Here is a 124,915-nt window from a genome sequence, read left to right on the forward strand (position 1 = left end):
CCCTTATTTTAAAAAAATTACTTAAATTAACTCGGAGGTAATCGGTGGGGTTTCCCCCTTCTTTTGATATCAATTTAATTCTTTGACATTCAAAAAAACAAGTTGAGGTACCATTCCTTTAGCTCTCATAAAAATATCACGAGAAATGATAAAATAGTTCGTACTATATTTATGAGATCCCATGAGTGAGTTCTTAACCTAACTTTTAACTTTCATATGAAAATCATCACCCACTTGATTGCTTTGGTGGTGACAATCCTAACCATCCAATTTCCATTAATTAGTTGGCTGAGATCATCCGCTGTTGGCTGTCGCTTGCCTTAGTGGGGCCCAATTGATGAACAGCTCAGACCGCCCGATGTAGATAGTGGAGATTGCTCATAGAAGAATCTAAGGAGAATATGGCTATATATTTTGGTAAGGTTGTTTGCTATCATTATGTAGATAAGAAAAAAAGAGATCACTTACATTGCTTGACATTAATGGTATCATTATTAGTAGTTTGCTTCACCTTAAAGAGACAGTCTCTTAAAAAAGTTAAGTGATATATTCACCCCAATTTTTTACTTGAAACATTCCCCACTAGTGTATTTATTAGGGCTGCAACTCGGGTCGGGCGGGTCGGGTTTTGGAGAACCCAACCCTACCCGAGAAATATCTCGGGTTGGGTCGGGTCGGGTTTTTTTTCGGAAAACCCACGATTCCCAAACCCGGCCCTACCCATGATAAATCTCGGGTCGGTTCGGGTCGGGTCGGGTTTTTTCACGTTGACGCAAATTTTTAAGGAAAATTCTTGTTTGGCAAGGCAACTCAACTCATAGAAGCAAAAATTACACTCACATTACACTTGAATCAAACAATGATGTAATTACACTCACATCACACTTGAATCAAACAATGCTGTAATCAAACAATGTTGTAATTACAATCAAACAATGCTGAATCAAACACTTGAATCAACTCAACTCATAGAAGCAGAAATTACACTCACATACAGTAACAGTGGGTGCGTGGGTTTTCACTTTTAACTTTGGGATAATTACATTTACACCCCCTCTAGTTTCTGACACATCCACTTCCACCCCTATAGTTTAAAACGTGACAAATACACCCCTGTAGTTTCAATTTGTTTAAGGTTTGCCCCCTCAGCTGAAGGTTCATCCATAGATTGAAGGGTTAGGATGATCCGATGGAGCTGATTTTTTGGGCACACCATATCTATGTAAGGACCCATCAAATGAACGCTTTGGATCATCCAAATAATGTGGGTCCTTACGCGAATCCAAACACTACCAAAAAATCATCCAAATAATGTGGGACCACATTGTTTGGATGATCCAAAGCGTTCATTTGATGAGTCCTGACATAGTTAGGGTGTGCCCAAAAAATCAGCTCCATCGGATCATCCTAACCCTTCAATCTATGGACGAACCTTCAGCTGAGGGGGCCTACTTAAACAAATTGAAACTACAAGGGTGTATTTGTCACGTTTTGAACTATAGGGGTGGAAGTGGATGTGTCAAAAACTAGAGGGGGTGTAAATGTAATTATCCCTTTAACTTTTAACTAACAATAGAAAAAAATGTACATACTATAACTTATGTAACTCGGGTCGGGTCGGGTCGGGCCCCTTCAAACCCGGCTCGACCCGAGATTCATGCGGGCTGTTGAATGCTGAACCCGGCTCGACCCGAAACCCATGAAACCTGAACCCGACCCAGGCTATTTTCGGGTCGGGTCGATGCGGGTCGGGTTTTACCCGGCTCGAGTTGCAGCCCTAGTATTTATGGCTATTCTTTTACAGTAGAGGGAGCTGTGCTAAGTAAAAACTAGGGCTGCAACTCCGGTCGGGCGGGTCGGGTTTTGGAGAACCCAACCCTACCCGAGAAATATCTTGGGTCGGGTCGGGTCGGGTTTTTTTTCGGAAAACCCATGATTCCCAAACCCGGCCCTAGACATGATAAATCTAGGGTCGGTTCGGGTCGGGTCGGATTTTTTCACATTGACGCAATTTTTTAAGGAAAATTCTTATTTGGCAAGGCAACTCGACTCATAGAAGCAAAAATTACACTCACATCACACTTGAATCAAACAATGATGTAATTACACTCGCATCACACTTTAATCAAACAATGCTGTAATCAAACAATGTTGTAATTACAATCAAACAATGCTGAATCAAACACTTGAATCAACTCAACTCATAGAAGCAGAAATTACACTCACATATAGTAACGGTGGGTGCGTGGGTTTTCACTTTTAACTTTTAACTAACAATAGAAAAAAATGTACATACTATAACTTATATAACTCAGGGGTCGGGTCGGGCCCCTTCAAACCCGGCTCGACCCGAGATTCATGCGGGCTTTTGAATGCTCAACCCGGCTCGACCCGAAACCCATGAAACCTGAACCCAACCCAGGCTATTTTCTGGTTGGGTCGATGCGGGTTGAGTAAAACCCGGCTCGAGTTGCAGCCCTAGTAAAAACAGGAGGCACATATATTATTTCTACTAAAAAACATCATTATTGTTTATTGACACGCTACACTAACTTTGCTCTTAGACACTCTAAATTGAACTTTTTTTGATAGATTATTCTAAGTAACTTGAAAAATGGGATTGCATTGTGTAGATACTTCTATGAGCATTTTGGCCATCATGAATAGAAAGATGGTATGCATGGCAAAGAGACAAAATGAAGAAGGTTTTATCATAAGAAAAATGAGGAGGGAATATCGAGTCTCTTAGATCACTATTTTGTTTGATTTGTTTAATGGATTGCTTTGAAATGTTTCACTTAAAAACGAAGAGAGAGATTGTAGAGACAATAGAGACAGCACAATGATGCGCGCACTCCACGACAGGAGTAAATTTCTCGATGAAAATCCCGAGGCCCGAGCTCAATGAATGACCGGGATCAATGACACGTGTTAATGCATGTATGCATCATGAATATATCTTTGTTTATACGTTTTAGGCCAAAGTTAGGTCAACCTACTTAATGGAAAATGGAAAATGGTAAAAATACTAGCTTTCCCAACATCCACTCCACTCTTTAGGCCTGAGTGTGCCCCGTAGCTGTGACTGGATTACTAACTGGCCAAATGTCCGTTGAGAACACCCTGATTGGGTGATCTTAAGCCCTTTGTCACGCTCTGACCCCACCGTGTAAATATTATCCGGTTCTAGGTCTTTTACCCTCCTCAGTTTTGTTTTCCAGCAGCACTATCCTGACCCACCCCGTAGGGACCCGTCCCTTGGAGATGCTGAAAACACGTGGAGAGGGAGAATCCACGACTTTTGTTCCTTTTCTGATGTGGGATCTCACACCCATGATCTGTCAAGCTCATTTATGGCCCTTTCGATCCAAAGAAAAGTTTCTGCTGGAGATGAGCTTTCCTAACGTTTGGCTAACTAAATTTTTATGGAAAATTTTCATTGTTTTCTAGGAAAATACCTACCCTATTGGATCTAGATCTTCTTTCCATAAAACTTCTTTCAATAAGTGTACGTTGTAAATCTAGGATCGGGGCAGTCAAATTTCATGCAAAATAAGGATCTGTAATGTCATGATCACAAACAATGGATCTATAAAATGGAGGCTTAAGAGTCATCAACTGGGATTGGATTTGGATGCATGGCATATCCATAGTGGGGCCTAACAGATATGGTTTGAATCGGTTGAAGCTTATATATATATTCTTCCAAGGAAAAATATGCACATTCCCCCATTTTTTATGGGTTCGATGGATGTGCAATTTTTTTCAAATAAAAATATGAGCAGCTAGAATGATATAAGAATGGTTTGGATCATGAATCGGGTACCCAATCTAAGATTGTTGCAGGTGAAGCTGGTAAGCAAGATGGGCTTAAAAGGTCACACATCCTACTTCTACTCACCCCAATTTTACTTGCATGTTGTCATTTTATTTCCCTAACTTTCCATTTAAAGGCCATAAACACAAGAGGGCTGCGATTGCATAGCTCGTCCTTGACAAGGCCTGACAAATAAATGGTTGGATCATTGAGTAGTTCGGTTCCAATTGTAACTAACACGACGTGAGAAACATCAAGCCAAAAAGACATGTTTAAAATGTCATTAGCCTAACAAAAAAAGATAGAAAAAGAATGTAAAAAAATAATATAATCGAGAACTAGTTTCTGATTTATTTCAGCTTATGAACTATGGCAAGAATGGTCAATGGTGTGTGGTAGTAGGAAGGCGAGGTCGGTTATTGCTCTTGTGTGGGAGCCTCCTAACATCATATTCCTAAAATTGAACTTTGACAGCTCAAGCACCGGAAACATAGGACTGGCGGGGATAGCACGCATCCTAAGAGATGAAGATGACAATTCTATATGGGGTTTTTTCACCCCTATTGGAGTCACTGATTTTAACAAGGTGGAGATAAGGGCGTTCACCAAGAAAAAAGGATGTTGGAGAAAAATTGTTTGGACAAAGTAATAGTGGAGGGCGATTCTTTAAATGTGATCGAGTGATTAGAGGGTAGAGCATCCCCTCCGTGGTGGTTTAGTCAACGGATTGATGAACTATACAACAGGATGGCATGCTCCAATATTTCTTTTCATCATGCAAGGAGATCGGCAAACTCTGATGCCGATAGGCTAGAAAGAGATGGTTGCTCGAGGTCGGATTTGGAAGTCTTCGATTTCCTCCCCCCTTGAAGGTTTTTCTTGTATTACGTCGATCTTCTCGATCGCAACGATCGCTAGGGGTTTCCCGTGTTTCTTTTCCCTTTAATATAATTCTTTGCCATTCAAAAATAATAATAATTAAACAAGAACAGGTAAAAAGAGGAGATTTAAAATGATCATTAAAAAATTATTTTACATCTAAAATTCTAAAATACTTGTCAACACATTTTGTCAAGTTCTATGAAAAAAATAATAACCCATGATTCAATAACTCCACATCATATTTATGAAATGTTTGTTTACTACATGCAATGCAATGTAATGCAAGATTTCAATTCAACTCATCTTAGATTTGGAGTGCAATGCAATGCAATGCAACTCATCTTGAACCCATGATTCAACTCATCTTACTACATGCAAGTATTTTGAACCCATGTGTTATTATTTACTAAATGCAATGCAAGATCTCAATTCAACTCATCTTAGATTTAGTACACCCATGCAATGCAATGCAAGATCTCAATTCAACTCATCTTAGATTTTACCCAAGACATTAATATGTTTGGATACATAGCATAGGGTCGGTTAGTCGTGTAATAAGAAGTCAAAAGGGATGAGACAATCATTGGATTTGTCTAGAATCACCTATGATAGAATAATGGAATAGACTTACAGTAGTGTTTGGTTGCATGACATAGAGTCGGAGAATAGAGGAATAAGTAGGGGTGTCATTACCAATATAAAGAGTGGAGAGAGAGAGAGAGAGAGAGAGAGAGAGAGAGAGAGAGAGAGAGAGAGAGAGAGAGAGAGAGAGAGAGAGAGAGAGAGAGAGAGAGAGCACCATATATCCATAAGATTTTCAATCAAAATTCAACCATTTTGTATAATTTGGTTTGAAAGTTAGACGGAGGGGGACATTATTGCTACATAATTATGTAGGAAACATTTCTAACAGAATTCAAATTGCAGGAATCTTCATGAAAAGTTAAGAGGAAAAATGTATCTATTTTTCCTACTTTTTTTCGCGCACACACAACAACAACAAAAAAAGGAAACTTGAATCAAATTTATTCAATTTTACTTAAAGATTTTTCCAATGATTATTTTAAAGAGATAAATAAAATCAAGTTTTCTTAATTTTTCGAAGGTTTAAAATTTTGTATGAAATTAGACTACTAATATTGACAATGTTTTGATAACTGCAATAACTCATATAGTATTTTGTTATTTAAGCATCTACTAAATGTTATTACAGTTCTCAAATAGCTCTCATAAGCAAATTAAAAAAGAAAAGACAAGCTGAGTTTGTGCTGTTATCAAAACAAGGTAGTGCTAATATCAATAGCCTAATTTTATTTGAAAAATGTAAGTAATTGTAAAAGAAAGGAAAGTGATATATTGGCAAACTTTTCTTCCCTGGGCCAACCCCTCCCTCGAGTGCATTTATGACTGCTCTCTTTACACTGCAAGGTTGAGCCCAACCGTAACCCAACTTGAGATAGCATTCCATCAACTCTAAGCCAACCTAACACGAACCTAGGGTTGAGGATAGTCAACCCTAACCCAATCTGCGACTAAATCTTTAAACCCAAACCCTACCATTCAACCCGAAAACGGGTTGGGTTGAGTCGGCTCAGTTTCACCTTGGACCAAACTGAAAAATACAATAGAAAATCAAGATAAAATCAGAGGAGCTCGGGTCGGGTAAGGTCGGGTTGCGAAGGCCTCAACCCTAACCCAACCCGAACCCGAAATTAATTCGTTTCGGGTTGGCTTTTCACCCTAACCCAACCCGACACGTCGGTTGAGCCCGATCCAAGTTGCACCCTTGCTTCCCCTCACAATATTACCCCTAACTATCTTCGTAATGCATCTTCTTCATCTACTTTTCGTGTCCCTCACTCAAGTCCCTCTCTAATTTCACCGTTGCGACAGAAGGCAGAGGCGTGTACAGATCGTGAGAGAGGAAAAGAATAGAAGAGAAGAAATGGAGTGCGTGTTCGGAATGGTAGGAAATGGTTTCGCTTTAGTGGTTGCGGACTCATCGGCCGTAAACAGCATACTTGTTCACAAATCCAACGAAGACAAAATCATGCTTCTCGATTCTCACAAGCTCTTGGGTGCTAGCGGAGAATCTGGAGACAGGTACACCTCTCTCTCTCTCTCTCTCTCTCTCTCTCTCTCTGTGTGTGTTTATTAAATAAACAAAACCCTACAAAGGGATTTGTGTTTTTACTCTCTCTCTCTCTCTCTCTCTATCTCTCTCTCTCTTTAAATTTGCAGAGTTCAATTTACGGAATATATACAGAAGAACGTTCACTTGTATCAGTTCCGTAATGGAATTCCTTTGACCACGGCTGCCGCTGCCAATTTCACCCGGGGCGAGCTCGCCACCGCTCTGAGAAAGGTCCACTTTCCTCTTCTCTCTCTCTCTCTCTCTCTCTCATCTGTTTTCTACTTACCGCTTTAATTGTTTTAGGGTTTTGTTGATTTCTGGATAGTTGATTTTTGTAGGGTTGGGGTTTGTTTCTTTTCTGATTCTTGTTAGGGTTGTCTCTATGATCTTTTCTTCTCTGAACTGGGGAAATAGGGTTTTGGTTTTGTTTTATTTGGCATGAATTCTATAGTTCTGATTATGGTTTTGGATTTATCTGTTGACATGTTTTTTTCTTACCAACTCCACAAAGTAGAATAGTGCTTAGGGTTAAATGTATTTTCATATGTGTGTCGTGAAAATATGTTGAGATACAGTATAGAGAAAAGTGTTCATGCACTGCAGTGTAGGGAGCTTAACTGCGCTTAAGTGGCTTATCAAATGAATTTGGAAATGCATAGTTCTAGTTGATGACTTTTCTTCAACTAGTTAAGGCTCTTGGGTTGAGTTCCTGGATATTTTTCATTAATGGCAGTGGTTATCATCTGAAGGGTTTAATTTCCATTAGTAATATATTTTCAGTTGCCTTGGCTTAGTAAAATCCAAGCTTCACTAATAGTTCTTGTAAGATTATTTCTAAATTCATATGCGGGAATGAGTTTAATGGCGCGCTAATATTAAGATCTCAACATACTTGCTAGAATAATCAACTTAACCGGGTGATTTGTGCATTAGATAGATCTATTGTTTCTAAGGAATGGGAGATTCACATAGGAATGTTCACACAATGGCTCTTCCATAGCCAATACCTACCCATTGTCCAATCCTCTTTAGTACAATGGTGCAGGGTCCGGTTCCATTAATTGATTTGATTTGATCTAGCTTTGTTAGAGGTATTATGTTTCAACAAAAAGTGGAAAAATGGTGGAGTGATTTTCATTTTGAGGGCTGAAAGGTGTTCCCATTAATGAGCACACTAAACACACTCACGGTTTAGATAAATCACTGGAGGTACAGGTTTTGCTGAAATGAGAGAGCTCTTCTAAATGAGAAGGCAGAGCTCGATCAAAGGTAAGAAAGATGATCCCTTTCCAAATTGAAGAGCTTGGATCGTGTTGAAGAGGGATGATCAAATATTGTTTGAAGATCAGAGCTCTTCTAGAATAAAGTTGAAGGTGGGGTTCAAAATATCCTTAAGTGTGAAGAAATCAGGGAGAGAAAAGTCTAGGGCTTTTTGGTTTAGAGAAGGTGATAGGAACATGATGTTTTTCCATCAGTTTGCGAATACGACTAGGAAAAATGGTATTCTATTTGTCACATTTGGAGCGTTTGGCTGGAAGATAGTGGGGAAATAAAAGAAGTGACAATGGGCCAATTTGTTAACCTCTTTCCTAAGGAAGTTTGGTTGCCTGATATTGACGGGCTTAACTTTAATGCCACCACGCCTAAGAACAGTGGTTGGTTAGAAAGATTTTGAGAGAAGGTTCGAAAAGCTGTTTTGTTATCAATTGTAAAGCTATCATAACCAAGAAAGAATAATGATCTTGGAATCAACAACCTATGGTTAAGGAATAAGGTGTTTTCGGAAAATTGTTAGTGCCAAGTTCGTGAGGAAAGTGAAGCCTTTGGGTGCAAAATGAAGTTATAATTGATATATGTTCGGTGGTCTAACAGAAATTTTGAGAGATGAAATTCCTTTTTTCATGGGTGGTGACTGGGTTTATGTAGATGTTAGGTGTTCCTTGGAATTGGAAAGACCCAAATCCCCCTTGCCCTTCTGGGCACCCTTTGCGAAGGTTGTGAGGATGGATACTCTTGTTTGATTTGGGACTCACGAAAGGGAGGTGCCCCTTGCTGATTCTTGACAGATAAGGGAAGACCATCATGTAGGTAGCTTTGATTCCACGTGATGTAAGACAACCAAGTATAGGAATCCTTTAGGTTTAAAAGGGTATATTTGATCTGGACGATCTTGGTAATGATGGTCAAAGGCTGGACAGTTCACATGGGTAACTGATCATGCACAAGTTTTACAGGTTGTTGCTTAAGTTCTAGAATTACTTACGATTCAGAAGAGAATAGGCTGGGCATCAAAGTCAGGTCTATAACAGGGTGTTAAAGGATAATCTAAATGTAGGATTAGGACTGGATAGGGCAGTATTAAAGAATAGTTGTGAAAAAACTGTAACAGATTGTAAGTCTGTAGCAGATCTATTCAGATTTAGGTTTCTGGTTTGAAGTAAAAATTCGATGACAGTTGAGTAGGGATTTAGATTCGGTAAATGTTTATAGGGTTATATCAGGTTCTTGATGTAAACTTAGGTTTAGAAACTTAAGGTAATGGGACTGTAATGACTGTAATGTAAGATTTGAATTTCTGGGTCAAATTGGGAATTTGTTGTGTGTAGTCTTTGGGAGGTGTCATGGTAGGAAATAACAAATGGCTGGCAATGATATGTTTATCAAAGGTTAAGAATAGGTTTGAGGGCAGTTAGGTGGTTGAAAGTGGGAAGAGGGTATGTTAAGGTTAGTGCAGTTATGGTAGGGTTTAATGGCAATAATGGTTTAATATTTAGATGAGGGTTGAAGATTTAATGGTTTGAGGTTAAGGTTTAAGGTTGGGGTGAAGGTAAAAGAGGCAAAAGGTGATCAATGGTGGAAGATGATTAATGGTCGCAGGTTTGGGAAACTAAGAAGATAAAGACAAAGGTTTCAGGTTTAGGAAACAAAGAAAACGAAGACAAAGGATGAAGCAGAAGAGAGCAAGAAAGCAAATAACAAAGCACCAATGTGGATCACATTCGCAAGAGGTAGCACGTAACTGCTTGGGAGCTAAACTCACTCTTATTCAATCAATTAACATAGTAGCTAGGGCCATAGGCCATTACCTTTATAGAGAACTCCAGCCCCACAAAAAATCAAGGGGAGGATGATTCGGACGCCTAATATCTATCTACCTCTAGTTGCAAAAGAACAAAATCGTATTCCAACTAGAACTCCTATAAACAAAAGGATCCTTACTGTGAAACAACCAGTTACTCCAAAAGCTTAAGCTGTTGGAGGAGGTGTTATTTAATCTTTTATACTTTAACACTCCCCCTCACGTGTGGCCCCTCTTTCTTTGGGTTGGCCTACACGTGGTACATGTGGCCCCTCTTTTGGGTTTGGCCATTGCATGTGGATTTTTGCTATCAAGGAGGTTTGAAACCAGGCATTTGCTCTGATACCATGAAACAACCAGTTACTCCAAAAGCTTAAGCTGTTGGAGGAGGTGTTATTTAATCTTTTATACTTTAACACTTACTAACTTTGAAACAAACAAAAAAGATCCTTATTATAGGGACACTTTCCTACTACAAACAAACTAGTCATCTTTCTTGAAACAAAAACACAACTAGGACTCTTAGCAGTAGACTTCTGCCAACACTAAGACTAACAAATCTAGTTGTACTAGGGTTCCCTTCGGAGCTAGGAAACCCTCAATTCAATCCCCATGAAAATTTGAATGGGCCTTCTTTGTGGCTTAATTGATATGATGTCACCCCATGTCACAAGAAAGGTTTTAAATTTCGGTTTCAATTGCTGCGAAAACTGAAACTGTTAACGGTTTCATGAGAGAGGAAGATGAGAGGAGTTGGAGAGAAGGAGAGTGTGCGGGTTCTCCTTCTCACAAAATGTATTATATATTTATATATATGTGTCATTAGGGTTACTTATCAAAAGACAAGAATACCCAGTCGGGTATGCAAATTTTACTGCTCTTCTAACACTCCCACTCAAGCTGGAGTGTATATGTCATACAACCATTGCTTATTACACATATCATTCAACTTTGGTCTGCCTAGTGGTTTGGTAAATATATTGGCTATCTGGTCTCCTGATCTAGTACTGAATCTTCTCACGAATGAAATGGCAATCCACCTCGATGTGCTTCGTCCTCTCATGGAAAACTGGATTTGAAGTAATACGAACAACAACTTTATTATCGAAATACAGCGATGTTGGAGATGAGGAAGGCAAGCCAATCTTAGATAGAAAAGACCCCAACTAGGTCAACTGCCCACACGTATGAGCCATAGCTCGATACTCCACTTCGGCACTAGATCTAGCCCCCACATCCTGCTTCTTGCTTTTTCACGACATTAAGGAGCCGTTTGGATACGCAGATCCAGGTTTTTAGTTTGAAAACAGTGTAAAAGAGGGTTCATGATCAAGCTGTTGTATGCTGTTCTGACAACGTTTCTTGGATTTTAAGTGAGAAATTCAGGTTTAAAAAATCTCTCCTGCATCCTAAGATTTCTAAAACCTGGAAATATGGGAGGATCTGCTACTCTCTTGCTGACGGAAAGAAGGGCGAGAAGTTAAAAACGAGTCAAAAACGACGGCTGGTCCGCTTCTTCTCTTGTCTCTCAGCTACAATTTTGAAGAAATCCCGGATTCCAAAATCCGCGTATCCAAATGGCCCCTAAGTTTTCTCCAACAAAAGTGCAATATCATGTAATCGACCTTCTATTTGCAGGAGATCTGGCCTAGTCTGCACAGTGAACCCTTCCAAGTTCATGTGATTGTGCCTTTTGAAGAATAAGCCTTTAAACTTGCCCTCTTCAAGTACCTAACTATTCGAAGAACTGTTGCCCAATGATAGGTACGTTGGGAGCTCATGAACTAACTCACTACACCCACTGCAAACGAAATATTTGGACGAGTCATGTCAAGTAAATCAACTTGCCAACAAATCGTATGTACCTGCCTGTTCCTCTTATAAATCCCCTTGATCAGGATAAAGCTTGACATTAGGATCCATGGGAACCTAAGCCGGGTTCACACCCAAGGATCCTGCCTCTTCTAATATGTCCAAGACATATTTCCTTTGGGACAATGACAGTCTACCATGTGAACAGGCTAGCTCAACTCCAAGGAAGTATATGAGGCGACCAAGGTCTTTGGTATAGAATTCTTTTTGAAGGAAGTCCTTTAGCTTCTGTATGCCTTCCCTGTTACTTCCAGTGATAACAAAGTCGTCCACATAAACTACTAGGAAATCGTACTCACCATCAGACTACGAGCTAAAAACCGAGTGGTCTATTGCACATTGCTTCATGCCAAAGCGCATAACCACCTCACCGAATCTCCCAAACCAAGCTCTAGGAGATCTCCAAATGCGGTTCCAGCAGAATAAAGATCTTTCACCCTCAACAAGCTTACAAAGGAAAGGTTGCATGGAGAATACACCATTCAAATCTGCTACCCAAAAATTGCAATCCCCAATGTCCCTCTAGCAGTTTGCAGATGATAGCCTTTTATTTAACTCTCCGGATATCCTCAAAGTGGCGAATTTAAAAGTATTTTTAAGATGTTATGAATTGATCACGAGACAAAGTACAAATTTTCACAAATCTCGAGTGTTTGGTATGAATCTTTCATCTGAAACAACATGTGGCTTAGCCAGAGTTATGGGATGCATGGTGCATACCCTACCTTCTTCATATTTGGGTTTACCTCTTGGGTTGGCAAACCAAAGAAAGAAAGTTGGGAACCAATAGTTGATAGAGTTGAAAAGAGGCTTGAGACTTGGAAAATGAACTTGGTGTCCAGAGGGGGTAGACTGACTCTCATTAAGGCAGTCTTGGCCAATATCCCTATATATCAGCTCTCGGTTTTCAAATGCCCCGTGAGCGTATTATGAGAGTAGAAAAGATTCAGAGGCGCTTCCTTTGGGAAGGGGCCAATGATAAGAAAGGCATTCCTTTTGTTGGCTGGGAAGAAGTATGTAAGCCGATGAAGGTGGGTGGTTTAGGAATAAGAATAATAAAGGAAACGAATCAAGCGCTCCTAGGCAAATGGTTATGGAGATATGGAGACGAGGGGTCTCAATTGTGGGCTAAAGTTATTGATATAAAGTATGGGTCCTGTGAAGGACATTGGGAAACAGAGGACAAGTTTAGGAAGCTGGTAAAACTATTTGGAGGGACGTGATGTGTTTAAAAGCGAAGTTTCAGGAAAAGGTTAGATTCAAAGTGTATGCCGGAGACAGAGTGAGATTTTGGTGGGATAAATTTTGTACCGATACTTCGTTGAAAGAGGTTTTCCCGCAGTTGTTCGCTATAACATCGAGCAAGGAAGTATTGGTAAAAGATTGATTTTCACGATCTAAAAATGGGATGGTGTGGGCTCCACCCTTTCGCGTAAACTTTTTTGACAGGGAAGTGGAATTGGTGGGAACATTGCTGCAATCATTGGAAACGTGCTATATCAAGTTAGATGGGGAAGATAAAAGAATTTGGGTTTGGAACTCACATGGGGATTTCTCGGTTAAATCATTCTATCATCATCTTCTACCTTGCCCCGTTCCCTCCAAAGTAGCCAAAGTGTGGGACATTCAAGTGCCACATAGTATTTGGATGGGCTACACTCCTCCAGAGAATCCAAACCATTGACTTCTTGAGAGATAGGAACATGTGGTTTATTGACTACTGTGCTCTCTGCATTGAATCAGGAGAGTCTGTGGATCATCTGCTCGTTCAGTGTAACGTCGCCTCTGAGGTATGGGGTCTATTGTTCAATAGATTCGGGATTGCTTGGGTACTTCTTGAAAAATTCTTGGAACTATGTGAAAGCTGGGCGATGGCTCCTTGGAAGAGTAAAGGGAAGATTTTGTGGCAAATATCCTTTTTAACTACTATTTGGGTACTATGGAAAGAAAGAAATGCGAGGATTTTCAAGGGACATTCGAAAGGAGTAAGGTACATTTTCAATAAAGTAATTGCTTTAATGATATCTTGGGTGAAAACGTTACCATGCTTTAGATTCGTCTCGCCCTATGACCTATGGCATGGTTGGAGGGAGATTTGTGGGGCGAAGAGATATGTCTCCAAAGTGATAGAGGCTTCTGTCCCACCGGTTTAGGGAACGCTAAAATTGAACTTCGATTGTTCTAGTTTGGAAAATCCTGGACCAGCTGGCAGTGATGGATTGTTGAGGAACGAAGAGGGGGTGGTTATTTGGGCCTTTAGAGGCCCCATCGGAGTCGCAGACGCAAATGAGGCGGAAGTTCACGACATTCATCAGGGCATTGGGATGCTCCATAATGTGGATAAGAATAAGGCGGTAGTGGAAGGGGATTCCCTCGACATTATCAAATGGCTTCGGGGTGCCAAGGCAGTTCCTTGGAGATTTGGTGCCTATTTTGATGAAATTAATGATAATATTGCAATGGCAGCAATCTCATTCAAGCATGTTAGGCGGTCTGCCAATGGCGAAGCGGATAGTCTGGCGAGAACCGGGGTTCACAAAGAAAGTCTCCACTGTTTGATTTTATTCCTTCTTAGTTCTTTCTGTATGTTTTTGTCATTTTTATGATTGTACTCCTTTCCAAGGTCCTTCTCGGTCCTTGTTTTTTAATGAATCTATTTGCCATTCAAAAAAAAAAAAGTCTAGTTATTTTTCAACAAAAAGTTTCAAGATATCTGGTCACTGGTCAGTTTATATCTTTATTAGTAAATGCCCTGTGATTTCACGAAAGAAAATAAAATACTATGTGGCCATTAAAAAAAATACTATGTGAAGGTTCATCCATCCCTGAGGTCTCCTCTTTAATGGGCAGGGATAGAAGAAAATACTATGTTGCCATTAAAAACAAATACTATGTGACCAATGTATCAAATGTTAACCATTGACAATTAGAGTAAATGTTAGCTACACTATAGATTTATGCAACAAAGCGACGTATTCATTCTTTGCTCATAACTAACATTCCACCAGATGTACAATTTAATGATGGGCATAATTAGGTCTCTGCGTGTCCTTTTTTTTTAATTGGCAAGCATCATGACTTGTAATTCACTGAACTACATTAGGCACTCATTCCTCTTGAGGCTAGTTTCATTCTCTTCTCAGCTGTTAGATTTTCATAATGCATAGACCATTGGTTACTTTCAAAACTCTTTTTTTTATGAGTAAGCTGGGGTTTGGCAGGACCCCTACCAGTGCATTGAATTTAGATAAAATTAATTTTTTAATGGTAATTTAGATAAAATTAATACATTGAGAAAATGAAAAATTTACAATCGGACATAAGACTCTCCCTCCCGGTCAGATTGTAATATTTCTAGGAGTTTTGGAGGGGTGAAAGGCAATGGAATGTCAATCCTGCAGGGACAATCTCTCTCCATATATGTGAAATGCGCCATTGGGTGAAGTTTTTGAGATATTCGGCTAACTGCTTTAGCATCATGGGCTTCCTCCATGGTGGTTTTGATTTTCCAGTAATTATGCTCACTGTGTATAATGAGTCAACTTCGATCCAAATTTTTCTCCTTCCCATTTTTCTATCTAGACGAACACCGGTGTAGATAGCGGATAATTCTAGTTCGAAGATTTCTTCTTTTGCTACTTCTTTGGAGAAAAGACCAAGTAGCATGCCATTATGCTCCCAGCTGATGCCCCCAAGCCCAGCTCCTTCGGGATCAAGAGACGCATCTGTGTTGATCTTGACTTCACCCGGCTCTGGTGTATCCCATTTGTATTTTTTCGTGATGCTCTGTTTTGGACAAAATTTGTAGCCAAAATTAACAGCTGCATTTTGACCCGATTCATTGAATTCATCTTCGAGCTTCAGAGCATTCTTAACATCCGAGAGAATGTCCTGAAGAACTTGCTTCTTATGTCTGTGTTTCTTCTCGAATAACCTTAGATTTCTTTTAATCCAAATTCTGTAGATTGCAGAGGAGAAAGCCAATCTCAGATCTGTGGCAGCTTGACCTTTACCTGGGAAGGAGGATCTGATCCAATGCCCTTCTTCCTGGAGGGTGTTTTGGGGTTTTCTTCTTGAATAACCTTAGATTTCTTTTCATCCAAATTCTGTAGATTGCAGAGGAGAAAGCCAATCTCAGAGCTGTGGCAGCTTGACCTTTACCTGGGAAGGAGGATCTGATCCAATACTCTTCTTCCTGGAGGGTGTTTCTGGTTTTTCCTCTTACTCCAATTCTCCATAGGATTGACCTCAATATCCATGCCGAGAAGCAACATTTGAAAAACAGATGTTTTCTTCTTCCTGGTCTGAATAAAGGTTTTAAATTTCGGTTTCGGGATATGCATTTCGGTCCTCACCGAAACCGAACAGCCGAAATTTCAAAATTTTGTGACGAAATCTATCGACATCAGATGACATAATATTTTATAACGTACCAAATTTCGACGAAATCCCCGATTTTTCGGGATAATATTAAATATTAAACAAAATCCAGATTTTTTTGTGATATTCCTTAAATTTCGACCGAAATTTCAGGGAAAACGAAATTTCGATCGAAATTAACATTTTGACTTTACGCCATTTCGGTTTCGCTCTCGACCGAAACCTGAAATTTCGAACCGAAATTTAAAACCTTGGTCTGAATTGCAGAGGCCGCATCTGCTGTCTTGTAAGATCCCCATATGCATCAACTTAACCTTTGTGCTTAACTTGTTTCGGACAGATTTCCAGGCTACATTATCTTGTCTCAGGACATGATCTTTGATCCATATGGTTTCAGTGCATGCGAGCTTCTAGGAGGAGTTTCTTTTTTGTTCCCAAGCACTTTTCATCGAGAAATCACCATCCACGGCAGGTTTCCGGATAGCTCTCATGCAGAAAAGATTTATTTAGAATGGGATCCTTATGGATTTGAGATAGTTTCTGAATATGGGCCAGGGACATGGTTTTAAACCGAAACCGAAACCGAAATTATAAGATTTCACCAAAATTTCCACCGAAATCACCACTGAAATTTCGCTGACCAAAATTTCCCTGAAATTTCGATGTGTGAGGCCGAAACCGAAACCGAAATTTCAAACCTTGCCAGGGGTGTATCTCTGTTTCTGGGGGAAATTAAGGAATTGAGAGGACCTTGTGGGTGCCAAGGTTGTGTCCAAAGGCCAATGGCATTTTCATCACCAGTTAAGTAGCAGGTATGCTCTTTAGGCAGCTCCCTTGCCTTTAGGATGCTCCAGAGGCCCCACGATGGCTTTGAGGGAATCGGGATAGTCCACAAGTTTCCTCTTCTCAAGTATTTTTGATGAATCCAGTTTTTCCATGGGGAATTGCTGTTACTAAGAAGATGCCATAGTTGCTTTAATTGGAAGGCCCCAACCTACTCCTAATTTCGGCTTGCAAATGTCAGTCCAAGCAACCGAGTGCAACTTCTTTTTCCCGTCAGAACCTCCCCAAACATAATCTCTGAAGAGTCTTTCTAGAGTTTCCAATACCCCTTTCGGGATATTAAAGGCAAATGACCAATATATTTGGAAGGAATTGAAGATGGTTTTAATTAGCTCAATTCTACTTGCTTGTGAAAGGTGCTTGTTGCTCCAGCTCTGAAGCATCTTTCTCACTTTAGCAATTAGGAGGAGGCATTCCGCATTCCTTCATGGTGAGCCGTGATGTGAACAAGGGTAGCCCTAAGTATCGTATTGGGAGAGATCCTTCCTTGATTCCTAAACGCTCTGAGATCACCTTTCTTCACAAGGTTTGGGAGAGATCCTTCCTTGATTCCTGAATGCTCTGAGATCACCTTTCTGTCAGAAGGTTTGGTACCTGAAAGGAATATTTGACCCTTGTCTCAGTTTTCCTCCAAACCTGTACATTCCGATAATTTCTTCAAGCAAGCAAGTAGTCCATTAGTAGACTATAGATTTGCAGTTGAAAAAATCATTAAGTCATCAGCGAAGAGGAGATGGGTAATTGAGACCATACCTTGGGAGAAAGGAGTGGAGATGAGACCCTTTTGCATAGCATCCTCTAGCAATATGGATAGCACTTCCATAGTTAAACAGAATACCAGGGGAGAGAAAGGGTCTCCTTGCCCGATCCTGTTGGTGGAGGTGAAGTGGCCTTGGGGGGTGTCGCTTATTAGGATAGAGAAGGATGGCTTTGAGATACATTTCGAGATCCACTCGCACCAGGTATGATCGAAGCCTTGCTTGACCATGAAGGAGATGAGAGCATGTCTGTTTACATTATCAACGGCTTTTGCTAGGTCCACCTTAAGGCACATCGAAGGTTTGGTAGATGGGAGTTGGAAGTTGGAAATTGTGAAGAAGGTTGTGGGTGAGGAGGATGTTCTCTTGAATCTGCCAGCCCTTGATAAAAGCTGATTGAGTTGGATTCACTAGTTTGCCAATAATAGTCTTCAATCTTGTAGCCAGGATTTTTGTGATCGTTTTATATAGGAAATTGCACAGAGAGATAGGGAGGAATGTTGCTGGCCACTCACCTTTGGGGATTAGGGCAGTAAAAGTTGAGTTTACCTCAGCCAGAAGTTTGCCCTTTCGGAAGAAATTTTGGATTGCTGTGATGAAGTCATCTCCAATTAGGTACCAGAAGGCTTGGAAAAAGGTGTTGTTAAATCTATCTAGGTCTGGGGCCTTTTCTCCTTGAATTTTCAGAACTGCCTCCTCAATCTCTTCCTTGCTGACTCGCCGGGAGAGGGACTCCGCTTCTTCTCTGGATAGTTTCCAGATGAGCTCAGGAGTCTCCAAGGGAGAAGGGAGAGGTCTTCTAATTATTGAGTAAGCTCTTAAAATGAGAAACCATGATCTTGGAGATTTCCTGTGGGTTTGTAGTGAAATTTCCATCTCCCTTCTTCATTGCCATGATATTTTTCCTATTTGGTGTGGTTTTGATTGCTGAGTACAACATTTTGGAGTTTGAGTCTCCAAGATGGAGCCAGTCAAATCTAGCCTTCTGCTTCAACATTGATTCTTCTAGCCTGGAGGTAGATATGAGCTCCTCTCTAAGCTTGCCTTCCTCTTCCATTAAGGCCTTGCTGGTTGGATTTTTAGCAAGCTAATGCAGCTCTGATTATTGGAACAATGGAACTTTTACATCGATCCACCCAAAAACTTTCGTGTTCTGGGATCTTATCTGCCTCTTAACTTCCTTTAATTTCTGAGTGAATCGAAACATGGGGTTTCCATGAACTTTTGTAGCCCAAGCTCTCTCAACAACTGAGTATAATGATCAGAATTCTCGGAGGAAGATAAGGTGCCATCAGAAGAGGTTGAGGAAATGGCGAAAATGGGAAGTATTCTAGGGATTGGATATGAAGAAAATGTCGAAGAAACTAAGAGAATGTTTTTCAATATTGAGAAGTGTGATGCTAGTGAAGAAAAGAAAGGAAAGATACCGAGTAAAGCTAGCAGGGAGCTTAAGGCCCTGACTAGATGAAGAGGTTTGTCCTGATTGTAAATAGAGTTTTTAGGTAATACTGATAGGGAAGAGGTTGTGAGTTTGCTTGGTGGTTTTTGTACTTGTGTTTAGGATTGGGTACTGATGGGACAAGGATGGCATATTAGCACTAACTGAGTGTGCTTGAGGGACCTGGGTCCTTCGCTGCTTGGGGGGTGTTGTTTTATACCTTGGATTGGAATTTTCTTCTCGTCTTGTTTGGGATGACGTTTCAGATATGATCGTAGGTAGAGGGTTCGATCTCTCATATGCTTGAGAGATCTTGGTTTTTCGCATATCGGGACATCTTCTTCCCTTGTTTCCAATTTTGGATTGTAAGGTTGGGGCAGCATACCATGGGGTTTTTTCTAGGATTTTTTTTTTTTGGGTTTTTGGTTTGGGTTTTTTTTATTATGTAATGGGGTGGGACTATTGGTCCCCAATCTCTGTATATATGCTATTATGAATAGATATGTCAATTTTCAAAAAAAAAAAAAAAACCGAGTATAATGATGCACCTTCTAGCCACATGTTCATAAATTTGAAAGGTTTAGGACCCCAGCTTTGGTGGTCCTTTAGGGTGATTATAATCAGGCTCCGGTCTGATATTCCTGGTGGTTTGTAATCTGCATAAGATAGGAGCGTAGTCTTGAAGCCAGGTCTCACTTACCAAGGCTCTATCCGAACGAGCAAGTTTCCGTTCACCAGTGATGGCTCCGTTGCTCCAAATGAATAAGTTGACTTGTTTCTGTTTGGGTTGTTAAGTTTACGATCTTAGGATCCCAAAGGATCCACACTCTCCCTTTGATTACGCAGGAGTAATTTCCATGGGACAGCCAATCAGGGAAGATTTCTCTTGTATAGTCTTGCAACTTGTGAGCTTTGGCTTTTGTTTCCATAAGACAGCATATGGGGATATTGGTTGGCATGATTAAGTTTCTTGTTTCCTTTCTTATGGACTGGGTGCAGAGCCCCCTGATATTCCAGGAACAGATGAAAGTCATTTGGGATGGGTGGGTTGGTGATGGGGGGCTCTTATCGAGCCACACTCTTCAATGGTGGATGGGGTCTCTGCTTCTCCTCCCAACAGAGTGTTTACCTGAAGGATCTTGTTATATTTAGGCGCCTTTTCTTTCATAGGACTAGTCCTTGGACTATCTTCTGAATGATAGGCTATTCCACAGGAAGAATAGCTCTCTGTTGAAAATTCATCTGGATTGGGAACTATTTGCTTCTTAACATGTGGATAACAATTGTGTCTTAACATTGTTTTTCTTTATAAATTGTTCTTGAATTTTAGAATGTACTAACTGCCCCCTCATGCGATAATATCAACTTCCAGTGGGCAAACCTACATTAACTTCTACTGAAAATATCTAATTATTGCTGCCATTTTGATATGGGAATTATATCATCAGTCTCTTCATTTGATAATGACATGGGTCACACTTTCCTAATTAGCTTTTAAAGGTTGTTACAACTTACAATTTCCAAAATCTCTCGAACAGCTTATAAAAGTGTTTAATAAAGTGATTGGGTTTGCTGAATTTTCTCTCTTGGTTTTCCAGAGCCCGTACCAGGTTAACCTTCTCTTGGCTGGCTATGATAAGGAAACTGGTCCATCTCTGTACTTCATTGATTATATTGCCACCCTTCACAAGATTGAGAAAGGTGCCTTTGGCTACGGATCTTACTTCTCCCTATCCATGATGGACAGACACTATCACAGTGGGATGTCTGTGGAAGAAGCTGTTGATCTGGTTGACAAATGCATCATGGAGATTCGATCCAGACTGGTTGTTGCTCCGCCGAATTTCGTGATCAAAATTGTTGACAAGGATGGAGCGAGGGAGTACGCATGGAGGGAATCAATCAAAGATGCAGGTGCTGTTGTCGCCTGAGATAATTTACTCAAAACTATTTTCAATGGGCTGTTCGGTTTTGCTGACTTTTTTTTTCAGTACTTTAGATTGGCTGAGAAGTCGTATATATACATTTGAGTTGCAATCTCCTTTTGAGTTCAAGTTAATCCTCCCTAAATCCCTTAAATTGATGATCGTTGTTGTTGTGATAGATTGACTTAACTTATGTCTACTCCATGATTATTAGGCAAAGAATTTGCTGTTTTGTGATAGATTGACATAACTGCACTCTTATGTGATTGATAGATTGGCATTGCAGGTGAACAGAGCATTCATCCATTTTTGAGAACCGATTGTGAGCCGAAAACTAATTATTAGACTCCAAATTAAAAAGCTATTACAATTCACGAATTAAAAAGGAAAAGACAAGTTGAGTTTGTCTCATTATCAAAACATGGTAGTGCAAATATCAATAGCCTAAATATAAACACTTAGTAGCATATATTGCAGAGAAGCCGGATTCATACCTGGAGTTGGGGATTCGCGAATCCCCGAATCGCGAATCCGAACCGTGATTCGATTCGAATCCCCAGAATCGGGGAATCACGAATCGATTTCATCAGAATCGCGAATCGTAATTTGGGAATCGCGATTCTGTTTCCACCGGAATCGCGATTCTTAAATTTGGGATACACGTTTTATTATAATAAAATTCGCGATTTTATCAATTTGAATTCCGGGATCACAAAAATGACGCGATTCCCATCACTTAAAATCTGTTCTTTAAGTAATCCCAACTTTTTGACATTAAAATATTGTTTTGACCTTTTTTTTTTTAAAGAGGGGGGTATTTTTAGTGGGGGCTTTTTTGTAATTTTCATTTTTAACGTAAAATCCTTATAAAACGAGGGTTTCGACTGAAATCCTAAAAAAACCGAAAGTCTCCCTCTTTCTTTCCGCCGCCCCTCTCAGTCCCCGCCGTCCGACCATCCGCCGGAAAGGAGAAGAAGAAAAAGAAGAAGAAGAGAAGTGAAGAACTTTGCAGGTATTTTTTTTTTTTCATTTTTTTTGAAAAAACTAAAAAAGGTATTTTTTTTTTCATTTTTTTTGAAAAAACTAAAAAAGCTTTATCTCCCCGCCCCCTCACACGGTTTATGTGGATGGTTTCTGATGGTTTCTCTCATAAACCATCTCACACACCATTCTCTCACACAATTTCTATGAAAATGAACTCCCCTTTTCCCTTGAACGATTTGTGTGGGGTTTGGCAGTGGCTTTTGGGTTTGGGTTGTGGGTTGTGTGAAAGGGTTTGGCAGTGAAAGGGTTAGCACTACCATGTTTTAATTATTGCACAATTTTTCTCCATTTAAATTGTCTTTTGAGTTTTGACTCTTTTCTAATGTCGTTAAAAGCCAAGATGAGTTAGTGCAATTATCAAAACATGTTAGCTCCAATCCAACATCAGTAGCTTTTGTTTTTTGGGAATTACTAATTTTCTGGAATTTAATCCAGCATTTTTCAAAAGTACAGTGGAGCCCCAATTGATAGGATGATCCAAACCATTCATTTGTCGGGCCATAATGTGTTGTACGGTTGTACTCCGATCTCTCAATAGGATGACCTATCCCTCGGATCTATAAACTTTTTTGAAAAACAAATGGTAGGATCATCCTATGAAACTGATTTGATCAATGGGTACACATTCAGTTGCCCAACAAATGGTTTGGAACTTTGGAATTTGGATCATCCTAAGAAGTTAGCCCCATTGTCCTTTTTGAAAAAAACTATACTTGACAGTTGTGACACACACCACATGAGATGTGAATTTTGATTCCCAAAGTGTTTACTTATTCAAAATTGCATTTAGGCCCAAATAATTTTAGAATTTGAGAATTGAGTTTGAGACTTTAAGTTCATTGAATAATATTAGATTGAATGTGCTCATTGTTGTGCAAATATATTTTTATGAAATATTGTTTATGGATGTGCTGATTTTTTATCAAAAATAATATTTTTATAATTGTGATTGTGCAAATAAAGTATAAACAGTAATAATCTGGGAATGATAAGTATTTGTTTACTTTTTAGTATTTAATGGGCTGCGACTGAAAAGGTTCCAACTTCCAACAACCTCTCACAAGCCCATTATGAGAAGACAAGCTAGGAGAGCATCAGAGTACAAAGTACAAACTCAAATTGTCTCTGACTTAATGAGATAAAAAAGATTGCAGTGATAATATCATTTCCCTAGGAGAAATGATTTTAGCCCAGCCATATTTTGATATTGTCTTTTGAGCTAATAAGATATTGTTTATCATTTGCCATTCGATAATAGTACGAGTAACGAGACTACATAGTACATACGAGCCTACGTGAGGCCTTTACAAGTGATGGCGAGCGGAATTGCTGAAGTCTCCAACAATGGTTTACTGGCATGGATCAATGGGTTGCATCAAGTGGAAGGAGTTAATCTTGGCACGGTGGACCTATGCAGCTTACGCAATATTGCCACTGTCTGTGTTGATTGGGGTTTGATTCGTGCCGCAATCAGTTGTTGGAATCCAGATTTGCATGTGTTTCATTTTGGAATGCGAGAGCTTTGTCCGACTCATGAAGATATTTGCATGATGCTCCGCATTTCTCCTGATGGTCCCATGTTCAAGCCTTCCTTTAAGGAAGGCTATGATAAGGCATTGAGCAGTCTGATTGGCGTGCCACAGAAGTCCCTATGTCACTACCGTCAGGCAAGTAGTATATTCGTGCATAAGCTAGTACAAGTCTTTTCACCAAGTAGATAACTGGATATGGAGTATCGTCGTTGCCGTGAAAAGGCATTAGCATTATGTGCTTATCCAATGTTTCTCTTTCCGGGCCGATCAGAGTCATCAGACTTGATTCCATTATATTTTGTAGACTTGGTTGATCAAGTTCGCCAAGGTGCAAATCTAGCTCCTACTGTCTTAGCGGAACTTTTTGATAGCCTACATAGTGCTCGCCGATCTACTGGATCTGACTTATCGGGAAGTTCCGTCATTCTTTATGTAAGTATTGGATGGTTTATTAAAAATGCTTGAATGATGTACTTGGTTATGGTTAATTATTATTTTTAACTTTTTTTTATTTAGGTTTGGCTAGTGGAGAGATTACGAATTTTGGGTCCACCACCTTTGCCAAGACGAGCCTGGACAAGGAGTTTTAATACTCGAGAGGAGTTAGTTTCATTCGATGATCGCGACAGTTCGGCTATATGACTTGAGGGTCGCGAAAGTAAGGACATTGAGTGGACTCTCCCATGGGCTCCCATTTCCTCTGCAGTCCTCGAGACTTATGGTCAGAAGTGCGTTCGGATAATGGGTTTCCAGAGCACTTCCTTTTACTTGCCTCTGTGGATCCTCCAATAGTACTTTGGAGCCCAACATCACATAGCGATGATGGATGTTTCGGTACCGGACTCCATTCGCCCTCAATTGTTGAAGATGAGGACGGTGAATGCGATTGATAGAGACTGGAATAGGCGAACCATCGTTGTCGTTCAGAACAACCCCACCCCTGAAGAGGTGAACAACTATTTTTGGGAATGGTATGGGACTGGTGAGGCAAGTGGTGAGGCAAGTGCTACTTCTAGGAGCGGTGCAAGGGGGTGCTTTATTTGTATTTTGATGATGTATTTTGTTGAACGAGTATCAGATCTATGTAATAGTTAATTAGTTGATTACTATTTTGTATTCTCAAATGGATTCGACACTGCGCCACGAGAAATCCAACCCTGACCTACCCCTGCAAAATAGTGAATACCCTCGGGAATTCCCACGTAAGACGGTCTGTTGGATATAAATCCAATGGATTCGACACAGGAAACCCAACCCTGACCTACCCCTGCAAAATAGTGAATACCCTCGGGAATTCCCACGTAAGACGGTCTGTTGGATATAAATCCAATGGATTCGACACTGCGCCACGGGAAACCCAACCCTGACCCTACCCCTACAAAATAGTGAATACCCTCGGAAATTCCCACGTAAGACGGTCTGTTGGATATAAATCCAATGGATTCGACACTGCGCCACGAGAAACCCAACCCTGACCTACCCCTGTAAAATAGTGAATACCCTCGGGAATTCCCACGTAAGACAGTCTGTTAGATATAAATCCAATGGATTCGATACTGCGCCACGGGAAACCCAACCCTGACCTACCCCTGCAAAATAGTGAATACCCTCGAGAATTCCCACGTAAGACGGTCTGTTGGATATAAATCCAATGGATTCAACACTGCGCCACGGGAAACCCAACCATGACCCTACCCCTACAAAATAGTGAATACCCTCGGGAATTCCCACGTAAGACGGTCTGTTGGATATAAATCCAATGGATTCGACTCTGTGCCACGGGAAACCCAACCCTGACCCTACCCCTGCAAAATAGTGAATACCCTCGGGAATTCCCACGTAAGACGGTCTGTTGGATATAAATCCAATAGATTCGACACTGCGCCACGGGAAACCCAACCCTCACCCTACCCCTGCAAAATAGTGAATACCCTCGGGAATTCCCACGTAAGACGGTCTGTTGGATATAAATCCAATGGATTCGACACTGCGCCACGGGAAACCCAACCCTCACCCTACCCCTGCAAAATAGTGAATACCCTCGGGAATTCCCACGTAAGACGGTCTGTTGGATATAAATCCAATGGATTCAACACTGCGCCACGGGAAACCCAACCCTCACCCTACCCTTGCAAAATAGTGAATACCCTCAGAAATTCCCATGGAAACCCAAGCCTGAGCCTACCGCTGCATACCCTTGCATGCATGCATGTAAGACACTCACAGTAGAAAATATCTATCATACTATTCAAATATTTTACAATTTGATTTTATCAGAGGCAATTGAGGAAAGATGGAGGAGACTGTCGACCAAGAATTTCAAAGCCAAGGTGTAGGTGATGATGACATAGTTTTTGAAGGGGACCTAGAATACAACTATGATGAAGAATATGTGGAAGAAGATTATGACGAGGACATGGTGTTGGGTCCGAACGCAAGGTCAGCGATAGTTTTATGGTCACACGTAGTCAAAGGAAAGAAAGCTGGCGAATGACATGGGGGAACCAAAAAGTAGAAATGTAAGCACTGTAAGAAGGTTTACACTGGGACTTATACAAGGGTGCACGCACACCTTGTGAAAGCACCAAGAGGTCAAGGTCAAGGAATAGCATATTGCAGTGCAGTTGCAAAAGACAAACAATTACAAGAGCACATCAGAAGCCAAGTCCAAAGAGCAGAGAATTTACCTGGGAGACTGCCACTGAAGAAATCACGGTTAGACATGCTTGGCAAGTCTTCAAGCTCCGGTGCGACTTCTTCAAGTAAGGTTGGTGAATCACCACTTGGCAAGTCTTTTAGAGCAAAGGATAGAGACAATGTTGATCATAAAGTGGTGCGATTTTTTGCCGCCAATGGGATTCCCTTTAACGTCCTCCGATCTCCATATTTTCAAGAGATGATAATTGCCGCCAATTTTGTGCCTCGATACAAGTTGCCTTCTTATGAGAAAGCAAGAACAACTTTATTGGACCATGAGAAAGAGAATGTAACAAAAGATCTAGGTGTTGTGAGAGAAAAATGGCCTTAACATGGGCTTTCTATTGTCACTGATGGATGGACAAACGTGAAGAACAAAGCCCTGATTAATATACTGGCATCGAATATGTTCGGTTCAATGTTTCTCTATGCGCACGACTTCTCTGCCGTGGAGAAATCAGAGAAAAACATTGCAAAGTTTTTGTTGGATGCCGTTGAAGAAGTAGGGCCTTTTAATGTTGTGCAAGTGCTGACAGATAATGCAGCCAATTGCAAGCTTGCTGGGACAGAGGTTAATAAAGTTTATCCCCAAATATTTTGGTTTCCTTGTGTGGTTCACACATTAAATCTGATATTCAAAGACTTGACCAAGCATAAACACCTAGGTTGGATTGGAGAAACTTACCGTTCCTGCAAGGATGCGGTCAAATATATTACCAATCATTCGCAGGCTCTTGCTATATTTAGAAGCAATTCGAAATTTGAGTTGCTGAAAGTTGCGAAAACTAGATTTGCAACTCATTATACTACACTTAAGAGACTTCTTGATGTAAGGGAGGTGTTGCAGATGACAGTATTAACAGATGCTTGGAAAGATTGGTTGAATGCTTGCACCGACAAGTGATGATAGAGAGGGGCGAGATGACAACTACTTGTGTAGTCTCTGATGAATTTTGGACGAACATAAAATTGGCATTATTAATTACGAAGCCCGTCTATAAAATGATTAAGTTCACTGACCAGGAAGGTTGTCTGATATCAGAAGTGTACGAAGGCATGGACAATATGTTAGGACAAATAAAAGATAACTTGAAAGATGTACCTCACATGTACAATCATATTCATGGTATTGTGGTGGGACGATGGGGGAAGATGAATGTTTGAATGCATGCCTTGGCTCATGTACTCACTCCAAAATATTATGACCCTGCATATCTCAATATTCCAGCACCAGGTGGTGGTAAATGAGTCACCCCAGGTATGTAATTGTTTATCATATTGTGAATTTTCATAATGTAATTGTATTTATCTTCATTTATGTTATCGACTGATCGATTATTCAATTTTATTTTCAGATAAAGACCTTGAAATCATGGATGTTGTATATGAAGCCATTATGGATCTCTCCCCTGATGATGAGATGAGTAGTACGATTAGACGTCAGTTATATGATTTCATAGGAAGGGTTGGAAGGTTTTTCAGTAAATTTGCCAGGGAGGATGCGAAAGATCCCAATGTGTGTGTGACCAAATGGTGGAACTTTCATGGAAGTCATGTACCAGAGTTACAATCAGTGGCCATCAAAATTCTCTCACACCCTATCAGCACATCTTCTGCAGAGAGAGTATGGAGCACGTATAGCTTCATTCACAATGTAAAGCGTAATCGCTTAAATTCACATCGTGCTGATACTCTTGTGTACATCCACTCAAATCTTTGACTCCTATCCAGGTTTAAGTGTGTTTCGTTTTTGCATGCAATAATTGTTTTTTATTATTTATGTCAGATTATTTATTTAATTTCGAATCTATTATTTAGATTTATTTAGATTTAATGCGGCTGCATACAAAGAATGACTAAATAGAAAATGGGACATCAACCCAGAGCTCCCACTTATGGATGACTCCTCTATCAGAATGGAGGATATGTGATGGCAGGATCTCGATGATGATTTTCTTAGACCTTCTACATTTCGTGCGTCATCTCAGTCATTACTTTCAAGTCCTTCACTCACTATTCGTGACTTAGATGACAATGACGAAGATGTAGGATCTGGGACTCCAAGAGTGGTCAGTAGCTCTGAACTTGAAATTGGACGACCATCCAACACTCAAGGTCGTATTACTACTTATTAGTTTCCTGGGGCGTGGAGAACGTACAAGGGGAGATACAAAATCTTTAACACTTGCAATTTTCCAGTGAAGATATTAGTCTTATAAATATTAATTCATTTATTTAAACTTTTTCTTTACAGAAAATGTAGAAGGAAGAGGAGAAGGAAGAGGACGAGATGATCATATTTATTCGAAGGGAAAGAGAAAAGCCTAACTTTATTTCTTTCTATTTGAAAATACTGGAGAAATTCTATAATAATTTTGATATTTCGCTTTTTGGAAACTGAATTTTTTGTTTAATGGTGGAGTCCTGGGCCTCCTGGCTCTTGAATGAAAAACTGTTATAATTTCAGTATTTGGATAATCATGTTTATGTTTAATGGTGTACAATTGAATGCTTAGATTTTGATTTTCAGGTATTTTTTCTTAAATTTTATCTTTTATTAATTTTTTATCGCTCTCCGACGACTCCCCCGGCGAATTTCTGGCGAAAAATCGAATCCCGCTCCCAACCATCCCTGGAACCTTCGAATCCCACTTTCGATTCCCGAATCGAATCCCGATTTCAAATCCCGCCCTGGCAACCTTGATGTATTGTACTTTTGTAATCTTCACATACAGTGACAGCTCTTTGATCATCTTAAGCCCTGATGAATAACATAAATCTCATGGTTTCGTGATTGATACTTTAATTTTCTCTATTTATTAGAATACCGTCCAAGTAGGAGAAATATTAAATGACTGTGTAACCTCCTCCTCGAGGAATATGTTTTAAACGGTTAGGTAAGAAGGGGGGGTCCCAAAGGAATGGGCTGGAATATCTAGCTGCCCATTTCCTTTTGGTTTTTTGCTGCATAAGTAGGAGAGTTCACGAGGGAAGTATTAAGGGCAGTTACGGAAAGTCGTCACATGTGAAGGCAACAAGGGAAGAGAAAGACAAGTCACTCTCTATACATGAGAAGCCTTCTTTCTTTCTTTTTTTATGTTGAGCCCAAAACTGATTTAGTCACATTGAAGCCCTGTTTGTTTTGGAATTTAAGAATTGATTTTCAGTCCAAAATTGACTCTCTCTCTCTCTCTCTCTCTCTCTCTCTCTCTCGGAGTTACGAAAAGTCATCACATGTGAAGGCAACAAGGGAAGAGAAAGACAAGTCACTCTCTATACATGAGAAGCCTTCTTTCTTTCTTTTTTTATGTTGAGCCCAAAATTGATTTAGTCACATTGAAGCCCTGTTTGTTTTGGATTTTAAGAATTGATTTTCAGTCCAAAATTCTCTCTCTCTCTCTCTCTCTCTCTCTCTCTCTCTCTCTCTCTCTCTCTCTCTCTCTCTCTCTCTCTCTCTCTGAGTTACGAAAAGTCATCACATGTGAAGGCGACAAGGGAAGAGAAAGGCAAGTCACTCTCTATACATGAGAAGCCTTCTTTTTTTTTATGTTGAGCCCGAAATTGATTAACTTACATTGAATCCCTGTTTGTTTTGGATTTTAAGAATTGATTTTCGGCTAGAGACACACACACCTTGTAGGTAATGATATTCATAGGATTTTGGTGTATTACATGTACATATACGTAGAAACAGAGACAAACATATATAGATATTTAAATAGAAGCTACTTGAGAGAGACTGTCCAATAATTAATCTTGGACAAAATCAATTCTCAAAATCCAAAATGAACAGGGCTTAAGCCCATGTTTTCTTCGAATTTAGAGTCCAAAACAGATTATTGTAATAAAAATTAGGCAAAATTACATTTACACCCCCCTCTAGTTTCTGACACATCCACTTCTACCCCTATAGTTTAAAACGTGACAACTACACCCTGTAGTTTCAATTTGTGTAAGGTAGGCCCCCCTCAGTTGACGGTTCGTCCACAGATTGAAGGGTTAGGATGATCCGATGGAGCTGATTGAACAAGAAAAGCCAAAATTAGGAAACAAAAAACTCTAATTGAAATAGGATCAAATTTTTTCCTGATTTTTAGCGAGTCGTGCCCTCTCAAACCTCTCTCCTCCCATCCGCGCTGACATTAATTTATGCTCAACTCAACTAAACCTTTGTCCCAAACTAGTTGGAGTCGGCCCTGGCACTAATTTATCATGAAAAAAATATTCTTGGTTCCCACACATGGTTAGAGTAATAATGTGGAGCTGATTTCACCTCCGTGGGACTAAGTGGGTCGCCCAAACTCAGCCCATTCACTTCCTTGAATTCAGGATGTAGGTGAAACAGCCTTATTTTTGTCAGCCAAAGTTTGGTGTATCAATTAAGGACAAGTTGGAAACATTTTTCTTAAAAGTTAATTTGGCCATTACATTATTTTTCAATGCCTAATCATAAGATACTTTTCAATCTATATAGGGATTTATAGGCAAAAATTCCCAAAAGAAAAAGATGTTTTGTTTGATGACCCAAATAGATCATCTGGTGGGCCATGCCTAAATCATCTCCATTGTCAAGTAATCCTAACCCTCCAATGAATGAATATTTCTCTCATTAGGGAGCAATAGCTTTTGGGATTTATAGGCAAAAAATCCCAAAAGAGAAAGTTGTTTTGTTTGATGACCCAAATAGATCATCTGGTGGGCCATGCCTAAATCATCTCCATTGTCAAGTAATCCTAACCCTCCAATGAATGAATATTTCTCTCATTAGGGAGCAATAGCTTTCGGGATTTATAGGCAAAAAATCCCAAAAGAGAAAGTTGTTTTGTTTGATGACCCAAATAGATCATCTGGTGGGCCATGCCTAAATCATCTCCATTGTCAAGTAATCCTAACCCTCCAATGAATGAATATTTCTCTCATTACGGACAAATAGCTTTTCTTTATTCGAAGTTTCGAACCTCGCCCATCCGATTGTGATAATTGTGGCCCCATATGCCTCAAAATGGACGGTTTGGATCATTCAAAACGTTGCCACCTAAACCAATGAACGGGTGTCACTCTTTCCTTTCTTAATGGCTGCTATAAGAGCAGAAATACAAGTCACAAGGAGCCTCTCTACTCTAATCTCACCGCTATAGCTTCTCTTCTATCTCTGGACTTGGGGGACTTTTGAATTGGAATTCCTGGAATTTCTGCTTTCTGCAGATGGCTTGCAGTCTTGCAGATTTGAGATTCCATTTCACTGTAACCAAATTTCCCTATTCCTAAGCTCCAAAATTGTCACAGGGGCTTTTGTAATTATTGTTTTTTTTTCTTTTGCCTTCTTATATACCATGTTTGATTTCAGGCCCCCCATCAAAGAGCAGTTCGTAGTAGTGCATCTGCACTGAAAAATTCTCCTGGTATGTTCTGGTCACTTTTTTAAAGAGCCCTTTTTCGTTTTTTGTCGGTCTCAGACAGTTCAATCATTTAATAAGGAACTTTTTTTTTTGTGATTTTTCGTACTTTGGGTTTGAATTTAACTTCTCAAATAGGAATTGGGTTTTCTTTGATTGAAGGGATAGTTTGATGAATGAGTGCATTTTCATGGGAATATTGATATTAGATAAGTCATTTTTTAAGTGCTGTGACATGGTTCATTTACTTACATTGTTCTTTTTTCATCTGTAGTATTATTGGTAGAAGAAAGTGAAAAGAACTATGTATTGCTGTATATTGATATAACTGACTCTCATGAACGCAAACTAAACGTATGACCATGATGGAAAATCACCACTTATGTCTCGCATTGTGACGAGTGATGATATATTGTTCCTTTCTACATTTAACGAATGCATGCTCTTATGGCCTCTTTTGATACCTCTACAAATTCTTTGCACATAATCTTATGTGCACATGGTTTTGAAGATGGATATGATTTATTGGTTGCAATTTTTTTTATTTTTTGTTTTCTTATCTTGGTTTTTGCTAGGTAAGCTGGCTTGAACCCACAATCTTGTGGTTGCCCCCACAAGGGACCTTCCAAATGAGATATGGATCATTCCATTTGTTTGCAAATATTGGTTATAATGGTTTTATAAATGATGTACTCAATGACTTCGAAAGAGACCTTGGTGTCCAATTTGTAAATAAGATTAACTTAGAAGTTAGAACTAAATTTATTTGTAAATAAGAACCATTTTTGGTGGCATCTAAAGTGGTCCTTAGTCTCTAATTGTATCATCATGGTAGGCAAACAAATATGTTTAGTGTGAACCTAATCCCAGTTTGAGACCATTGGTAGTTAGTCTAAGTCAGTTTATACATATCAAAATGGGAAACTTCTAGAGGTTGCGAATTTCATCACTTCCAAGGAGTAGCTTTCGTACTTATGATCTGCTGTTGCACTTTTGCTGTTGTCATAGATCCAATAACCAAGAACTTTTTTATTGTTTGGTTACCTTTCAAAAAAAAAAAAAAAAACCAAGAACTTTCTTATGCCACCATTATTCTTGGCTCAGACTCTACCTTCTTTGATGAGAAGACCTCTATAATTGTACTCGATGCATCAAAATAAACTCAACTCAACTCAACTCAACTAAACCTTTGTCCCAAACTAGTCGGGGTCGGCTAATGAATCCTTTAGAAAATTTTCATGAAGAAGGTGAAAGGATCTACCAGGCTCAAATTGACTAAGTCTAATCCTGACACTAGTTGGGTTCGTCTACATGGATCATTTTCTTCCATTCTCTCCTATCCAAGGTCATCTTCTCTGTTATGTTCCTAGCCATCAAGTCTTTCCTCACTATTTCTACCCAAGTTGTTTTCGGTCTGCCCCTACCTCTTTTTATTCCATCAACTTGGCACGAATCACTTCTTCTCACTGGAGCATCCAAAGGCCTACGTTGGATATGCCCAAACCATCTTAAGCGGTTCTCTCTCATCTTCTCCTCAATTGGTGCCACCCCCACCTTTTTACGGATGTCTTTATTTTTAATTCCATCTAACCTTATGTGACCGCACATCCATCTAAGCATTCGCATCTCCGCTACACTCATCTTATGCACATGCTACTTCTTGGTGGCCCAACATTATGAGCCGTACAACATAGCTGGCCTCACAGCTGTCTTATAAAACCTTCCCTTCAACTTGGTACGTATTTTACGGTCGCAAAGAACTCTTGAAGCATGCTTCCACTTCAACTAACCTGCTTTTGTTCTGTAGTTAACATCCTCTTCAATCTCCCCTTCCTTATGTAGGATTGAACCAAGATAGCGAAAGATATCCCTCTTAGGTACCTCCTGTCCAGTCATATTTACTACATCCTCGCCCCGCCTCCTTACATTACGAAAAGTTGCACTCCATATACTTTGTCTTAGTCCCACTCAGTCTAAAACATTTAGATTCCAAAGTAGTTCTCCATAACTCTAACTTAGCATTAGCTCCTGCTTTGATTTCGTCAATCAATACTATGTCATCTGCAAATAACATACACCACGGCATCTCATCCTGGATACCCTCTGTAAGTTCATCCATAACTAGCATAAAAAGATAAGGGCTTAATATTCAAGATGAGGCTAGACCGTTTGATTGTGGAAGGGGACTCCCTTAAAATGATCAAGTGGTCGGATCACAAAATTCCTTCTCGTTAAATATGCTTTCCATATAGGCAGCTAGGAAGTGGGGGTGACAAAATTTCAAGCTGATCAACTTGGCTTAGATATAAGTTGAGGATAGTACTTAGCTGTTATTAACAAATTTATAGCAAGGGAATCGTTTGACGTATCGGTCACTTATTTAGGCCCTGTTCGTTTAAGATTTTGCCAGCCGATCGTGAGTCCAAAACCAATTATTGGACTCAAAATAAAACGTAAAATTGGGTCCAATAATTATTTTTGGACTCACAAACGGACGGCATAATCTTAAACGAACAGGGCCTTAGACTGGCAACAAGCATTGGGGTTGGTTCAGGAATTTTTTGATAACTTTAGCGCTAGTGTCTCCGGAATCAAGGTATCAAGTGTTGTAGGCAAGAATGTCACCTTAGAATCTTTATAGACTTGATCTTCTTTGTTGCCGTTCACATTCCTCATTGGGTTAAAGGAGTCAAACGGATTAGTCTTAGTTGAATCTTTCTATCTTCCCAGATTGCAAAGACCAAGATAAGTAAAATCAATTTGTTATGGTACATCACAAGGTCATGTGGGAGATGCCCTGGGCATGCTTAGTGGCTGGATATCAGATTATTAGCAGTGGGACTGGAGATTTATGTTATTTCTGATGGTTCCCTGGACACATTATCATTCCATGCCCCTTCTCTAGACAGATTTTGGATCTTTTCTTCTATATGGAGCATCCTTCAATCATTTAGATCTGGAATAACTGGTGCTTGCCCAGGATAAACATGTAATTGGCTTGCAGGATAAAATTGTAAATTGAAACTTTTCATAGAATTAAATATATATTTTATTTTAGAAATGATGAAGCTTTTAGTTAGAAGTTTTTTATATTAAGATTTACATGTTAAAACATAACTTGTCCTTTACTGTTTGGTCTGTTTCCTGCCCACCTTCAGACATGAACTCATAGCCCATATGCATTGCAGTTATTTGGCCTATTCAATGAGAAGGATATATCTGTTATTCTTCTTAAATGTCTTGCTCACTGGCATTCCACTTTGGATGGTGGTTTCACTCATATTGATAGGTACAGTGGTGTTTTTTCTGTGCAGGGACAGGCATATACTATCTCAAATGGGGAAGCCTTATCCATCAAAGGAACAAGTTTCAGAAATGTTTGTATACCAAGAAAATGACTAAAATTGTACAGGCTGTGGCACTACCAGAATCCCCACTCTTGCTGGACAGCGTGGAACAAAGAAAGCAGATATGTGAAAGCTATGGCTTTTCCCAAATTGGAGAACCACTTCCAGAAAACGTTACAATGAAAGATGTCATTGATACTCTCCCTAAAAAGGTTCGATATAATTATTTATTTATAAAAAGACTGTGACTTAACCACCATTTACTGTAATATTTATCGGTATCTAAAACATAGAAAATTTTCTGTTAGGTATTCGAAATTGATGACATGAAAGCTTGGAGGTCAGTTTTGATATCAGTCACTTCCTATGCATTGGGGATATTATTGATTTCAAAAGCTCCATGGTATTTACTCCCACTGGCTTGGGCATGGACTGGCCCTGCAGTGGCAGGGGTTAGTTTTGTACTATTTTCTCGTTTTTGTGCTCTTGCATTTTCAGACCTGTTTTGGTTTCCTTTCCTGATTTTTCTTTGGGTAAAAATTTCTGCTATCGCTTATATCCCTTGTTCTGCTGGTTTTGTTTATATAATTTTTTTTTCCTGTCAGTTTTTTGTGATAGGCCATGATTGCGCTCACAAATCATTTTCGAGGAACAAATTAGTGGAAGACATTATTGGAACTCTGGCCTTTCTGCCCCTGATATACCCTTACGAACCGTGGCGCTTTAAACATGATAGGCATCATGCCAAGACAAACATGTCTGTACTTTCTTCTCTCACCAAACTTCTTACTATTGATGATCATGGAAGCATCGCACTATAGTCTATATTCTCATAAAGCTCTCCATTAATTAGTAGATAGTTCCATGAACTAATTTGATATTGTAATCTTCTGAGGTTGGCCTTCTATAGGAACTTTGATTATTATTAATGAAAATTTATGAAATTCAAGATACCCATACCATAAGGTTACCTTGAATTCACAAATACATGAGTAAATGCAGCTTGTGAAACAAATGTCTTTATTAACTGTGCTTGTAAAAATCGATTTTGACAGTTTTTTTATGATCCAATAATTTCCACCTTGGAGGGCCCAACCTGTTACAAGTCCGGAGCATAAATGTCTATGGTAGTTTTGAACCCGGTGGATATAAATTAACTAGAGGGGAACCTGTATTTGGGGAGAGGAGACTATCATAGTGGAAATAAGCTGTTAGTGTAGCAATGCTTGCCTTTGGCTAGGGGTTCTTGGGTTGAGATTAATCAACTCTTAGGTTCGGGCCTAGGACCCAAGGTTGACTTTGATCCTAATGGAGTGATCTTTGACACCAGAGGAGGTTCGAAATCAGGTTATGGGGTTGAAAGGTGTTAGGCACCAACCCAGCCCCAAAAAAGTCAAATCTCTAATAATGCCAATAAGCTTCTTCAGTGATCTTTATACACATCTGAGTGATTGAAAGAAGATGCTAAAGCTATTCTAAGCTAACATGTTGTTAATGAGATTTAAACTTGCAAATGAAGATGCGATATACAACACAATTAAGCTCACATCATCCATGAACAAAAGTTTAATGAAGATGGTTTGAAATAAGGTGAATGAATGATTAAAGCACTAGATTAACACGGAACACTGAAGTGCTAATATGATGGACATGTATACTAAGATGCAATCAGACTATTTATAGAAACGCATAGGAAAAGTATGAAAATAAAGGATGGAATGCAAAACTGGCCAGAACTGCAAACTCTCAAGTCACTTGGCAGCCTTCCATGTCGCTCAATGGGTCAATCTGTCGTTCGACAGGTCAACCCATCAATCGACTGGCAATTGGCTCCTGGGACACAATCAGTCCCTTAGATGTGATATGTCATATGATCAGGATTTTGAGAGTAGTAGGGACCTTTGATTGAAAATTATGGGAAGAGTTTCATATCAATTTAAAATACTACTTGAAACTAAAATAGTATGAGAAAACTTAAATAGGAATTGAATAAAAATTTGAAACTTTATATCTAAACTAGTTACATGAAACAACTAGATTTCGTAAAATAACTACTTTAGACTAACTAATCTTCCTCAGTCTGTGTCCTATCCAGTGTTTAAAAACGCGAATGGGACGTGGAACACGGCCAAGAAAAATCCTTGTCTACTTGGCGCGGATACGGCCAAGAACGTGGTTGACGCGGTCGTAACTCGGGAGAGTCAAAGGAGTTTTTATTGATTCTGTAGGGCAAAATGGGGAACGCAGCCAAGGAAAAGGGAGTCTGACTCGGGTGAGTCAACGCGGACACGAGGGAGTTTTAAAACTATGGTCCTATCATGCATGATCTACAACATGGAATGGCTAATCTATAATGGGAGAGTATAAATAATGAAGAAATTAACCATAATCTAGAGCATGCAATGAAACTTGGAACTAAAAGACTTCAAAAGAAGGAAATAGAAAACTAAAACTTGAAAATACTAAACTTGAAAATTACGGGAAGGTTTCAATTTCCCTGAGTGTGAGGTTATAGGTTAGGGGGTGCTAGATCAGGAAAATCCAAACGATGCTCTAATACCAGCTACTAGAGCTAGAAATCATAATAGAATGACAAACACTATCTGTTTGAAGAATTACCATAACTTCAAAAGATTGAGTTGCCGAGCCAGAGGGTGGACCCGCTTTGAGTGCTGAAGTGGGTAGGCTATCTTCGATGGTTGCTGATGATCCATCAAATAGTAATATTTTTTTCTAAGACAATCTATTCATTGTTTCCCAACCTTCCATTCTCTACTGGCCCGACTAAGAATGAAGGATCTAGGTTTGTCATTTGCAAAGTTGCAATTGATATATTTTTGGAATACAATAAAATGAATAAAGCTATCATGCAAGTAGGGCAATTTGTTCCCCTACTATTTATCCCTATTTTTTCCTGTATCAAGTCATATTTTAAAGCAATAAGGAATCTGGCAATCCAATTTTGGGTTTTGTAGGGATTCTGATTCTATACATAATGAGTATTTGGATTCAGTTATTTTCCAAAAAGAAAGAGGAAAGTTGCTATCCTGACATGCTAACCATGTTGACATGCTCTGAGCCTTACTGGACCAGCCGTTTTAGTGTGTCAACATGGTCGGCGCATTGGGCTAGCATCCTCAACAAAATGTTTGCACTCGAAACACAAAATATGAAGTAAATCTGTTTATCTATTTGAGGTTCTCTTTTGCTAGGCTGGGTTTCTTCTGGGTTATTGTATTTATATAATTTCCACCCATCTTTGCCAGTTTGCCTAGACAACTTTCTTTGTTTTTCTTTCAGGTTGTCCCAAGATACTGGTTGGCACCCTGTTCGGAGAGAAGAGATTGAATCATCCGTTGCTTTACGCAAGGGAATTATATTAGGATATGGCATGTTTCGACCTTGGATGTCTATAGCTCACTGGTATGATATGTATGAACTTCAGAAGGCAAAGAAGAACAATGTTTATGATGTTTGTTGGCAACCTAATGTGCATATTCTTCATAGTAATTTTAGCATTTTTGAATTTCAAGTATTTTCATTTGATATTAGTATCTCTCAACATCATTAACCATCCTGGTAGGTTGGTGTGGCATTTCGATTTGAAAAAGTTCAGACCAAATGAAATTAAAAGGGTGAAGATAAGCTTGGCATGTGTCTTTGCATTCATTACAATTGGATGGCCATTGATTATCTGCCAGACGGGGGTCATGGGATGGATAAAGTTCTGGCTGATGCCATGGATTGGGTATCACTTTTGGGTATTACTTATTTTATTCTTATTTATCGTTTAAATGTATTATTTGTAACTCATGTGAATACTATGTTCATTGTTCAATATGGAACTTTTCTTGGCTTTCTCTGGGTGGTTTTGATGTGAGCTAGAAATTTTACTCCTGATTGGTAGCATGTTATCATTCAAATTTTAAGTTTCAGTTTATCCCTAATCTCAGTTAACCCATATTTTTCCAGATGAGTACTATCACAATGGTCCATCATACAGCTCCTCATATACCTTTCAAATCATCAAAAGAGTGGAATGCAGCTCAGTCCCAGCTTGGTGGGACAGTTCATTGCAACTATCCTCGGTGGTAATCAATTTATCCTACTTTGATGCTATTGTCTCTTTGGCTGTTAAAATGGGTGAGAATGTATTCTTAGTTCTTACCAGTTGCACTCATACACTTACCCCATCTGACTATTGGGCAGGATCGAGATTCTCGGTCATGATATCAATGTGCACATCCCACACCATATTTCTCCGAGGATACCGAGCTACAACCTCCGGGCAGCACACCAATCACTCCAAGAGAATTGGGGCAAGGTAAATTTGATTTTCCTTAGAAACTGATTTTGTGTACAACGAATCTGATTCACTTACATTTTCCTATTTTTGGGGCCATCAACAGTATCTCAATGAAGCAACATGGAGTTGGCGTTTAATGAAGACAATAATGACAACATGCCATGTTTACAACAAGGAACGTAATTACGTGGCCTTCGATGACATTTACCCAGAAGATTCCCAGTCAATTACATTCCTTAGGAAAGTGATGCCTGATTATGCATGACTTTGTAGCTTACTTTCCTGGTCCCATTTGATTCTTTCGGTTTTTCACCGAAATTCTGGTATTCTCTTATTTTATTGTATATCTTGTTTGCTTTTTTGTCTACTAGTATGAGGGAAGCTACAGGAGAGTTTCATGTACGTCCATTACTTGCCTTTGCTTACTTGCCTCTGCTATATAATATATGGAATCCAGTATGATTTTGTGTGGCTATATTTTTCCCCCCTTTTCCATTTTCCAAGTAAAGAAACATTATTTAGTTAAAATACTCTGGCACCTATAATATGTATCTGTATGTGTTTCTGCTTATAAGATAAGAATTTCACGGCTTAAGTCCTAAATTAATTGACCTACCATTAAAAATTCAGCGTACCTAGGGACTTACTGTTACATAAGTAACTATTAAAATATTTTTTATGATAGAGTTAGAAGGACAGTGGAAAAATTCAATGTACCCAGGCAAGTATCCAAAGCGTTCATTTGATGGGCCCTTACATAGATAGGGTGTGCCTAAAAAATCAGCTCTATTGGATCATCCTAACCCTTCAATCTGTGGATGAACTACCTTACACAAATTGAAACCATATGGGGGTGTAGTTGTCATGTTTTAAACTATAGGGGTAGAAGTGGATGTATCAGAAACTAGAGGGGGTGTAAATGTAATTTTCCCTAAAAATTAAGCACAATTTTGAGTCCAATAATCAGCTTAGCACTTAAAATTTATTCTCAAAATCCAAAACAAAACATGGCCTAAATGTAAGTTTAGTCCAATAATCAGTATTGGAATCCAACGCAATTCTCAGAATCCAAAACGAACAGGCCCTAGGGCTTATGAGAAGCTAGAGAGAGAGAGAGAGAGAGAGAGAGAGAGGGGGGGTGGGGTATTGGTCCTTCATCAATCCCACTTGTTGATTGGTGGGGCCCTAGACACATTGCAGAAAAGTCACCCCTTATTGGGCCACATGGCACAAAATTACCCCTCCCTCATTGGGCCACATGGCACAAAATCCCGTTGGTTCCACTCTTGGTCACAGAACACAGGGAGAAAGTTGAAAGAGTGCTGCTATGGAGACTGTCTGCCTAACCGTGAGTGGAACCGAACAAATCCCTACAAGCCACATTTCATACGGAGGGATAGTTTTGACATTTTGAGGAAAAAGCAAAAAAAAAAGGGAGGAAAGCTGTGAGAACAGCCACATAGGTTGACTGTCTGACAGATTTTGTCTTATTTATTTAATGCATCAAGGGGGCAGTTCTATCATCATGCAAAAGTCAGCCCGCGAAATTGCCTGGCAAATCCCTAAAAACATTTAATATGTCTAAAATATATTTTGAAATTTCCCTTAAAAATGTGTTTTTTGCTACAAAAAATTCTAAATGGAGTATTAAACACCTGCCCTTTAAAAAATAAAAATAAAAATGGCATGGTTCATTCCCAACCTTGTGATGCAACATTATCCAAACCCTTCATTTAGAGTGGCCCACAATAGAAATAAGATAAAGCATTCTTAACCATTCGATTGGAAAACTTTGAATGTGTCCTGCCCTAAGTGGGGTGGGGATACCCTAGATTGAATTTGGATCATTGCATATTTTTTTCACCAGGTAAATTACTTGGGCAGTTGGAATCATTTCATGGATTCTAATTTCCAACTTTCGTGATCGTCGGGCCCACCCGACCAAATGAAGGGTCCATATCTGTTGATAGAATCTTTGTGGGCCCATGTAAGGCTCCTCGTTTGCTTCACACAGTACATAATTACTCCTGACAAAATTTAAAAACACTTGGCCATAGTTATGAATGTATTGGAAGTAGTTTTCGACATTATTATTTTATTTAGTTTCAAACTTATTTCACTGACAAAGTAGACCCTGGTTTGTCATGTTACAGAGTAATTAATATAGTTTAAAAGCAACTGGCCATGAAAAACATAAATAAATAATAATTCAAGGGAAATGATATCTTGGCCGTTTCTCTTCCCCAAGCCACCCCTTTCTTGTGTTAAAAGAGTAGTCATAAATAGGGCTGCAACATGGTCGGGTTTTTCAAAACCCTAGCCCAACCCTGGATGCCATTATCTCGGCCCTGGCCCCCCCTGACCCTAAGTCAGGACCGAAAAACTTCAATCCATTGCCCGCCCTACAGGGCTCAGCACGGCCCTGATTGGACTGATTGACCCTAGTGCAAATACATGTTAAGAGTCCCAAAAATAAAGCAACCACATATCATATAGAACAAAATGATTAATAAAAAGAGAAGGGGAACAAAATAAGACAATATGAATTCAAGGTTGGAAAATCCAACCCAAACCCTGTTCGGGCTCAGGGCGGGCATGGCCAAACTTGCACCCCTAGTAACAAATACACTAGAGAGGGAAAAAAAGGGGGCGAATTCCATCACTTCCCATAATTCAGAAGATGTTTAAGGGTATCTCTTTCAAAGGCTCTCTCTTAACAAGACGTGAGAATCAGTTCTATGCTGGGCTGGCATGGAATAACTGTAGCTAATATGGCCTAAGAAAACAACAACTTGTACGTGAATACATACAAAATAAGCAGAATACTAGTGTGGCATGTTTGGCTGACCTGAAATTTTTTTCTTGAATTATTTTTTTCATAAAAATCAAATTTCCACGACATTTGGTGAGCCACTTTTTTTTAACCCAGCCAACTGTGGCATAAGACGAGAATAAAATCTGGCTACTAATATCCGAAGGATCATATTCTGATAATGGAATGAACTCATCCAGTTTTACATTATTTAACAAACTGTGAAACGGCTATTACAAGTTCCATTATCAAAAAAAGGGTGGTCGTCCCATAATAAAAATTATGTTGGAGCGGATGTTATTACTTATTAGTATACCGGCATGTGTAAAGGCTATCATAAAATCAACTTCATGCACACGAGTATCAAGGGATAGCTGGATTCTTCACCGTAGCAGAATTTGTCTTATTCATTTAATTAATCTGAGGGTTCTCTCCTGAAAAAGTGAGCCCTGAAATAGCTTCTTTGCAAAATTGCCTAGGCATTCCGATGCACACACATACACGAGTGTTAGTTTGTCCCCCCCCCCGTTGTCAGTTTTTCCCCGTTATTGCAGGTGGTTGTCTGGTTATCAAAAAATGGTTGTAATTTCCTCTTGACGAGTAATATTCATGGTATAAACAGTGTACCCATAATTCATTAGGGGTGTCAACAGATCCACATCGGATCGAATCCACCTATGTCTTGGTCACGATCTGTTTGGATTCCTTATCAGACAGATCCTTTTCAGATCCTTTTCCGAGTGTGTTTTGGATCCTAATTTACAAGTGTGGGTCGCAATTCATTTTAAACCCGACCCGACCATTCATCGGAGTGTCTTAAATCCCACTTATATTTTATACAGTTAGAGCTTAGACTTAGGGGAGAACAGAGGAAAAATCTTGAAGAATTATCATTTAAAGGAAAAGTGAGAAAATGAATTATATTTTTTGTCATTTTGAGTAGATTTATAAATATCACAAAGATACTCCTGATGAATAGACATAGATGAACTAGAATATGTCAGGTATTTTCGTATATTGGCACCCTCCATTCATATCGTGATGTGCCATCGGACTTTGTGGCTACGTCTAGGTCATGATCCAAAGTAATTTGGGACCTTAGGATACATGTCCAAAGGATACCATGCAGATCTAATCGTCATGCCCAAATCCTATCCATCTGTTGGGACCTGGGTAGAACTCACCCTTAGAAGCTAGTCGTTGAGGGGAGGATGCCGGTCTTTATAAGGCCTTTCACATCCATGCACTTTTTCAATGTAGGATCTTTGCTTTTGTGTGGAACACCCAACAATCTCCCCCTCCACGAAGGAAACACGAGATCTTCCTCAAGGCATTTTCTCCATCCTCAAGAGTACACGTGTGTTACAACGCCCTAGTTCTGATACTGCTTGCTGGGACCTAGGTAGAACTCACCCTTAAAAGCTAGCTGCTAAGAGGAGGGAGCCCAAGTCCTTATTATATGCCCTTCCACATCCATTCACTTTTCCGTCGCGTGAAACCCCCATCCATCTCCCCCTCCACACGGAAGCAGTGCGAGAACCACAAGATCTTCAATTCCACGAAGATTTTCACCATCCTCGATCGTACACTGGGGTCACCATGCGCTGGCTCTGATAGTACTTGTTGGGACCCAAGTTCTAGGTAGAATTCACACTTAAAAGCTAGCTATTAAGTAGAGCTTGCCCAAGTCCTTATATGCCCTTCCACATCCGTGGGTTCTTTGTTTACGCGTGGAACCATGTTGGGGTTCCACTTGAAAACAAAGATCCCATATCATAAAAGTAAATGGATGTGGATGCTTTATAAGGGCTTGGGCACCCTCCCCTTAACGGCTAGCTTTTAAAAGTGAGTTCTATCCGGGTCCCTCCAAATGGTATCCGAGCTTGGGTGTGGAAACCCCGGTGTGTCTCTGAAGATAGAAAAAATCTCTCGGGGAAGATCTCGGCAACCACAGTGTACCTCTGAGGATAGTGGACTTTCCTAGAGAAGATCTCGTAGTTCCTGTGTTGCCGCTGCGGGAGGGGCAAGATTGTCCACGTTGTTTCCGCATGCAGAGGGGGGGGGGGAGGAGATTGTTGGGGGTTCCACGTGAAAGCAAAGATCCCACATCAGAAAAGTAATAGATGTGGATGGGCTTTATAAGGACCTGGGCTCCCTCCCATTAATAGCTAGCTTTCAACTGTGAGTTCTACCGGGGTCCCTACGAAACCCAACACTATTAACGTTGATCCTTTGGATCGGGTCCATTGACATCCCTATAAGCCATTGGGTATGCCATCTATACTGTCCATTATTTGTCCAATGTATATGGGTTTAACGTTAGAGGTAGTTAATATACTGAAACTAGGTGTATAGTTTATACACCTCCTTTAATTTGCTATTTGGGTTGAGTCGTATTCACCCCTCCACCACAATGAATGCAAATCATTAAAGGCTTCTATCCTTTGCGTGTTGATCATTGGGTGCACAAACTTTCTCTCATTAATTTCAAACACATTCTGCATAAAATAGCGCAGTTGTTGATTGATTGTCGATAAAACAAAATCATACAATGAAATTATGATTCCTCTTTCCTAAGTTCATTCATAAGTACCATTACTGACTAAATTAACTTGCTTGGTTAAGAAAGAAACATGCCTTTCTTGTTTTGATAGTGGCACTCCCCTTTGTATTTTTCTCATTGGCTGGTACGATTCCCAGAAAAAGCCAACCAGAGAAGGTTAAAATGAAGACTAGAAGCGACAGTTTAAAAAAACAAAAAAAATTGTTTATGTGACGAGTGACACTGACAGTATCAAAAACGTAAAAAATGTTAGACATCTCCCTTTCAGAAATGGCAAGAGACAAAAATATACCCACACCAAAAAAAAAAAAAAAAAAAAGGAGACAAAAATATCTTGGCTTAATCATTAATGTGATCTGAACTGGTTTTTCTTGTACTTTAGTGGCCAAAGAAAATTCTTGCAGGTAAAAGAAAATTATGGAAAATAAAAATCAAAGGTCTACTAGGTTTGCAGTTTCCTTGAAAAACAGGAAAAATTTTCGATTTTGGGAAAACAATCCATGGAAAATAAGTTTACCAAGCATTCGAAAACCCATTTTCCATGTGTTATGAACCCGAATCGGTTCGTAACGTGATTGATCTTCTTAGAGGGAAGATCAGCCTCTTGATCTACTTCGAGGGAAGGATCAATCCTCCTTTTGTGCAAAAAGACACAATTATAAGATAATTTCTTCATTCATTGATTTCCAATACAGTAGCATGTGCTTATATAAAGTACTTCAAGAAAACATAGAAAGATCTAGAAAGATCTTATGATAAATATAAAAATAACTAAATAAACATTATACTAATCGAAATTAATATTCTAATCTATCAAGCTATTAAATATATCAGATCTAGTAAGAACTGATCTTATTCTCTAAAATAAGAAAGTAATTTATTTCATTATAAATGGGACCCATCTAAGCACGTATCACCATGGAGAAATTTTGATAAAATTCCTACATCCAAACTCCCATTGAATCTTTTTCCTTTTTAAAGTTCAGTATTTTTACTAGAGTTCAAGAACGGTAATTTAAGGCTTAAAGATAGAGACGAATGTCTGCTGTGTTTAACAATTTAAGAAGGAAATGATATTTCCAACCTTTTTCCACCACTCCTCTCCCTTTTAGTTATCCTTTCCTTAAAAATGACTTTATTTTCGGGGAAAGTCAAATAAAAGGATGAAAATACACTTTAAAAAAAAAACATAAAATGTGGGTGGAAATATGAGAAATTATATCGTGCAGGGCCTTACAACAAGAAGGCCATCCTTGATATTTGATCAACAACAGCTTCTCAAAAAGTGAGCTGCTGTTGGATCAAATATCAAGGGTGGTACCCTACCGTATAGTAGTAAGGCCTTACACCATATAAAACTCTGGAAATATTATCTCCCATTTATAAATTATAACAGTGAAATAGAAGGAAAGAAATGTGGTGTCTCTTTGACTTCAGTAAAAGAGGTAGCTGTCATGTGTTGGAAAAGTCTTTGACGTTGTTACTTCAAATTAGGAGAAAATCAAGCATCCATTTGCTGTAAAAAAGATCAAAAGTTATTATAAAAGGTAAGTATCATTAATAGTATTTCACAAAGGTCTGTTATGAAAACCAGCGGTGCTAATCATATTTTAGGAAAAGTCCTTAGCTTTTTTTTTTCTTCAACTTTGGAGGAAATCAAAATCCACCCATTTGCAGGAAAATGAACAACAGAATCATTAATGTCCACCTACACCTTTGATAAATTCCCCCAACCGCAGATTTCTTTGAATCCACCATTTATGAAAACCATCTTCTGGCCGGTGGACACCACCTCTAGTGTTTTTTTTCTTCTCACATTCTAACAGACAAAAAAGTTTCAGTAGCCTTTGTCTCTGTTTGTCTTTCATGGCCCTGCAAAACCAGGTATGGTGAATTCACTTACCATTTCAGAGTCCCAAAAACCAGCTTTGTAGAAGGTCCAAACCACTTATCACTGAATGGTGGTCTCAGGAAATTTTTGGTTTTTGATGTAAAAGAGAGCCCAAAACTTCTGTTTTGAAAGACCCAAACTCACTTACCATAGAGTGGTAGTATTAGAACCACCACAACTTGCATAAAGTGGTGGTTTGAGATAAGAATAGCCCAAAACTGGTTATCTCAATCACACCTAACCCTTGTTGAAAAAATGATGGTTTTTGGAATCCCAGAGAATGTAGAAGAGAGGTAGTTTTGATATATGAGAAACCCATATTGCAGCTGAAAAAGTTGGGGCTTTGAGATATGAAGAGCCCAAAAGCCATTGTTCTCAGAGACCCAAAACCACTTATTGCATAATAGTGGTTTGGAACTTCCAGGAATTGCAGATAATGAAGGTTTTGGGACAATAGGTGTGAGAGATTACACAGTTTTCTTTCATTTCTCCCTCGTGTCTGATACCAGGCCTTTTTCCCAAATGGGTCTTGGTTTCTTTGGTTCCTTTCTTGTTCTCAATTTGTTCTTTAGGCTTTTGGCTTCTCAACAACCCAATACAGATGAGTTCTTTGTCTCAGATTTTTTGCAGAAAATGGGAGTACTCTCTTCAAAAACCCACAACTATTCAAACACTGTATGTTCATGGGAAGGGGTTGTTTGTGATGAGAATAAGGACAACGTTATTAGTCTGGTGGCTTCTGGTCTGGGTCTCTCTGGCTTCATTCCAGAGAGCACTGTTGGAAAGCTAGGCAAGCTTATATCTTTGGACTTGAGCAATAACAACATCACTGGTTTTTCATCAGATTTTTGGGCTTTGGGGAGCAGTCTCAAGACCCTCAATCTCTCTAGTAACCAGATTTATGGGTTTCTTTCAAGCAACATTGGGAACTTTGGAAAATTGGAAGACCTAGATCTTTCATCCAACAATTTCTCTGGTGAAATTCCTGCGTCCCTCAGCTCTCTTTCAAAATTGCAAGTTCTCAATCTCAGTGGAAACAAGTTTGAAGGGAGCATCCCACCTGCCATGCTTAATTGTGCAGCTTTGGTATCAATTGATCTTTCATCTAATAGATTGGATGGGAGTGTTCCAAATGGTTTTGGACCAGCCTTTGCAAATCTCACAGCTTTGAATCTTGCAAGGAATGGGATTCATGGCACCATATCTGATTTATCAGGCCTAAAATCCATCACTTACCTGAATTTGTCTGGGAATCTGTTTCAGGGTTCTGTGATGGGTGTGTTTCAAAAGCCATTGCAGGTTATAGACCTAAGTCAAAACCAATTCGATGGACATATCTCTCAGGTACATTTCAATTCCAGCTTTAACTGGTCTACTTTGGTTTTTCTTGACTTGTCTGAAAATCAAGTCAGTGGAGAATTCTTCAGTGATTTGAACCAAGCACTATCACTCAAACATCTGAATCTTGCTCACAATAGATTTACCAAACAGAATTTCCCACAGATAGAAAACCTTTTGGGTCTTGAATATCTCAACTTGTCCAAAACCAGTCTCACAGGGCCAATTCCCGCCAAATTTCCAAAACTGAGTAACTTAATTACACTGGACCTTTCACAAAACCATCTCACTGGTCGAATTTCTAATATAAGTTTCTCCAATCTCCAAGTTCTTGACCTTTCCCAAAACAATCTTAGTGGTGAAATCCCCTTGCCTCTGATACAAAAACTACCAGAAATGGGGAAATTCAACTTCTCCTACAACAACTTCACTCTTTGTGCTGCAAAGTTCTCGCCCGAAACATTCAAGTCTTCATTCTATGGATCACAAGATGACTGCCCAATTGCTACAGACCCAGCTCTCTTTAGAAGAAAGGCACCAAAACATAAAGGACTCAAACTCTCATTGGCTATAGCGCTTTCGATATTCTGTTTTCTGGTAGGGTTGCTCTGCCTTGCCTTTGGGTGCAGAAGGAAAACCAGAATGTGGGCAGTTAAGCAACTGTCATACAAAGAAGAACCAAACATTTCAGGCCCATTTTCATTTCAGACAGATTCAACCACTTGGGTTGCTGACGTTAAGGTCGCAACCTCAGTCCCCGTAATTATATTTGATAAACCATTGCTGAATTTTACATTCGCGGACCTCTTGTCTGCGACTTCCCATTTCGATCGCGGGACCTTGTTAGCAGAAGGGAGATTTGGACCTGTCTATAGAGGATTTCTACCAGGTGGAATCCATGCCGCTGTAAAAGTTTTGGTTCATGGATCCACCATGACAGACCAAGACGCGGCACGAGAGCTCGAACATCTTGGTCGAATCAAACACCCAAATCTTGTCCCTTTGATAGGTTATTGCTTGGCAGGTGATCAGAGGATTGCCATCTATGAATATATGGAGAATGGAAACCTTCAGAATTTGCTGCATGACTTACCCTTAGGGATCCAAAGAGCAGAGGATTGGAGTACTGAAACATGGGAAGAAGATAATGATGGGATTCAGAACGTGACCTCAGAAGGCCTGACTACTTGGACATTTAGACATAAAATGGCGCTCGGCACAGCCAGGGCATTGGCCTTTCTACACCATGGTTGCTCCCCGCCGATAATTCATAGAGATGTCAAGGCTAGTAGTGTTTATCTTGGTCCAGCATTGGAACCAAGATTATCTGATTTTGGATTGGCAAAGATTTTTGGAAGTGATATGGAAGACGAACTCTCTAGGGGATCTCCAGGTTATACACCTCCAGAGTTATCTCAGTCAGAAACCAATTCCTTGACTTCAAAATCTGATGTATATGGATTCGGAGTGGTTCTGTTTGAGCTGATTACAGGGAAGAAACCATTGGGAGATGATTACCCAGATATGAAAGATTCAGATTTGGTGAATTGGGTGAGGGGACTAGTCAGGATGAATCAGGGCTCGAGGGCGATCGATCCAAAGATCAGAGGAACGGGGTCAGAGACACAAATGGTGGAAGCATTGAGAATTGGGTATCTGTGTACTGCTGATTTGCCTTTGAAGAGGCCAAGTATGCAACAGATAGTTGGGCTACTGAAAGACATTGAACCCACAGTTGGTCAGTGAAGAAAGAAAGTCGTACAGGTTTCTTTATTCTCTGTTCATTTTCTAATTGGGTATTTTTTCTATGGAAGGAAATGTACAGAAGTTCCAAGCTTCTGTTTGCATTTGATGTTTTTCTTATATTCATGTTGTTATAAGAGTTGCAGAAAGGCTGATATCACAAAATCATGCAGAGATGTTTGGGCCTTGAGAATGATCAATACTAAATTCTCAATTTTGCTGGTCTTCTTATTTATCTTTTCTCTCCTACTATATTGGGGGAAATGAATAGTGCTACTCTGTGCAACACTTTTTGGGGCTGCTGAATGCTTAATTATCAATGTTATGTAGTTTGGTGAAGAGGGAAGAAGGAAGAGGGTTTTTGGATTTGGTTTTCTTTCGTGTTTATGCCATGGAAGCAAAATTTCTGGCTGCTAGTAATGTCTTTGATGTTGGGTTTTTGTTTCTGTCTGAAATTCTAGCAGAGAAACTGATTAAAGATGAGCTCTCCTGTTTTTTGCTTTTGGTTTCTGTTTCTCTTGTTTTACATTATATTTGGAAGATATGAAACTATAGTCTATACCTAGTCTGATGATGATGAGGGGTCACCTTGTGGCCATTGATGTGGGTCTAATATATCAAGATCCCTGGTTTTTTAAAATGACCATGTCACCCTACTGGCCTTTTTGTCTATTAGTGCAAGCATCTTACATGCTATAACCATGTTCAATTTTTCTGATAATCATTGTTATTATTATTAATTACTGTTATTATATTAAATTAATCAATTGATTTGACACAAACTCCCAAGCTTCCACATTACACTTTAATGCTTGAATACAGACAATACCAAGAAGCTTCAAGGATTAGACTAGTCAAACCACATGGCTGCCAACAGATCCCTCCATGTTCTTTAATTTTCTAAAACTTATGTTAGAGGAATGATCCAGTACAACTCTATGTATTGAACAGTCTGACTTTTGAGCATCAGATTTGGGTACCCACTTGCTTGTCTTCTCTTCGTGCTAATTAATGGTCAACCAAAAATATGAATTATGCCTTAGAAATCTATTGGAAAACTGTTTGGTTGCCAGGTTTTTTTTGGTTCCTGGGAGTTATGTGGGAGAGTAAGTTAAATTTTGGTCCCATCCCATGTTTGGTTGCCTTTTAGCACTAGGTTTTTTTTTAATCCCACTCTTGTAAAGATTGCTTGTGGGGTGAATTTTTTAATCCCACTTTTGTAATGATTGCCTTTTCATCCCATCCCAAGATAACTCTAGGAACAAAAATAAACTCAGGAACCAAAAATAAGTTGGAGAAGAATTTTTTTCTACCCAACAGTTCAAGCAACCAAACAAAAGTTTTTTTTTTTCCCACCATAATCCGGTCAACCAAACGTGGGATTTTTATTTTACCAGGATACTTCTAGGACTCTTTTTTTCCCACCTATCTCCCAGGGTATTTTTTTTCTCCCACATAACTCCCAGGAACAAAAAAAACCCGGCAACCAACAGAGCTTAGGAACAAAAGAGCCTAGATTTTATGATCTGTTTGTTTTCTATTATAAGACTGGTGCTCCCACCCATAAAATTTAGGCCCTTCCACCCTTTTCAATTTGTCTTGTCAAACCTACTTTTTTTAAGGGTGGCAATGCCAACCCAATTCTTTTTCTATGTCTGAATAATAATAAAATCCACATCAAATTCAAAACCGCCCTAATGCCAAAAAAATGGACAAAAGAGCTCTACATGAAAATTTTTGCACCCAACATCTCCACCATAGAGATGGCAATAAAGTAGATTAGACTCTTTAATTAGGTACGTTTATTGGAGAATGACATCGACACTCTCTTGTTTTTATTTTATTTACTGTTGATAGCTTTTGATGGCTAATTAGAAAAGCATAAATTGAGGGGAGTGCATATATCACTTTCCTTTCTCCATAATGGTTTAGTTATCTTCCATTTATTGTTGTTAATGGTTTTGGTATCTTTGACGTTGAAGTCTTTGACTTCTAGGATTTATGCTGGTGGGGGAAATTGGGCCCACGCAAGAGCAAAAGGTTAGTACCTCCCCAGTCCCCCCTCTAAAACAACAACTACTTTTTGAAGTTTTGTTAGAAAATTTATAGGTATAATAATTTATGGAAATAGTTTCTAAGACTCTCATTCTTTTCATTAAGGGTCCGCGTTAGAATATGTGGGATCCAACGGTTGGATTGTGTTAAGATCTCACCGTTGGATCATCTTGGAGGTAGATTGGGTATGTTGGCTAAATGAGGAGACTAGATAAATTAGGCAAGTGGATATGAAGAGGCAAGCGGGAAATATTAGGAAAGTAGATTTAATTAGGATTTTTTCTTCCATAGGTATCTTGATTTCCCTTCTATCCTTATCATTAAAGTGCTCTATATAAGCACTAACCTACTCTTTGTAATTTATTCAAGAATAATAGAAATTCTCCCATTTTACATCCGAAGAAGCAGCCCAAAGTATGAAGGACGATGTGCAGCATGAACCCACTGCCACTATGTACAAAGATCACATGTGCATTGGATCATGGCCATACTTAGTCAATCTCTTAATTTTTATCCAAAAAGGCATTAATTTAGAGATGTTGAAAAAATTGTTTTCAAAGGGAAAATAGTTTTCATGTTTGCCAAACATGCAATGCATTTGTCCCCATGACTACTAAATTGGGCATTTGAATATATTATCTTTCTAAATGGCTTCAACTATCCACCACCCCACTAACATTGAACATCAACTAATCATAATCAACAAAATTTAGAAAATAAGAGCCCTATGGAAAATCTTTTAGTGAGTGGGCTTTAATAATAGTTTGAAAACGAAGAACTGGACTTAGATTGGCCTGCTGAAAAATCTGACTCATGAGTTAACCCATTTATTTAAAATCTTGACCAACGACCGTTTTATTAACTAAATATAAAAAAAGAGAAGGGGAGGATATAAAAACAATTAGGAAATTATAATATTTTCATGAGAAATGAAATTCACACCCCCTTTTCTAGCCTTTCCACTGTATTTTCTTCAAAAATGGCTGCATTCCCAGCTTTTTGTAGAGAAAAAGGAAAGGAAAATCTCAAGGTTCTAACAGATGTGTATAGTTATGAAAATTTAGTAGTTTTTTTGTATTCGTAGGCCCACCACGCATGGCATATTGGTGCGACCTCATTTTTATATTATAAGGCGTGCCCCTTCTACTGAGTAGTTAGTCTCACCTTTGTATGACTTGAACTGTCCATTTGACAAATCTGTCTTCGAATCTACTATATGGGTAGAAAAAAGCTCGCCAATAATGTGTACTTTACGTTGTTGACATCCAAAGCAAGACCAACCAAATGGACGGTATAGATCATTCACAGGTGGCACCCTTTAAGAGTTTAAGAGCAGCTTCTTTAAGAGTTCTCTTGGTCATTTAATGGAAGAGTAATGGTAGAGAAGCCTACAGTAGGACCTAAAAGGGCACTCTTCACTTTATTTAATAAGAAGTAGAAAATACGTAGAGCAAGAGCTTATCAGGTTTCACATTTGTAATGTTTTAAATTTCTGATTTATATTGGTATTAAAGATTGGGAAATGTTATCAGCACTAATGTATTTTGATGAGGGCACTCTTCACTTTATTAAAAGTACGGTATGGCCCCACACCATAGGATGATCCAAACCGTCCATTAGATGGGCCAATGCCTAAATAGGTTGGGCCCTAAAAATTATTTCCATAGGTTGATCCTAACCCTCCGATATATAGAGGGTTATATATAGAGGGTTAGGATCAACCCTCTAACAGGGTTAGGATCAACCCTCTAACATTCAGATCGGAAGGTTAGGATCAACCTATGGAAACGATTTTTTTTGGGCACAGCCTATTTGGCCCATCTAATGGGCGGTTTGGATCATCCTATGGTGCTGGCGATACCGTACTTTTAATAAAGTGAGAAGTGCTCTCATTAAAATACAGTAGTGCTGATAACATTTCCCTAAAGATTTTGTGTTGCTTGCTTTCCAGTCGTGTATAGTATAGATATTTTAAAGTATAGAAGACTGGATAGATGGGACTTTTAATTCTGATTGTTCCTGAGGAGACTGAGGTTACTGATGGCAACCCTAGTTTTCTGGCTATAATGGATCCTAACCGTCCAATTTGTGGTTTGCACATGGTTCAATCAATGTGACTTTACAAGGTGATCCATCCACAATGAGGCTCTCCGATGGATGGTCCAGATAAAGCTTCCTCTTATCCGCAGTATAGTATGAACATTCTCGAGTCATTCATCTTGATATTTTGCCTTTTTTTTTCTTTTATCTTATTGTCAACTAAAATAGAAATTAGTAAGAATGCCTTTCAGTGAAAGCCACTAGCAAATCCCTGTTTTAAGATGTAATTAGTAAAAATTAACAAGTTTTTCTTGTATGGTTTTGCCCTCTCTTCCAATTGATCTTCCTTTCTTATGTCAAGTGCTTGTTTTATATGTAAAAAAAGGGCAGCCCTGTGCACGAGGCCCCCCGCAGGGCTAGATGTACGGAGCCTTACCCCTGCTTTGTAGAGAGGTTGAAAAAAATAAAATAAAAATCGCTTTTTTATATGTATCTTCTTAAAATAAAGAAGGTTTCCTTGAAAATGAATTGATTTTCAGTTAGTAGACATACTAAGGAGGGTAGAATTGCATAAAAAATAAACAAACAAAAGGGGATGAAAACTTTGGAAATGGGGGTGGGATATGTACATGTTGAGAGCAAGCACGAGGGAGGACCATTCCATTTCTTAAAGAAAAGATATTTGTTATACATTAATAAAGGGAAGTGATATATTTGCCCCCTTTTCTTCCTTCGGCCAACCCTCTCTAGTGTATTTATGACCATGGTTTTAAATTTCGGTTTCGGTAACCGTTTCGGACCCCACCAAAAACCGAAATTTGGTAATTTGGTTCCAAATTCCGGACCCAAATTTAAAAAAAATTCGGACCGAAATTTTGTAACACCTTTTTTTTTTACATAAATAATGTCATTAAATTACTGAAATTTCGGACCGAAATTTGGTAAATGGCGAAAAATTGAATGTCGGAAAATTTCGGTTTCGGTTTTGGTCAAAATTTTAAACCATGTTTATGACTACCCTTTTACACAACAAGCGGGCGGCCCAAGTAAGAAAAGGGGCAGATAATTATTAGAGCCCCAATTGAGTTATTACTTTAGTTTTTATCACTCACGCTATAATGCTCTGTTTGGTTGCTGGTAGATGTGGCGAGGATTCGGAGAAGAAGAAGTCAAAGGGAGATCAAAAGGAAATCAGATCAGTGCAGTCAACCGGTGGATTAGCGGGGGATTTAGAATTCGTTGTTTGGTTGCGTTGGAGATGGGTGGGAGATCTCTGAAATTAAGCCAAAGATTTGATCTCTCGAGAATTTCTCCCCAAATTTTTACGATTTGGCGAAATTTCTCGAGTAGATCTGGAGAGCGCTACGTCGGCCGACAAGAGCCCGACAAAGGCAGTGGTCAAAGTTTCCTAATTTGCTAAAAAGGCAACCAAACAAGCTTCGGCATTTCAAAAGAAGATCATCCCCCGCTATTCTCTTCAAAAATAGGTAACCAAACAGAGCATAAGGGTTGGTTCGGCTGATTTCGGAGAGATGAAAAGGAAAAGAATTGCGCCTGACTTTTCCATCAATATTGGGTTGGGATTTTGGTGGCAATTGGGAGAAGATAAGCATTGGATGTAACCTCCTTTTTTTTTTTTTTCGACATATGGCATCCCCACCCCAAATTTCTTACTGCGGGACTATTCCGAATGCACATCAGGTAGGCCCGGGGAGATTCAAACTCTCGTCAATGAGGCATTAGATGTACTGTTAATGATACAATAATTATTAGACCTCTTTTTTTTTTTTTTTTTGTGTGTGTTTGGTGACACAAAAGCCGAGATGGCTTGGGAGTTTTGCTTAGCATTTGGGTATCATGTCAGCAAAAACCCCCTTGTTTGCTTGTCAATATAGGATTGACATCCTTAAGACTCGTACGGGATTTATTCTAGCTAATAATTGCATGCCCGGTGATTTGTCACCCTTATCCCCTCCCTATGATATCCAAGTCAAAAATCCACAAAAAAAGTTGTATTTTGATTGGATTTCTTGGGAATGATGCTAATACCTCTCTCTCTCTCTCTCCACTAATCTACAAGGTTGACAACCAAACACTCTAATATCCAAGCTAAGTTCTAGGCAAATCCAATGCTTGTCTCCTCCCCGTCGACTACTTATTCCACTATTCTCCGCTAATAAAAAAATACTGATCACCAAACGCTAGGCATTCTTTTGGTTCTGCCTTTTCTTTCCAACATAAGCTATGTTGGGGTTCCAGGCAAAAGCAAATAGTCCCACGTCGGATGAAATGGATAGGGATGGGTTATAAGGGAATGAGCACCCTCCTTCTAATGGCTAGCTTTCAAGGTGAGTTCTACCTGGTTAAATTCCCTAACAAGCTATTTGATAAACCAATATTTTTTGTTAACTCTGTGTATGCCACCTTGGTTAGTATGGGTGGCACTAGAGCATTCACCTATTATTAGCTTGCAAGTGAAGCAGTGATAAGGAGCTCCACATCCCAAGCATCTTTAGTAATAACGTGGGCCCACCATGAGTCACACTTACAATCATACACATTATCTATTCTAGCACAGTTTTCCAAGAATCCTGACCGTCCAGAAAGGGGCAAAAGCATCAACAATCCAAGGGTCCTCCACATGGGATCATCTTAACCAGGGTCCACGACAAATGGATTGTGTGGAGAAAAGCCCTCGAGTGGAAAGGCACCCTATTTACAGAAGCCCTTGTCAGAGTGGAGGTCGTTCTCTTTGATTTTATCTTCTTCTTCCAATTGTTTGATCAGAGAGAGTGAGAGAATGTCTGATGAGGAGCATCACTTCGAGTCGAAGGCCGACGCGGGTGCATCAAAGACATATCCCCAACAGGCAGGAGCAATTCGCAAAAATGGTTACATTGTCATCAAGGGTAGACCCTGCAAGGTAATCATCTCGGTCTCTTTTTTTTTTGTTTATTATCAATCTTTTTAGGGTTTAGTTGTTGTCTAAAATCTAAGGATGAGTTGGGTTCTATTGTGTGTGGTTGGTTTTTATGGATTTGATTTGAACTCTGAATTTTGTTGTTTCTATCCAAGATCATGGTGGATCTTTTTAGTTTGTTAATGTGGGAATATGTTTTTGGTCATGATATACTGTCTTGGGTTCAGATTCTTCTTTACTTGCAAATCTACTGTTTTTTCTTTCCTGGGTTCGTTAGATATTTTATTTGATGATTGGGTATTATTTTTTTCAATTCGCCTCCCACATATATCCGCTTTCTTCTGTTCTTTTTCCTGATGGAAATTATCTCTCCGGATTATTATTGTTTTCTGGGTTCATTACAATTTTCCTCCTGGGTTTTTCTCTGTGGTAGTTCTTGTGAAGTTCTAGTATATTTTGTTTGATCTCGGTCTCATATTTTGACAATCTCGACTATAAAAAAAACGTAACGAAAACACACACACACAACTTGTTCGTATATGATTTATTTATATTTTGCTTTTATTTCGGATGGAGGGTGTTGTGTTGGTGGTGAAGTTTGCTTCAACTGCATGGAAGGATGAAATTCTTGTTGGATTTTGTTCCAATTAATTAGTTTCAAATTATCAAAATAAATTAATGAGGCTTTAATAGTTACTTTTCATAGTCATGGATAAGTGAATGAGTTGTAGCAATGAATCTATGTAATGGCTCATATTAATAGGTTCATGAAAGCTTTGACTCTTTGTGAGCAACTCTTCACATTCCATAAACCTTTGGATTAGCCAATAATGGTGACTCTTGGTTTTGAGTGCACGAAGTTAAGGCCGTAGCCTCCGCCTATCATCAGTGCTTCAAATTTCCATATTCTGCAACACCAGCGAATGTAGACTTTGAATCTACGAAGAGTCATCTAGAATTCTATGAATCCATTAATTGTCACATTAAATGGGTGTATCTCTTCAAGGAGTCCCTTAGTTTTCCAATGAGACCTTTGGGTTGCTATTTGAACTCTATAAATAGAGCCCTTATTCTAGCATCCAAGAAATGAAAAGGAGACTACTCAAGAGCCTCAAGAAAAATAGAAAGTATTCAATAGAGAACTTGTATTATAGGATTGTTGAGTGGTGCATTACAACAATCCATTCTCCTGCTGTTCCTGGAGGTGGTTCGGTCATGTGATCCTTGCACCGGAGTTGGGCCGAATAACACTTTAAGGTGGGCGTCCAAGGACGTACGGTAGTATCGCAATCAAGATCGTTATTAATCCATCCTCCATTCAAGTCAGTATAATTTTATATTTTTGCACTGTTTTTCATTAGTAGATCCATTGTTTTCAACCACTTGCTCCAACAATCTTAAACTGTTGTTCGTTGGAAAGCAATGGATGCTTCTACTATGGGTTTTAACAACTTGAAATTAGAAACGTTCGATGGTTCTAATTTCAATGCTTGGCGCCGAAAAGTTATTTTTGGCATGCAATTGCTTAAAATTTATTATACTGTAACCGACGCCAACCCTACATTTGGTGAGGATGATGCTGCCGAAGATGTCCAATGGGAGCGTGACAATGACTTCTGCAAGAGCTATTTGCTAAATAACCTTTCCAACCACCTAGCAGATGTCTACACTCAAAATGAGTCTGCTAAGGAGATTTGGGATGGTTTGGTTCAGCAGTATCGAGATGATGAGAAGCTCTCCAAAACCCACCTTATCGACAAATTTCTTGACATGGAATTTGAAGATGACAATGAGGTTTTACCTCAAGTTAGGGAGTTGGAGAAACTTGTTCAGAAGTTGAAAGAAGAGAAGGTGGAGCTCGACAACGTTTTTGTCGCTGGAGCAATTGTAAATAAGTTGCCTCAATCTTGGATGTCTTTCTCTACCGAAATGCACCGCAGAAAGAAGCAAGTGCCACTTTCTGATTTGGGGCGTTTCATCAGGATTGAGGATGAAGTAAGGATTTGTTCCAAAAATGAATTACTTGCTAATAAAAAAGCAACTACAAACTTGGTAGTTCATAATACTAGTGAAAGCCAGAAGAAGAAGAAGCAAACCAAGTTCCAGAAGAAAAAGGCTGTAGAACAAAAGTCTAACCTAAATGTTCAGAAGAAGACTTTCAAGAAGAAGGGAAACTGCTACAACTGTGGAAAGCCTGGCCACTATGCTAGTGACTGCAAGGCACCGAAGAATGACTCTTTGGCTGTAGTGGAGAATTTTGTGGCAATGGTGTCAAAGGCTGTGGATCCCTTTAATGTTTCAGACTGGTGGCTAGACACGGGTGCTACCTGTCATGTCTGTGCTAACAAGTCCCTATTCTCTACCTACACTAGACGATCAGAATCAGTGGCTATGGCAGATCGGTCTTCTGCTGCTGTTCTCAGGGTCGGAACTGTGGTAGTGGAGCTCACATCTGGCAAAACTCTTACACCGAAAGATGTGAAGCATGTTCCTTCAATCGCCAAGAATCTGGTTTCAGGGATTCTTCTTTTTGATGCTGAAATGCGCCTGAATTTTCAAGGCGATAAGACGGTGCTATCCTTTAAGAATTTGTACTTTGAAAATGCATACAAGACTAATGGTATGTTTAAGATGAGCGTTGTGACTCATGCCCCTGAATTAATAAATGAAGTTTCTACTTACTCCTCTGAGTTGTGGCACAATAGGCTTGGTCATGTTAACTACAGAAAGTTGCATGACATGTGTAAGCTAGGTCTTCTACCCAACTGTGGGGGTGAGAAACCATGCAAATGTGAGGTCTGTGCGCAGGCCAAGATCACAAGGAAGCCTTTCCCCGGTGTCACTAGGAGTACAGAGGTGTTGGACCTAATTCAGTCTAACACATGTGACTTCAAAAGTTTTGTTACAAGAGGTGGCATGAAGTACTTTATCACCTTCATCGACGACCGGACAAGGTTCTGTCATGTCTATCTACTGAAGTTCAAAGATGAGGCTTTCGATAAGTTCGTTGAGTTTCTAACTCGAGTTGAGAAGCAGTTGGGATGTTCAGTGAAAAGACTTCGAAGCGACAGAGGAGGTGAATACCGCTCTAAAGATGTTGGGGCGTACTTCAAAGAACATGGGATTGTCGCTGAAACGACTGCCCCTTATTCTCCTCAGTCAAATGGGATAGCAGAAAGGAAGAACCAGACTTTGACCGAGATGGTGAATTCTATGTTTATGACGTCTGGACTTCCAACTTGATATTGGGTTGAGACGCCATCTTGAACAGAGTTCCTTATGCCAAGACGAAGATCTCTCCGCATGAACTCTGGTTCGGGTATCCACCATCTTTGGGAATGCTCAAAGTGTGGGGGTGTCTGGCTTATGTTCGAGTGCCAGATGTTAGAAGGCCAAAGCTTGGAGCCAATGCAAATAAGTGCCTTTATAGCAGAGTTGACAAAGGCAAGTTTCTCTCAACATAGTTCAACATGAAGGATCTTGGAGCTGCCGACACAATCCTTGGGATTAAGATCTTAAGGACTAAGTTTGGGATTGTTCTATCTCAATCTCATTACATAGAAAAGATGCTGAAGAAGTATGGCTACTTCGACTTACCAGAGCTGTATGTGCCGTATGATTACAACAATAAGCTTGGACCCAACACTAGTAGGACGATCAGACAATTGGAATACTCAATGGTGATTGGCAGTCTGATGTATGCCATGAGCTGTACAAGACCGGATATAGCCTTTGCTTTTGGGATGCTGAGTCGGTTTACTAGTAATCCGGGAAAGACACATTGGATGCAATTCAGAGACTAATGAGATATCTGAAAGTTACCCTTAGTTATGGATTACTATATTCTAGATATCCTGCAGTGGTCGAAGGTTTTTCAGATGCTAGTTTGTGTTCAGAGCCAGATGAGTGCAGATCGACATGTGGATTTGTTTTCACCCTGCGTGGTGCCGCCGTGTCGTGGAAGTCTAAAAAACAGACTATGATAATCATCCATGGAATTTGAGTTCTTCGCCCTTGCAAGCGCAGGAGATGAGGCAGAGTGGCTCAGAGATCTCCTGTTGGATCTTCCGTTACAGAAGGAGCAGCTGACTGCGATCACAGTGTATTGTGACAATCAGGCTGCTAGTGCTGTTGCTGAGAACTTGTTATTCAACGGAAGAAAGATGACAGTTCGGGTGCAGCACATCTATCTATCTAATTTGATGAGTCGAGGAATCATTGCAGTGATCAATGTTCGATTATTAGAGAATGTTGCTGATCCTATGACAAAAGGTCTGAAAAGGAAGTTGGTCCGGCAGACATCCTCCAGAATGAGACTTATGTCCATTTAAGGTATGGTTATTTGCATTTGAATTATGGTCATTTGCATTTGGGAATGGTCATTTGTGCTTATATCTACCATTGTAATGTCATTTATGGTTCAAAGACTTGTCTACCAAATTATGATATTCACGGTTCAAAGAATAAAGCACAAATAGACTGATTCATGGTTGCTTGCATTTGTTGCAAAGTAGACTGTTTGCATGTGTTGCAAATCATATTATGTGCATGTGTTGCACAAAGGACTAAGTGCATGTGTTGCACAAGGGTCTAATTGCATGTGTTGCAAAAAGGACTATATGCATTTGTTGCAAAAATAGTATCTTACTTGTCGGAATGGGTCTCATGCATCGGTAATCTATTTGTATTTGTATCTACCACTAAACTATATTAGTGGTTCAAAGCTTAGTCTGCCATCAAATATAGTTCATGGTTCAAAGAATGAAATACGAATGGATTTGTTTTGGTGCTCTTTAATATAAATTGTTTGAGACCATTCCTGTGTTAGAGCACTTAACCTGTCGGAGTAGAGGATGGCTGTAAGCCTTAATGAGCCCAAAACACTTTGTGTGCGTGATTCCTGGCAGGTGCATGCCCTGAGGGACTCACCTTGTATGGGATATCACCTCTTATGTAGTCTGAGGAGGCAAGATTGCTAGAGCCCATGCAGAAACATGAATGAGTTGAGGATGGCATTAGTGCCTTAATGAGTTCTGAGTATTTTGTATACTCTAAGGAGCTCACCTATGTGCGGGTGGAGATTTGCCATCTTCTATGTAGTCTGAAAGATTGCTAGAGCCCACACAGAAACCTGTCACAGTAAAGAGGTTGGCTTTTAAGCCTTAATGTGGTCCGAAGTACTTCGGGTACAGGGTGTTGGACATGAACACACTAAAGGACACACCTATGTTAGGGTGGAGACTGTGTGTCTTCTATGGAGCTGGCATACTCCTAGAGCCCTCGCAGAACCAGGACAAGCACTGTGTGTTTGCTATTTGTTTAAGGCAAGTTTGTGAGTAGTGTGATAGTTCAAGGCTTGGTCCACTATGCACACAGACTCTGAATCTAGTCATATGTGATTACTGAAAAGTAGAAAGGTACTGGTTCAAGGCTAATTCCACCATGTACTTACACTACAATTCAGATAATCTATTTGAAAATTCAAGTCTTCGGACATTTTCATTATGCACAATGTGACTAGTGCTCTCTAATACTTGGTTGATAAGTTTGAAACTTGTGGGGGATTGTTGGATTTTGTTCCAATTAATTAGTTTCAAATTATCAAAATAAATTAATGAGGCTTTAATAGTTACTTTTCATAGTCATGGATAAGTGAATGAGTTGTAGCAATGAATCTATGTAATGGCTCACATTAATAGGTTCATGAAAGCTTTGACTCTTTGTGAGCAACTCTTCACATTCCATAAACCTTTGGATTAGCCATTAATGGTGACTCTTGGTTTTGAGTACCCCCATTAGTGATGACTCTTGGGATTAATTAGATATTCATGTATGACTCGTAGTAGACTTTGAATCTACGAAGAGTCATCTAGAATTCTATGAATCCATTAATTGTCACATTAAATGGGTGTATCTCTTCAAGGAGTCCCTTAGTTTTCCAATGAGACCTTTGGGTTGCTATTTGAACTCTATAGAGCCCTTATTCTAGCATCCAAGAAAATGAAAAGGAGACTACTCAAGAGCCTCAAGAAAAATAGAAAGTATTCAGTAGAGAGCTTGCCTTATAGGATTGTTGAGTGGTGCATTACAACAATCCATTCTCCTGCTGTTCCTGGAGGTGGTTCGGTCATGTGATCTTTGCACTGGAATTGGGCCGAATAACACTTCAAGGTGGGCGTCCAAGGACGTACGGTAGTATCGCAATCAAGATCGTTATTAATCCATCCTCCATTCAAGTCAGTATAATTTTATATTTTTGCACTGTTTTTCATTAGTAGATCCATTGTTTTCAACCGCTTGCTCCAACAATTCTTGATTGATCTTACAACCTTTTTATGACCGTGTTGTGCTCCTTAAGGCTCTGTTTGGATGCCTGAGCATTCTTTAGGGAAGTAAAGTCTATGGAAGGGGGCAGGATTTTGGTTGCCATGTAAACCTTGGGAAAATCATGAGCTTTATTCTGTTTGGATGCAGAGAGAGAGAGAGAGAGAGAGAGAGAGAGAGAGAGAGAGAGAGAGGATTACCTATGAAATCTACATGCAATCAGTGTTTAAAAACTCGCTAGCACGATAATGAGCCTGCCCGAGTCGACAAGGATTTTTCTTGGCCACGTTCTGCGTTGTACCACATCCGCATTCCGCATTTTGCCTTACAGAGTCAATAAAAACTCCTTTGACCCTCCCGAGTTATGACCGTGTCAACCGCATTCCTGGCCGCGTTCGCGTCACATCCGCGTTTTTAAACACTGCATGCAATGATTACATCTTTTTGTTGACTGGTAATATCTAAGGATTTGGTTGTTACTTTGGCAAAGAAACACACCAAGTAATCCAAAAAGTACATTTTTTTGCTTAGGGATTGCTTGTGGATCCCTTGCAAAGGCTTTCTCCAAAGTGATTGTTTTCTTCATGTTTATTTGAGATTCTATTTGTTTCTCAATGTAGAATCTGATTCCTTTGTAAACTTAACTATGCCCCCTTTGTAGACTATATCTGATTCCTTCAAAGAACTTATGCTTATGCCTCAATATATCCCTCAAGACCGTTAAGCCACCAATTTTGTACTTGTCATCAGAATCCCAATTGCCAGAGCAAGCACCATACTTTCTTTAACTTTGGTCCAAGGCTGGAACCTTTCTTCTTCAAACCTCTACAACCAAGTTCCAAGCATAGCTGTATTAACACATCTCAATCTATGAAATCCCAAGACCACCAACTATGATAGGTTTGCACACCTCTTCCTAGCAAACTAGGTACATCTTCTTATCCTTAGAACATCCCATAGGAAATTCATTTGAAGATGTTTGATATGCTTGATCACTCCAATTAGACATCTAAAGGGAGAGAGGTGATATATGGGAATGTTAGCAAACACCACCTTGATTAGAGTGATTCTACTCCGTAGGACTCCAGGTTCCACTTCCATGTAAATAATCTTCTTTCCACCCTCTTCTTGGGTTGCCCTTCACATAAAGGAAGCCTAAATAAGCAGTGTTGCACGGACTTAGATTTGCGTGTGGGGATCTGACACGGATTCGAGGTGTCGAATTCGGCAAACCCCCAAAAGTAGGATTCGGATTTTGAAATTTTTAAATAAAATAAAATTTTCAAAATTTAATATATATGTGTATACATATGTATAGATATATGGAGAGAGAGAGAGAGAGAGAGAGAGAGAGAGAGAGAGAGAGAGAGAGAGAGAGAGAGGGAGAAGTTCCTACTCCCCGGAGTAGATAGCTTATCTTCTCCGTGGGCTTACAATACAGTGGGGGCCACATTGTTTGGGTGATCCAAAGCATTCATTTGATGGGCCCTCACATAGATAGGGTGTGCCCAAAAAATCAGCTCCATAGGATCATCCCAACCCTTCGATTTGTGGAGGCAAAAATGGACGGACATAAACCTTCACAAATCTGTCGATTTTTTGCCTCCACAAATCGAAGGGTTAGGATGATCCTATGGAGTTGATTTTTTGAGCACACCCTATCTAAGTATCTATGTGAGGGCCCATCAAATGAATGGTTTGGATCACCCAAACAATGTGGCCCCTACTGTATTTTAATCCCACGTATTAGGAACTCTTTTCTCATATATGAAGTAGGAACTCTTTTCTCATATATATATATATATTCATGAAAATTTGAGGGTAGAGGGTTGAGGCGGGTTTTGTATTAAGAGAGTTGGAGGAGGAAGGGGGTCGAAAAAACAGGATTAGTGCGGGACACGGCTACGACAAGAATCCGGGTGTGTCCCACGTGAATCCATATCCGATTCGGATGCGGAGACGTTTCGACACGGATTCGCCGTAGGGGGGCAAAGAATCCATGCAACATAGTAAATAAGTGGTCGGAAACACTTCCACAGAGCACCCTAGTAAGCCTACCGACATGTCCTTCTCATCATCTACAAGATGAATACTCGAAGTATTGATTTCCGGAAGTTAGACCTTTGCCCTGTCAGGCTGTCACTAAGTCATACTACCAAAGCATAACTTCTAATTTCAGAAATTTATCAACTCACCCTTACTAAACACCAATATATCATCTGAGAGACTTCCAACCTTGAGCCCCAATATTGAAACCTTCAATCAAGCCACATCTTTCATCCATTATTCTAAGAGAGCTCCTGCTACTACTAAAAAAGAAAGGGGGAAAAGTGTCACCCTGTCTCAATCCTCGAGAGGACTTAAATAACCCTATAGCAGCGTTGTTCACCAATATGGTGAACCAAGTAGAAGAGACACACCTCACCATCCAAGCTCGCTATCTAGTTCCATGCCCATCCGCCCCAAAAGGTAATTCAGAACATCCCATTCCACTCAACCATTAAAAAAGAAAAAAAAAGCATCCCATTCCACTCTATCTATCATAGACCTTTCCCATATCCAATTTGCACACTACGCCTTTTCTCCATGTCTTGTAATAGGAATCCACAACCTCAAATGACTATAGAGCACTGTTGAGTATCTGGCGCCCAAGAATAAAAGCAATTTGGTTTTTAGAGATGACCTTGTCCATCACTTGCTTCAGTCTGTTTTCCAGAACTTTAGCTAGAACTTTGTATAATCACCCTACCAAACTTATTGACCTGAAATATGCAATTTTATCTTTTCCTTTAACTGTAGGGATCGAGACAATAAAAATAGCACTTGTCCTCTTATCTAGCACCATTCTCTCATAGAACTCTTTGAAGAAATCACAGATGTTACCTTTCATTGATTCCCCATAGCACTAAAAAAATGCTAAACAGAAACCATCTGGCTTATGGGCGCGATCTCTCCCCAAGGACAACAGGCCGGTCCTAATCTCTTCTTCAATTTTTTTTTTCTAAAGCAGCATAGTTCGCCACCCCAACTAGTTTGGGACAAAGGCTTAGTTGAGTTGAGCATAGTTCGCCTCATCAGTCACTCTAAAATCCACTCCCTCAAGTCTTGGGTAGCTCCCTTCCTAAGCAGACTATATGCCCGATAGGAATTCACAATCTCCTTGGCACTAATCTCCTTGTCCCCACACTTGTTTTCATCAATCTGAATGACACTAATCCAATTCTCTCTTCTTTTAGCTAGAGCAATCCTTTGAAAATAATCCGTATTCTTGTCACTCTCTTTTAATTATTTGGATTTAGACCCTTGTCTCCATTAAATTTCATCCTGAATGACCAAGTGGTTGTGCTCCTTTAGAGCTCCCATCGTCGCCACTTAATTCCATAGCAGCCAAACTTTCTTCTTTCACTCTTTATATATATCGGCGTTTTTTTTTTTTTTTTGCCTTTCTTTTGATTGAAATTATCTGTCCTGATTATTATCGTTTTTTGGGTTCGGTCTTGGCTACACGACATTCTCTTCTCGTTAAAATATTACTCTATCTTCATTGAATCTTTCTCTTTATCTCCTTTTTGGGTTTCCTTATTTTGTAGCTTTTTTCCTGATCTTCGTATTACTTTCTATAGAAAATAAGGGTTATTTCTTGTATGGGAATCAGATTGTATCTGAGGGTTATTTATGTCTTTTGTATGTCAAGTAGGGGTTTATCATTATTATACAGGATTAGGAATATCCTATAGTGGGAAGTGGGAACTATTCCATCCCCTCCATCTATACGCTCTTCTCTCCTTTTACTATTCTAACCTCCAAAAACTCAAACTTGGTATCAGAGCAAAGGCTTTCTTTACAATTGTCCGAGAGAATTGACGCCCTTGACTATCTGACGTATTGGTGACGTCGTCAGGTCGGACGATTGATGTTAACAGTCGTACGAACATGGAGTATGCCTGAAATCCCCACGGCTTGAATGCAGATATCATTCACATTATGATGATTTTTCGGAATTTTTTTGAGAGCTATGATATTTTTCTGATTTTTTTAGAAGAAAAATCCAGAAATCCATTTTTTTTGGCTTGATGAGAGTTTTCTCTCAACCAAGGACTTGTTTGAAGAGGGATTGCTTTACTTTGGGCTTTTTTTGGATAGGAACACAATGATAGTGTTGTTTTTTTATTGGAGGTCTTATGAAGGAGTTCTACGGACCTTTTGTTGTTGCATCCAGAAATCCCTTGTTTTAGGTTGATGGGAGTTTGCTATCAGATCGGGACATTTTTTAAAGAGAGATTACCTCATTTCGAGTCCTTTCGTGCATTGGAATACAATGGAGGTGCCCTTTTTCACATCGAAGTTTGTGCTTGGGAGTTCCGTCGAGTTTTTTGGCTATATTACTTGGGCATTCTCCATTTTAGGGCTATTTCTTTTGGAATTTGTCTGTTTTCACACTAATATTTAGCGGTTGAGAATCTCCCCCCTTTGGTTGGTTTGTGGTATCTCACACAAAAAAAATGGCCGCTTCGGACTGATCTGAAGTGAATTCCTCGGCTGCTGAGATTCAGAGTATTGGTTCTGACCTTCTGGCTGGTCTCTACAGTGGCAATCCTAATGTGCAAATCACCACGGTAAAGTTAGTTGGTACTCACTATATGGAATGGGTCCAGTCTCCACGAATATAGATCGGTTGACGATGCAAGTTTGGCTATATTACTGGCCGGATGCATGAATTATTTTATTTTATGTTTCTTTTCTTTGGGTGTAGATTGGCTGGTGGGTTTTTTTTTTTTTTTTTTGGGGGGGGGGGGGGGGGGGGGTGGGGGGCGGTGTTAACCGATTCTCCTAGCTACGTTTCAATGTAAGAAAAGGTGATTAACCAATTCCCCATCTTCAATGCAGAGAACACGGTGATATATGATCAACGTTTTCCTTGACCCTAAAAAATCCACTGTTTGAATGCGCTCCTGAATTGCGGGCCACTTCATTATAATAGTCGTTTTGCAGAGTTTCAGTTTTATTATCTATTGAAGCATATTTTACTCATTTTATTTTCTATTTCACCACCCTTTTGGATTCATTGTCGACATTTCTATCAAATTTTTTTTATGAGCTTATTTCATTCCTATGGCTTTTAACCTTGCTGGTCTTTGTTATCAGTTCATCTTTTGACATTCTTACGTTGTGGCCTTTCTTATGTTGGGATTCAGTTTTTGATGATAATTATCCCATATATCATTACTGTACTGAGGTTGTCGACCTTTCTTGAAATGAGGCTTTTATTATGGGGGTTTAGATTATAAAATTAGACTTGGTGTTCTTGATTCTCAAAATGAAGATCTTGATTGTGTGTGATAATGTTTTGGATCTTCTTCTGAGCAGTTTTGGAACCCTCACTTTTATCCTCTTTATCGTTGTCTGTAACTCCATATCACCAACATTGCCATGTAGAGTTGGATTGCAGAAAGAGAAGATTGTGTAGCTCTTGAAGTGTTTCATATCAACAGCTTGCTCTTGATGTGCTAGAAGCTTCACTACTAACATATTTTTAAAGTTGACTTGGGAGATAGTCTCTTTATAATTTCGGCATTTAAGGTTGTAGTCTCCTTGCACTGTGTGAGTCTCTTTTCCTTGAAGGTCATTATGGAATATGATTTACCCACTTTGTCGTAGGATCGGACATGTGATTATGTGTCATACGACATGTTTAGTTTTATTTTCATTTTCTATCCCTTCTCTCAAGAAGCCTGTTGTTTGCTTTCCTGGTGCAAAATCCATTAAGATATGCAAAGTATTTTCTGTTATTTCATATGCGCTTTTCTATCATTTCCCATTTCTCTTTTCTCTTTAATTTTTTTGCATGCGTTTCATGTTTCCGTTTCACGTTCCTCTTCACGAATTTGTTTCCCGACCTGGCAACTATCCTTTAGTTTGGGTAGGATTTAGAGTCTAAATTAGGATGCAAGTGTTGTTGAATTGGAATTCTCCTACACACATGTATGGATGATATTTTAATGAGGTATATTGAGCAATATGAAATTTCTGAATTGAGTTGTTTATATATCCTTTTGCTATTTAATTTTCATTTCTGGACGAATTGGTCCTTCCCTATCATAATATATTTCAATCCTTTTTTTGCATGCTACAACTTGAGGATTTCCATCTCTCATTTGATGATTTGAGTTGGCATTAGCTGTCATGTTTGGGCATATGATCAGTCCTACAGTTACTTAGTCAACTTAGGGCTAGGGCACCATAACTTTTTGATTATTGCTCATATTTTCAAGCCGAATCACAAGTTTATATCTTTTCAAGTTTTGTGTATGAGTTGCCATTGAGGTTGTTGAGGTTTTGAAGTCACATAAATTGTCACCTGTGGGTATGAATCATAAAGATTGATCTTTGCTGTACATCTGGTGGTATGGAAGGGTTATGATCTGCTTAAGAATTATTAGACAATGAATGTGGTATGTTATCTGTAAGGGCAGCAGAGCAGAAATGTCTAGACTTCAGATAATTTTACTAGTATGCGAAAATGATCTCTGTTCCAAAAAATACTCTACATTTTAATCTACCCAACTTTTCCACTGCATTCACGCAGTGAGAGCTAAAACACAAGCAAAACAAAGAGATTCATATGGTACGAGTGGAACTCTGCATAGTGGCAACCCAAATGCTAGTTACATCAAATAGGCCTCGTCTTAAAACTGGTCATAAAAACTACTCATCCTTTCTCCTAGTAACCCTCTCAAAAACCATGGGAGGGCTCCTAACAAAGAAAGATTGAAGCATGGAAATCTACCTTTAAGTATTTTGTCACCAAGATCTGTGCCAAGTGTTTTGAGTGGTGTATGCGTGTGGAGAGCCGTGGGTTGTCAGGATGGGTCTGTCTCCTTGGTTGTTGGGTGTGTGGGCCAAGGATGGTTATGTACTGCTTTAGTTAGTTGATGTTGTGCCCAGAGCTCCAGTATGAGATGTTCTGAAGGGGAGTTCTGAGCATGGCTTAAATTTTCCCCAAAGCCGACATGAACCTATCAAAATGTTTCTGTTTTCATCTTTTAAGGAAACACATACCGAAACCGAAAGGTATTCCGAAACCAAAACCGTAACTGTTCTAGTGGTATATTACATCAGTACGTGTTACGTAGTTATATTTATATAAACTGCATGTAAAATATGGTGTGTATTATGTATAAATATTTATATTAATTATATATGAAATGTGGTCTGTGTTGAATTATCAAACATGTGCACAACACGTCACTAGGTGTTTGATGTTGTTAAACTATTATGGATGACTATCTTACTTATGTGATATTTTCCAAATCCAAGTGTATTCGTGTTTATCTTAGCAGTTCTTGAAATTTCATCTTAAAATTCTATCAGTTACATTTCTTTGTATACGTTCTCGTGATTTTTCAGAATTTCTACCGAAATCTTCAGCTTAAACTGAAACGTTTCCGTGGGCCCAGTGTTATATGGAGGAGTGCTTGAGCAGTCTTGGGAGTTTATAAGGTGGATGGGTGTTGGTGAATTTAGTAGGTTGCACTAGCTTTGCAGGCATGCAGGGCCACAAGGGCCCTGTACTGGGTGGTTGGTTTCAATTTATCATGGAGGGTTGGAGTGTTGCAAGATGTTGAGGGACGAGGTGAAAAACTGTTTCCCCAAGATACGGTTGATGGTGAATAATAGATCCTATCCCCTCTTCTATTGGAGGTGATTAGGGAAAGGAAATAGCGGTTCTTATCTAGGTCATTTTTCATGATGGACTGACTCCAACCCCCCACCCCCTTAAGAATGCTATTCTCTCTCTCTCTCTCTCTCTCTCTATATATATATATATATATATATATATATATATAGAGAGAGAGAGAGAGAGAGAGAGAGAGAGAGAGAGAGAGAGAGAGAGAGAGAGAGAGAGAGGTGTTACTTTAGATTATGTTTTTAGTGTCTAGTTACCGTTATTACACTGATAGTCTTCAACATGTGGAGTTTGTCTTTCTGCTTGATGTTTTCATTGTTCTGTAAACATTATGTTTTTAGAGTTGCTTGCTACAATTATTACTCGGAGATGGTGATAAAAAAATGGAGTTTTTTCTTCGTAATGTTTTCATTGCTTTACTGCAACATCATGAATATTTTTTTTTGGTGGTCATGTGGTTATATTTTTATCTAGTCAGAATTTGAGATACCTTTTCAGCTCCTCCCTTTATATAGGCGTGGCATGTGTTTTGTTTTGTTGATTTGGAATTTAAACTATTACCGCTCATATCTTTGATATGATGGGGTTTTGAAACAGGTTGTTGAGGTCTCCACTTCTAAAACTGGAAAGCATGGTCATGCCAAGTGTCACTTTGTTGCAATCGATATATTTAATGGCAAGAAGCTCGAAGATATTGTGCCTTCTTCCCATAACTGTGATGTAAGCGTTTTTTTTTGTCGTCTCTCTTGATACTGTAGTATGGAAACCTCCAGTTGCGAGCTAGGACAGTTAGCTAATTAATCTATATTTTTCTTCTACCACAGGTGCCCCACGTAAATCGTACTGACTATCAGCTGATTGATATATCTGAAGATGGTTTTGTAAGTCTTTATTTTCTAATTACCCCGCATCAATTTCTAAGCACACTGGTTTTGGGTTCTTCAGAGCAATGGAACTTGAGATGAATTTTTTGGCAGGTGAGTCTTTTGACTGAAAACGGGAACACCAAGGATGATCTGAGGCTTCCCACTGATGACAATCTTCTTACCCAGGTTAGTGCCTAATTCTGCTTACCGGAGCAAACTACACTGAATTTTGGGTTCAATCGTAATATTTTTTTTGTCATAAATCTTAACAGTATTTTATTGATTTTGCTGCTCTAGATTAAAGATGGATTTGGGGAAGGAAAGGATCTGGTGGTGACTGTCATGTCTGCTATGGGAGAAGAGCAGATCTGTACTCTGAAGGACATTGGCCCCAAATAACTACCTATATTTTTTCTGTCTACATATGGTAATCCTTCTCTTGATAGCTTAGCCAAGATTTCGTATGATGTGTGCCAAGTTGGTACTAATATATTGGCAGTTGGGTGCTTAGGATCTTCATAAAGGGAGTTGTGATGACTTTAAGGAGAAATTGGTAGAACAGTAAACAATGGAATGAGTTTTTCTGGTCCAGGCCCCTTTGAATTGACTAGATTGATAACACCATATCTATATATACATAAATATATTTTTATAAACTGATTCCATAAAAAATCTGTTAGGACTGTTGTGCTTGTATTTTCATTTTTCAGCTGGATGTTATTTATGTTACCCTGCCATTTGCTTACTACTTGCCGGGGCATATTTACTTTTCTCATATTGGCTTAGTTGAAAAAAGTTATTACAAGTATTTAACATATTGACCCTTTCTTTAGGGATCAAAGGGAGGAACTTTGTCCACCCAATGCCCACTGAATACCTGTACAGTGGTCAGTGATTGGAAACCATATATCAGTTGGGCTTAGCAGATGGATCAAAGTGAAAACTTGTACAAATCTATTGAGATCGTTGCCATTTGATTAGTGGTTTGATGGTTCAGCTGAAGAAGGCTTGTTTGTTTCATAGGAGTATTATTATATATAGCTAGCAGATTGATAAAAGTCTTTATAGACAGTATTTGTACAGCTGTGTCCCACTGCTTGGCAATTTAAATTATGGAAATAATATTTTCTTGGGGACCATTTTATGGGTTTTTTTTTCTAGATTTTCTCTTCATACAATCTGGTTGACATCTTCAATTTTTTGAAATTTGTAAGTCGATTGTTTATTTCATTGGTTTTCTTTAGAGCTGCTGCAACATTAGAGAGTGCAGCCCTGCAACTTTGGCCGTTAAATCCAGTCTAGGGTTGGGGCTTTTCTGTAGAAGATTTATGGATGCTTTAAAGTGGAATTCTCTGGTTAGAATCCATATTTTCAGCAACTTTTAAATCCACCGTTTTCAACCTTGGTTGCTCCTGAAATTATAATGGCAAAACTTGGATTCGTCTTTGGAAATGGATCTAGAGTTCTCTTTGAATCTCATCTGCCATTGCCATCATGATCTCAAGTGGATCTCAAGTGGATTTGGATCATTCATCTTTCGAAATGGATCTAGAGTTCTCTTTGAATCTCATCTGCCATTCCCATTAGGGGTGTTCGTTCGGTTATAACTGAACCGAAAATCAAATTTCGATAACCGAAACCGAACCGAAATTTCCAAAAACCGAACCGAAACCGAACCGATTAAAAATTCAGGAATAATGGGAGAAAAAGAGGAAAAAAGCAATTTTTCGGTTTGGATTGGAGGGCTAGGATCATCCTATCGAAATGATTTTTTGAGTACAACCTAATTAACTTGTGATCAATCAAATAGACGGTTTTGATCATCCTACGGAGTGCCTATATAGCACTTTTTTTTTTTGAAAAAAATAAAGATTTTATCCATAATTTTGGTTATTAGGTTAACCGAATTTTTTTTTTTTTTGAGATAACCGAATCCCAACTCGAATAACCGAATTTCCAATAAAAAATTAACCGAAACCGAACCGAAAAGGAAAAAAACCGAACCGAACCGACCAAACCAATTCGGTTCGGTTCGGTTCAGTTATTCAATTATAACCGAATAATGAACACCCCTAATTGCCATCATCATGATCTTAGGTGGATCTCAAGTGGATCTGGACCGTGTTTGGAATTGGTAGGGAAAAATATTTCTAAATTTTGTTACTTTTTTTACACACAAATAAAGATGACTTGAACCAACTACCAACCCAATTCAATGACTACTTAGAGAGAGCTTCAATTTATGAGAATATCCTTCTAAAGTAACCATTATATATCATTCCCTCTAAATTATAGAAAGATTGTAGGTCAGAAATGTTTTCCTTGCTTTCCAAACACGGCCTAGAGAATGGTGATTAGAAACTAAAATCCACCCCAGCATTCGTATTTGTCTATGGACAACCGGAGTAGTGCTTAATAAAAACATAAACAACAAAAATGTAATTAAAACAAAAAATCTAATTAAGGACAAATAATCCATATCAAATCATAAACATCACCAAAGCTATATTGTAAGGAGTCACAATATTCCCCTCCTTATAGTGCCCGTCTCTTTCAATCACCCACGCTTGTCTACAAAAGCATTAAACATATTCCAATGCCAAAGTGGAAATTTTTTTGGCTCAATGAGAGCAGATTCTCTTTCTAGATTGCATTCTGCTACTTTCTACCCATACCAATAGAACATGGAGGAACATCTCTCCTTCTACATGACCCCTCCTCCATCATCGGACTAAAATTTTAATATTTACAGAAGGAAAGTTAAAAATGAGATTTTATATGGTGCCGGATCGGGCATGCTCGTGCAAGTGGCACCCCCCTTTATATTTGATCCAATGGCAGCGCTGGATTTTGCAAGGGAGCACTTCAGTTTATCATTCCCAATATAAGGTACTTAATAGCTATAGAGAAATTTACCTGTATAAGATTGTTGGGAAAAGTTGCCTTATTTCCGGTATGCCTTATTCCTAATTGTGGCATTCTGTGGAGGTAAAAATGGAAAGTCTGGGTTTTCTTTTTAGGTTTTAGTAAAACCTAAATGTTTACGAAACTCTTGTGGAAAGTGTTCCGGCAAGAGACTTGGGCAAGTCGGCAAGAGTGGCTTGGACGTGGTAAACCAGGTTTGCCTCCGAGGGTGGGAATGTCCCTCGGAGAAGATCTCGGAAACCCCGGTGTAGTATCTTGTGGTTCCCACGTTGCCGTTGCTTGGAGGGGCAAGATTGTCCACGTTGCTTTCGCGCGGAGGGGGAGATTGTTGGGGTTTCACACAAATCCAAATAGTCCCACATCAGATAAGTGAAGTGGGTGGGGATGGGTTATAAGGGAATCGGCACCCTACCCTCTAAGGGCTAGCTTTTATGGGTGAGTTCTACCCGGTTAAGTTCCCTACAAGTGGTATCAGAGTCAGGTCTCAGGTTCGAGTCCCCCGAAGTCATTGGGGTGGGGGGAATTATTGGCCTAGGCAGGTACTGGACCCAGATCGGAGGTTGGCCGTGTGATCCAACCCGTCCATTTGATAGGCCACAATATAAATAGGTTTTGTCCAAAAATTTATTTCCGTAGAATGATCATAGCCCTTCTATCTATAGAGGAAATGCATATTATGGAAATCTCTACAGATGGGAGGGTTGAAATCATTATATGTAAATAATTTTTTGGGCATAATCTATTTACTGTGTGCACCATTAAATGGACGGTATGGATCATCCTATGGTGCAGGACGTACAGTACTTAAAAAAAAAATACGGGCCACCATGAGTCCCATCCAAGCATCTGACACTCATTACCTAATCCCGCACGACTTTTCTAGAAAGAATCATGAGTCATGACTGTCCCAAAAGGGACAAAGGCATCCACTATCCAAGGGATAAAATTAGATCATCTTAACCTGGGGTTAGGATAAATGCGTACTGTAGAGGGAAACCCTAGTGAAGTAAGACTGTTATAGAGACCAGGGGCTCTTCCTCCTAAGTTTGGAGAGAGAGAAAGAGAGAATGTCTGACGAGGAGCATCACTTCGAGTCGAAGGCCGACGCGGGTGCGTCAAAGACATATCCCCAACAGGCAGGAACCATTCGCAAAAATGGTTACCTTGTCATCAAGGCTAGGCCCTGCAAGGTAACCTTCTCGGTCTCTTCTTTCTAGGTTTTGGTTATTGTCTAAGATCTAAGGATGAGTTGGGTTCTATTTTGTGTGTGGTTGGTTTTTATGGGTTTGATTTGAACCCTCTTAGTTTTGTTCTTTCTATCCAAAATCTCGATGGTTTTTTTTTTTTTTATAAATATGGGTGGGTTCTGATTCTTCTTTAATTGTAAATCTGTTATCACAATTGTCTGTTCTTTCTTTATTGGATTCGTTAGAATTTTTTAATGGGATGATTGGGTACTCTCTTTCTCTCTCTAAATCTGGTGAAGCTTTGCCTTTTCTTATCTATTGAATCATCTTTTTCGTTTGATTTTCCTATTATATATAATAATGGTTGTTATTTTACATCTTATTTCAGTGCTCTGATTTCAAACCTTGCAGATTTTGCTATTTATTCATCATTTTCATGTCCATATGTTGTACTTATTTCTTTTATGGCCTTTTTAAAGAGTTTTGCTCTCTGATTTTTGAATTGAAGATAAATCATCATTTATTAATACATACATTTATTTGTGCTTGGTAAATCATTTATTTCCTAGCGCAGTTTTACATTATTTCTTGGCTTTATGAGTTTTTCTTGTGTAGATTCTTCCTTAATTACTAATTGGGTGCTGATAAATTCAAACCACCCCTCTCCCCCATCCCTGCAATCCCCCCCCCCCCCCCCCCATTTACCTCTTTTTACTGGTTGTGAAGCTCACAACCGGCTACTCGAATCCAACTCCTCCAAGCCTCTTTTGCTGCACTCTTAACTCTAATCCTCCTCCGCCACACCCTCATCTCCTCCACCACTCAATCTCCTCTTCTACATCTCTCTAAAATGCATCCTCCTTTTATCATTAACCTCGTGTGCAACCATCTCCACTCTTTCCTTTCTCTCTGGCCGCTGTTGTCATGTCCTCCTTAATTACTTCTGCTTCAAACCCAACTATGACCACAAGTGCAGCGATCATGAAGTCGCCTAATACTTTGTTCGAAGCATACGCCACGCCACTTCACCAAAGTCAGCAAAAGGTTCATGTGTTGAATCTACCTCAAAGCCGGCATCGACAATGAGGCCCAAGCCCCACCTCTTTCATCTTTCAAACTCACTACAAAGCCAAACTCACCTCCACCTATGCCCAACCTTTTATCTTCCAAGCCGACTGACTACAAAGCCAAATTCACCTATGCTGTCCAAAATGCCAAAGAAGGCATGTTCTTTGCCATCGATTGGTGCTCAAGAAAATCCAGATCGACCCATCTTAGATCGACACGTCCTCATCATCACTTGCAGCATGTTCACCCATTTACCTTCTCTCTCCTTCCTCGTCAATGCTACAAACTCAAAAAACTGACGTCAAAACCTTAACCCACAGCAGTATGGGCGCTCGGCTATACCCTTGTCATTGTGACATAAAACATACGCTTGAACCGGTACTTAAGCTACAACTGCTCTGTGCTTGTTACCAACTGCATCTTATGAGCAGACTGCAATAGTCACTCCCACGAACAATCCAGCTCGTCGATCAATTGCCGGCTGCTTTGGACCATCTGAACCCATCAGTGATCTGATGATTCTTCCTACAATGCCTCATTTTAAGAAGGCATCTCTGAGTATGTGGGGATTGCATTGACGAGTGATCTCAGCTGGGTTGCCCGCGATGGCCTAGGGCACAACATTAAGACCCATCGCCTCCATGCTTTGCCCATCCGACAAGCTGACATACTTGGTTGTGATCGTTTCTCTTTTGAGAGGTGCTTGTCGGAGAAGCGGCAGCGGCACTTTTTTCAGCGGCAGACGTCAAAGGAGCGGTTGTGAGCTTACAAGTGGTAAAGAGAGGGAGGGGCACAAATTTATCAGCGCCCTTAGTAATATGTTAATATCTCTTTCCAATGACTTTACGCTTGCACACTAATAACTTTATTGGACCTAATTTTGTTTAGTTATGGTGGTGCATAAGTAGCTCGAGTCTTGTGTCTGATAACTTGGTAATCATCCTTTGATGATAATTACTCTCTGGGCCGTATGTTGTTTCTATTTGATAATCATCTTTTGATGATAATTACTCTATGGGCTATATATTGTTTCTATTTGATTCATTCAAATAAATGTTTCTATTTGACAGTTACTAGCCATTTTGGAATGATAATTTCATGTCATGAGTTTGCAGCTGATTCTGTAAAGTAGATGTTCTTGATTCTTGAAGCCATTATCCCACTTGTGTGATACTGTAGTGGATCTTCTTTTGAGGCCTTTCAGAACCCAAGAACCCTCCTTTTTGGCTTCTGTAGTTTATTCTATACCACGACACTGCTATGTACAGTTGATGCAGAAAGAGAAAAATATTTTTCTTGAAGTATGTCTATCATTAACCTTTTAGTATTTTTCATGAAAGCTGAATATTTAAGGACTTTATTATGAAGTTTCACCACTACGAGGAGTCATTATCTTTTTTGTTTCAACATTTAAGGTTGCAATTTGTGAGGCACTTCTTGAAGGCTGTCCATGGAATACATTTTATGCCACTTTGTCATAGCATTAGGCATGTGAGTCCATGTCATAATTCATAATCCTATGGCCTTGTTGAGTAGGGGGCATTGAGATATTTCTCTCATTTTTTTTTTTTTTTTGAATGGTTGAGATTTTTCTCTCATTGCATCCCTATTTTTCGTTTATCTTTTCTATCCTTCTCTCAAGAAGTCTATTGATTGCTCTCTAGGGGTGTTATCCATTAAAACCTACAGTTATCTCTCCTTAGTTTTAATGGGTAACAATGATTTTAACTTTCCACATCGAATGAGGATTGTTGCAACCATTTCGTCCGAAATCCAATTTCGGATTTCGGTCAAGATCGAAACCGAAATGTTCCGAAACCAAAATTGGCGAAACGTACCCAATTTCGGTTTCGCAAATTTCGGAAATTTCGTCAATTTCGGCGAATTTTGGAAACAAATATTAATTTTTTATTCCTTTTTTCCAAATTTCAGCTGAAATTTCTTCCCAGGAAATCGACATTTCGAGTGTCTTTATCGAATTTATTCGGCTGAAATTTCTATTTCGGCTAGGTCCGAAATTAATGCCAAAACCGAAATTTCAAACCCTGGTTGCAACTATAGTTATAAAACTCCCCAGTGTCCGTGTCGACTTCATTTTACCTTGCCACATTCCACGTTGCGCCGCATCTGCATTCCACGTTTTGCCCTACATAGTCAATAAAAACTGTCGTGACTCTTAGAAAATGGCTTTGGAGGTTTGGGGAGGAGGGATCTCAACTTTGGGTCAGTGTCATTGTTGGGAAATACAGAGCTTCACCAGGGTTTTGGGGATCTGAGGATAATTTTAGAAGTCCTGGGGTGACCATTTGGAGGGATATACTGCCATTCTCGCATTTGTTTTCTCCTGGGATCTGATTCAGAGTTTAGTTTAGTCTCGGAAACGCTAAGGTTTTGGCTTGATCTCAGATTTGTCGGTAATAGCAGTAACAAAGGACAGCTTTATCAAGGACAACTTTGTTAGAGGTCACAATAATGTGGCATGGAAGCCTCTGTTCAGAAGGAATTTTTTTGATCAAGAGCTTACATCCATTGGTCAATTACTGGGTTTACTGGAAGAGAGGCATATTAAACAAGATGGAATGGACAAAATGGTTTGGATATGGAATTCACTGTAAGGTCTTTCTACCAACAACTAGTGGCTTGCCCTCTGTCCCCCAAGGTAGCTAGAGTATGGTCAATCAAAGCCCGCCTAGAGCACCTTTGGTTGGGCGGCATTCTTGAGAAGATTCAAACTATTGATTTTCTGCGTAAAAGGAAGATGATCATTGTGAACCATTGTGCTTCACGCTTAGAGGCAGAAGAATCGGTGGATTATCTATTCATACATTGCAAAGTACTATGGTAGATTTGGGGCAAACTATTATGTAGATTTGGTATCGATTTGTTGTTTCCTGAAAAATTAATTGATTTACTTTCAAGTTGGGCCGAGGGACCATGGAAAAAGAAAGGAAGGATTTTGTGGGATGTGGCTCTCCTCGCTACCATTTGGGTACTTTGGAAAGAAAGAAATGCTAGAATCTTTGATGGTGTTGCAAAAAACTCTGCATGCTTATTAAAGTGATCGCTTTTAGAATCTCTTGGGTTAAGGTTATTTCCATCCTTCAAATTCATTTCTGCCTATGAATTATGCGAAGGGTGGGGAGTTGTGTGCTCAAGTGTAGAGGCTAAAATATATGTGGTCTAAGAGTGGGCCCCTCTTGAGCATGGACTCTTGAAGCTTAACTCTGATGGGTCAAGCTTTGGGAATCCCAGTCCGGCTGAGCATCGGCGGTGTCTTGAGGGACGAGAATAGAGAAGTTTTATAGGCATTTGCGGGGGCCTATAGGGGTAGCGGGCTCCTCCGAGGCAGATGTGAGAGCGGGACATCAAGGAATCAAGTTGCTAGCTAGAGATCGTCTAGTTAATGTGGTGGTAGAAGGGGACTCTTTAAATGCCATCCGATGGCTAAATGGTTCATCAAATCATCCGTGGAGGTTTGCCTGATTTTTCAATGAGATTCTCTATTGGACGAGATCTTCATTGTGGGTGTTCCATCATGTTCGGCGCTTTTTGATTCTCTTCCTCCTTAGTGTCTTTTTGCTAGTGTTTTTATGTGATTTTCTTATTGTAATGTATGCTCTTTCCTTGTATTTTGACCATTTCGGTCTTCTCTTTCAATAAAATTGGGTATTATTCAAAAAAAGAAAAAGAAAAGAAAAACTCCTTTGACTCCTGAATTATGACCGTATCAACCGAGTACTCTACCACACCATGCCGAATCGACTAGGATTTTCTCCAGCCGCGTTCTGCATCCCATCCACATTTTTAAACACCGGTTGCAACTTAAAGAAATCCCATTGTTCTTCTATTTTCTACAAGTGGAGTTGATATTTGTCAGGGTTGTCGAAATGTCGATATTTCGACAGAAACTTTACTTTTTAATCTGAAAGGTAGCATGTTTTGCATATTTTGTGGAGTTGATATTTGTCAGGGTTGTCGAAATGTCGATATTTCGATAGAAACTTTACTTTTTAATCTGAAAGGTAGCATGTTTCGCATATTTTGACTGAAATATTAACGAAATCCTGAAAATTCGGGTGAAATCATGTATTTTTCTGAATCTAAGTGGATTCATTTTGGTAGCCGCCTAATCAAAATATTTTTAGCTGAAACAAAATGTTTCAGCTGAAATTTTAAACAATGTCAGGAACAACATGAATATAAAGGGTGATCGAGCAGAAAAACTTGTGATACCATAGTAAGAAGAGTGGAATTTTTATTTTTTTTCGAGAAAGGTGACAATTTATTGCTAAAGATCGAATTTACAAGGGGACAAGCAGTCCCCAAGAGGTGGAGACTATCCAGCCAAGTGAGGTATGAAAAATGCAAAGTCCAAAGAAATAAGATTCAGGTTGCCAGTACTAGTACTCTGTTAGTTTTTGTTCAAGAACTAACAAAGATAATTCTAGAAGGCATTACTTCAGTTAGTAAAATGATGGTGCTGCCAATCTAGTTCTCCATTGATTAAATTGGCAACATCATCAGTGATGGCTTCATGCTGATTTTTATGGTGATTTTACTTTTGCAATATAACAGCTCTCAATGCTAATACCTTTTGTATGACCATTAGCAAAATGGTACTTTCTTTCTATGCATGAACAGAATGTGTGCAGTAGACGAACACCATATGATGAATTTATAGTCGGACTCACATATAACATGCAATCTCAATGGGAGTGCATAAAACATATGAGCACCATTTGCGTTATTTACCTTTCGGTCCACAAGTGATGCATTGGTACATGGCTTAATTTGTGGTTAGCCACACACATGATGTGAGAGACAATCAATGTAACCATTTGGATGACTTACAGTGGAGCCAACTGTGATGTGTGAAGTATGCAATAAATGCATACCATTTGGCCATATTACAATGGGGTCATGCATGATGCAGGGATATAATGCATGGAACAACTGTGCAACATTTGACTAAAATACAATAGGGCCCAGGTGCATTGCTAGAGCAAAATGCATCCACGAGCCCTTAGAAATTAGAGTATAGCTAATTTAGAGTGTGGCCAATTTTGTTATGCGACATATGTGCATCCACGGGCTCTTGACATAATGTGCTTCAGATGGTTTTCTTCCAAGGTGGAGAAGGGGGAGTGGACCTGCATGTGAAATTAGCTATTGTGAGTGCTGGTCTATATGTACTATTTTGACATGAGAACACCTTCTATGTGGGTGGTACTAGTTGTGCAAGCGTGTGGAGGGCTTGGACTGGTGAGCTGAGTTAAGTCTGGTACTAGTTGTGCAAGTGTGTGGAGGGCTTGGACTGGTGAGCTATGTCGAGTCTAGCATATAGAGTTGGAGTGTTGCAAAATACAGGCCAAGATGAATAAAATTGTTTCTCTAGAATAACACTCCATGGTGAATAGATCTAATCCCCTTTGCTATAGGAAGTTGTTAGGAAAAGGAAATAGTGTTACAGAGATGTCATTTATCATGGACTAGTCCAACTCCCACATCCTCTTTTCTCATTGCCCCCAAAAAAGCGTAGTCTATCATTCAGTCTTTTCCCGTTTCTATTTTTTTAAGTCATTATGCTCCATGCGTTTGTTTATTATTATTACACCCTGATGATCATCTAGATTTTGGAGTTCATTTTTCCTTTTCCTTTTGTAATGGTTCAAAAAAAAAAATTGTATAGAGAGAGTGAGTTACTGGATATGTTCATTAAGATAATGATCAAAATGTGGAGTTTCTCTTTTGTGCTTGATGTTTTCATTGCTTTTCTAATATTATCATTGATTTTTTTATTTTTTTTGCGTTCGTGCGTGCGTGCGTGTGTGTTGATGCAGTTTATTTTTTATCCCCTCACACACTATTGAGGAAAGTTTCCACCTCCTTTTATATGGAATTTAACATTTGGCACAGCATGTTTCTTGTTTCGTTGATTTGAAATTTAAAATAATATAAGCTTATATCTTTGATACAACGGGTGTTTTTGGAAACAGGTTGTCGAGGTTTCCACTTCTAAAACTGGCAAGCATGGTCATGCCAAATGTCACTTTGTTGCGATCGATATATTCAACGGCAAGAAGCTCGAAGATATCGTGCCTTCTTCCCATAACTGTGATGTAAGTTCATTTTTTGTCATATCTCCTGATACATAGAAGTATAGAAACCACCTCCTGTCGGGAAAGCTAGGACTATCAACAAATTAATCATTATTTTTTTAATTTTGTTCTACTACAGGTGCCCCACGTTAATCGTACTGACTACCAGCTGATCGATATATCTGAGGATGGTTTTGTAAGTTTTTTTTTTTTTTTTTTTTTAATATCTTGAAACAATTTTGAAATACTCTTGGGGTCTCGGGTTCATTAGAGCTAACAAACTTGAGATGGGTTTCTTGCAGGTGAGTCTTCTGACTGAAAACGGGAACACCAAGGATGATCTCAGGCTTCCCACTGATGACAATCTTCTCACCCAGGTCTGTGCCTGAATGAACTACACTTAGAATTTTGGGTCTCAATTGCTATAGAACCTTTGTCATAAGTATTAACACTGCTTTTGATTCTAATGCTGTAGATTAAGGATGGATTTGGAGACGGAAAAGATCTGGTGGTGACTGTCATGTCTGCTATGGGAGAGGAGCAGATCTGTGCTCTGAAGGACATTGGCCCCAAATAAATTACCTACAACATCATCTGTCTACCCTATCTATGGTAATCCTTCTTTTTATAGCTTAGCCAGGATTTTGTTTGACGTTTGCCTTGCTGGTTGGTACTAATACTAATTTTTAAGATGATTTGGCAGGTGCACTTGTTTAGGATCTTCTTACCTTCCAGTATTAATGAAAAGAAAAATGGGAGCTGTGGAGGGACTTGTGGAATAGCGAACCATGGATTTTGTTTATATAGACCAGTTCTCTTTGAGTAGACTAAATAGATTGACATACATAAGAGTATATTCTTTTTAAGGGTATGGCAGGGAACTTGATCTGCCTTGTTTGGCAGATTTGGTTCTATTTTACTTTCTGGTGCGATAAGAAAATCACAGTTGAAACTGTTGTTGTATGTGACTATTTTCAGTTGGATGACATTGGTGTTATCCTTTAATTTGTTTGTTTGCTACAAGTTGGCTATGCTAATTTTCTCTTCTTGGTCCAAGTATATTGAAATCTGGCCCTCATTGTTGTGTTCACGTGTCGATATTTTGTTGAGATCGGCATGGAGATGGATGGTTCAAGTAAAGCTTGTACCAAAGAAATATTGCAATTTTATCTGAAGCCATTGTTTTCTCAAGGGACTGGTAAATTCGACCTCCCTTCCTGGTCCCTTCCATACGCCCACCCTCTCTGTCCTTTTCGCATGTCATTCCATTTTTTCCATTTCCTGTTTTGGTTATCCACTGCCCTTTGATGTTGAGAACATCCTGAGTCGACTGCCATGGGCAAGGAGGAGGAGGAATCCCTGCGTTATTTGTGTTGGGTGCAGAGATGATTTTGGTGGCGATTGTAGTGGAGCTTTTGGAATATATGGTGCTCTTGGTCAGGGTTTGGGTGCAGTTGTTCTATTATGCACTGTTTTCTCATAGTGAGAAATCTGCCCTTTGCTTAGCGCCTAAGCTTGGCCTAGTGCAGCCTGCCCTATTTCATTCAGTATTGTTTGATCTATTTTACCTGGGTTTTATGCGATGTGAATGGTGTATGATCCTTCTTTTTTTCTTTTAATGCACAATGTGTAAGGCCACGTTTGGATACCTCGTGTTTGGATTTGGATTTGAGTTTTCGAGAGGGACGTTTTGCTGCTGCAGCAGCGAGGGTGAAGGTAATTGCCATAAATATTGATTTCCAAATAATGTTGAAAATCGAATTTTTTTTTGCACTGTTGTAGCTGATTTGGAAATCTAAGGATCTGATCAAGTTCCAAATCTCAAGTTCAAATGTGAGAAATCCAAATCCAAATCTAAATCTTGTGGGTATCCAAACGTGGCCTGTAGGAATTTGTCATTCAAAAAATAAAAATGTATAAAGGAATTTGCTGGGCAATTTGGGAAAGCTATTTCATGGCTCACTTTTGCATAAGAGAACAGCCACCTCAAATGAATTATACGAATAGACTGTTCTCTCCTGCAAAAGTGACCCGTGAAACGACTTCCTTTGTGTCTAGCAAATCCCATGTGTAAATCATCTAATTTAGGTTTTTTTTCATTTTCTTATGTTTTGATGGTCCTATATTTCAATAGAGTTTGGAATGAGATTTTTGTTGAGAAACGTTTGATATTTTCAAATTTCAAACATAAGGCTGATGAATCTTAGTTCAAATCGGTATCTAATACGTGCCTAGATGGGTCTCACTTAGATTGGAATAAATTACTTTCTTATTTAGAGAATACTAATTAAGATTAGTATTATATTTATTTAGTTGTTTTTATTCTTATCATAAGATCTTTCTATGCTTATCTTGGAGTGGTTTATGTAAGCACATGCTACTTTAATGGAACTCAATGAATGAAGAAATCTATCTTAAAAATCTTGTATTTTTGCACAAGGGAGGATTGATCATTCCCTCGAAGTGGATCAAGAGGTTAATCTTTCCTCTAAGAAGATCGAATCATGTTACGAACCGATTCTAGATTCATGTCAAAAAAACAGTTGGTGAAGGTTCTCTTGGGCCCGTTTTGGATTGCAAGAATAACATTTATGTAGAAAAAAAATTTCTTGGAATTTTTTTCTTCCCACGATTTAGAGGGTAACGGTATGATTATGGTTGATTTAGATGAATAACAACATAAATTGAAGGTCCCTCTAAATAGAAGTTGAACAGGGTTGTTTCAAATAGGAAATTTTAGAAATATTTTTCCATTCCAAAATTTTCTAGAAAATCCTGGCATTTCAAATAGTGAATTTTAGAATATTATTCTATCTCCTGTGAAGCTAATAGATAACATAGCAGGGCATCCGAACGGTTTGGCTATATTATAAAACATTGAAGAAAATAAGTGGCAATGAGACGAATTCTTTTGTGTTCCAGTGAAAGCATTGTGGGTTCTGTCGGCAATAATGTATGTTGTCTCCTATCTTACATTAGCTAGTCTCTATGTCTATGCTACATGCAAATCATCATGGCCAAGTGAACCAGCACCATAGCTTTTTAACCCTCTTAGCCGTGAGTCACATTTATCATTTCTATTTTACACATGGCTCACCCATGATAGGTGGAATCGTGACACAGGCACAAAAAACTAAGATAGGTGGATCTAACCAATTATTACCCAACCAAATTAGGATTCAAATGAATCATGGCAGAGACATAAGTGAATCTGATCTTAATTGGGTCTGTTAACATCCCTAATCACAATCTGATAATCGGATCCATCTAAGGCCCTGTTTATTTAAGATTATGCCAACCGATTGTGAGTGCCAAACGGATTGTTGGCCTCTACCTTTAACTTTTGAGTCCAATAATCGATTGGGTACTCACAATCGGTTGTAATAATCTTAAACAAACACGGCCTAAATGTTGGATCCAATGAGCTTGTTGACACCCACAAAAGTATATTTTTTGAAATGGACTATGTGTATTAGCTTGTTGACACCCACAAAAGTTGAGAGATCTCTTTGATTTTTTCCTTACTTTGTTAGAGGAATTGATTCGTACGGCAAAATAATCTGAGTGATTGCCATTATCCATAGTGGAAGTCTTGTCATATGGGCCCCACCTTTTTGTATTGGGTGCCACTTTTCTTTGCCGGGCTACAACTCTAGATTCTTTATGACTACTTTTTTTATACTACAAGGGGGCGGCCTGGGAACAAAAGGGGCAATTTTTACTTTGGTGGGATTAAGCAGATCCCTGATTCATCATTGTCTAATCTTATGCCCTTTTTTTTGTTAATCATTTGGAAATGATAAATACATCCTCTTATTTACAAGAATCTTCCTTTTGGCCTTTTGGCTAACTCATTTTTTTGGCCAATCTGCTATTTGTTAATACTTTGTCGCTCAAAACACGGTTCGGAAATGATACTTCCATCCCTTCTGTTTAAAATAGAGGAGAGGATGATACAGAAAAGGGAAAGAAAATAAGAAACTCAGGCCTCTAATGAGTTAATTCGAGGAAACTCGGCTTCCAATATGCTAGCCATACGACATTTACATTATATAGAAATTAGTGGAGGCAAAATAAGAAAATAGAAATGAGCAGAATAGAAAACAGAAAATAAGAAAACATAATATAAAATGATAATGACATAAATAAGAAACCATCTAAATAAGAAAATTTATTTCTAACAAAAAAAAAAGGGCAAATAAAGTAATTTGTAAGGAAAAGACCACCGAACGAGGAGAGGGTGAAAATATCAGATTCATTACCCCCTCCGGCCCAAAACTCGCACGGGAATCATCGGCCATGTACAAATCAACTCTCGAGATGAGCGGCCTGGATTATTTGACCATGGAACGTCGTGTAGCATGGTAATAATAAATGTCCGGACAGAATGGCAGAATTCTTCTTATACCTCCATCATTCATTCAGCATCAAGGACATTTTCGTGCTTTTGATTGTACATCTGCTCCAGGTGAACGTTACGCGCACGCGCACCATCAATTACGCGCACGAGGCCAAGGAGTGCGCATTACGCTCGGATCGGATTATAGATTAATAGCAAAGGGCCCAACTCTCCTTCTCTCTCAGCTTTTCCATCATCTATGGCTACTGCTTTTTCAGAGGAGTCTCAAAGGTCTCTCTCTACAGTGATTCGGATTTTCTACATTTTCTTTTAATTTTGCTTGTTGGGTTTCATTCTCGTGTGTTGTTCTTGCAGATTCAAGATTGAGACCTCACGTTCTGCAAATCCCTTTACTCTTGATTCCGTAAGAGAGGCTCTGATTCGACAGGAAGATACCATCGTATTTAGTCTCATCGAGAGGGCTAAATTTGCAAAAAATTCTCTGATTTACGACCAATCTTCGGACCTTATTCCGGGCTTTTGTGGCTCTTTGCTGCAGTTTCTTCTCAAGGAAACGGAGACCCTTCATGCCAAGGTACGTATTTCTTTTTTAAATGGGGGTTTTTTTTTTTTTTGGGGGTGAAATCTGTCGTTATTCTTTGATTCTTATATTGGGTTTTGGGAATTTTATATGCTTGATTCCTTGAAGCGAGGGTTTTCTCGTTTTTTTGTTCTTTATTTAAATTCAAATGGGTTTGCCTTTTTTTATGTGATAATTGTCGTTTTCCTTTGGTTCTTGCTTTGGAGTTTTTGCCATTTTTCTACTGTTGTTGCCTTTCTGGTTGGGAAAATGATTTTACCATGATTAGCAAACAGTCTAGTTAATTTCATCATTTGCTATATTGTAATGGTGAGTTAGAATTTGGTCATAGACAACATCAACTGAGTTTAGCAGTAACTGAGGGTGTTGAGCAAACTGTGTTCTGTTCTTGGTTAGTATGATAAATTGAAAAGCTTGTGTTAAATCAAGTTGTTGGTTGGATACCTAGATTTTAGAATCCAGGTTTTAGTTTGAAAGCGGTGTAAAATTCTGGATTTTACAATCCATTATCCTGGATTTTAAGTAAGAAAATCGAGGTTTTAGAAATCTCTCCCTCATCCTAAGATTTCTGAAAACAATTTCCTACTCTCTCGCTCGACGGAAAGAAGGGCTAGAAATCTGAAAACGGACATATGGTCTCCTTCTTCTCGCGTCTCCCATCCAGGATTTTGAGGAAATCAAAGATTCTAAAACCTGCCTATCCAAACGGCCCTTAAAGGTTTTAGAGTGGGTCAGACTGCTTATGATCAAAATCATGGCATCGGTCATCTCGCATCTGTTGATTGCTGGCGACTCTATTGGACTATAAAAATACAAATATCTGGCTTGTTTGTTTTTCTTGTCTTCATTGATGTTGGGGTTTATGAGCACGGTGTTCCGCCTTTAGTTGGTGTCTTGAACTTCTGTAAATATTTTTGCTGCCATCCTGTTAGGATAAGGATGCAGATAATCAATAGCCCAACTGTCAAATTCAATGCCCATGTATTTGCATTGGGAGATGAGGATGCTCGTAGCTTGGAAAAGTTAAAATGTTGTTTTTATTGTTGTTATGGGTGAGAAGGGTAATAACATCTTTGTGGTTTTATTATCTAACATTGAAGTTGGACAATTTGCTAACGGTGGAAGTGGTTGAGGTATACTAACAGCCTTGGCATTGTAAATGCTACCTATGTCCTTGAAAGATTTGTACAGTTTCAGAAAGGACAATTTGCTAATGGGAAAAAAGAAAAAATGAAATAAAATAAAATATCAGACATTGTCTTTTTTACTCATTGCATATGATGGGTGTTTGTTCTGATCAGTCTAGATGTAATATTGCTCTGTAAATATTTAACTTAAATTTCCTATTCGAGATTCTCTTATTGTGTTTGTTATTTGAAAGAAGGCCTTGAAGGTAATATCAGGAAGTCATGGTGTCTTGGGGCTTTTGGTTTGACATTAATTATCAGAAGCAGCAAAATGTGGAAGCAGATGCAAGAGCATCTAGGAATCATGATATCCCAATGCAGCTGTAGCATCCTAAGTATAATATTCATGCATCTGTAGTTCTGAATGATGGATGTTTATAAGCGAAAAAAGAGGTGGATTTTTCTTGATCTAGGAGAAATAAGCCCCAGGAGATTGCAGTTAGCATTATTAAGGGGCTGTTTAGATAGTTTTCATTTATTAAGATAGGCTCTGTCAAGAGTCTTTGGCTAAATAAAAGAAAGAAAGCCAAGCATGACTCCTATCACTTTCTTATTAGTAAGTCAACGTGGATTTTAGAATCCAGATTTTAGTTTGAAAGTAGTGTTTTGATTGACCCTCCCACCTCATGGTTGAAGAACATGGTTACATAGTTTCTTAGGTAGAAGCTGGGCTTTTCTGCAACAATACATGGAATACAAATTATCTTATTCGCTATAACTATTCCATGATTGGATGCTCTTATTTTTCACATTTCCCATATGTACAGAAAGCAGGAGATTGTATGGTGACATGATACGAAAATTAGCTATAATTTTTCTATCATTTTGCTGCTCTTTTTCTCTAATTTTCCTTCTGTACGGTAAGCTTGTGGATTATATGATTAGATATGTATCATTTGCAATTGACTGAATTTTTATTCTTAAAACACTTACCAATGTGCATTAAAAGGTGTCATGCTCCTGAGATATAATATTCCATGCATTTTAAAGGCCTATGATTCTCCATAATCACTGATGTATTTATAATTTTGGGGCAGCATGCCAAAGTGAAGTCATGGATATATATTTTACAGGTTGGTAGATATGAAAACCCAGAAGAACACCCTTTCTTCCCCGTACAATTGCCACTGTCTCCTCCTCACAACTACCCACAGGTAAGCTTTCCATATCATTTATCTGTCCTTTTTCCATCCAGGAATCTTAAGTATATTTTACTGCGAGTTCTATCACAGGTGTTGCATCCAGCATCTGCCTCCATTAACATAAATAAGACCATATGGGATATGTATCTCAATGAACTGCTTCCGCTGTTCAATATTGAGGGTGACAACGGCAACTATGCACAGACAGCAGCATGCGATATTGCATGTTTACAGGTAAAAATGGAAAAAAATCATACTTTGGGCAGTTCTAACTAATTCCATTTAGTTATGACATGAAAATTGTTCAAATTTCACAGGCTCTCTCGAGGAGGATCCATTATGGAATGTTTGTAGCTGAAGTCAAATACATTGAAGCTCCACAAGACTATGGGCCTGCCATCCGTGCACAGGTTAACTGCTTCAAAATTTATAGTTCCATTGATAAGCAAGCAATTAGATGGCTTTGGCCTTTTAATCTGATATACAGTACATTTTTCTGGGTTTCTACTGGTTATTGAAGGAAAGAACAAAGTAATAAAATTAACCCTGTGGTCTGATCGTTACTTTTTATCTTCTTTTGCTTGTTCTAGGACAGGGATGCTCTGATGAAACTGTTGACATTTGAGACCGTCGAACAAATGGTGAAGAGAAGGGTAGAGAAGAAAGCCATGACATTTGGGCAGGAAGTAAGCCTCAATGAAAAGGGCGATAAGTGCCAGTTCAAGGTTGATCCATCACTGGTTTCTCGCCTCTATGGAGACTGGGTGATGCCTCTGACCAAGCTTGTTGAGGTTGAGTACCTTCTTCGGCGGCTCAACTGAATCATTGCCTCATGCAGTGCAGTGACTATGAGGGTTGAGAGTTTTTACACAATTGGTCAACCCATTTATGTTCCGAACCCATTCCCCCTGACTAAAATTCCTAAAAGAGATATTTTCTCTTGAATAAATGGATTTTTGTAAGCTTAAGTTTAAATTAAGGCAGATTTTTACGTGGAATATGGTGGAACTTTTGATCTCAAGTGGGCGGGGTACAAGGCAAAGCCTTCTTTTTTGAGAAAAAAAGCATTTAGACAGATTTTGAAACTTTAGACACAGTAAACCTTTTCAAATATATGTATTTTTTAAAAGAGACTGCAAACATCTCATAATAGTTCCATTTTGCTTCAGACAGGAAGAAAACTAGAGACAAGGAGAATGCATACAGCAATTCAGTAACGTTCAAATCTTAATAAGATCAATAAAAAATATCACATTGACATAAAAATATTGTACACTAGCCCAAGCCCATTGACAGTGAAGGTACTGAACATGTATAGAGAACATACACAGCTGTTCGTTAGGATTCTTTTGTCGCAGAGGAATGGCCGAAAATGTAAGATGCAAATCCCCAAACAGTAAGGATTAAGGAGAGGATCTTGAAACCACTCATGGGGTCGTGAAATAAGACCACAGCTGCCACACTAGTAAGAGGCACTCTGATTGCATTAAGAACTCCGGCCATCACGGTCGAAGTCAAAAAGAGCACAGCTGTGGCTCCTAAAACTCCGAGCTGAAAAGTAACGGCACTCCAAAGCAGAACCATGTAGTATGAGACTTCCCCATGCTTGAAACTATTAGCTTCTGACTTCATTGCCTGGAAATCCTTATTCACAACAACTCCAATTGTTGTAAACACAAAGGCAAAAAGCGAAACCATGACCTGCTGTTCTAACACTACATGAAAAGATCGTCTTCCCATCAACTTCACAAAAACTAGCTCTGAAAGAGCAAAGATCAGACCATGGAGGGCTGACCCAAGAATATCCCATATAAAACCCAGAGTATATTGGCTACTACTTATGCCTTTATAACGGTCTGAATTCGAGTCAAGTGCTATGATAACTACACCGGCTGTGATGACGACAATGGCGTTTAAAGTAGATGGAAACAGTTTGTTTTTCACTATAAGATATCCAAATAGTGTAGAAAATACAAGGGAGGATGAAGCAAGTAAAGAAGCTGTTGATGCTGAAAGATAAGCATAAGCCCATGCGTACATGAGGTTATCAGCAGCACTAAGGAAGCCTAATAGAATGTAAGAAAGAGTGAGTTTGAGGGTAAAGGATGTGGGTGATACTTGACCTAAGAAATACATAGGAATTAAGAATAGAGCAGTTAAGGGCCATCCTGCAACTGCTGTCCATGAGATAATCCACTTGCTTTTGCCTCCATCAGTGAAATAAAGACGAGAAAAGAGGCTTGAGGCAGGAAATGCCACAAGCATTGCACTACTGCTAAGAATTAGTAAAACCCAATATGAGATTGGCTTCCTATTGTATGTGGCCCAAGCTGTGGCGATAAGTTGAGAAATCCGATCCTGCAACGAGAGAGAAGGTATTGGTGTCTCCGAATTTGCCCCTAAAGTAGAGCACAAATAGCAAGATTTATATGGTGTTTGCAGCTCAAATGAGAAGAACATACCTATACAATGTAACATTCAACAACAAATTTTAACCAAATTTATAACATTTCATGGAAGTTCTATGTAATAATGAACTATATTGAGCATCTATGTCAAAACAAAGAAATGAAAAGAAGTCAAACACAGAATGACACTACCTTTCCATTTCACCGCCTTTCAATCCATCGGATAAAAACCATTCGATTTCATTTTTGAGCCAATCAAAGATTCATTTACAATTTTTATCAAAAAAGATTCAAGTTGAATCCTAAAGCATTTCCATGGGATCCGAATGGGTTGTCGAGCATCAATCGAGCAAGCTAGAAGGCTAAAAGGCCACGCTTTGATTCTATGAGGTAGTTTCTTGCCAACGAGTGAATTTTTCCGAATCAGTAATTATGGGAGTAAAGATGGATGATCAATTCATGGAAGCATTTGCTAGCATATTCGGGTGCAGAAGATGGGTAGAGGATGGGATCAGAAGAATTTGTTAGCATTTTTTTAGTGTAGAATATTGGACCTCCCTAGCGCAGACCTTGGTTTGCCTGTATGTGTAGACAAACCGAACAAGTCCCTTTGGAGCCCGGTAATCGAGAGGCTTGAAAGGAAACTCTCTTGGAAAAAGGTCTTGTTATCCCTCGGAGCTAGGATTGCATTGACCAAATCAACACTAGCAGAACTCCCTATTTATTACATGTCTTTGTTCCCATTCCCATGTAGTATTTTAGATCACATGGAGAGAATCCAACAAAGATTTTTACGGAGCGATATGGAGGAAAGTCATAAATATCACTTGGTAGCATGGCTATGTTTGCAAACTTAAGCATGAGGTTGCCTTAGTTGGTGAGAGGATTAAAGGAAATGAACCAAGCACTTATAAGCAAATGGCTATGGAGGTTTGGAGTAGAGTCAAGTCTTATGAGAGAGAATACTGCGAGGAAATGTGGGACGGAAAGAAATGGGCTGAGCCCTCGACAATTAGCAAGGATAAGAAGATTGAAGGAAATGAACCAAACACTTTTAAACAAATGGCTATGGAGGTTTGGAGTGGAGAAGTCTTACGAGAGGGATTACTGCAAGGAAATGTGGGATGGAAAGAAGTGGCGGAGCCCTCAACAATTAGAAAGGGTAGAGGGTTCAGGAATAAGGAAGAGCATTGATGGTGTTGTATAAATCTTTAGCAAGTGGACCAGATTCCAAGTTTGCGAGGGGTGTACTTCATCTCCCCTTGAGATGCTTTTCCCTTCACTATTGAGAGATGAAGACGACAAGAAAGCTTTTGTAAGCTCTCAACTTAAGCAAGATGATGTGGTTTTCTTGGACCCTAGACGAAGAATCTTAGATTGGGAAGTGGATCTGTTGCTTTGTTGATGGAGGTATGAATAATACGAATGTATGAGTGCAATGCGAAGACTGAAGGACATGACACAAAAACATCTAATGGTAAGTTTTCAGTTAGATCACGTGCATAGATTGGTGGGTAGAAAAGAGGAAGGGGTCAAGATTGTGTCACTGTGGTCCATTCTGGCCCCACCCAGGGTGTTAGCATTTTGCTAGATAGAAAGCTGAGATAAAATACTTACCATTGATCGCCTCATTAACAGGAATCAGAGAATTCAGAACCAATGTTGCGTGTGTATGAATGCAGAAGAATCAGTTAATCATTTACTGATTCAATATTCAAATGCAGCAGAAATCTGGATTTTTTTTAAAATTAGCAAATGAACAAGTCATGTGCTGATTTCAACATTAGATATCATATATGGCTGAATGGGAAGTTGACGATAGTTTTTTTTAGCATTTGCCATATATGCTTGATTTTCTAGGGTGTTAGATCAGTGATGCTTTGTACTGTGAACTCTGATCATCTTCTTTTGCTGGTTCTTTTGATTCCGTAGTATAATTGTTCCTATTCAGAAAAAAAAATCCCTTGCATTGAGGTATTGTGGTGGAGAAGTCATCTCATCCAATGTTTTGAAAATCGGAATCGAATCGTAAATCGTAATTGGGGTCGAATCGTATCGGATGGTAAATCGTATCGTAAATCGTAAGATTCATTCAAAAATATAAAAAATATGTATAATAAAAAATTATAAATAAATTAAAGAATAAAAATAGCCAATTATTCATTAATTCAAACAGAAACTACCATGATAAGCATTCAATATCGTAATACAAATTGTTTGCTGACAAACTTGACACATACTAATCATCTAAGCCTCATCCAAAACCATGAATCTTGGTTAATATTCTTTATAAAAAGACACATGATCATATCAATTCTCAAAGTCTCAAACATCAAATGAGAAATATCAATCATAAAAGACGGGAATCGATGTTGTCCTTATTATGGTAGTCTCCCACATCGACTCCCACCTCGATGTGAGTAATGTCCTCAACAAATGCTCTGTGCTCGATTGGTTTGATTTGTTCGATGTCCTAATCCTCCTCTGTCGTCTTCCTTCTAATGAGAGGGATTTCAAAGGCTTCTTGTAATGTAGAAAGGAAATGAGGTCTTTTGAAAGAAAGACATATTTTCTTTTGTACAAAACTTAATTTGGATAAATCGCATAAATCGTACGATTTACGATCGAATCGTAAGATTCACACAAATTAAGATTCATCATGGGATTCAAATCGTTTTGCCTAAGAATCGTAAATCAAATCGTAAATTGAACCGTAAATCGTAAGATTTTCAAAACAATGATCTCATCCACTTCTTCCTTGCCATCATATCTACAATCTCTTGGCATGTTTGAGCCATCCCTTGCTAAAGTAAACGAAAACTCTTGAGATTCCACTCTTTTCATTTACCCTTCAACAACTTAAGATTGAACATAAATCTAAGAAACAGACCATCTTGTTGCAAAGTGATTATATCAGGGTTTCGCTGTCAAATAAGATGTTATTCTTATGGAGGATGGTGCTACAGAGCTGTGAAGAGGAAAAACATGGAACAGACCTACGGCTACGGCTAATCTTTGTTCACAGAATGAACTAAACCAAAAGATTGTGGACTTTACATTGGTGATGCCTAAACAGAGAAGGGAAAAAATTGTGGTGACTCCTGCAATTCTGGAGTAGAACATGATCAATGAATCACTATCTAGTATGTATCCATACGCATTTAAAATCTGATACTTGAACACCATACTTTTTTTTGGTTGCATCACAGACTCATAGTCAAATAAAGAACTAATTCACGTGGTTAACACAAAGTCATTGCATTTCGTTTTTTTCATAGCTTTCGTTTGCTGCTTTTTTTGCATTTTAGGGCTCTGAAAAACCCAATTGGAAGGTGTTTTCATTCAAGGAGCTCTATTCCTATCAGTCAGTCTGCATATTAAAACATTTTTGACATAATTTTATGAAGGAAAAACATGAGCATAAATTCCAAGTAAAAAGAAAAACTCATTTGTTTTCATGTAAAATCGAGCAACAGTCACGCCTCAAGCAATGTACATATCCCCCCAATCAAGAAATTACTTGTAGTTTGACACGAACAGAGTACCAAATTGAAAGTTAAACCCCAGAAACAAAATAAATTAACTTAAAATTCACAAAATTTCAATATATCAACAACCAATTAGCTGAAAGAGGAAAACGGAAAAAACCCATATTTCTCAAAAACTCGTTGCCACTACAGCAGGTTCCTGAGAATTTTTGAATTACATCGAATCCGTTCCAGATAAAAGGCAATAAAACGAAACCCATTTGAGAGAGCTGGTCACTGTTGAGAATCACTCCATTTTATTCACTTCAAATACACAGAACCAAAAACCCATGAAGGGAAAACAGTTATGAATAACTTCAGAAACCCAACACGAACAAAAGAATCAACTTACAAAAAATGGGGAAAAGACAGCAACAGTTGGAAGACGAGATAAAAAAATTTAGTAAATGAGAGGAGTTTTTTGTAAACAGTCATCAGTTTCCATGAATTTTCTAGAACAGAGATAGTAAAAAAATTCTAACCGTTGGGAAGATTCAATTCGTGTGGGTACTCGGGATCCATGAGAATATCCTTTGGTGGAAAGATCCAAGTTTCTGCAGCTCGATATTATATGGGAATTTGCAGAAACAAAATGATGCAAGTTGCCCAACAAAGATATCATGAATTTCACGACTTTCCTCTTTTTGAGGGGAACTATTCTAAAGTATCTACCATGTGTGGGTTACAGCGCAAAATTACAACCGATGATTACAGCTCGATCAGAGAAATTTCGATCGTTGATTATGCACCAATTTTGAGATTAGTAACGGTCCATTTTTGTTCTTTACAAATTACAAGCCCTTTGTCAGATCGATGGGGACTGATATCGCCACTTGTACATTTATAATGGGAAATGTTATCAGCACTAGTGTATTTTGATGATGGCACTCCTCACTTTATTAAAAGTACGGTATGGCCCGCACCATAGGATGATCCAAACCGTCCATCAGATGGGCCACAGCCTAAATAGGTTGTGTCCCAAAAATCATTTCCATAGGCTTATCCAAACCCTTCGATCTGAATGTTTGAGGGTTGATCCTAACCTATGGAAATAATTTTTTGGGGCACAACCTATTTAGGCTGTGGCCCATCTAATGGACGATTTGGATTATCCTATGGTGTGGGCCATACCGTACTTTTAATAAAGTGAGGAGTGCCATCATCAAAATACACTAGTGCTGTAACATTTCCCAACATTTAATCAGAAAAGTAGAAAACAAAGTGCGTAGTGCCATTGTCAAAATATGGTAGTGCTTGCATCAGTCTCCAGATTATTCGTATTACTTGTTATATGAGCTATTATTAGTACGTGGGGAAAAACGTTCATCAACTCGCCCCAGTATGAATGGGTATACGCCCCAAAAGTCTCCCACATTGGATAATCCTGACCATCTGATTTGTGAAGATCTTAAGGGCAATTTGGATACCTCATGCATTTGTATTTTGAATTGGATTTGAGTTTTGGATGCAAAACACATCAATCATCTTCATGATCATGTTTTAAGAGAGAGAGATTGAGGGACGGAGGGATGTCTCGTTGCTGCCGGAGCAACGTCGGCAGCGATGGTGACGGAAGTTGCCACAAATATTGATTTCCAAATAATGTCTCGCAGAAAAGATTTGAAAATCGGAATTTTTTGCACTGTCGTAGCTGATTTGGAAATCTAAGGATCTGATCTAGTTCAAAATATCAACTAAAGCCAGATCTAAATCTTGCTAGTATCCAAACGTGGCCTAAGATTAATATTTTGAAAACACGGTCTGTACCAACGTTGTGTTCTTCAACGCTTTTCGTTCTTGGCATTTTAGAGTGGCAAAACGGGCGGAACAAAATTGCTTGGGGCCAATCAAGAATTTGACATTTTTTAGCCACAGGGAAATTAGAATTTGGAGAAACAAACGGAATAAGTCGGATTTGGCTACAGATGAAGCAAAAAGTTTCCCTTGAAAATTTATTTACCACCCCCTACAAACTTGTAGGAGGAGAATGTTGAGAAATTTGTCGTAAAATCTGATTCGATCATGCACAAACAAGCAGAAAAGTATAAATGAAAATAGGAGTTATGCTTGTAGCTCAATGGTCGAGGCATTGTTTCTCAACCTTGAGGTCAGTTTCGACCCTAGCTTACCAACCGGAAAAAAGTAAAAATGAAAGTAAACCAGTGTTTAAAAGCACAGATGTGATGCGGAACGTAGCCAAGAAAATCCTTGTCGACTCGGTCCAGACATTGCTAAGAACGTGGTTGACGCGGTCATAACTTGGGAGAGTCAAAAGGAGTTTATTGACTTTGTAGGGCAAAACTCAGAATGCGGATGTAGTGCAACGCGGAACGCAAGGTTAAAAGGAGTCGACTCGGGCAAGTTCCTTGTCGAGTCAAGGAGTTTTTAAACATCGAAAATTTGAAATAAACCACAAGATGAAACCCAAGCAGTTACATGGTTAGGCCAAGATGCATGTGCCTACGGACAAGAACATGATCTTCTCCTATGAGAAAGAAAAATTACAATGTTTACAAATGGATTACTCCGCACACACTCTCAACCAAGACCATACACAAGAGTAACCCAAGATAAAACTAAGAGAAAAAAACAAGAAAACTCTCTCTCTCTCTCTCTCTCTCCTCTCTCTCCACAGGAGGAAAAAACACTCTCTCTCTCTCATTCCCTCTCCCCTTAGTAATAGGTTAATTAAGAGGCTCTTATTTCTAATTTGGTTTTCCACCAGAACCAAACTAGGAAACCTAGTGGCGTGGAAAACAAGGCAACTTTCCCAACGAAGAAGGCATTTCTGTCACAACAAATGTGTTTGATGGCTCATGGAGAAAGCAGTTGTGCAAACTGTCCAAGCTCTCCACAGATGAAACAATCCCACTTCTTCTTGAAGCTTTGATTATTTTTTATTGTACGTGTCCATCTCTCTGCCAGTGGGGACCAAAATTGGGCCTAAATTTAGAATTTCTTGTTGTGCAGGTAATTCCATCAGTTTTGCCTTTCAAACTAACTCCAAGATGTAGACAATTTATCAATAATAGCCACTACTTATTGCCATGCTTCAATATTGAACCTTTTAATTGACTTCTTCGGATATCTCTAAGATGGACTTCTCGTCTTCTTGGGATATCTTTAAAACATATTTGCACTTATATTCAACTAGTATTGAAGATAATAATTCACTAGCCCACAGGCACAAATATAAGCAGTTTTATCAACAGACACCATATAAAAGCTCTACGTGTTAAAAGTATAAAAGATTAAATAACACCATCTCCAACAGCTTAAGCTTGTAGAGTAATTGGTTGCGAGGTCTTTGTTGCAGCCCATACAATGTACTTTTGTAATCTTCGCACAATGGGGACTCTTTCATCACCTTTGCATGAACAATTTGCATTTCCATTGAACCCTAGATCCACGTTTTCACAACATCACGGAGTGTTCTTACAATAAAAAAATATCTGGTCTTTCAATTTGATGTAGAAACTTTCAAGTTGCTACAAGTTGAAGATGGGATATTATGTGTTCATATCATTTTAAATGGAAAAATGATAAGCATGGAGAAGTATAAAAAAAATGATGAGAAAAAATGCATCAATTATAATTAATTTTTGAATCTTCATTGGTAACTTAGTATTATAAATTAATTTTTTATTATAAAATAAAATTAAGAGACAAAATCACTGCACTTCTATGAAATTAAAACCGGCCCATTGGGCTCTCCGAGTAAGGCCCAAGCCCGACCGACTTTTTTAATGGGCTTACAAATTAGGCCCAATATACTGTATCTTGTGGGTGATTCGAAAACGATCATTTGGGCCGGGCCTTAAAAGCCCATTGGATTACCAAATTCATTGAAAGACAGTCATCCTAATTTAGTATAAATTATTAATTTCAACACATTATCAATAATTTCTATGAGCTGGATTTTTCCTATCAAATTATCTTCCTACACTGCGGTTTATTACGACCCCTAATTCAAGCCGACGGCCCTGCTGTCTTCGACAGTTTTTATTTAATTCCCCTTTTTTGAGCAAATTTTCAAGAAAAAAAATTGGAAGAAAAAACGAATCTTCCTTCCTAACAATAGATTTATCCTTATTAATACAAAATCACCAAATGTGATAGAAAACAGTCTGGAGAAAATCTTCGAGGCGATTATTGTCAGAAGACGGTAAATAGTGACGCCAGTCTGTAGAAAATCTTCAAGGCGATTACTGTCAGAAGACGGTAAATAGTGACGGCGAAGTTCACGACCGTCATCTATGACGGAGTCTCTTTTCTCTCTAAACACAACTTATCAATTGTATCAAACCATATTTAGACCATATAATCTACGGCTTTAAACCATCCTTATAAAAACCGATACGATACATAAGATGTGTATCAAATTGATGATTAACTCTTACCCAATGCACGTGGTTTACAGGTGATTGCGTGCTTCCATAGAGATTAGTCCAGCCCTAAATGGGGTAGGGATACCCTATGTCATTAAAAAAATTTGATAACAATACACTACATATGGAGTGCACACTCTTGGGAAGAAAAGAGTGTTGCTAGGAAGACACATCCGTGTTAGGAGTATCCGTGACATCCATTCCTTCCTATTTTGTCATCAATTTAAGGTGCATTTTATGATAAAAATTAAAAATACCCCTACCTTCAAATAAATGAAACGATAAAGATTTGTTATCACTCATTAGCTTTCCTTTTTTTCTCATGACTAGGTTGACCTTTAGCAGGAAAAGTCCCGAGAAGTTGACCACGAGAAATTAAACCATCTAGTGAACTTCTAAGACTTACTAGTTTCATTCCTCTATTTTTCGTATCCAAAAGGCCCGAAATCGTCAGTGTTCGTGAGCGAGAAAATGCGTGCCCAATTTATCGCGAGACAAAACCTACTACTGTTTAAGTCAAACTAACGACAAACGGCGTCATGTTGACGTTATAGAATACTTCAAAAGGACCGTTAAAATTAACGGGGAATATAACGCCGTCAGGACAGCTAAAACTACCGGGTCAATATCAGTCAAAGAAGAAGCTCCACTCCTATTTAAACCCCTCTCGCTCCCCCTCCTTCTAAGACAAGACAAAGTAACCGATTTTAGAGCACCGAACCGGGTTTTTCTCTACTGAACCGGCCGAAACCCGGCTCAGTTGCAGTTTCAGAGCTCTCCATGGCGGAAGAACAGAGCACGGAGGTTGTAAAAGTAGACAAAGAAGAAAAAAGAAAAAGGAAAGGGAAAGAAAAAGAAGAGAAACCGTTAGAAAAGCAACCAAACGCCCTTCCTTCCATTTCTATGCCCGATCATTCGGTTGAAGCTCTGTTTAAAGGAACGTGTGCTCAAAACTCTGTTACAGAAACCCTAACCCTATCTTCTTCTTCTCCGGGGCCAAACGAGCGTGATTCTGACCCCCGGTCTTTCTGCCAGCTTCTTGCCGGCGCCATGGCTTCGCCGGCGGCGAATTTTCCGCCGGTATTAGCTGCCGGATTTGAAATGAATACGAAACTGATTCTTGGCGTTGATCCGACACGTCTTGCGTTGGCCGCTCATCCTGGTTTTATCAGAGTACAGGTTTTGATCGAGTCTTCGCTTGTTCTTCATGGATTATCTTTGATTCTTTTTGTTCTGTCCTTTGGTTTGGTGAATGGTTATGTGATTTTTTTTTATTTTTTTTTTGGTTATTTATGATTTGAATTATGCTGCATGAGATTGCAATTTTGAATTTTTTATTTTCTTCCTGGGATATTTGTTCTGAATTGGGGATCATTCTTTACAGTGTTTATGGAGTTTTGAGTGATAGAAAATGGAGAGAGTGATAGAACAATGTTCAATCAAAACAGAAAATAGGGAAGAAAATTATAGAAAAAGAGAAGAATTGAGAAAATGGTGAGTTGAGGTAATTCGATGTACTAAATGTGATTATTCATTACTGAATAGGCATGCAACATCTACATTATATAGAAATTGCAGAAAACAAAATAGGATATAGAAATCAGCAAAGTTGGAAAAAGAAATTACGGAAACCTAATATAATATGGAAATAACGTAAATAAGGAAAGCAATCGAAGTAAGGAAACCTGGTTCTAACAGAGAGAGCATGGCGTGTAATGGTTTTCCATTGGTGGTCTGGCACAGATATTCTTGGCTGGATTCGTTGTTGTGGGCCACGCCCATTTACCAACCCTAAGCCCACCTACATGATCCACGAGTGATGTTTAGAGCTGGACGCACCTGGTTTATTTTTCCGATTCGGTGTTGTGGGCCACACCCATTTACCAACCCCAAGCCCACCAACATGATCCATGACCGATGTTTAGAGCTGGACGCACCTGGTTTCTTTTTCCAATGGTGTTAGTAGAAGGGGAATCCTACAGCTCTGGTTAGAGAGGTGATAGGTGTCTCATTGTAGGCTTTATTTATAGCCTTGGTCCCCACTCTCATAAGCACTGAAAATAAAAAAGAGAACTCCATTGAGCTGTTGAATCCACGTGAGAGGGATTTATATTGTCCCTGAGGTCAAGGAGAGTGTGCAAGATCAGGTCCAGCCATGCACTCCCAAAGCGAGGAGGAAGACAAAGCAAACATGAGATGATCGACCTTTTGGACCCTTGAGATGATCGACCTTTTGGATTACCATCTTGCGTTGAGTGTTTTCAATTTGGTTGCAATGTGATGGTCAAAATGTTTCTGTAAACATCGTATGTTCAGAAATCAGAACTACTGTGATTTGCATTTTAGATAGTAGGGATATAACTAGAAACCGGAATCTTCCATTTTGAATATGCAAGTTTGTTTATATATAAGTTTCACATTCAGAACATCTTACTAATCCGCTTCACCAGTTCATGGCTGAGAGATAGTTAACTTTTCAAAATTTATATGCTTGGTTCCATGCACCATCCCCTTTCCTTCTAATAAGAACTAGGGGTTTGATGTTAGAGCCAGTTGGAACCACATTCATTGGGTACTGTTTTCATTATGACAATCTATTCAGTCCTTGTGTTAGCCCGTGTATTAGTTCATGACTGAGAGATAGTGAACTGTTCAAAATTTATATGCTCAGTTGCATGCACCATCCCCTTCTAATAAGAGCTAGGGGTTTGATGTTAGAGCCAGTTGGAACCACTTTCACTGGGTACTGTTTTCATTATGACAATCTATTCAGTCCTTGTGTTAGCCTGCGTATTAGTTTGTACTTTGTAGTGAAATGATCAAAGAAATTTTCAATTGTTTTTCTGGTAGTCTTTCTATGTTTCTGTTTTCTTTTTTGTTTGAACAAGTGGAGATTAATATAAACAAAAATTCATGACGTTGCAGAAAGTAGAAAAAAGAAAGAACAAAAGCAAAAAAAGAACTAAACTACAAAGTAGGCATCTCGTGCCAAACCATCATCATGTGCAAGATACACCAAAATTTGCCAAACTATCGGCATAAGAGCTCCTGGCATCAAAGCCAATTTGACGCCACTCCACACAGCACAAACCTCCACCTCTGCCATATCACAGTCACCATAGGGGCCTGCAAAGGACATGCTAACCGAGAATTAGGTCGGAGAGTACTCCCCAGTGCTATCCATCCCGATTATAATGCCATCCTGGTTAAGGATTTTCCAACTACCATCAAATTGAACTTAATCCACCCCTTGAATGGAGAAGGCCAGGCATCATGAAATCTGTCGATGTTTGATGTTTATTCAATGCTCTAGAGAGTTCCATTACTTGAGGTGAAGATGAGAGGGTTTTCTATCATGTTTCCTTCAAAGAACTGTATTGTTAATAGGCAGTGCTTTGTATCATTGTACATATTTCGTAGGCTAGCCACAGGTTTCTAATGCATCCACACTGGCTATTCTCATCTCTCTCTTTTTTTCCGGTCCAGGGACAATTTGGGATGTCCCATCAAGAAGCCTTGGCAAGCGTCACAGCCCTTGCTGCTCAAGCTCAGGCACATATGCAATGTCAGGCCAGGTATCTGTCATCAACGGACTCACCACCATCAAATTCTCTCACGCGGTCTATGCTTGTACCACTCAATCCAACTCCACTGCAGCAAAGACCGCCGCAAGTATCAGAGGAAAACATATCAATGCTAGCAATGGAGCAGCACACTTCCTCAGACCAGAAAGCTCATCCCTGTCATACTATTGGGAAGAAGCCCTCAGGTGATGGCTACAATTGGCGAAAGTATGGTCAGAAGCACGTGAAGAGTAGTGGTGAGGGTTATCGAAGCTATTACAAATGCACACACGCCAATTGTCATGTTAAGAAGAAGGTTCTTAATTGTGGTAGCCAAGTCACTGAAATTACTTACAAAGGTCAGCATAGCCATGACCCTCCTCAGAAGATTAGATCCTCTAAAGGGAGTGGGTTTCTATCCGATAGGACTATTGGAGGGAATGAGACTGTAGATCTTCCTGGAGAAAACCCTGATGGATCAAATCTGCCTAAGTCTATGAGCAAACAGAGTGTTGGCCATGCAACACCTGAACAACCAGTACATTATTCAAATGACTGTGATGGGAATGCTGGCATTACAGCTGACGAGGAGAGTGATGATGAACCAGATCCAAAAAGAACCAGGTGTTCTATAAGTTGGTTTTTCAGATATTTTTTCTTTCATCAGTTATATTGACTATTTAATGGTTTTGATGGAACAGGACTGTGGAAACCACTGTCACATACTCAGCACCTTTATTAAAGACAGTCAAGGAGCCTAGAGTTGTTCTTCAGACAGCATCTGATCCAGAAAGCTTGAGTGATGGCTACAGGTGGCGCAAGTATGGGCAGAAACTAGTAAAGGGAAACCCTAACCCCAGGCAGGTGCCTTGTATGAATATTTCAGTTTTCATTCTCTATTTCATTTGTATTTGCACTTATCTGAAAATTTACAATGAGTTAAAATAAGCGACTACTTCACAGCATGGAGGTTTAGTCTTGAAGAATTAATCTGCTTATATTGGTGATATTTTTGAGATGGGATGACAGCTAATCATAAGTGCTACCTAGAACAGTGGTTTATTTTCTTTTCTTTTGTCTCTTTTTTTTATCTTTTGTCTTAATTTCCTAAAGGTATTACTTACATCATGCATGAATATAATAGTGTTACAGTCTATATCAAGAATAGAATGGTTACATGTCATGCTTTCCTGATCTTGTAGATTTTTGTCTGATCATTGCTAAGGTTAGGAAGTCAATGTTATTGTTCAAATCTGTGTGATATGTGTGTCTTAGTTTGATCCAATGATGTCTCATCAACTTTAAAAGTGACAATAGACTTCTTGAAGAATTATGAAAGTACACTTTGTTCGTTCCATACTATCACTAGGATGTTTCATATATAACAAGAACCATGTCAAATTCAACAAGCCCAAAATGTGGGATTAGTGGATTCGCAATACATATTTAAATTAGTTTAAAAGTACTTTATAAATAAAAATAATATACAATGGAAAAATGAACTCGATCAACTAATAGTCATTTATTCATTTAAACTAGAAAATTACAACCCAATTAAACGTAATGATATGGTCATTCATAGAAAAACAATCAAATTTGCTCTCTGTAGAAAATATAATTCATTTGTAGAAAAACAAAGTTTGCTTTTTGTTGTTTTTCAAAAACAACATAAAGCAGATGCCCTTAAAAAAAACCAGATCCAGCCCACTCCTCTCCAAAATAACAATTTTCACTAATAGACTCAATAGAAAAAACATGTGTGGAAGGAAAAGAGTAGGAAAAAAATAAAAAATAATTAATCTAAACCAAAGAAAAAAAGAAGTCCTAAGGAGTACCTAATTTTTTTTTTTTGAATGATAGTACCTAAATTTTTTTAAAATATAAAGAGTATAAAGAGGAACAAGAATAAGTGGTGATGATAGGAGAACAATAAAATGCCTAATGGGATTTCAGATTTAAAAACAAAATGAGAAATTAAAAAGATAGGACTTCATTTTGGCAAGCATACACACATTCCGACTTGGCCAAAGAAATCACTGCATTTCTCACTGCATTTAGTGGGAAAACAAATCATGGTAAAAAAAACACAAAAAAGAGGGGAAAATAAAAAAGAAGAAAAATGGTATGGTTTCAACAAAAGAAGGGGTGGGAAATGATAAAAATGGGTTTCGACAGTAATGGATTCTGACAGTTTCTCAACAATATTTCGGTGGGATTCCAACCATCATCCAACTAGAAAAGCTTTGAGAAGCTGTTTTTCGAGAAAAAAAAAGAGGAAAAAATGATGGGATTTCCTTGATTTTCAAAAAAAAAATCTTAATCATTTAACAAGTGTTTCAAAATGTTGACATGGACCCAAACATCGGCCAATGCAAATCCTAGTCGACCCTACACGGTGCAACCGAGTACTTGGTTTATGTGGTCATTACTTGAAATGAGTATTGATTGACTTGAGAGGAAAAAAATGTGAACTCGAAGAACTTAGCCAAGGTAAAAAGGAATCGACCCAAACAAGTTGACGATTGACTTGGGGAGTTTTGAAACACTTCTTTTATCAACTCCCTCTCATACAGTTTGTATGGAAGAAGGAAGAAAATGTAAAAAAGAGATAGAGGAAAGAATAGAGAAGAGAAGAATTTCATGGAGGTTGAAGTCCAATACCTGGACTTCTAGCCTTTCTATATATTTAATGAAATTACAACTTATGCCATTATGCCCATCTATGATGGGCCCTATCTTAATAGCATGAAACAAACACGACTTAAATGAAAATTACAGGGAAACTATGATAAAAAAAACTCTTAATCCATCCCCCCCTCTGCTCACTCCAAACTGGGAGTGTAGATGTCATCCATGCTCAACTTGGAACGAATACTTCCAAACTCACTGCTTGCAAGTTCCTTTGTGAATATGTCTGCCAATTGATCTTTGGACCTCACACATTGTAGATTTCAATTTGCCAGTGATCTTTTCACGACCAAAATGACAATCTACTTCAATGTGCTCAGTCCTCTCATTTAACACTGAATTGCTAGCAATGAAGGTAGTTGCTTAATTATCACAGAGAATCTTCATGTTCTTTTAAACTTCAAACCCTAACTCTTTCATATGTGTATTCAATCACATCAGTTCACGTGCGTGTTCCATTGCACGATACTTGACTCATAAAAGATTAAATGCCACGTCAAACAACTTAAGCCTTTGGAGTAATTGGTTGTTTCACATGGTATCAGAGCAAATTGCCTGGGTTCAAAACTCCTTGATATTAAAAATCCACATGTAACGGCCAACCCAAAAAAGAGGCCACATGTGCCAAGTGTAGGCCAACCCTAAAAAGAGGGGTCACACGTTAGGGGGAGTGTCTAAGTATAAAATATTAAATAATGCCATCTCCAACAGCTTAAGCCTTTGGAGTAATTGGTTGTTTCACAGACTTTACAATAAATCATGCAACCACATTCTATTTGTTACACCAAGTAACTAGAGTTTTACCCATAAAAAAAAGTAACTATATTTCCTTTAAAAAAGTACAATAGCTCGTTGTCAAACGTCTGTGCAAAAGTGATACTAACCAATTTACAACAGATATTCCAGTAATGCAATGTCAGTGAGATAATTTTAATGTGGCTCAGTTCCTCTTGGGTTTGAAATCAGAATTTGAAACTACTCGGGTTCAAACTCTTGTCTAGACTCCAATGTGCATCTCTGTCTGATTCTGGAGTTCACATTACAGATAATGGAACCCTAGGAGAGCTGTTGACTCTGACTATCATCCATGTATGATCCATACTAGATCTGACCAACTGCCCATCATACTTCTATGTTCTTAACGGTCCATCTTTCTCTCAATAGAGCCTTTCATTGGAACGTTTCAGTCCATTACTTTGAAAAAAATGAGCCATTGGTTCTGGTACAAGTGACTCTCATTACTGCCTAGACAGTTAGACATCCAACTCATAAGCGTATTGCGGATCGATCTGCCTTGATTGTGAGAGCCACACAATAGAGTTTTGTTACATCCTTAAGGGAAACTCAATAGTTTTGCCACTCCAGTCAAGCCATGTATACTGATGAGGGTGTTGCTGCTAACTCTTCTGAGGAATCGATTACTGTCCAACCATCTAGTGATGTGATATTAATCTTTAGGAGTATTCATATCTGTTGCTTAGTTTGCTCCCCATCCATCTTCCACTACTACTCTTACTCAGTTAGGTACCTCCACGACTTGTTCTGCCTCTACTTTTCCATAGGTCATTTGACTCAGGAGCATCCGATCCTATGACTGGTACAGCAAATATGTGTTCTACTTTTCATTCCTTGTCTTCTACACCATGTGTCACTCTTGCAGATGATGCTGCCTCTCGTGTCTCTAGTATAGAAAGTGGTCAACCAAGTTCGTCATTGTCTTTATCTTCAGTTTTTTGTTCCTAAACTCTCATTTAATTTGATGTCTATTTGGTAAACTTGTTAAACTCTTGAATTGCTTGGCATAACATTTTGGAATGATGTAAAACTCATGTTTCAAATACGATCAACTGAACATCTTTAGGCTTAGATCTCTAGGGATGCTTTCGAAATAGTTTTACTTCGGATCTCTGACTCCATTTAGTAGATGCTTCGGCATATTTAAAGAAACACACATGATCATCGATGGCACACACAGGAATGGAATTACTTTGCAGAAGTATATTAAAGTCCATGTCTTTTAAAAATCATGGAAGTTTAGTTTATGAAAGTCCATGGAAACGATGAAAAATTGAGATGAAACTTCAGTACATGCTAGAATAAGTACAAATTCACACTTAGAAACCATCACATTAGCAAGACATCCACCCTTAATGGTTTAACAAGATCAAACAACTAATGACATGTGCTATGCGAATGTTTCTAACTCCTGTCATCTATCATGGATACCAAATGATGTACGGGCATTAGCGGAAGCTTTGAGACGGAATATTTGATTGGAGGAAAAGCTTAAGCTTCTAACTCCCAAAGCCTAAGCCATTAGAGATGGCATTATTTAATCTTTTATACTTTAACAATTCTTTCCTCCACCCTGATCCTTCTCTCTTGCGTTTCTTCAGGAGCTACTACAAATGCACGTCTGAGGGATGCCCTGTTCGTAAGCATGTTGAGAAGGCTTTGGATAATGTAAATTCCTTAGTAGTAAAGTATGAGGGCAAACACAACCATGGTCAACCTGAATGTAAAAAAAGCGACGATCCTCCGACAACTGCTCTTCTTATAGCTGCTGCAACTACTGCTGGTAAACAGTTAAAGGCATCCAATATTTCACCAGATCCACAACCCTCAAAAAGGGAAAATGCAGGGGAAGATGGAGATGACATAACAATGGAATCAGCTCAAACTCTTTTGAGCATTGGATTAAACTCAAAGTCTTCTGAAACAGATGGTGGGTCAAAGAATCCAAACATCATTCAACAATCTCTGTTCAATAAAAATCATGCAGCAGTTTCTGCCTAAACCATTTAATAAACAGGTTTGATTAAATTTGAGATTATCTTGTTTCTTTCTTTTTTATGTGTCTCTACTTTTTTTTTAAGATATTTATTTTTGTGCACTCTCCTAGTTTCCTTAGATCAGGCTAATAGTGATATTCACAACATAGGACTGTTGCAAAACTTCCATCTCACAATCTTCTCTTTAGGAAGAAAAGGTGTGACATGAGTAATGCAAGTACAGTATGGCTTCTGCTTCAAAAGGGGGAGATGGGGACTGTATATCTTGTACTGGGTCACATGAGAATGCTAGGTCCACACTGGCATGGATAAATCTGGACCACTTGATAGCAAAGGAACTCCTTCTCTGTGTTTCTTCTCAGAAGGTTTATCGCCCATTAATATATCTACCATTGATCAAGCGAGTGAGATCTTGATTCAGTCGTGTGGGGCCAGGCATTTTCGTATGGCCTCATGGTGGCCCTCAGGATCAACCATCCCAATAAACATACTGCATGCTAGGATTTTGATCACAATCGCCAGATTGATTTTAGAATGTCTCTTCTTTTATTATGAGTCAATTGTTGGTGATTTTATGTTTAATAGATCAAAATAAGCATCTAAGAAAAGCCGCCTTTAAAATAGGGCGATGATAGATTCGCGCACCCTCTGTAGGATAATTCACACCCAATGTAACGTGAATTGAGGCAGACACTTGGACGCATTTTAACGTCTATTGACGCTAATGAGGTGCGAATCATCCTACACCCGAAAATATTGCATAGTTAGAATGCTAGATACCTTGGTTAGGTGTAGGATAATTCGCACTACCATCTACGAAAAGGGGTTGGCATTTGTCGACATTGGCACCCCTCTAGTCAATAACTTGCCGTATCAGACTCTCCACTGGTACTCTGTTCTTCTTGACCTCCTCAGAAACCCCACCATGTCTCAGGCAGCTGTTCGACACATCTCAAATTGCACCGTCAAACCACATCGCATTAATCCAGAACAAGAACAACAACAACACTGCCCACTAACACCCTGGGATCTCCCTCTCCTCTCTATTCACTACATTCAACAAGGCCTCCTTTTCCACAAACCCCAACAAGAAGAACCAGAACAAAACCTCCATTCCATCATCGATCACCTCAAAAACTCCCTATCTCTAACACTAGACCACTTCTCCCCTCTCTCCGGTCGCCTCGTAACCCACTCCCATCCCTCCTCTTCCTCTTCCTCTATCTTTCTCGACAACAATCTCGCCGGAGCCGAATTCATCCACGCCACAGCTGACCACTTAACCGTCGCGGATGTCCTGGCCCCACCTTATGTCCCACCCATCATCGAATCCTTCTTCGCCTTTAACGGAGCTGTCAACCATGACGGCCACTCCCTACCCTTACTCGCCGTCCAATTAACGGAACTCATCGATGGCTTCTTCATCGGCTGCTCTTTCAACCACGTAGTCGGAGACGGGAGTTCTTTTTGGCATTTCTTCAACTCATGGTCCGAAATTACCCGAACAAATAAATCTCAAATCTCTCGCCCTCCAATTCTCTCTCGTTGGTTCCCACAAGGTTCAAAATCTCCCATCCTCCTTCCTTTCTCCCACCCAGACGAGTTCATCCAACGATTCACTCCTCCCCAACTCAGAGACCGATTCTTCCACTTCACCTCCGAGTCCATCTCCCGACTTAAATCAAAAGCCAACACCGAGTCTCAAACCAACAAAATCTCCTCCTTCCAAGCCTTATCTGCCTTGGTATGGATTTCTTTAATTCGTGCTCGACGCTTGCCATCCGATTACCAAACGAGCTGCGGATTTTCTGCCAATTCACGGTCGAGACTTAACCCGCCTTTGTCGCATGACTACTTCGGCAATGCCATCGGATTGATATTTGCCAAGGCAACAGTGGGCGAGTTGTTGGGGAACGGACTCGGGTGGGCAGCGTGGAAGCTGAACGAGTGCGTAGCGAGTCAGAATGACTCGGCCGTGCGGGGCGCGGTAGAGGCGTTTCTAAAAGCCCCACGGGTGCCAAAACATGTGGGCATGCTCGGATACGGGACATTGTTGACGGGGAGCTCGCCAAGGTTCCCGGTCTATGATGTGGATTTCGGGTGGGGAAAACCGGTGGCGGTTCGGACCGGACAGGATAATAAGTTTGATAATAAGATTATAGCGTTTGCTGGGAGGGAAGGAGGAGGGAGCGTTGATTTGGAGATTTGTCTTTTACCTGAGGTTATGAACTCGCTTGAGTCAGATGGCGAGTTCATGGATGCCGTCTCGGATGTGGTATGGTGAGACTAGTCTGACCCATCGACAGTTTATTTTAAATGTTCCACAGGTGGGTGGGTTGGTTGTGTGGGTCTAATATGCTTTATTACAGCTTTTTAAATTGGGTATCATTTTGTTCTGATAGGATTTTGCACAATCTCCTGATTGATTTCAGAATGCCTCTTCCTTTATCATGAATCAATTGTCTCTGTTTGGATGCCAGAACTTTTTTGGTTCTTGGGACTTTTGTGGAATTTCAGCAAGAAAACCCAAGTTTGGTTGCTAGTTATAAAAGAATCCCACAAACAAAAGTAACTCCGCACGAAACCCAAAGCTGAAAAAAAAAATCCCAAGAACCAAAGTAATCCCGCACGAAGTCCGAGGATCAAAATAAGCATCTAAGAAAAGCTGCCCTTGAAATATTGGAAAATGATATGGTTATGTACCCAATATTTTCAACTTCTTGAGTAACAAGGGTTTTGAGAAGTCAGACAAAATGGGCTGGGAATGCTAGGAAATGGGGTGGAAGGAAATATGAGTTCATTTTTTATAAAGGACAAACTACAAGTTGCCAAGCAACTTTTGGTGAACTACCACATTGCCAAGCTTTTAAAGAGACCACCAACACACCAAGTTTTGACTCTAAAAAGAATGAAACACCCTTCTTATTATTCTTTTTTCTTCGTGTTGCTGGATTTTTAGGTTTGGAAGGGGAAAAAAATGGAAAAGAATCCCAAAAATTGGGCAAGTTGATGAAGAAAAACCGAAAAAGTGTAAAAAGCAGAAGAAGAAAAAAAACCCAAAATTGGAAAATGAGAAGAACAGCAAAAAATGGAAAAAATAATAGAAAACCATCTAAAATCAAGGAAAAGAATAACTCTTCAATCTATATTGAGTTCTTATTGTATAGTTTATCTACAAATTAGAGAGTTAAGATCATCCGATGGAGATGATTTTTTAGCACAATCTAGAAACATTGGGCCCAACAAATGAATGGTTTGGATCTCCCAATAGGTGGGCTTCATTGTATTTTTCAAAATATAGGCTCACCTATGAACGGACGTAATACACACTGGAGCACACCTGTTGTATGACACTGCAAGCATCCTATTATATGGCACTGCATAAATCATACAGCCCATATTCTTTGGAAAATTTACTTGGCCACTTTCTTTGAAGATGCAATGTAAATATGTCGTGCCCCAAAAATGATCTGCCTAGGATCGTCTGATGGCGATGATTTGTGGGGCAAGGCCTATGATTTTTGGGGCAAGGCCTATGTACCTTCGGTCGCAACAAATGAACGGTTTGAATCTTTGAACAAAGTGAGCTCAAGTGTTTTTTTATTTAAAAAATACACTTTTTTTGCTGTCCACTTTCTTCAAAGATCTAAACCGTTGTTGGCCCCACTAAGGATTCATCTTCAATGAGAGAGAGATTTTAACTGGTAGAAGAGCACTAGACCAGAACATGACACCAGAAGACAGGTCGTTGGTCAGATGGGCCACACCAATCTGGTCTAATATGAATAAGAGGTTCAGCATCATGGACAAGAGGCTTGGTGATCACTACTCAAAATCTTCCCCCTTTCTTCTCCATCTGTATCATTGTTATACCTCTTTCAAAGAGGATTTTACACTATTTTCATTTGTCATTTTCTTCCATCTCTATCATTACGATGTTAATAAAACCCGCGAACCACGCCTGCTTACCTCACATTGGAATTTATTACACTACATTACAAGACAAAAGCTTTAGAAACTCCCACCATTTATGAAAAACTGTAAACAAATCAAATTCATGTGAAGCTCAGATTTCAATTTACATGATTGAAAAGTGGCTTCAAGTGTCAAATAACCCCTTGTGCCGCTTTAATGCCATGCTTTTATGTATTTGCAGATCATATTGGACATGGTTTTTAAGACCCAAGGACAAGTGAATTCATAGAACTTAGAAGATTAACCAGCTTTTAAGCAAGTTGTGGGCTGTACATTTTTCTTTTCATTTCTTAACTCTGCTTTGTTGATCTCAGCTTTGTTCGTTAGTCCAAATCTCAGTTGTAGCTTTTAAGCAAGTTGTGGGCCAGATACTTTGATCTCACAACAAATTTTTATAATTTTGGATAATACCATGTTAATGTTGCTGTCACAGGTACATGCCTTTCACTAGTATGATTGCTTGAGGATTTGAAAGATCATGTTATCATTTTTTTTCTTCTTTTTAGAGCAGAATTTAATTTTGTCTTTATTTAATTATCTGTTTGTTTTTTTAAGGGATTGATTTCTTATTTGGACGGTTTTAGGTTGTATTATGCTAAAATTGAAATAGGGACTCCTCCAAGCGGTGTCCAAAGAAGTGTGACCTCACTGCATGTTTCAATTTTGACTTCATTATATCTCGGTTCCCAAATTCGTCATCCATATCGTGTGAGATTTGAGTCCGAAAAATATCCTTTCGAATGCAGATTTCAAAATGAAGATCTATGACTTTGGGATTGCACATGTATCATTCAAAGATGCTCCTTTAGCTATCAACTATTTTCTGGATTGTATGTGTCTCTATTACCTTTCTTAAATCTGCATTCTCTATAACTTCCCCTCCATTTTGTTTCTTGTATTCTATTTAATTTTATTCTCTGTAAGTTCAAACCTTTACTGAGTTAACTTTGCACAAGCTAATTAAAAAAGTTCAAGAAGCAGCAAATATGCCATTAAAGACAAAATGCATCTCCTTAATATCATATGACATTCGTCAAGGGGCTTGATGAATTCATAACTTGCCAAAGCCTCAGCCATTCCTTCAATTCAAAGTAAAACAGATATGAGAATAATGTTATGAATCATTTCACATTTGTTGTCTTTGTTGACGGTAGGGGATTAGTTGGTTGTTGGGGATTATGATCACCTATATTTCAAGGGAACCGATATGTTACCTATGGTATTGTCACCTGTGTGTCTATTCTCTATATTTACCTTGAATATCTCAAGATGAGAGGTATGGAATCTCAAGGTTTATTAACTTGCTTGGTGACCACGGATACATGTGCAGGTTTGCTTGCAATCAGCTACGCATATTTCCTAGGAGTATACATGTGTATGATTTTCTTCTTTCTTCTTGATGTCTAAAACTTCTCTATTTGTTATATTGCCATCAGTCCCACGTGCACTTTTTACTAGTCTCATATAAAAGAAATAGCTCTGCGGCTCGGCCTACAACCCAAAAAAAAAAAAAAAAAAAAAAAGGCACAAAATTAAGAAGATAATGTAGGTATTATTTCGTACGATGAAACACGAAGATGACACCCACTTTTAAAAGCTGTAACAGAGCGTGCAGGACCCATCGACCGACCCAAGGGTGGCACATTTGTTTCCCTAATAAAATGTGATTGGGTCAGACTCGTCTCACAATAACGCATCAGAGACGGCATCCATGAACTCGCTGTCCGACTCGAGCGAGTTCATAACGTCCGGTAAGAGACATATCTCCAAATCAACGCTCCCTCCTCCTTCCCGCCCAGCAAACGCCATAATCTTATTATCAAACTTATTATCCTGCCCAGTTCGAACCGCCACCGGTTTTCCCCACCCAAAATCCACGTCGTAGACCGGGAACCTCGGCGAGCTCCCTGTCATCACCGTCCCGGAATCAAACAGGCCCAAACGATGCACGCGCGGGGCCTTTAGAAACTCCTCTAACGCACCACGTACGGCCGAGTCATCGTGACTCGCTACGCACTCGTTCAGTTTCCATGCTGCCCAACCGAGTCCGTTCCCCAACAACTCGCCCACGGTTGCCGTTGCAAATATCATTCCGATGGCGTTACCAAAGTAGTCACGTGACAACGGTGGGTTTAGTCTTGACCGTGAATCGATGGAAAATCTGCACGTCGTCGGAACATCGGACGGCAAGCGTCGAGCGCGAATTAAAGAAATCCATACGAAGGCGGATAAGGCCTGGAAGGAGGAGATTTTGTTGGTTTGAGACTCGGTGTTGGCTTTTGATTTGAGTCGGGAGACGGACTCGGAAGTGAAGTGGAAGAATCGGTCTCTGAGTCGAGGAAGAGTGAATCGTTCGATGAACTCGTCTGAGTGGGAAAAAGGAAGGCAGATGGGAGATTCTGAACCTTGTGGGAACCAACGAGAGAGTAATGGAAGGCGAGAAATTTGGAATTTATTTGTTCGGGTAATTTCGGACCATGAGTTGAAGAAATGCCAAAAAGAAGCGCCGTCTCCGACTAGGTGGTTGAAGGAGCAGCCGATGAAGAAGCCGTCGGTGAGCTCTGTTAACTGGACGGCGAGTAAGGGTAGGGAGTGGCCGTCATAGTTGACGGCTTCGTTAAGGGCAAAGAAGGATTCGACGATAGGTGGGATGTCGTGTGGGGTAAGGACGTCGGCTACGGTTAATTCGGCGGCGGCTTGGATGAATTCAGCTCCGGCGGCATTGCAGTCGAGAAAGATAGAGTCCGAATGGGTTACGAGGCGACCGGAGAGCGGGAAGAAGTGGTCTAGTGCTAGAGATAGAGAGTTTTTGAGGCGATCGATGATGGGTTGGAGGTTTTGTTTTGGTTCTTGTTGTTGGGGTTTGTAGAAAAGGAGGCCTTTTTGAATGTAGTGAACAGAGAGGAGAGGGAGATCCCAGGCTGTTAATGGGCAGTGTTTTTCTTCTTCATTGGGAATGCGATGTGGTTTGATGGTGCAGGTGGAGATGTGTCGGACGGCTGCCTGAGACATGGTGGTTTTAGGGGAGGTGAAAGAGGAGGATAGGCTACTACTGGAGATGTCTGATACGGCACGTTTGAGAAGGGGAGGATTGGCAATATTATCTAAACAACGGGACTCTGCCGTTTTGTAATGACTAATGAGAGAGAGAGAGAGAGAGAGAGAGAGAGAGGCATTGCATTTTGACTGGTTGACTTTTCCTTTTTAATTGGCTTCTGATTATTGTGAATTTGTAATTGCTATTTGGGAAACTGTAATAATTAACCGTTGTTAGATCTTTAAATACTAAAAGACAGGCAGTGCAAATATGAAAACATGGCTGTGCTAAATATGTTTCCCCACTACCTTGTTTTGATAATAACACTATTTTCTTATGGAATTCATCCGAAGTTCCGAACCCTCGCATCTGTAGCTATTTCCATAATCTACATTCCCATTACAACCTACTCACGTTTTCGCTCGCCTCTAATCAATGGCTTGGAGTATCCTAAAAAGTGGGCTCTACTATACTCTCTTTCTTAAAAATATCGTATTTCACGTGCACACATTATATAAAAGGCCAGGTTTTAAGATTGGGAATGTGGTGTAGTATTTAAAGGATGTCAAAGGCTATTACACTAGCGCGTGTTTAGCCTCTGACATCTCTTTAAATACAACATGACATACAAGTGGAGTGCGTGTTTATATGCTTGAGTGCAGAAATCATTTCCCTTTTATATTTTATATATGTTTGACTCGAGAACATGTGAGCCATGTGGACTTTACAATCAGGTGCATTGAATACTTCTCAGCGATGTACGTCAGCCTGCTAAAGTCGTACATACACTTCAGCTGACTGTCTCAGCTAAAACAAGGGGCGGTTATATCACTTGCCGAAAGATAAATCACAGACAGACTTATAAATTCACCCCCTTCAACTATTTTTTTATTGATTCTATTTTAAATTTTCTTTGGAGTAATCAAGGGAAGTGATAAATCCGCCCTTTCGATTACTTGGGACACCCGGCAGAAGTGTACGTGGCAATCAACCATTGAATCCTTCTGACATTAAGGACATCAGCCTTTCTGCAGTCATTGATACACTGCATTAGTTAAGGTGCATGATATTTTACAATCACTGTACACAAATTGAAGGAACCCCATCACCTAATAGTATTTATCAACGGCTTCAATTTTGCAATCTTCAGTGCACTGTTCGATGACGTAGATTCAGCACCATTGCGCTTTGATATTTGCAGGGGTGCCTTTCAATTTAGCATTCCTCCCTGAGATATTATATTTATATGATGGGTGGCGTACAAACCTGTATTTTTTTCAAAAAAAGTACGGTATGGTCCACTCCAACTGTTCATGTTCTCATTAAGAGGGTAACCACTGACCACTTATTGTGCATGAACTTTGTTGCAAGAGAAAAGAGAGAGTACTCGTTGTGAGAATAAGTTTGGGTGGGGCCTACATTGTTCAAATATTTAAACAATTCAATTGGTAGGGGCCCCACCAACTGTTTTTTTTTTTTTTTGAGGGGCAAGCTGCGGTTAGGCACACCCCTACTAAATAAAAAGATTACAAGTCAAGGAGGCTCGAAAGGGAGCATCATTGAACTAAGAGTCCTACAAAGCCTGCTATAGACAAAGCCAAGAAAAAACAACATGTGATCAGATCCATTGAAGTAGGCCCCACAGGACTTTTTAAAAAATACTGGATTTTTTTACCCCCTCCCTAAAAGACACTTATTGGACCCCACTTATGCCTAATTTATGTGATCAGATCCATTGATCCGGATGGAAACCATAATCCGGAAGTGTAGAATCACTCAGAAGAATGATTGCAAAATGTGGCCTTAGCTATTGATTTTTCTAGTCCTTAATATCAACACTCCTATTGAATTTGATATATAAAATCTTCCTTGGTACACTTTCATCTTTGGAGCAAGGCTTTAAAAGCATCTCTCTTTCAAACTCTCTGTCTCTCTCTCTCTACCATGTTTCAATCTACGGCCGAGTTATCATCTGATTCTCTCTTTGCCTTCTTTATCTGCAATTTGATCATTGTCATTCTTCTTATTAACATGTCTAAACCCGATTTGCCCTCCGATTATCAAGAACCATTGTACATTATGACAATCTCCGAGAGGATTGAAGCCGAAAAAGAAGAGAGAAAATTAAGAAGACGTCGAAGAATTCAAAAGGAAAGTAGAAGGATTCATTAACAAAGTCAATAAGAGATGGAAGGCAGAGAAGATGCAAGGACTCCTTGTTTTGAATAGATTTAAAGAGCAAGATTAGTAGTAATTTATCGTTGGTACGTATGTTTAATGTTTAAAAACTGGGACCCATGGTAAAATAAGTTGAACTTTTTCCTCAGTTTTGTTCTTGTTCCTAGGAGTGCTAATGATTTTGCGGATCACCTTGCTAAATTCAGGGTAGTGAGGGACTCTTTTTACTTTGGGGCTTCTGATCATCCACACTATCCCAGTTGAGCCACTTCCACAGAAGGCCATGAGCAGGTCCCGAAGAAAGGAACCAGGACTAGGGGGAAGGGAATTACAAAAGGGGGGATAGGTTCCCAGCATCATCGTCTCTTATAACAAGTGCCGACAGCATCTTGAACAATAAGAACAAGTAAAGCAGAAGGGATGGACATAGGATCTATATCCATACCCTTACAGGGACAATCAAATTTGGATAAGAAATCAGCTGGTTGGTTGGCCTCCCTCCAAACATGAGTAAGCTTCCATTCTTCAAATAATGGTAATACATTCTTGATTTTGTTAAAGATCGGTCTAGCACGCCGGGGGCATTCCACTTCACCATTAATGCCTTTCACCGCCACCATTGAATCAGACTCAATATGTAATCTGACTAAACTTTTACTGCTGGCCAAAATCATCCCTTGAAAAATTGCTTCCATCTCAAGAATGTGAATTGGCTTGGGCTCTGGATGAATAGAATATAACCCAACCGAATCGCCATGAGAGTCCCGAAGAATACCTCCAATCCCAGCATCATCACCTGAAACAGATGCATCTGAGTTCAGTTTGATAGTATCTGATTCTGGTTTTTCCCACTTGCATTCTTTAACCGGATGTGCAGACGTGAAGATAGGACATCTGAAGCTTCTTGCAAAACATAAACTTCGAGGTGACGGCTCATCGGGAATTTTAAGAAAAAGCATTGTCTCTGATAATACCAAGAATCTTTCTAAGAACAACTGTTGATGGTGTAGCAAAAAGGATAAGCAATGATAGTATGTGTGCTGTACCGGTTATGACTTTGGACCCTTGATAGTGGTCAAATTGGTCATACGCCTCATGATTCAGACACGTGGGTAGATTTGATCTAAGGGTTTACAAAGAGTTACTTGTCTCTTTTTGTCAATGGTAAATTCGTAATTTGAGCCAGCCACGTCATCTAAAGTTGATAGGGATGGACCCTTACTAGTGGCTGACAACTTGACGGATAGCATATACCGAATACAGCTGGAGCGGGGAAACAACCGGTTAAGAGATGACACGTGGAGAATACACCGAAGAATTCTTTAGTATATAAAATTATAAAGGATAGATCTAACTCATTTGGAGAATCACTTCTGTTTCTTCTCAAGCTTTCCTTCTACTGCAATTCTCTTAGGCTCTATTCACTTGTTTTCTAGCTGCAGGAAAAGAAAAGAAAGGAAAAGAATCTGACGTGGAAAACTGGAAAAGAAAGGAAAAGAATCTGTGAGAAAATTCCGTTGTTCACTTGATCGAGAAAGGAAAAAAAAGTATGCAGGCAAAGTGGTTTTCTCAGGAAGGTGATTTTCTCACCCTTTTGGTGAGAAAATTTAGAGGGAAAGTGCAAGAGAGTTAGTTTTCCACGTCATTATTTATATTTTCCACCTGTGTAATTATGCTTTCCCGAGAAAACAAGTGAACAGCGGAAAATGTCAAATCATGTCCAATCACGGGAAAATTTGGCTTACTTTCTTCTCATTTCCTTGCTCAAGAAGGCAAGTGAACAGAGCCTTTTTGACGGAATTGACGAGAAATTTTTTTTCCCACGCATTACTTTTGATATTCCATGTCACTAATTCTACTTTCCTGAGAAGGCAAACGAACAGTGGGATTGTATCTTTCCCGAGAAAATTTACCCTATTTTCCTTTCCTTTCTTTTCCTGAGAGGGCAAATGAACAGAGCCCAAGAGAGTTCTATGGATGAGGAAAATGATTGTGCTCTCTAACGCATATTAGCTTATATGCGCTTGAGGGCACAAAACTCATGTGGGCCCACATTATTAGGATGATCTAAAGCATTCATTTCAAATACCCTTAGATATATAGGGTGTGTACAAAAAACCAACTCCATAGGATCATCCTAACCCATTGAAAAGTGAAGGGCACACAAAAAATCAGCTCCATAGTATCATCCTTCACTTTTCATCTAGTATTTAAATGGTTCCGAGAGCTTTTTGAGAACCGTAATATTTTATATGTGTTCGACTCGAGAACATGTGAGGCATGTGGACGTATTTTACAATCAGGTGCATTGAATACTTCTCCTTGATGTATGTCAGCCTGCTACAGTCATACATACACTGCAGCTAGGGGTGTAAACGAGCCGAGCTGAGCTTGGCCAGGCTCGCGAGCCTTGCCGAGCTCGGGTTATATTAAGTTCACACCCCTCATCTTCCCTTGACAGCCCTATCTAGTGTAATTTGACTACTTTTTTTACACTATGGGGGGTGGTCCAAGTAACAAATGGGGTTCCAAAAATGAAGTGACATATTTTGCCTCCCCCTTTCACTCCCTGGATAACCCTTTTAGTGTATATATTAATAAATAATATATATATTTAAATATATTAAATTCTCAACGAGCCGAGCCGAGCCTGACCTAAATCGGGCTTGGCTCATTAAGCTTAACGAGCCTGGCAAGCCGGCTCGGCTCGTTAAGGATTCAAGCCGGCTCGGCTCGGCTCGGCTAGTTAAGGATTCGAGCCGAACTCGAGCGAGCTTCCGAGCCCGAGCCAAAATTGACACCCTTTACTGCAGCTGACTGTCCCACATAAAACAAGGGGCGGATTTTTCTACTAATATGCCTTGTTTGGTTGGCTGGGAGAGTAGTGGAAGTAGTAGTCAAAGATATGCAGGGTTGTCTAGGGAGACTAGTAGAAGAGCGGTAGTAGTGTTTGGTTGAATGTAGAAGACGTGTGGAAAATGTAGAGGTGTCATTATCAAAATAGTGAGTGGAAGAGAGAGAAAGGGAAGAGAGAGAAGGAGAGAAAGAGAATAAGACAAGTCCATTCGACTTTTCTTCAACCCGCGGGTCACCCGCAAATATAATATGGGATTGTAATTCTCATGATTTGACCGCACTGCAGAAGTTTTTCCAGTAATTGTCATAACTCTCTGCATGTTGTTAGTATTTTTCTCGTAATTTTATAACTTTATAACCATTTATACGTAATTTTTCATTTAAAACATTATAACTCAGTTATTTTACTCTTTTTTTTCGCTTTTTGCTTTTGCTAGAAACCTTCCCATGTGCGCAGCTTTGCACAGAGTATTACCACCTATAACAAAAAAAAAACGAAATGTTATCAACACTACTGAGGGCACTCTCACTTTATTAAAAGTATGGTATGGCCCACACCATCGGATGATCCAAACCGTCCATTAGATGGGCCATAGCCTAAATAGGTTATGCTCCAAAAATCATTTCCATAAGATGATTTCCCAAGTGCTGATAACATTCTCCAATAAATTCTTAAAAATTACTGTAAAAATGCGGGTGCCCGCGCGTTGACCCGACCCGGCCCGTGTTTTTGCGGGTTGGGTCAACCCGCGGGTTAAATTTGACGGGTCACTAAAAGTCAGACCTGTGCCCGCAAATTTGCAGGTGGGTCGGGTCGACCCGCGGGCACAGGTTGCTTTTGCCAGGTCTAACCCTAACCCACTGATTCGTGGAGGTTTCTATGTCGTGCCATCCATTTTATACCTCAACAAATTGAACGGTTAGGATAATCATATTGATCGAAAATATTTGTGGGCACGCCCTATCTACGTTGGGGCCCAAAAAATGAATGGTTTAGATCACCCAAACAATGTGGGACCCAATAAGGACCAAAGGAGATTTTATGGGCACGCTTCTATTAAAACATGGATTTTGTTCTTTGGTTTTGGGGGTCCATTGCAAATGATGCCGCACCCACTTTTCTGATAATGGCACCCCTGACACTATTGAATTGCTGAGAAATTATACGGTGGACGGCTCGGATCGGCTTTGTTAGTTATTGAAGTCAACCTCTGCCTAAGAGGCTACCGGTGAAGATTCTGGTACAGCACCGTCTGAGTGGGAAAGAGGTGCCAATATTTATAAGAACGGGAATCTGCCGTTTCGTGATGCGTGAAAGAGACAATCTCTACGGGAAGTCAGGCAACCATTGTTTTATGCCCCCATTTATGACCCAGATCGGCATCTTTTTAGGAAGCAACTAAGGTTAATTTTCCGTAGTCTAGAACAATCTAATTAGTGCGAAGCATGCGGGCACAAATGACCCTTTGGCCCAAATGATTTATTTCAGGGAAACGATACTGCACCCCCCTGCCCGGCGTCCTTAATGGTTTCTGTGAGAATGGTTCACTGCTCGAGGATAAATTCACTCCCTTTAATGTTTTTCTTTGCCTTTAAAACTTAACGTTTAAGGGGGGGGGGGGGGGGGGTTTATTCGTTTAGTAGGGGGGATTTAATGGCATTGCTATTGATGGGCGACGACACAAAATTCACCTCATTATGTATTTCTAAGCTGCAATTTTGCACCTTGAGTTTTTATTGATTCTATTTTAAATTTTCTTTGTAGGATTAATCAAGGGAAGTGATAAATCCGCCCTTTTGATTACTTGGGACACCCGGCAAAAGTGTACGTGGCAATCAACCCCATTGAATCCTTCTGACACGAAGGACATCAGCCCCTCTCCAGTCATTGATACACTGCATTAGTTAAGGTGCATGATATTTTACAATCACTGTACACAAATTGAAGGAACCCCATCACCTAATAGTATTTATCAATGGCTTCAATTTTGCAATTTTCAGTGCACTGTTCGATGACGTAGATTCAGCACTATTGCGCTTTGATATTTGCAGGGGTGCCTTTCAATTTAGCATTCCTCCCTGAGATATTATATTTATACGATGGGTGGCGTACAAACCTGTATTTTTTTCCAAAAAAAGTACGGTATGGTCCACACCAACTGTTCATGTTCTCATTAAGAGGGTAACCACTGATTGTGCATCAACTTTGTTGTAAGAGAAAAGAGAGAGTACTCGCTGTGAGAATAAGTTTGGGTGGGGCCTACATTGTTCAAATATTTAAACAATTCAATTGTTAGGCCCCACCAACTGTTGATGGTGTAGAAAGAGGGTAAGTAATGATTGTATGTGTGTTGTACCGGTTGTGACTTTGGACCTGCAAAATGGGGTAGGCCCCACCAACTGTTGATGGTGTATAAAGAGCGTAAGTAATGATTTTATGTGTGTTGTACCGGTTGTGTCTTTGGAGCTGCAAAATGGGGTTGAATTTATCACGGGAGATGATTTATGCTCTCTAGTGTTTATACACGCGCTCCATTTGTTTGTTGTGTAGTATTTAAAGGGATGTCAGGGGATATTACAGTTCTCAAAAAGCTCTTGAAGCCCTTTAATTGTTACACGACGAACAAGTGAGGACATGTTTATCAAAACATTAGAGCGCTGAAATCATTTCCCTTTATCATTTGCCATATTATAATTACATGCACATGGCTATACCATTATTAATGGGAAGTGATATATAAGCCCCTTTTGATCACTAGGGACACCTAGCGTCTGATTGCCACTGGATTTTTCTGACGTCAAGTACATTAGCCCCCTTTTAGTCATTGATACACTGGCGCCGGGTGTCCCTGGACCCTGGTGATGAAAATGGGTGTAAATATCACTTCCCTTATTAATGTCCTAGAATAGGTAAAAAAAAATAAGCGCCTTTCCAAAAGATTGGGTAGAAACTAATGCAATGGAAAGTTTATTGATCAGACGAAATGGCAGATTCATGCATTACAATCAGTCGAAGTTTTAGCTTGTGAATCTAGCATTCCACTTCCCTGTTTTCTATGCTAAATTTTAGCTTGAGAAGTTTTTATTAGGGTTATTAAGAGGCATAATTGGGAAGAGATTCTGATTATCGTAAAAAAACAGGCATAATCGTAAAAAAAAACAAAAAGATACTGATTTCAAATCCGTTGAATCTCAAAGAAACGAGGAAGACAAATAATTGTATGTTTTTAGATCCCGTCTACTTCACATTTTGGATTTTGTAGGGAA

General features: G+C 39.2%; 10 protein-coding genes and 1 pseudogene across 18 annotated transcripts; 9 read left to right on the forward strand and 2 right to left on the reverse strand.

Annotated features, from left to right (window-relative positions):
* Positions 1–6,375: 6,375 nt before the first annotated feature.
* Positions 6,376–21,367, forward strand: LOC143879549 (proteasome subunit beta type-2-B-like). The gene is made up of 3 exons (XM_077381989.1): positions 6,376–6,802; positions 6,941–7,064; positions 20,802–21,367. Exons 1-3 carry the CDS (start codon positions 6,645–6,647, stop codon positions 21,132–21,134), a joined length of 615 nt encoding a protein of 204 aa, XP_077238104.1. The 5' UTR covers positions 6,376–6,644; the 3' UTR covers positions 21,135–21,367.
* Positions 21,368–25,997: 4,630 nt separating this feature from the next.
* On the forward strand, positions 25,998–27,305 carry LOC143878707 (uncharacterized). Its single transcript, XM_077380956.1, has 3 exons — positions 25,998–26,143; positions 26,264–26,690; positions 26,775–27,305. The coding sequence occupies exons 1-3, from the start codon at positions 25,998–26,000 to the stop codon at positions 27,303–27,305; spliced, it is 1,104 nt and encodes a 367-aa protein (XP_077237071.1).
* A 4,172-nt stretch (positions 27,306–31,477) lies between these two features.
* On the forward strand, positions 31,478–39,925 carry LOC143879550 (omega-6 fatty acid desaturase, chloroplastic-like). Of its 2 annotated transcripts, XM_077381990.1 has the most exons (10): positions 31,482–31,645; positions 31,749–31,803; positions 35,112–35,356; positions 35,453–35,596; positions 35,750–35,901; positions 38,445–38,567; positions 38,728–38,905; positions 39,117–39,235; positions 39,354–39,468; positions 39,554–39,925. In XM_077381990.1, the coding sequence occupies exons 1-10, from the start codon at positions 31,607–31,609 to the stop codon at positions 39,713–39,715; spliced, it is 1,332 nt and encodes a 443-aa protein (XP_077238105.1). In that variant the 5' UTR covers positions 31,482–31,606; the 3' UTR covers positions 39,716–39,925. The 2 variants fall into 2 exon arrangements, with proteins under 2 accessions (XP_077238106.1, XP_077238105.1); XM_077381991.1 differs by lacking the exon at positions 35,453–35,596 and having other exon boundaries at positions 31,478–31,645.
* A 6,513-nt stretch (positions 39,926–46,438) lies between these two features.
* LOC143879551 (Leucine-rich repeat protein kinase family protein) lies at positions 46,439–50,356 on the forward strand. Its single transcript, XM_077381992.1, has one exon. The coding sequence runs from the start codon at positions 47,239–47,241 to the stop codon at positions 49,798–49,800; it is 2,562 nt and encodes an 853-aa protein (XP_077238107.1). The 5' UTR covers positions 46,439–47,238; the 3' UTR covers positions 49,801–50,356.
* Positions 50,357–56,566: 6,210 nt separating this feature from the next.
* On the forward strand, positions 56,567–72,828 carry LOC143878313 (eukaryotic translation initiation factor 5A-2-like). Of its 3 annotated transcripts, none has more exons than XM_077380615.1 (6): positions 56,567–56,815; positions 71,421–71,543; positions 71,648–71,704; positions 71,801–71,875; positions 71,987–72,116; positions 72,189–72,464. In XM_077380615.1, the coding sequence occupies exons 1-5, from the start codon at positions 56,693–56,695 to the stop codon at positions 72,086–72,088; spliced, it is 480 nt and encodes a 159-aa protein (XP_077236730.1). In that variant the 5' UTR covers positions 56,567–56,692; the 3' UTR covers positions 72,089–72,116; positions 72,189–72,464. The 3 variants fall into 3 exon arrangements, with proteins under 3 accessions (XP_077236730.1, XP_077236729.1, XP_077236728.1); XM_077380614.1 differs by having other exon boundaries at positions 72,201–72,464; XM_077380613.1 differs by lacking the exon at positions 72,189–72,464 and adding an exon at positions 72,523–72,828 and having other exon boundaries at positions 56,568–56,815.
* A 2,777-nt stretch (positions 72,829–75,605) lies between these two features.
* On the forward strand, positions 75,606–84,023 carry LOC143879553 (eukaryotic translation initiation factor 5A-2-like). Its single transcript, XM_077381993.1, has 6 exons — positions 75,606–75,804; positions 82,866–82,988; positions 83,107–83,163; positions 83,270–83,344; positions 83,443–83,579; positions 83,671–84,023. Exons 1-5 carry the CDS (start codon positions 75,682–75,684, stop codon positions 83,542–83,544), a joined length of 480 nt encoding a protein of 159 aa, XP_077238108.1. The 5' UTR covers positions 75,606–75,681; the 3' UTR covers positions 83,545–83,579; positions 83,671–84,023.
* A 3,389-nt stretch (positions 84,024–87,412) lies between these two features.
* CM2 (chorismate mutase 2) lies at positions 87,413–91,234 on the forward strand. The gene is made up of 6 exons (XM_077381997.1): positions 87,413–87,597; positions 87,682–87,901; positions 90,168–90,248; positions 90,327–90,470; positions 90,554–90,646; positions 90,827–91,234. Exons 1-6 carry the CDS (start codon positions 87,566–87,568, stop codon positions 91,055–91,057), a joined length of 801 nt encoding a protein of 266 aa, XP_077238112.1. The 5' UTR covers positions 87,413–87,565; the 3' UTR covers positions 91,058–91,234.
* Positions 91,235–91,437: 203 nt separating this feature from the next.
* On the reverse strand, positions 91,438–96,815 carry PUP5 (purine permease 5). 2 transcript variants are annotated; one of them, XM_077381994.1, is made up of 2 exons: positions 96,654–96,815; positions 91,438–92,635 (listed from the first exon to the last, which is right to left on the reverse strand). In XM_077381994.1, the coding sequence occupies exons 1-2, from the start codon at positions 96,691–96,693 to the stop codon at positions 91,575–91,577; spliced, it is 1,101 nt and encodes a 366-aa protein (XP_077238109.1). In that variant the 5' UTR covers positions 96,694–96,815; the 3' UTR covers positions 91,438–91,574. The 2 variants fall into 2 exon arrangements, with proteins under 2 accessions (XP_077238109.1, XP_077238110.1); XM_077381995.1 differs by having other exon boundaries at positions 91,438–92,594; positions 96,654–96,808.
* Positions 96,816–101,238: 4,423 nt separating this feature from the next.
* Positions 101,239–116,922, forward strand: LOC143879556 (putative WRKY transcription factor 4). 5 transcript variants are annotated; one of them, XR_013251317.1, is made up of 6 exons: positions 101,239–101,738; positions 104,046–104,746; positions 104,824–104,982; positions 109,207–109,622; positions 114,162–114,407; positions 114,908–116,922. XR_013251317.1 is itself a non-coding variant. In XM_077381998.1 (5 exons), exons 1-4 carry the CDS (start codon positions 101,340–101,342, stop codon positions 109,604–109,606), a joined length of 1,659 nt encoding a protein of 552 aa, XP_077238113.1. In that variant the 5' UTR covers positions 101,239–101,339; the 3' UTR covers positions 109,607–109,622; positions 114,162–114,659. The 5 variants fall into 5 exon arrangements, 3 of the variants coding, with proteins under 3 accessions (XP_077238113.1, XP_077238114.1, XP_077238115.1); XR_013251318.1 differs by having other exon boundaries at positions 114,324–114,407; positions 114,908–116,921; XM_077381998.1 differs by lacking the exon at positions 114,908–116,922 and having other exon boundaries at positions 114,162–114,659.
* Positions 110,357–112,001, forward strand: LOC143879557 (putative acetyltransferase At3g50280 pseudogene; annotated as a pseudogene).
* On the reverse strand, positions 115,110–116,712 carry LOC143879558 (putative acetyltransferase At3g50280). The gene has a single exon (XM_077382001.1). It carries the CDS (start codon positions 116,587–116,589, stop codon positions 115,261–115,263), a length of 1,329 nt encoding a protein of 442 aa, XP_077238116.1. The 5' UTR covers positions 116,590–116,712; the 3' UTR covers positions 115,110–115,260.
* Positions 116,923–124,915: the final 7,993 nt, after the last annotated feature.

The sequence above is a fragment of the Tasmannia lanceolata genome, unplaced genomic scaffold (genome assembly GCF_043159265.1).
Source record: "Tasmannia lanceolata isolate RefF3 unplaced genomic scaffold, GAP_Taslan_0.1 ptg000006l, whole genome shotgun sequence".
NCBI lineage: Eukaryota > Viridiplantae > Streptophyta > Magnoliopsida > Canellales > Winteraceae > Tasmannia > Tasmannia lanceolata.

Bases quoted from the DNA above. Each gene is read 5' to 3' on its own strand.
- LOC143879550 (XM_077381990.1), top strand. From the start codon at position 31,607: ATGGCTTGCAGTCTTGCAGATTTGAGATTCCATTTCACT. The intron at 35,597-35,749 runs GTTAGTTTTGTA...TTTTCCTGTCAG, and splicing joins CTGGCCCTGCAGTGGCAGGG to TTTTTTGTGATAGGCCATGA. The intron at 35,902-38,444 runs GTCTGTACTTTC...TTTTTCTTTCAG, and splicing joins CATCATGCCAAGACAAACAT to GTTGTCCCAAGATACTGGTT.
- LOC143879558 (XM_077382001.1), bottom strand. From the start codon at position 116,589: ATGTCTCAGGCAGCCGTCCGACACATCTCCACCTGCACCATCAAACCA.
- LOC143879549 (XM_077381989.1), top strand. From the start codon at position 6,645: ATGGAGTGCGTGTTCGGAATGGTAGGAAATGGTTTCGCTTTAGTGGTT. The intron at 6,803-6,940 runs GTACACCTCTCT...TTAAATTTGCAG, and splicing joins AGCGGAGAATCTGGAGACAG to AGTTCAATTTACGGAATATA. The intron at 7,065-20,801 runs GTCCACTTTCCT...TTGGTTTTCCAG, and splicing joins TCGCCACCGCTCTGAGAAAG to AGCCCGTACCAGGTTAACCT.
- LOC143878707 (XM_077380956.1), top strand. From the start codon at position 25,998: ATGGAGGAGACTGTCGACCAAGAATTTCAAAGCCAAGGTGTAGGTGAT. The intron at 26,144-26,263 runs GTCAGCGATAGT...GACTTATACAAG, and splicing joins GTGTTGGGTCCGAACGCAAG to GGTGCACGCACACCTTGTGA. The intron at 26,691-26,774 runs GTAACAAAAGAT...ACAAACGTGAAG, and splicing joins TGGACCATGAGAAAGAGAAT to AACAAAGCCCTGATTAATAT.
- CM2 (XM_077381997.1), top strand. From the start codon at position 87,566: ATGGCTACTGCTTTTTCAGAGGAGTCTCAAAG. The intron at 87,902-90,167 runs GTACGTATTTCT...TATATTTTACAG, and splicing joins CGGAGACCCTTCATGCCAAG to GTTGGTAGATATGAAAACCC. The intron at 90,647-90,826 runs GTTAACTGCTTC...TGCTTGTTCTAG, and splicing joins GGCCTGCCATCCGTGCACAG to GACAGGGATGCTCTGATGAA.
- LOC143879551 (XM_077381992.1), top strand. From the start codon at position 47,239: ATGGGTCTTGGTTTCTTTGGTTCCTTTCTTGTTCTCAATTTGTTCTTT.
- LOC143879553 (XM_077381993.1), top strand. From the start codon at position 75,682: ATGTCTGACGAGGAGCATCACTTCGAGTCGAAGGCCGACGCGGGTGCG. The intron at 75,805-82,865 runs GTAACCTTCTCG...TTTTGGAAACAG, and splicing joins TCAAGGCTAGGCCCTGCAAG to GTTGTCGAGGTTTCCACTTC. The intron at 83,345-83,442 runs GTCTGTGCCTGA...CTAATGCTGTAG, and splicing joins ATGACAATCTTCTCACCCAG to ATTAAGGATGGATTTGGAGA.
- LOC143879556 (XM_077381998.1), top strand. From the start codon at position 101,340: ATGGCGGAAGAACAGAGCACGGAGGTTGTAAAAGTAGACAAAGAAGAA. The intron at 101,739-104,045 runs GTTTTGATCGAG...TTTCCGGTCCAG, and splicing joins CTGGTTTTATCAGAGTACAG to GGACAATTTGGGATGTCCCA. The intron at 104,747-104,823 runs GTGTTCTATAAG...TTGATGGAACAG, and splicing joins CCAGATCCAAAAAGAACCAG to GACTGTGGAAACCACTGTCA.
- LOC143878313 (XM_077380615.1), top strand. From the start codon at position 56,693: ATGTCTGATGAGGAGCATCACTTCGAGTCGAAGGCCGACGCGGGTGCA. The intron at 56,816-71,420 runs GTAATCATCTCG...GTTTTGAAACAG, and splicing joins TCAAGGGTAGACCCTGCAAG to GTTGTTGAGGTCTCCACTTC. The intron at 71,544-71,647 runs GTAAGCGTTTTT...CTTCTACCACAG, and splicing joins CTTCTTCCCATAACTGTGAT to GTGCCCCACGTAAATCGTAC.
- PUP5 (XM_077381994.1), bottom strand. From the start codon at position 96,693: ATGGATCCCGAGTACCCACACGAATTGAATCTTCCCAACG. The intron at 92,636-96,653 runs GTTAGAATTTTT...GCTCTACTTTAG, and splicing joins CGAATTGAATCTTCCCAACG to GGGCAAATTCGGAGACACCA.